General features: G+C 41.9%; 1 protein-coding gene across 13 annotated transcripts; it reads left to right on the top strand.

Moving 5' to 3' along the window:
• The first annotated feature begins 24,931 nt into the window (after positions 1–24,931).
• BTRC (beta-transducin repeat containing E3 ubiquitin protein ligase) lies at positions 24,932–140,087 on the top strand. Of its 13 annotated transcripts, none has more exons than XM_059851829.1 (17): positions 24,932–25,080; positions 41,505–41,573; positions 52,187–52,294; positions 73,485–73,562; positions 81,801–81,842; positions 86,039–86,128; positions 116,596–116,827; positions 121,381–121,567; positions 125,225–125,321; positions 126,205–126,342; positions 126,822–126,940; positions 129,261–129,510; positions 130,175–130,293; positions 134,454–134,564; positions 135,169–135,247; positions 138,553–138,746; positions 139,755–140,087. In XM_059851829.1, the coding sequence occupies exons 1-16, from the start codon at positions 25,033–25,035 to the stop codon at positions 138,712–138,714; spliced, it is 1,929 nt and encodes a 642-aa protein (XP_059707812.1). In that variant the 5' UTR covers positions 24,932–25,032; the 3' UTR covers positions 138,715–138,746; positions 139,755–140,087. The 13 variants fall into 13 exon arrangements, with proteins under 13 accessions (XP_059707812.1, XP_059707813.1, XP_059707815.1 ...); XM_059851830.1 differs by lacking the exon at positions 139,755–140,087 and adding an exon at positions 138,933–139,717; XM_059851832.1 differs by lacking the exon at positions 41,505–41,573.
• The last annotated feature ends 4,092 nt before the right edge of the window (positions 140,088–144,179 follow it).

Below are 144,179 nucleotides of genomic sequence, written 5' to 3'. Positions count from 1 at the left end.
CCAAGTAGAGTTCCAAGGGTCATTTCCAGGCCTATGACCAGAAAGCCATTGGCATGATTGGAAGACATTCAGAAAAAGCTATGAAAACAAGCAGAGGTGTAAAGGCAAAGATTTACAAGGAACTTTTGAAGGAGCTAACTGCAAGAGCTTAACCTAATGATGACACAGTGAGGACATGATGATAGCTTGCAAATATCTGAGGGGTATTAGCACTAGGAGCCAGTCATGGGGGACTGAAAGCATATAATTTAGAGGGACAGGCGTCAGGGAAAGAAGAAGGAGGCAAAGAAGGAGTTTCAAGACAGCTTCCAGAGAACCAGGAGCATTAAGAAATGGGATATGCCTTTCAGGCAATGGTTGAAAGCAACCTCGGACCTATGAACAGCCTGAACAAGGAGCTGAAATGTGTGCTGGGGAGCATACCTGGCATGATGGGCAAGCTCGTGGGCTTTTCACGTTGCTGGCTCATGTGATTATTGGTGTGACAGGTTGGTGCATTGCTGGGGAGTAACAAAGTACTGGGCACTAGAGGCAAGCATTTATGGAAGTTCGGGGGGCCAGTGCCAGCCGGCCATGGCTGGAAGCCAGCTGAATCCATGCCTTAGTCACACTCACACATCAGCTGGGGTACATAGACCAGGCCTTTGATGTCCAACCCTGTCCCCTTTGCTGGTGCCCCTGATGCCTTCTGCATCTCTCCCAAAGTTCCCCAGTGTCAGCTCTGCTGCTGCTCAGGCACCCTTTTCTCTCTCTGTATCCTTGGGCTCTCCCTGCACCCTTGGGCTTGGCCTGCATCCCTCCTTTCCTCCTTGCCCCTTTTCAGGGACCTTTGCACATCCTCCATGTTATGGCATGCCTGACCCTTCCCACCTCCGTTATTTCAGCCCTCTGTCTTTCCAAGGCAAGGATTCCCAACCATCCTAAGTAGCACATTGAGGGATTTTTTTTTTCTTTTTTTTTTTTTGATACCGAATATCCACTGGCAGCAGGCTCTGGAGAGCATAAGCACACTGAGCCACCTCCCTGCATGTCCCCATGTGTCCCAGCAGTGTCAGATACAAGGTCACCTCTGGAGATGGGGTGCCATGTGGCACAGAGATGTGCCAGCCCTGTCAGCTGATGCAAACACTGCTCCTGCTCCGAGGGAGCAGCGCCAGCCACAGAGAAGAGAGGGGATGGAGGAACAGGGGAAGACTGATTGCAGGGCCTGACCTTACATTTGGACCTCCCGGAAACTCTGCCAAGGCTGCCCCCATATGCTTTCCCAATGAGCCCTGTCTCTCCCCTCTGCATCCCTTCCAGGCAGGATGGGGCCTTGGAGACAGCAGCCCCTCAATCACACCCACATAAGGCTGGCCTGACAGGTCCTGCTTCTTGCAAAAACCCCTCAACATGTCTTTGAACAGAGAGACTCATCCTCTGGAGCAGGATCTTAGAGATGGTGATAGGGTGGGCCATCCCCAGGGGTGCAGTGCTGCAAACGGGTGTGTCACAGAGGTGGCACGGGGACCATGACGGATCACCCGGTGCCTCCGCTGCTGGACAATCAAAGAATTCCCCCAACTGGTTGGATTTATCCAAAAGTTACATGCATCTGGGCTGAGGGCTGGGAGAGGGGGCTGGTGAGGGACTCTCCTTATGGTAACAGCTGGGACCAGGCCTAAATATGATTAATTAACATCATAAAAAAAAAGAAAGATCAAGACTGAAAGAGAGCAAGAGAAAAGGAAAATGAAAACCCAAGTCACAGACACAATTAAGATTTATGGACCCAGAAGGATGAGGATACTGGGGATGGAGAAGAACACGGAAGGAAGGAGAAAGAGTGCCAAGAAGGTAGACTACAATTTAATGCTTCTTCATGCTCAAAAATTACAAGAAGGGGCTGAGTGTTGTTCCCTGGGATGGGGACTGTTGGAGCTTGGTTGGGCAGGAGTGGGGAGGTGGGGGGGGTGCAAGCTTGCTATACTTTTTGAGGGGGGAACGTGTCCTTAACAAAATGCCACTGAAGGAATGTGCAGGCATGATTTACAGCCTGCGGCACAGCCTGCCTGGCTGCATCGTGCCAGTGCTTTTGTGGCCCGCAGGGACTCAATGCCATGGGATCCTGAATGATGTGGGACAAGGGGGGTGGCTGACTCCAACCCCCCAGCTCTACCCACCCCACAAATGTCTCCTCAGAAGGAAGGGCTCAGAAAGGCAAGGGGGTGAGATCAAAGGGCCACAGCAAGGTGCCCACCACCACCCAAAGATTTTGCTAGACGATGCCAGGTCTGAAATCGAGAGGGAACAAGAGGAGGGGCAGGTGACCCACTTTGGATGAAATAGGACCCATCTGGGACCTCTTCCCAAAACCGCTGACCAGTCCAGCATTGCTCTACCCCCGTCAACTCAGCTGTAATTTATGGAATGGAGGGTACATGATCCCAAACAGCCCTTTCACATCTCTGTTTAAGAGCTGTCTTGTACCAGCTAGAGTTGTGACATAGCATTGACATTTTCCTTCTGCCTTTCCAAGTTTGTGTGCAACTGCCAATGACTTCACTTTTCCTCCTTTTTTTTTTTCCTATTGATGAGTAAATACTCCAGAGGAGTATTGGCTGGAAGCAACCTGTCCTCCCTCTCTTCCGAAATCAGCTTTCAAAGCCAGATTTTGTAAAATATGCTTGGCTTTCCAAAAATTAGAAGAAATCCCTGGTTGTCATTTTTTTATTTTGCCTTGCTAAGACCCCAATTGGACTCAAGAGCTTTGCAGAATTATAAACAAAACAATAACTAGGGGAGTTCTACTGAACTGAAAAGTTTCTGTGAAGGGTTTGGTGTGCTTTAAAAAACGTTTAGTCCAAAAATATTTTGTTTCCCAGCTCCATCAGCATTTCCTGCAGATGTGCACAGCTCATCAGCAGGGTTATCCTTTGCCCTTCCCTGCTAAGACATCAGCATCACCAGTTCTGTTGTCTCTCATCTCACAAGGAAAATAAGGCTATGACTCCACTGACTCCATCCAAGTAACACCTTGTTGCTTTTCCCAAAACTACTTGTAGATTGCAAAGCACCATCCTCCCAGGGTCTCTGCCCTCTGATCAGCTGGCTCCTGCAGCAGGCAGCAGATGTGAGGTTGGGCAAGCCAAGGGGTTAAATTAGTAAAGAGGGAGATTGCTGCTCTCTTGTGCCCATGTCCCTGGGTGACTCCAGCCATGCTGCTGACCAGTGAAGGAAAATTTCCTCCACAACACAGAGGTCTACAGACTTTTCTGATGCTGTGCAAAATCACATGGTGTTTAGGGAAGACAGGGACTAGCAACTTTCTTTGTTTCCCAAAGTTCTGCAATGTTCATACCTGTTTCATAGAGCCATGGATTTGTTTGGGTGGGAATGGACCCTAAACTTCAACCCAACCCCTGTGCCAAGGGCAGGGATGCCATCAACTAGACCAGGTTGCTCAAAGCCTCATCCAATCTGTCCTTGAACACTTCTAGGGTGCAGAAAATCAGTGCAGAGGTCTTGGTGGCTGATCAGACTACACAATGTCACAGGTAGGACTGGGGAAAATACAGGCTCAGGAGTATCCAGTATCTGGCCCTGAGGGAATGATGCTCTTGTGGGAAGGATGTTAATCCTGGCTGCTTCACTGCAGTGCTTCGTGCTGTGCAGAAGGGGACTGGCAAGCAAAGCACCAACAGAATGGCATCAAATTGATGTCAGAAAGTGGGAATAAGGAAAAGTTGGGGGTGTTTGGTTTCACTGCAGCAGATGGAGAAAGTAAATTAATATAAGGAATTTAAGAATTTAGACCGGAACCTTGACTGGACTTAGCACCCATCTGGGCTGTCCTTCATCCGTCCGTCCATCCAGGGATCTTCCATGAACCACCCATTCATCCGTTTATCTTCCTCTTCCTGCCTGCAGTAATTGTTGGCACAAGGCATTGCACAGAGGAAACCAGCTGCAGAGCACAATGTCAATTTTCACAGTACTAATTCCCCAGGAATGATGCTCCATGGTCCTACAGGCTTCTGAGCTGCTCTCTACACATTAACCCTTTGTGTGTAGCAGAACAGCCACCTCAGCATTTCCATGGTGCAGGGCCTGCTCAGAGAAGAGCATTGCACCCAATCTGCTCCCCATTGTATCAGGACACAGGGATGCAAGGAGGCTGGTGGTGAGGCCAGCAGGACCTGGAGCAAGCAGAGAAGGGATGAAAGCAGAGAAGGAGAGGCAGAGAGGGTTTGGATGCTGGCTTCAGGGAGAAGTGAGGACAGGAAAAATAAGGGCTATGTGCAGGAAAATAAGCAAGAGACGGAGGAGCAAAGAGTCAGCAGCTGCTGGGAGCACATGGAGTTGTGCTGTGCATGGGTGTCTTGAAGGGGTCCTCCAGGAAAGACAGAGCTGAGAGAGGTAATAAGAGAGGCAGCAAGACCTGGTGCCCATGTCCCTTGGCATGGGCAGTGCTAGCTCCCCAGCCTGGCAGGCTGCTTTGTCCCATGCTGCTCCTCAGCCCCACTAGCATTTTTCCAGCTGTGCCCCCTCTCCAAGAAAAGCTCTTATTCCAGCAGGAAAATGGCAAGAGAGCACACTCCAAAATGGGATGTTCACAGTAATTCACCCTTCACATCCCTGGAACTGCTGTGGGCAACAGTGGCTGGCATGGTGAATGTGAGCCACGTGTAACTCCCATCAGGAATGAGGCAGACAGCATCCTGTCCCAGGTGGTTATCCCACTCCTGTGGCACTGGGAGGCTGCCCTGATGCTGTGTCCAGTTAGGGAGGGAAGTAGAGGAGCTGGGTAGGGTCTGTTGGCCAGGACCATGGCAGGGAGCAGTGAGAACACGGTAGGTCAGTCCTGTGCTGCGAGAGATTTTTTACTGCATTATTCAAGTGTTTCTCTTCATTTCTGCAGGTCAAACTAGACTTGCAAGAAAGCTGTTTTGTTATTTATTTAAGGCAAATGTGAAATATCTCTGTCCCTTTTCTCTGGGATCTATCCTCAGATGGCTCTTGATGCATCTTAAATCTAACCCAAAATGCTTCCCACTGATGAGCTTGGAAAAGGGACCAGGTGCTCTGAGCTCATGATATGTTCTGTTTGGGCAAGTCACCAACAAAGGTTTTTCTAGTGTGTTGGATCAAGGCAGCTTTCTCTTCACTCCTCTCCCCTGCAGCACAGATCACCTTGGGGTCAGTCTCACTGCTTCTGGTTGACAGGCTACATAAGCCAGGGAGTTCCCTGGAAACCAAATCCCCCAGGATCCAGGGAACACATACTGAGCGAAGCTGGAGGGTGGTCTATGTGCTGGAGCCTGTGAAGCAAAGTTTCCCCTTTGGAAACATATATGGTGGTATATTCTTCTCTGGTCTCAGCATCAGCACGTGGCAATAAGGTACAAACTCCTTGTGTCACCCCCATGTTCTCTGCTGCTTGGTTCTCCTGGAAGCCCCTCAAATTTTGTGTGGCAAGACTGGGAGAAGACACAGCAGCTGCTTTTGCTATTCTGCACAGTTTTCTCCATACCCTTACATTCTTCTTCAGATTCACTACTTCCCTGTTATCTCCAGCTTCTCTACAAAGGAAAGTCTTTCCAGTCTCCCTGTCAGAGGTTCAGCCAGACATACCTAGGCAGGAAAAGCTGCAGTTTTCAGAATCCTTGTAGGGAAAAGAAATGGCTTAATGCTTAAATACCCTCCCTGCCATGTCAACACCTTCCTCCCCCCGACCTGGTGCATGTTGAGCGAGCAGCAGGGTACCCCAGGGAGCTCTGCTCCAGCTGTACGCTCATCAGCCAGACGGGGAGCGCGCAGCAGTGCTTCGCCACTAACGCTCGCCGTGTTTAATCACACATCTGTGGGTTCAAACAGACTTAGCCAGCATGGGAAGGGATGCACCAGGTAGCAGCAGGTGACAGAAGTTGCTGATTCTGGTTAAACTGTGAAAAACTGATAAGCTGGGGACAAGAAAGAGGCAGTGCCATGGGAAACAGGGAGCTAGGGGCATTTTGGCCTGGGCAGCTGGGGTAAAAAACCATCTGTGTGTGTGTGTGCGTGTGTGTGTGTGTGTGTGTGTGTGTGCGCACCCACGTTCATATGGGAATAGCCAAATGCTTGTACCACTTTGATTACTGTAGGGTGTGCAGCCTAGGTCTGCTGTGTTCCCACTACCTGGCTCACACATGGATTGGCAGTGCCTGAGCATGTGGGTGATGTCTCCATACACAAAACAAACCTCACCTAGGTTTGGGCTGAGAAGTTTTTGAAGCAGCCAGTGCTGGGTGCAATGATCCCACGTGGGTGTGTTGGGACAACAGTGTATTGCTGCGTGTGACAGAGCTCTGTGTGGGTGTTTGGCAGGAGGAGACCTTCAGTTTTCTGTAGGTGTTTGCTGAGGTCTGTGTCTGTAAGATGTCATTTTCTTTATTTGTTTGCATGCACCGGCAAAAAAAAAAAAAAAAAAAAAAAAAAAAAAAGAGCAGGGGTGCCATGTCTCAAGCAGTGGGAAATGATGAAATGAAGTTTTTGGAGCTTGGGCTCCTGCTTCTTGCATGCATGAGTATGTGCTTGTTCTCCCTAATGGCACGTGTGTGTATGTAGGGACTGTATGTGTGTTCCACACATGTTCAACCTAATGCCTGCATGCAGGCTCCTGAGGAAGGAGCTAAGTGGGTTGTGGTCTCGAGCTGTTGGCCGTGGTACAGCCTGCATGACACAAAGGCAGCCCAGAGCAGCCTCTCTCTCCTTGGGTCCCTGGCACAGCCTCTCCTGCAGCTGAGGAGAGAGGGAGATGTCAGCCTGGTGTCAGAGCCAGGCACAGCTGGTACTGCCATGCCCAGGGATGAGGAGCTGGGCATGGGGACCTGATCTGCTGCTCATGAGCAGCTATTTAGACGGTTCCCACTAGCCATCAGCACAGAGAGCCATGAGGTACCCCAGGCTGTATTTTACCCCAGTGATATTACCCAGCTGCCTGTATGCATGGCCTGACCTTCATTCTGCCTCTCCTGTCCCTGTCCCCAGTTCCATAGTGCCCTGCAGCCTCCTTTCCTCCTGCTTTCGAGCCCAGCTGGCAGCCTTCATGCTCTTCTGTTTCTCCAGCCAGCTCCTTGCTGCCATCCCAGCTCACTTTCCTTTGGTCCCAGCCTAGCCCGTGTCTGATGCACAGGGTGTCCTGGCTGGCAGCCACACTGTGACGGCTGGTGGAGGGGACAGGTGGGGTCACAGGCAGTCTCTGCTCTGCAGCATGGCACAGTTTGGAGCTGCATTTGACTCCCTCAGTGGGAGGGAGGCGGACGAGGTAATGGCTGCTCTTTCGGGAACATGAGCATCCATCTGGTGCGCTGAGGCCACAGGGGGTTTGGCACCCAGGAGCTGGCTCTGCCACCACGTGTCATGGAAGGGCCAGGTCTGAGCTCTGCCTGGAATGGAAAACTTGTCCTTCCCTCCGACCTTGGTGCTGAGCAGTCCCTGTGGAGCAAGTGCATCCCTCAGTCCCTCTGCTCAGCAGCAGCTCTCCTCATAGGCCAGGCACAGCCCAGACTTTTCCTGTCTCCTCCCAGGCTGTGCCTGAACTGTGAGAGAAAATCTGGGGGACACTCTGGGGGCTGCACCTTGTGCCATTTGCATCAGTGCAAAATGTGGGTGGAAGAGCATTTCATACACAAGGTGTGTTTGCAAATGACTGCATAGCAAACCAAAGGGTTAGGAGTCTGGAGAGGCACTGGAAATTCCCACCACAGTGCTGCAGGTCCTCATGGGGGGTTGAAAGGGAAAAGCAACAGCAAGATGGGAGGCACACAGATGAGCTAACTAGGAAGGTTCTCCAGTGGGAGTAGAGCACATTTAAGCTTGCTATAAACCCCATTGAAAGAAAGGATTGAGCATATTTCTCTGTTCTTCCCACGTCTCCAATATCTGCCTCACTTTACCTCTGCAACAGTAGTTACATTTATTTTCCTTTTTTGTTTTTTAATAATTTACCCTCTGTTTCCCTCAAACTTTGGTTTTTGTTATTCTCTCAAACTGTGCCCAGAAACACAAGGTAAATGCACCCCTTGGATGCCAACACATCTCTGCAGATGCAGGAGCCTGCTGGAAAGTGTGTCCTTGGGAGGAGAGCTCAGGGACACCAGGTGCCAGTACAACCTCAGCGTTACTGCTGACTGACAGATGCACAGTTCATAGCCTGTCTTTTTAATGTGTGTCCCTTTGGGATCTAAAAAACTGGTGAGTGGATGTTGCCTTGTGCTGCAGTATCAGGGCACTTGCTTGAGTTCCAGGCAGAGCAGTAACTTTCCACCCCTGAATCTCCTCTCTGTGACTGCCTAGGGGAAGCTGGTGATCACGACTTGTTCTCATCCCACAGGAGGTTTCCCAAGTACTACTGCATGATGGATAGCAGCTCCTGGTCTGGAACATGTTCTTGGACTTACAGGCTCTCCAGGATGCCAGGGGCAGGTTGGGACCAGGACCTTGGCATGAGTGACAGGGTTGGCAGAAAGGAGTGAGGTTGGAGGGTTTTGAGTGTCATCCTTTTCTTTGCATGGATTTTTTCCAAAAGTACTCATGTACATCCCCACTACCTGCTGCTGCTGCACGGAGATCCAGCACCGTCCCAGCTGCAAAGCTGAAGCTGGAGTATGAAGGAGCAAAGTCCAAGGTTGCTCCTTCACCCAAGAAGTTTTTGGGGGATGAGGGGGAAAGTTGGCTAATGGAAGGGACATGCAGAGTCCACAGGATGTCACGCTGACTCTCCATCGCACAGAAATACCAGAGGCATCAATAATTCACATCCCCGAAGCCCTTGCAGTCCTCTGCAGCCTGCAAACAGCACCGCCACATTTAGACTGATCCCCTCCTCTCGCTGCTCTGCACTCTCCATCACCCTGGATCCCCAAAACTGAAACCGCGGCTCAGTTTCCCTGGCATCACGAACAAACCGGGGCTGTGAGAATTACTCACAGGCAAACGCACCCCGGTGCTCACACCTACTGCCCCCATCCCTCACAGGCACTGCCCCCAGCCCGCCCCCGGCTCGGCAGCAGCCCGCACCGCCGGGAGCGGGCTGGGCAGCACAAACCCTCCCTGCCCGCGGCCCCGCACGGCGGGAGCCCCCACGCCTGCTCAGCAGTCCCGGCTGCTCTTAGTTTCTCCCTACTGAAGAATTATGTAGCATGAAGAAGCAGGATCCACCATCTTGAACTGGCAGTGAACTTTGCTTTCTACATATAAATACAGATAGCAATCACACCCCAATCAGCACACAAGCTTCAGGGCATCATCACGGCAACTCTAACTTTCCCATTACGATAATGTGATTTTCACTCAGTCTATAATATCACCAGCCATGAATAAAACAACTGGCTTTTTCTCTCTTTCTCTCTCCCTTCCCTCTCTCCCCCCACCCTCCCTCTCCCTTTCTCTCTCCCCCTCTCTCGGATCACAGTCTTTGCATGCTAATGATGGCTGAATAAGGCTTCCAGGGTGCGATTTCTGATGGATAGGGAGGTCAGGCTCTGTGTGGATCCTCGCTGCTCTCCAGTCCTCACACACGCGGCTTCATCTCTCTTTGACCTCCTGGGTATGTGGAACCAGACTGGACTGACAGACCTGGCTGGACGGACAGGCAGTCGCTGCCTTCTTGTCCCATCTGCATCATGCCCCTAGAGTGGGGCAGGGACATGCTGTATTTTGTGGGGCTGAGTAGAGGGAACGTCCTGGTCCCCGAAGCCTACCAGCCCCTGCCCGGCTCCCTGGAGCATCTCCATCTCAGCTCGAATGCTCTGGTGTGTGGGAAATGTGTCAAGCCGGGATTAATCCTGCCCCAGGGCACCCTCACCCCTGCTGCTCAGCCAAGCTGTTTGTCTAACCCCGTTCAGGTCTGCTGTCCCTGAGGATGTATGGAGGCTAGATCAGGGAAGCAATCCCACTGAAAACAACCCTACCACCAAAAAAAAAAACCCAAAAACAACCAAAAAAACCACCAAAAACAACCCATAGGGATCAGGTACCTGATCCAACCCACCACACAGAACAGAGCAGTTGCAGGGCATTAGGGCATTGACTGGATTTTCCCACAGAGAGGCAGCTTGCTGGATCAGACCCATCGTCTTCTGGCTCCCAACATGATTAACAGCTGCTGCAGAGGAGAAACCCCTTTTGCAGGCTTCTCAGCAATTACCCTGACAAGGAGTTCCTGCTCATTTCAGCAACTCCAAAAACTGCAGCCTGATGAGTTTAAACCAGCCAGAAAGGGTTCATGACTGATTTTGGTGGTTTCTGGCAGAGTGAGCATCACCATGCATGTTCTGGTGCAACTGGGGCACCGCTGTCCCTGCACCACATGCCCTGCTCTGCATTCAGCCCCAGCAAACATCCTGTGCCTGCTCTGCATGCCTCTAGCTGAAACTGGCACCCAGCTGTCACAGGAATGGCATGGTAGGGAGCACTCCCATATGGAAACACTCAAGATATGTCAGTTTGATTTTGTTTCCTATTCTCACTCCAGAAACTATCATGCCAAGGCACAGAAACCCAGGAACTTTCCAGACCATACTGATCCAACATGCAAAGCCAAAGTTTAATTCCCTTGCATCCTTCCCACACTTGTCTGCTTTCAAAGTTTTCAGAAGTCTCTTGTTTGGGAGCACTGGTGGAGCACTCAGGTTTTCTAACCCCAGAGTCTATCTCAGAGACAAAAGCACTGTTCCTTTAACTCCTCTCCACCCAGTGTTTTGCTTAGGATTATTATCTTGTGTGAATAATTAATTCTCTTGAACATCAGCATCTGGCCCTGGGTGGGAGCTGTGCTAGAGAGACCAGCAGAGCACAGGATTGTGTTATAAGGTGCTAGAACACCTGTTTGTAGCTTTTGTGATCTTCCTCAAATCTATAAAGCAGGAGAAGAAAGGAGATAAGGTCCCTACTCTGCCCCAGAAACATGCCTTTGGGCAAGCTGCACTGTGGAAAGGACTAGCTCTCCTTTTTGCAAGATAAAGGGATGTATTGAGTACTAATTGCTCAAGTGGCTGTTGAAATGTCAGTGTTCCTCACGAGCACTCCTTGCTGTGTCAGGAGAGTTGCAGGGTGAGTGCTGAGTTACTGGGGCCCTCCAAAGGCTGAAGCAGCAATAAAAGGCATTCAGAGCAGAAATGGGATAGGATAGTGCCTAGACTTTGCAGTGGCTGAAATTGTGGATGTTAAGTGTGTGCTTGCAAGTTTTGAGTGCTCAAAGGGGAAAAACAGGCAGGAAAACAGAAAGGAGCAGCAACAGCCTGCATGGGGCAAACTCTGATGCTCTTAACCTGCCAATTTCTTGGTGAGCTGTGGCTGACCTGGCAGGACAGTGCATGCAAAACCAGCCCTGATGCTCTGAGCCTGAAAGCACATGGCCAGGGGCTGCCATGTTCATGGCACTGCTGTGCAGCACTGCCACTGCTCCTGACTGCTTTGCTGGAGAGCTACACAGGGAGATGGAAGATTCAGTCCCTGCAGCTTGTCTCTGAGACAGGATAAGCAGGGAAGGTGCATATTACAGACACTTGAATCCTAGTTAATATGTGCCATGGGGTAGCAGACAGGGCATCTCTCAAAATAAAAGACTGAGACAGGCTACCTGTTCACTCCTGCCTGTGAGCACTCATGACTTGTAAGTGTCCTTATATAAATCATGCTTCTTTCCCAGCTGATGGCTGTCCTTGCAGTATAAGCGGCTTTGGGGATGGCTCTGTCTCTGCCATCTCTCACATGTGATATAGGCTGATTCAGAAACTGTAATGGGTCCTGCTGCAAGCAGCCTGGAAGGTGCCCTCTGCAGATGAGAAAAGTGTGCTGGAGCGGTGTAGAACAAAAACCTATGCTGGAATCTATTGCATGTCCTTTCCCCACCCCCAGCAGCAGTCTGGGGTATGGGTTGCTTTGGACTTACAGAGACAGGGAGGACAAGTCCTCACCTTTGCAGCTGCTTTTGCTTCTTCTCTAGCTGGAAAAGGCTTCCTTTCCTTCCCTGACATAAAGAGCAGAGGTGCTCCAAAAACTAGAAGGCACCTGTGTCAACTGATCCCGGCACAGGGCTCACCCCACAGCAGGCTATGAGTCGCCTGGTGGGTGACAGAGCTGGCTGAAATGGATGGGGCTGTAATGGAGGTACCTGCCGGCAGGGCTACCTGGGAGACGCTCTTATCTGTCATCTGATTTATCCAGGTTAAAAGGCTGCAATCAGTCACCAAGGTAGATTCATTCCCCAGTAAATAGTGCCCGAGGGCTTCCAGGACCTATTTTACTGCTAAGCACTCTCTTTCCAATGCTTGAATACCTTTGCTCCCGATGGAGCTGTTGCTGGCTGATATATATATGATATGGGGAGTCCCGGTGACTTTTTTATTTTTGCTCTGTACAGCTCCTGGCCTTGTCTCGGCTGCGTCGGGCTGCACGATGAATTATGTGTCCAAGGCTTCTCGCGTCTGGGGGCAAATCCAGCCGAGACTGCTCTCGGCTGCCGGGAGAGCTCTCTCTGTGAATCAGCTCTGCCTGAAGCCCGGACCATTGGCACAGCAAGAGGAGAGGCTTGGAGGGGAGGGAAGTGATGCTGGTGGGCTGGCCCAGATTTTGGGCTGGGGGCTGGGAGGGACCAGCCTCTCCTGCCTTGCCGCTGTCACTGGGGTGCTTTGTGACAGGGTGACAGAACTGGGCTGAAGGACAGTCATATGCTGGGGTGCCCAAACAGTTGCTTTCTCCAGTGACTTTTTCCTGCTGGATCTGCCTAGAGCCTGTCCCCTATCACAGGTGAGTCCTTTCCAGGTTTGTATACCTCCAGAGTCAGGGAGGCTTCTCGAGCTGTGGAGAGCAGTGACTGACATTACTTAGACAATGGTACCTGGACTCCAGTGATCCCCAGAAAAAAGACACTCTCTGCCCTCTGGGGTTCAACTGTCACCTCTCATGACATGTCACAAAGCCAACCTGATTTCTTCTGAGCACTGAGGTCCTCTACCCTGGCCCTGCTCTCTGGGGGCATATTTGCATTAAACTTGATGGTGGAGAAGAGGAAATCTCTATCAAGAAGGCTGTGGACACAATAGCAGATTATATCCTCATTTTAATTTTTTACTTCTTTTTTTCATCCTGGATGAACTCAACAACAGATTCACCAAACTGCTGTCAAGGGGCTGCCATCCCCATCAAGCTCCAGGTGCTACCTGCTCCCCCATCCCAAAGGACAGAGGAAAGGCTGCATCCTGCCCCCTCCTTTGGGGAGGGCTCAGGAGCCCTTGTCTACTACACCTTGTTCTTAAGTACCTTCAAGCATTTGTCCTGCAAACATTTGAGGTTTGACTGCTTTTATTCCTTTTCCTGTCTTTGACAAACCTCTTATGTAGTTTATCAACCCAAATCAGTTGTTAACTTCCTCCTGCTCTTCCCATCCCCTCCCACTCCTCCTCCCACTAATTGGAGTGAAGGACTAATGGAGTATTACTGTGAGGGACTAGGCAAGCTTCCCAAAGTGCTTACCTAAGAGGAGAGCACTTTGACTAATAGATGAGCATTAAGGCTGTGCATCCTCTTGTCCTGAGAGTGGGAGGAGGGGTCCAAGAGTACAGAGCAGAGCTCCAGACATCGGTATTACTAGTTCTCTCCAGATATTCAGATTGTACAGTCAGACCATCTCTGCTCTCAGATTCACCAGGTTTCAGATCTAACTTGCCCTTTGACAACAGCCAGCCACGTGGATTTGACTCCCAGTAGGTGCAACACAGCCCTTTGCCAGTTATGGATATCAGCTTTCCTGCTCGGGCAAAAGAGGACTTTCCCCCATGCAGTGTTTGTACAACATCCAGCACAGGAGGGCTCCTTCAGTCCCTCAGGGGATGTTCTGAAGTGTCTGCACCAGTACTTTGAGTATTGGATCACCCAAAGCTGCTGTGGGACAAGACACTGGGTCAGCCAGAAGGAGAGCAGGATGGGTCTGTCTGGAGGCACAGAACATTTCAGGAGCTGCTGTATACCTAGACCTTCCAGCCATGAATGTCAAAAGAGTTTTTTTCCCTGCTAGTCATCTAGCTTTGAAGCCTCCTATGCATTTTCCAGGGGCCATATCCAGCACTGGAGGAGGGTTTGAAGTTGTAACTATGCAAAACCACCAAACCTGAACTTTGGAGATGCCCTGGGATGATAGGCTGTGATGATCAATATGTGCCCCTATCCTTTCTCCTGCAATTTGGTTTCTGAACCTATGCTGGGGTGCAGTACCAATTAGATCAGCCTGATGACCATCACCAATGTCATCTACAACCTTCAAGTGTTTTGTCGCTCAATCCTCTGGACCCCTGGAGGGCATTGCACTGACATTTATACATAGTAAATGGCAGCAGAGCTCAAAAGCACCAGGAGAAAGGTCAAGTGCTTCAGTAAGAGGTGGGCAGGTGTGGGCTTGCCATGGGCCTTCAGGGAGTGAGAAAGTATTCCCAGAGGCTAGGTTTGGAGAACTAAAGCCATGATGTCTGTGAAATGTGGGTACTCAGGTTCAGCAGATTCCTGATGGCTGGGTCTGGAGACAGCATCAGAGGACAGCTTACAGTATGTTTCTGAGAACCCTTGTTTCACCTGGGAACCTGCAGCTTGCTAAGTGGATACAAGATGTGCATGTGGCCACCCCCGCCTTTGTTTCACTTGGGCTCTCCAGATGTCCCAGATTTGTCTCTGCCACTTCTTACTGGGAGCCACCCTTAGGGTGTGTGACCTCTCAGCAATCTCACCTAGGTAAGTGCTGACCCTTTGGAAAGCTCTTGTGTGTTCCTGGCTTTGCACCCTGATTAGCAGTAGCACTATAACAGGAGAGATGGAGTGATAAACAAGATGGAGTGATGAACACAGGACAGATTCAACTTGTCCAGCTTCACTCCCTATAGTCAGCACCTGCTGAGTCGCCCAGACTTATGATATTCTTCATCAGGATGCTTCAGGAGGAAACTGCCAGACTGAGCCCGAGTGATGGGAAATGGCTCTGTGCATCTCATTCATCTCCTCTTACGCTGGGCAAGGGCATGAAACTCACAAGTGCAGACACTGGTATGAGAACTGAGTTGGGCCCAACTGTAGCACAGATTGCAGTTTGTGTCCCTGTCTCTCAGGCTCTGGGCTTTCAAGCACTGGTAACTGACACGGTGTGCGCTGGGAGAATGAGGAATCCATCATAGCAAGAAGAGTGTTCTCAGGACAGCTGCCTATGTGAACATGAAGATGAGGGGGTGGGATAAAACACTCTCCTGATACAGGGAAGGGGGTTGTCATCATCATGGCCGCACCCATGCAAGGGGATCCTTCAATCTCTTTATGTGAGCATTGGGGAGGAGGAATATCAGAGCTCCCCATGAGCTGGACACCACTCCCTCCCTGCCCCAGGGAAGGCACAATGAGCGACCACAGAGCGGGGTCACTCGGCAGTGCTCCCATCAGGGAGGAAGCCTTCCTGTGCCCCGGCAAACCCCTAGTGAAAGACAATCAGGCTCGCTGTCACCGAGCTAATTCCGACGGCATAAAAGCAGTAATGAAATTCACGGCAGGATTAGCCTCTCCATCCAATGGGCCGGCGCCACAGTGACATATCGTGCTTCTTGCCCGAATGTAACACACCATCTAATTTACGTCGTGTAGCGAGCGGGAATGAAATGTTCATAAAGAATTGCTGAATCTTGTCACCTTAACTGCGGCCCCGGGCTCTGAGGCATCTGTCAGGGAGAGGAGAGAGGAGAAGGAGGCTCCTGCCTTGCAAAGCTGCGACCAGGGCTTTGGGAAAGGGGAGATGGCTGCATTAATCTTCTGGGTCTGTGCAATGGAGATGTAGCACGTGGGGATGAGGACTCCAGGCTGGAGGAGGGGGGCTGGAGAGCTTCCTTACGTGTGCATGCTGCAGAGTGGTGATAGCAACAAGAAAGGGGCTTTTAGAGCTTCCCCACCCGGAGAACTGCATGCCTGGGATGCATGAAAATGGACCTGGGGTGGCATGGAAATAAGGGGCCACCCTTGGAGATACACGTGCTCACAGCAGAACACAAGTTCCCAAATTCCATGTTGGGTCCCATGTGCAGGTACACACTATTTAGCAACTGCAGGTGTTCACCTGACTGGGGAAGCATGTGCACAACCTTTTTGCTGTGGCTTGGCAGCCCCATTCCCCCTCCCCTCCCCAGTGTTTATTTGCAGTTAATTTTCATGGATTCTAATGGCTCAGATCCTGCTAGGGGGGATTGTGCTTGTCTCTTCAGTCAGAAAGTTTGCAGAAAAAAATAGCCCTTTCCTGTTGTGTTTGGAGTAATAGTGTCTTGGTGTCCAGAGGGGAGTTGGCAAGGAAACAGGGAAGTTTATTAAGAGTAAGAGATTAAATTCCACTGGGTTTAATTGGAAGTGCTTGAGCAAACAGTGGAGGGAATTGTCCAGTCCAGCTCTCTGGAAACAGCAGTACTAGCCCCAGGCTCATGACCATGCAGCTGACTAGTCCCAGGGCCATCTTATCCTCTTGACTGTTGGGGAAGCTGCAGGGTCTGGCTTGTTTACTTCCTTGGGGTCATCTGTGCATCTCAGCCTTGGCTTTCTATTCCATCAATTGCTGGGTTCCTACATGGATCTGGAAATGCATAAGATGCATTATTTGGATCTGTATTTTACTTTGGAAGTTGGTTCAGGGTGCGAAGTGTGCAAGTGAGGCATAGGTCCTGTCCTTCCTGTCCTCTCCCAGTCCTCTCCCATGAAAATCTGGCTTTTCTCCCTTGATAGGGACAGTACAGCTCCAGGTCAGGGCTCAGCAGCAGCTGGCTGGGCTGCAGGTATTGGGTATGCAATTTGCAGCTGTGATATGTTTTGGAAGAGTAACCAAAACTTAAGATGCCTGCTCTGCTTCCCCATTTTAAAGCTGAAATGCAGAAAATCCACTTCTGGATCCTAATCCCCACACCATCCTTCAGGGCACAGAAGTCTCCAAGTCAGATTCCCATGGATGAAACCCTCTGCCTGCCTTGGGCTGGTCTGGATGCTGCCTGCAGAATGAGCTGCAGCACCACTGTGCCTCCCCTGCACCGACAATCACAGGTATGCAAATCAGTATGGAAATGTGCCTTTGTGGTAGCAAAAGGAGCTGAGTGCCAAAAGTCTGATTCCCTCCTAGAAAAGCCTCTCCTTCAAGACCTTCTCATGCACCACACTGAGTTGAAAGAGGCATCAAGTATTCTCCTTGCAGATGAAGGTAAATGGGGCTCAGACATTTGCTTTGCCTTGAATTCAGCTGATCGTTCTGCTGAAAAATTCAAAATTAAAGAACAATAAATAATTTATTACTTTATTTACTTTAATTCAATAAATTGCTTCCCTACAAATTAAGATCTATTGCTTCAAATTAAATGTTTCATTAAATCTGAGATTAAACTTTTGGGGGCTGGGGAAAGTAAGACTTTTTAATTTGGCTGGAAACATGAAAACTGCTGTTCCCAATTGCTTTAATTGCAAACTCTAGAAGCAAAGTGACACACATTTTACAAAGCAGGGTTGTGCTGGTTTGGTCTCTGCTCCCTCTTCTGTGGGAGATCAGTAGGTTTCTCCTCCTGACTCTCTCACACGGCTGCAGACTTTCAGCTGCAAATCCAAATGGAGCATGTCTCTAATCCCAACCAAACCTCACACAAATGTCCTCTAATTGAGAGACACTTTGTGTCTTCTAGACTTTGCAGGGCCTTGTTTCTGCATAATCTTGTTTTATGGGCGAAATTGCCATAGTGGCTGGCTGTGTTCCAGCCACACTCTATGCTCTTTGTTTCAAATATATATAAGTTAAATATATATTTATGAATTCAATATTATTATTATTATATAAATATATATAATTAATTTTCTTTTGGTTGATGTCCTGTGCTGGGGCACTTAAAAGATTTCAGCCATATGCTATTTCCCAGTCTCCAAAAAAGGTTCACCTCTAATGGACATGAGATAAAACCTCATGTCTCTAGTGGTTTTATTCATGCACAGCTCTTCTGCAGAATTTCACCAGTATGATGGCCTAGACAGAGAGATGAATGGGACAGGCAGACTTACAAATGTGGAAATCTACACAGACTGAAATGAAGGAGTTTGTTAGTTTCCTGGGCAGTGATCCTCTGGTAGTGCACCTAGAACGATTGAATATGCTGCAGAGTGGGATCTCTGGGGCCTGCCTGGCTACTGGATGTTAGTACCACCTTTTGTAACTTATTAGGGACTGCTGGAGGGACTTCCAGCCAGTTCAGCACATGCCTCCATAGGAACTCATGCACCTCTGCACCAATACAGCCACTGCAGAGCACCTCAGAGCTCTGTGACAAAGTCTGTGCTGTTTAGTATAGGAACAACTTGCACGAACACAGTTTCAGGAGCAAACAATTGCTAAAGGGCTTCAGTTTTTTTCCCCTCAAACTCTGCAAGTAGATGAACTGTAGGTGCTGTGAAACAGTGTCGGAGGAATTCTCCCTTGTTTGCATAACCCCTGGTTGGAAGGCTTCAAATAACAGAAGTGCTCAAAGTAGTTTCTTGTGACTCTTTAGTGCCCTCTTTGCCCATGGCTACAGGCTTGTACTCTGGCTTCTTCATTGTCTTGGTATCTGCTGCAGGTTTGCAAAACCGGTACCGTGGTTGTCTTTCACAGGAAGGTTAGAGCAGCAAAAGGAGTGTCTGAGATATTGGATGATGGAGAGAGAAGGTCTTGTGATGCCTACTCTGCTCTGAAGAGGATTGGTAGGAACCAGGGCAGAGAGAAGGCTGTGTGAGTCATTTCCTAAAGGGAAATCTTTCCTGTGAGGGCCTTTTTTCTTTCAAGAGATGTGTCCCTCTTGGGCGTATTTTCAAGGGCTGGGAAAATCTCCTTTTCTGAGCTCTCCTTCAGACACCAAATGACAAAGGAAAATGCCCCATGAGGAATGGGGTGCACATGAATGAGTGGGTTAACTCTGCAGACAGGATTCCAAACTCATCTTCTGAGCAGTGAATGATGCTGTTGAAGCAACCTCTAAGAACTGCTTGTCTGTCAGCTCCTGGAACCCAGGCCACCCTTGGACTCATTTGGTCCATGGCAGAGGGCAGTTGCTTTTGGATCTATGCATTGTAATGTGGCTCTGTGATATGGAGAAAGGCACAGTCACTGCAGCAAGTGGGCTTTTGCCAGGAAAACTCTCTTATGTACTTACTCTCTAAGTCAAAAGTATTTACAGGAGATCTTGCTGCCTGTAACTTAAAGCTTTAGCGAAACAAATTGGAATTGCCTTCTGGAGGCCATTGTTATAAATTACAGCCCCAACATCTGTCCACAACTGCAATGTCTAGACAACCCGTCTCGGCTAGAGGAGCGAGCGAGGGGGCGGCTGTGATCACAGTGGGGAGGGGAAGCAAAGGGTTTGTGCTGGGGCTTGTGCCAAGCACCCTGGATCATGCTGCCCCTCTGCTTTTGAGCATGATGCTTACAGCAGGGTCCATCCCAGCCTGGCCAGGAGGGACTTCAGGGGCATTCAAGGTAGGAGGAGAAATGTCTGCCTTCCTCCATTGCAGATTGATGCCGGCAACAAATTTGGCCCTTGGAAGTCTTGACTGCTGTTGCCTCATTTATTGCATGTTGAAGAATGTGAGAGAAGGCAGTGCCTTCAGCCAGGCTTGTTCCTTGTTTCCTTGGCCCCTGTGCAGCACTTTCGATAAAGAGGCCAGGCCCGTCAGCTGAACGATTGTATTTTTTTACAGTTCCTAGCGAAAACCTTCTCATTTATATGTAAAGTAGCCATTAGTCATAGCTCTGTTCCCTCACACTGCCTGATGTACAATCACATTTTGCAGTGGATGAATCTTTCCACACAGCTGCTCTGCTATGAATAATCCGTTGCTGGGCCCATAAATCAGAAAAAAATCATGCACCTCCTTTGCCTGATCCTTACACAAAGTCATATATTTTACATGAGGACAAACTAAATATTCATGAGGTTTTAAAAGGCTGTTCTGACTACAAGGTACTTGTTGGGGTTGTTTTTGTTCTGTCGGGTCAGGTTTGGTGGTTTGGGTTTGTTTTTTGTCCTTGTAAGAAGAAATCTTTCTTTCCCCTTTGCCACCCTTCAGGCAGCAGCACTGAGCTCCAAGCAACGCTCCTCTGGACTCGTGTTTCCAAAGGACTGATGAATTTGTCATTGCTGCAATGTCAAGGACAGGCTGATGGAAGGTGCTGCAAACACCAAAGAACACATCCCAGGGGAGGTAGCAAGGCCTCAGAGAGTGAAGGAGCTGCTTTAAGGGTAAAGAGGCACTTCCAGATCTGTGCTGGGGGCACTGGGCTGGCTGGGAGTTGGGGTGCATGTTTCTGTATGTGCCTCAGCCTGGTGTTCCTCACCGTGGCCTCTGGCAAGACCACAGAGACTGGGAACGCTGCTGAACAATTGGTCTAGACCCTGTGCAAGAATACTGTCACCCTGATTTGTTTTCATTCATATTTTAAACAAAGCATCTGCAGAGTCTATGTAAGGACTGGGACCAGGACTTCAGTATCTTCTGCTTCCCAGTGGCCATGTAAATCTGGTGGGGCAGCAGCACCATGCAGTCACCATGCTAGGATGGGAAACTGGGAAGTGAGCTCAGGTTTAATCTGCTCAGGATCCCTGTAAGGATTCCAAACTTTCAGGATCTGCCCTGTCCAAGACGCTCTGCCTTGGCCACCCAGAGCCAGTGAAGATGATATTAGTGCAGGGAGGGCTCTCAACCCCCAGGAGGGTCTGGAGAGCCTGACAAGTGGGAAGACAAGATATTTCTACTTGCTGAATTAGCAGCTCCCACTAACTGAGAGGGAGCAGTCTCATCCTTCTCTGCCCTGGTCCACTCGCCCTTACAGTAGATTTGCCATTTGTGTGGTCACAAAAAAAAAAGCAGGTTTGATTTGCCAGCAAAGTGTTTAGTTAATATTTCCTGAGTATAATTTTCCTGTCACTATGTCAACTAAACCAGCTCACTGTGCTAGCAAACAGGTTTTGGAGCCAGCAGAAGGTGAGAAGAAACACGTAGCTGTCAGAGACAGGAGAGAGGATGCAGCTCCCCTTTTCAGCAGCACAAGGGATACAATCAGCTCAACCTGTAAATGTTAATCTACAGCATACACTGCTGTGGTTTCTCTGCAGACAAGCCCTTCTGTCTGGTCATCCCCTCCATACGTGCAGCCTTGCATGTCTTCTTATCCCAGGTAATGAGTACTGTCCTGCTCAGTGAACATAATCCATACTGTGTCGTCTTGGACTCCCTCCCTTCACTCTTGCATGACTGAGTATCCCTTTGTCCTAAAAAAGACCCTTTGCCCACAGGTACAGGGAGCCATTCTGCCCTCAGTTTCCCCAGGCCACTGCACACCAAGTGCTTTTAGCTGAGATGCCAGAGCCCTGGGTGAGACATGCCATTGTCAGGGATCAGCTAGGCTGGAGAGGCTGAGCTGAACCACTGGGATGTTTCTGGTTGCAGGGGTCCCTGTCACCTTCTCACAAGCTCCTATGCTATCAGAGATTGCCTGTGTGTTCAGCACTGTGAAACGCAGCCCCAGTAGCAGCTGCTGCCACTGCTGCTGCCAAGTTCTTGCAGGACAAAGAGAATAACAAAAGATTCTTCCACCAGTGAACTCCCTTCTTTTCACTTCCCTTCCTTTTTGCTCCAACTTGGAAAGAATGAAGCTAAGGCACTGCCAAAGTAGAGGAAAACAAGGCCAAGCCCACACAGATGGCGACTCCACAAATTTAATTTAAAATCATCCTTTATTATTCAAAATTTAAAAATTCAGGCAATAATGCCCAAAGGAATTGCACTCATTAAAAAGTTCCCCAATGTTTCATGGCCAAATCTTACTGCTTCCACCACGGGTCACTGGGACAAGAAGGGAAACCCCTCTGGAGTGCAGAGAAAGGTAGGGCTGTACCTGCTGTAGATCTCTTAAACACTTACTTACTGACCCAATCAGCTTCACTTGAAGCAAAGCACCAGCTGTTCCTTACCCAATTAATGACTGCCACAGCAAATTAACATGGCGTTACACCAGGCGTGGATGTGGTCCGCAGAGTCCGGAATGCACAGAGCAATATGCTATTGCAAAAATAATCACAGTAATATCTTTACTGTTAGGTAGCATCCTTCATCTGGAAGGATGGTGAGGCCCCTGAGCACTATATGGGCTCGTTTCAGTGCTCTGCAGCGAGGGAGTGGAGGGCAGGGAGGGGGGGTATGGTTGCTGTTTCAAGGAAAAGTAAAGAGGAGCTGGTCAGGGCCACAGCTCTACTGTGGCAGAGACAGCACTGACTACACATGTCCAGGTCCTGCAATTCAAACAAATAGTTTGTTTGGTTGTAAATCTGCTGAAGTGTGCCTTCTCCCTGCCTTATGCACCACAGACCTCTCCAACTGGTCTCTTTGCCTGCTGTGTGATGTGACACCTTGATGTCACAGCTTGGTGTGCTGACCATTCTCTCCTCTGGCCACAGAGGACATAGCAAGCTGGTGGATGCAGAGCTGGCCATTCAGCTGCAGGGAGCCTCCCACAGTGGGAAGGGGCCACAAGATCAGGCTGCAGATGCAGAGAATACAGATGAGATTCCCACAACAAGGTGTTAGTCCATGCTCAGTGCTGCTGGGCCAAGTGCTGTTTCTCTGAGTCCTTCCTCAGTCACTCTGTGCTGTGGCTGAGGCTCCTGCCCTGACCCTCTGCAGTGGTTCTGCATTGTGGGGTCCTGATGGCAGTGTGGCAGAATAACCAAACCATGACCTTCTACCAACAAGTTTAGGTCCAGCACCTAAACACTCATTAGTTTTGGCTCCACAGAGTTCAGGGACATTAATCCCCTGTAAGTTATAGTCCAGACAGATCAATCAGCCTGGAGGGCTTTGGGACACTGGTGTCTAATGCTGAAGCATTACACTTTCCAGTTTTCCAACAATTAGGTCAGCATCAGATATTATTGACAAATAAACCATGCAATTAAAGCCCCGAGCCCGCCACACTGCTACCAGGAGGATCCATTTACAACCCAAGCCAGCTGCAGGGTGCCTGGAGAAAGGAGACATGGGAGAGCCCTCCCTCAAGCATTGGCAGGCCCTGCTTGCCTTCAGTGCTGTTACAGGAGCCTCCCTTTGTAATTACAGGATTCCCTCATTATAATTACTGTTATTTATATAATCATGGTGAGTGTTTTCAGTGCTGTCAGCAGTCTGGAAAGTGCCCAGCCCCACTAGAGCCAAGCATTTCAGGCATTTCACTGCTAAGAGTCTGGGCTTAAAGCATGACGGCCAGGAGCATGGCTGGGTCAGTCCAAGAATGGCAGCCTCTGGTCCTGGTGACATGGAAGCTCTGTTTGGGAGATTTCTGTGCCCTGGGATTGTAGAGGGAGAACATCAGGTTATCTCTTCCTCCTTCTCTTAGCCCACTGCTCTGGAAGTGTAGATCATGCCAGCATCACACCCGCAAAGGCTGACATTCCCTGTAACCTCAGCTGGGTCACTGGCTGCAGCAGACACTCCTGGCACTGGATCATGAGGCATCACCTAGTCACATGGCCCTGGGAGGAATCCAGTAATGGGCACATTCTCTGCATCCTCTGCTTTCTCTCTAATCATCCCACCTGAAAATCTGGAGGAGATGGAGTGTTTAGAGAAAATGAGGGAAGGCACTGGGACTCAGGAGATACAGGTTTTGTCCCTGCCTGAAGCTTCACTTTTGTTCCTGTGTCAAACACAGGAATGAAAACAATGGGTTTGAGCTGCATATGGACAAGCAAGTGCTGATGGTTGTGGCTGGCTTCTTTGCATTTAAGTAGGAAGAAATTCAGAGTATCTCACTTAGAATGCAGGGTCAAATATATAAATGCAGCAACGAAAAGAATCCAATTGTTTTACTAGATGACAAACTGGCTAGAAATCAGTGTTGTGTTTGCTATAGAGAAGTAAAAACTTATCAGGGTCTTATAGTTGGTATTAAAACTACAGGAAGCAATTCCTCTCTGCTGCTTTATACGAGGCAGCTTCAGTTTTTGGGCACTCTGAAAAATGTAGAAAAACTGGGAAGAGATGAGACAAATTTAATACAGAAGAGGATTAGAAACAATGGTTGCCACATGAGCTGGTCTTGTAGGGCATGCAACAGAGAAAAAGGAGAAATAGTAAATATTCTTCTGTCTATATGCAGCTGCTAGTCAAGGAATGCTGATCAATTCTTTCCTTCTCTTTGCTGCTTAGTACAGCAAAGAAAACTTGGTCCAATTTTCAGGGAAAATTGATCTAGAAACATTATTAGAAAAAGGGCACCAAAGCAGCACGGGAGGCTTTTTATGTAAAAAGAAGGATGGCTTCAAACAAACAACTCTCAAGAATGATGTCAGCCTACTTGATCCATTTCAGTGATGCAAACCGTCCTGTTTCACATCCCCTGCGGACCTTCGGTCTGGTAACTTTTCCCCAGATATTTCTAGCACCCAGAGCACGGGGCTCAGTTTATGCAGCAATCGACTTCAACACGCAGCGCAGCCGGAGCAAAGCGTGGGAGCAGCCGAGCCCTCCTGGGGGGCATTTGAGAGCACGGGGCAGTGATCCAGGAGCCAGCCGTACCTTCCACCCCGGGAAGGTCTGGAGCTGGAAACTGCCCACACGGAACCCGCGGGACGCGCCTCCTCACCGCCCTCCCTCGCCCACCCGGAGCGGCCGCGTCCATCCCACCACGGCCCGCACCTCGCACCCTTATATGTTACTACAGCCCCCGTCGGCCGCCTGCACTGACAAAACGCATGCGCCAGCCGGCTCCCAGCGTGCCCCTAGGTCCGGAATGTGCCGGGATTTGTAGTTTTATTCCGCAGGTCGAACCTTTGCCAGGAACGTGGCCGGGGACTCCATTTCCCGTGGGCCTGCGGAGCGGTGCATGCGCCGTGCCGGCAGCGGGGCGAGGTGGGGGGGGCGCGGGGCAGCGCAGATTCCCGTCTGCGCTGGCTGCGGCCTTCACTGAGCGGGGGGGCGGCCCCGGCCCGGCCCCGCGGGACGATGGATCCGGCCGAGGCCGTCCTGCAGGAAAAGGCGCTCAAGTTCATGGTGAGGGGCCGCGGGGTTGGCGAAGGCGGCGCGGGAGAGTGGGCACCTCTATCTATGGAGGGCTGCGGGGCGGGGGGGGGGATGAGATGGAGCGGGGGGCAGTGGGGAAGGGGATCCGGGCCTCGGGGCTGGGCTGGGCCGGGCCGGGCCGGAGGGCGCTGGGCTGGCGGGCGGGGGAAGGTGGTGAGCGGGGCCCGGGGAGGGGGCGTCCTGCCTGCGGGGCGGGCAGTAACCAGGGTTCCCAGATCCGGGCAAAGGGAGCTTTGGGAGGAGGGGGAGGCGGCTGCAGGTGCCACCTGGGAGCGGGAGAAGTTAAACTGGAGTGAGGCAGGACCTGGCGGAGGGGCCCACAGGCACCGGCAGGCTTTGCACATGTAATTCTTGGATTTTTTCTTTATTTGTGCACCTTAGACTATGGTGCTGTACTGCTCACCATCCCTCTGTAATTTTGTTTTTCCTCCCATTCTACTGCGAGATCTCTAAATACTGGCATTTGAATGTTTCACTTGATGCTGCAGCAGCATATCACTGATGGGGGGAGCATGTACATTGTTTAGGTTTTGAGTTGGCCTTTGGTATGGAAAACAGTACATGCATCAAGATGCTCTTCAGATATGGCTAATCTCCATAGATTTGAGGCATTGTGCACTTAAACTGTAGCTTCGTTCTTTTTTTCTTCATTTGTTGATATTTCTAAGCATTTTGGCCAGAAATGTAAAATTTAGAAATGAAAACAGTGTTGCTAACTAAATTGAATGTAAATTTCAGGTGCCCCAAACTGTTCATTCCCTAAGGATATAATTTAAATGACTGGCAACACTTGCTAAAAGTTTGTTTTGGATTAGTGCTTCCAGTGGCACCGAATTAAATTTGAGCTCATCAGGAGCAAGGAATTTCTATTAAATCTTCAGAACATATGCCCAAAATTAAATTGAGGAAACACTAGCTGCAAATTTTAATTTCTAATTGAGCTTTGAAACACTTGTTTGGCTTTTGTTTTTAATCTGGAAGAATGTGTTTCTCTCTTGAGACTTTTTGATCTGTTTGCTAGTAGTCTCCAAGTTTGCCAGATTTATAGAGTCTCAGCTAAGTGAAGTGGAAGAATGCTATGGACGCCTAAATCAGCAAGATAGCAATTAGTAATAATGAATGGCCATCTTTGGTGTGGGATTGGCCAAAGGAGTGTCCCAGATCCTGCTGCACTTGTGTTTGGCCAAGCTTGGTAATTACAACCTGCCTCTAGATAGTGAGTTTCACATCCCGTAAAGTTTCTGCCGAAACATTCTTGGCTGCTGCCAGACAGCATTGTGAACATGCTATGCTGACTTCTCATACATCACTTTTTTCACTCCCTGTGCTAAGATTCTCATTCAAGGGCTTAGTCCAGGTGGTTTGAGATTGTCTGTGAGATTGGGCCTGGAGGCTGAGGGAATCCCTGTCCATCCTGCAGCTGGCAGGATGATGATGGACTCCAACAATAGATGATATAGATGGACAACAATAGATATTGATGGACTCCAACAGTAGAGCTCCTTTACACTGGGGAGAGGCATGCCCATGAGAGGAAGCTGTTCTTCTGGGATATGCATCTGTTAAGAGCACCAGATAAAGGGAAGAATGATCAAGACCAGACTGCACTGAGAGCTAAAAGCTAACCCACGTTCTTTCATGTTTTATTAAAAAGTGCTTCTTGTATGCAAAATGCTTGTAAAATCTGCAGTGAAAGATGGGCCTTCCCTCTGTCCACTCTGAACTTTTTAGGGTTTTTTTGCTTACAGGTTGAAAGTAGAGTAAGCAAAGGTTTTGTTAAGCACATCCCAGGCTTTTGCTTTAGTGTGCATCAGTCCAGAACGTGGCTCTTCCTTTAATTCTGCTGATCAAGTGAAGCGTTTGTCAGACTTGGGGGGGTCTTCTGGTGTTCCTGGAAGGGTGGCACAGATAGATACATCAGGATACATTAGGAATCAGTTGCAAGTATCATCTTGGCCCTCCCTGGAAATGTCTTTTCTGGGCCTTGCAGCACTCAGGCAGTGCTCAGGCACTGCAGTAGTGGCACTGGTACAGTTATCCACACAGAGGTAGCAGATCAGCTAATGCTGAATCATTCACAGTGGGTTACCTTGTCCATCAGAGTGTGTGATATGCTTCATTTGCATCTTCTTATTAGGTGGCTCACAGTTTGACTTGAGGCGGGCTTTGCTATTAATTATTGATTTTCCTGAGAGCTTCCCAAGGAGCATTGTAGGTAAATATTCAAATACATTTTAGAGGTATGAGGCCTATTATCAAAGGCAGGAGAGACAGTTTTGGTTTTGATATATGTTTTGGGTAGGTTTCATTTCATATTGAAAAGCAACTCTCTAGGTGGTTGTTTGTTTATGCTCTTCCAGAAAATAATACCTTTTTTCCACTTAAAAATGTCAAGTCTTAAGTTTTGACATTGACTTTGAGCAGCCCTTTTGAATCACAAGGTACCAGGCAAGATGGACCTGGTGATCTGATTTTCATTTTAATGTCCAACTCTAACAGAAAAATGTCATGGGAAAGCTTCATCCAGTGCTAATATTATGAATGAAATTATTTTTCTTTAAAGCATGTATATTTGGTGCTTTGAAAGACAAACAGTACTCTGTTGTTTTTCTGTCTGCTCATGTCTGTGCAACTTTTTGATGGGAGTAGAGGGCAGCTGCCTTCTCACTGTCTGGTGTTGGCTGGGTTACTTGCCAGTGAAGCAGTATTGCATTTAACTGATATCTGCCACAGTTTCCTGGTTATCTGTGCTCAGGTACAATATGTATAATCTCATATTTTAAGTAATTCATTTAATTTCATTTGCTTACTCAGTTTATCTCTATGTCTTAATAAGACCTAATTTATTCCAGATATTAAATTGCTGTGTATTAACACTACACAATACTAAGCAACTGCTCACAAGGAAAGACTGTTTTTGCTGGTGAATGAGTGTCTTGTATCATGTGTTCTGCACATCATCTTTCAAAAGTTTTGTTGGTGGTTATTTTTTTTCTTTTTTGAATGAAAGATGGTTGATAGATTTAAAGTCAATCTTTAAAATCAAATAGTCCAGTGTTCTGCAGCTGTAGGAAGGATTTTACCAGAGTGGAACCTGTCTTAGTTCACTTCAGCCTCCTTTATTTTTTGTCCTGCTGATGAAAGTACACTCTTTATAAAGTACAGTGTTTAGGAAACTGATACACAAGCTAAAGAGAGAGGGGAACACGCCCGTTAACCTAAAAAAATGCAAACAAAAGTCCCACCCAAAACCCCAGCCATAGAGAGCTCTGCTTTTATGCATTCAGGAATATGGGATTTCCATAGTCAGTCATTTACAAAAGAACAAGAAATTGAGGTGCTCAGTAAGTAACTTTCAAGTTTGAATAAGTGTTTGAAACAGTAGATATTGAAAGTATGAGTGTGGTAGGCTCAACTGAGACTTTGATTAAATGTCATATATAGTAAACTACAAAAGCCTGCATAGAATAGTAGATATTTTTTCAAAGTAGCTTCAAATGGTTCTGTTAAGTATACGAATGTTCTGATGATTATCTTTTTAATTAAAATGAGAAATCTTTGTTTAAAGTGGCATTCTTTTTACGGCCTGTTACAGTCTCTGTAACAATCATTTCTTAAGTCTGAACGTTTTTAATTCCAGGAATCCATTTATATAAAACTATGTTTAGACTTAATTAAGGAATGATTCTTACAAAGCTTGTAAATAGCCAAGAAAAAAGGGACAGAAAATAAAACTGACATTCACACTTAACAGAATGATTGTTACAAGGTATGTAATATGCTATAAAAATACAATAAAGCCCTTTTTATAAGAGTTCATATTTTTTGTTCCTCATTTTGAAAGGTATTTAAGAAAAATATCAAAGCTCTATGAAGCGACATCTGTTTTCTTGAATGGACTAGTGACAACTTCAGTTGTGTTTAATTAGCAGTGCTTGGAACAGTACCTGACCAGTTTGGGGTCCCATGTAGGGCCATTTGAGAGGCAAAAGCTTGATACTTAAAAGAGTTCCACTTGCTCAGTTTTTATGAATTAATTAATTTGCAATAATTTACCTAATTTCCTGGCTCTTGAATAGGAAGAAGTCAGCCTGAGTGTTCTTTGTGGGTTTTTTCTGTTTCACCCCCAAAATACCATTTTCCTTTTGGTTTTGGATGGTCAGATTTTAGGAGCTGCTGATGGGCTTTCCAGTTTCACAGGAGAAATAGAGCGTTCTGGTTATGTTTTGAGATTCATCTGTGGGTTGCTTTTTGGTTGTGGTTTTTTTTGGGTGGGGTGTTTGGTGGTTGATTTTCTTTTGGTTGTGAGTTGTTTTAAATTTTAATGAAGAAAAACTCTGAAGTTTTTTAATTTTTATATTTGCATGTTTGTAGGACCTCCCACATATCTGGCAGGTAATATAGCAAAGAATAGTCAGTGTAATAGAAGGCTGAAAGGTAATAAAGTTGGAAATTTTTTTCCTGCTGTGTGCATGTATATGTATGGAACAGATGGACAAAGGCTTATACTTTAAAAGAGGCTCTTCTTGCACTGAACCTATGTCATTCATGGTGTCAATAGGACCAGAATTTGTAAGACCTGTTATTTGTTAGCTATTTTTAAAAAAAATCTTTTGAGAACTTCACAGTCTTCCCAGTGACATATCGGTGTCAGGGACATTGTGGCAGAGAACCCTGGGGATCCAAAGCAAGGAAGTCTTGAAAGCAGTGAGAATAATTTTGTAAGCTGGGATAGCAGAGCATTGCCTCTTAAATGTGGGGTTGCAAATCCTGCTTGAATATTACACATGCACTTAGCAGTTTTTCCAATGGTACTGAAATAGCATCCTGGTTTTTGGGTGTTTGTTGGCACTAGTATATTATATGGAAAACATTGATTAATTTTCTTCTACCCCAAACTTCATGCTGTAGATTTTTCTGCACTTGATGCAGGCCTTTGGTACTTCAGTAACTTCACCCTCACTTCTCTGGTAATGTTTCATTTCAGCCACTTTGCTCCATTAAATGTATGCAATTAGAAAAGCAAATGGCAAATTTGCTATCGCATCACTGAAGTATTTAGTTTCATAGACTTAAAAAGCCAAATTTGTTGCACCATGCTCTCTTCACTGTAATATGTACTATAAACATCAGAGAGAATAGGCTGACCTTAATATTTGCTTCTCAGACTAAATAGCCGCCTTGCAGCAGTTATTTCCCACTGAATAAAAAGTTTAATTTCACGCCCTGATTAGTGCTAGTATGTGCAGGTGGATATTTATTTTATGCAGCTAAACTAATCTGCCTTGGCAAATTATTTGCCAGTCAGCAGAGCTATAATTCCTCCTGAGTATTTGGTACTAAATTATCATTCTCATTAGTAAGATAAAGCAGACTGTTCTAACCACAAAGTTTGGTTAGGCGAAGGGCTTCCTAAATAGTCTTTGGAAGATGCAAGATGTGTGGTGGTCTCAACATTCTCAGTATCCTAAAATGGTTTGTGATATACAAAAAGGTGATGAGGATTTTAAAAGAAAAAAATAAAATTATTCCATAGTTGTGTATCATGTCTGGAGGTAAGGTAGGAATGTACAGTGTTCAGAGATCACCTCTTTAAGAGGTGCCTAATGAAGAAAAAAATCAAATGGTCATCTTTGGTTGGCCATGAAAATACTCCAAGCTGTAATGTCTGGGCCATAAATGAGATTAAATATAAAATTATGTTGTTTTCTTCTTTATTTTCAGTGCTAGCCGCTTCTGAGGTAGCAAAAATAATGACTTGAGGCAAAAAGTTAAATGGTTGAGGAAACTTCCTGGTCTGGTCTCATTTAACATTCACTTCACACTCCAAAAACATTTAAAGTGGGGATCAGAAAGTATTTCCTGACATACAAAAATGTTGAGTGGATATGTTTGTCAAGTGAATGTATTCATCCATTATTTTGTTTTCTATGGATTTTGCTGTGCTGGTAGTTTGTATTATAAAACATGTTAAAGAAAGATACTTATTTTCTGTTACAAGAAGAGTAATTTATACCAGAAATTAGGAATTCTCACTAAGTATTGTGTGAAGGGATCCACTAACTTTTTTTTTATCTGTATGGATTGTCATATATTGTTGTCATATTCATTTTCTCAATCATCAACAGTATTTATGGTCTCATTTAAGACCAGCAAGCTGAGCAACTTGATTTTTTGTATACAAATTTTCCTGCTAAATTCATCAATGCAGATGGAATAGGCTGTTTTCTCACTTCCTTGTCTGCTTGTATTGCATCATCTTAAACTCCATGCATTTGTGTAATATTTAACTGTCCTCAGTAGCAAGCTTAACTGGTATTTCCAGTACTGAGTGTTTTCTTCAGTCTTCCTCATTTCTTCCTTACAATTCAGGAGATGCTCAACAAGGTTTATTCTTTATACATTATAAGTGATAATTCAGCCCTTTGCACAGAAGGGCTGAATCCACTCTGTGTTCAGCTGTGGAAGCTGGAGTTAATTGTAGCATAACAGCGTCCAGTGGCTGCAGCTAAAGAGTAAGTGCTCAAAATACAATTAATAAGCAATCAAACATGAAGCTGTTTCCCTGACAGGATACTGATTAGTGCTGTGAAAAACTTCTTGATACCACAGAAATGGTTGAAAATAAACATCCTGGGAATTGCATTAAATATTTCCTGCTTATTAAACAACAGAGCTTTCTAATGCCAGTTTTTCTGAGGTGCTGAGGAACTCGGGTGTTGGACAAATGCTACCCCTGCTTGTAGAAAGAGAAAGCTGAAGCTCAGAAATTTGCCAGGGGTCATGGGCTGGAGGAATTTGTGTAGGGTAATATGGTACACTGATAATAGGAGGCAGAATACAAAGGAACCAGTTCTTCTAATAGCTACCCTTGTGCTTCTGACCATGTTTTGGTTAATTTTACAATTGGCTAGCCACCTGTTAAGATAACCCATTTTATCATTAAACAAAATTAATTTTAAAAATGGCTTGAAACTGTCTGATTTTAATGGGATCTGAATATTCTTAGTTTTAATCTGCCTCATGAGGCTTGTCTTTCTTCTGGGAAGTACATTGTTACATCATTAAAATATCATCCCCTACTGAGAGAGAAATCGGTCCCATTCACTAAATAGCAATGCTGAAACAATGACAAGTATTTCTAAAAACTGCATTAAAATTCATTTTTTTTCTCTTGATGTGCAAGTTCCATGGTCCCATTAACCAATGGGTGCTCAGCCTATTTGCCACTGTGCATGCACAGCCAGATTTGTTAGCTGGGGTGGCAGAAGGGTTCAGAGGCAGACATGATGACTATAGTTTTAAATTATTTCACTTTTCCACAATGATTTTGCTTGGAAACAAATGATTGATCATAATTTTGTTCTCTCTAGCTACTTCTAGTCTTCCTCTGTACTAAAAATTGAGAAACATCTGATTTAATTTTCCTTCCCCCACTGCTAAAACAGGGTCTTGTGCAGTCATTTTGATGAGAGCATCAGAAAGGAGAGGATGAGGAAGAATGGGAAAGCTCAGCAAGGGGCCTTTCTAGTCTTCTTGAGGGAAAGACAGAAGTGTTTCCAGTCTGTGGGCAGGAGACATGCAGCCTCTTGGCAGAATCCATTGGAGAAACCAGTTTGGACTAGAAGCAGCAAAAAGGCCTAATGCTGGTTTAATTTGCTTCATCCCATGGTGAGAAGAGAAAGGTTGCAGGGGCATACTACAAAGGAATGAAGAATCTCTTAAGTACAGTTTTATGTTAGCAGAGCAATAATAAGTGTGTTCTTCTAACAGTAGTCTAGAGGGACCTATCTTCTTCAGAAGCACCTGAAGAAGATGGTAGAGAGGGAATTTGGGTAACACCAGCCGATGCAGAGCTCTGGTGTGAATTTTGTCAGCTGGCTTTGTGCCCTGGATGGGATTTTTCTATTTGTAGGAATACTCACTCATGATATTTCCATCTTGGAACATAGTTATTCTTAGAGAATTGTAAGAATTTTTCCCAAATATATTGGAATGGATGACACTGTAGAGAAAGGTGTTGGTAGACTTTGCTTGGATACTAATCAGGGCTGGACTGTATGCTGACTAGAAAAGAGTCTGAATGTTTCCGTGCTTGCCCATAGAGGAACCAGAACAGTCTCTAGTTGTTTCAGAGAAAAATGGTCTATCATGAAAGTCATACAATGTAGTCAGTCTCCCTCTCTACACACATCATCTGTAATTTATTGTGAGAGCAATACAGAATGGAACAGTGTTTAGGTGGGAGTTGCTTTTAGTTTATGGATAGTTGGCCTTGAATTCTGTCTATTAGGAAGATGTTGGCGATTCTCCAGGGGGGTTCATTGGGACTGCTCAATGCCCTTAATTCTTTTTTGCCAAAACTGTCAGCGTGATTGAGAAATGCAGCCAGCTATCATTCATCTCCTGCAAATTAGAACAATGAGAAGGGGGTGTAGTCTCAAAAAATGATGGATTAATCTTGTTTTAGAAGATGAGTCTTAGAGGCATCTCAACAGAAAGAAATCCAAATAATGTTAACAGCCTCTTCAAGTGTGACAGAAGGTGTTTCCTGTTAATATATTCAAAAGGAGAAAAATCAGGTTCTCTATTCTTTTTGTAACTTTTTCCCTTTTATTTTTCCTTCTCTTGCCTATGATGATTCCAGTGAAGTATATTGCTCTTGTACTTTGTTACAGCTGTTGTTATAAGCAAGCATAAATACCCTGCAAGTTTTTTGCTGACAAGAAAATATTCCTGTAATGTCCTGACCTTAACATAAGAACTGAAGTGGGGACGATAAAAGGTCCATCACTGAGAAGACACATGTTGGTGTTGGACTGGAATAGGTCTTGTGGAGCATGGATTCAAGTCTGATATTGGCAACTAAACTAGTCTCTAAAGCTTTCACAAACTAGTGAAAGCAGTTGCTAAGTAGAATTCTCTTTGCTATGCCATTGCAAAGCTATTCCATATTTGACTACTTTGAAAGTCAGAATCTAGTTCTTATTTTTCTGCTTAATTCCATTCACGGCCTGTTCATTCTCATTAGTTCGTACGCCAGAGTCCTTGAGCTTAAACAGCTCTCCTTGTTCCCCTGTGTTCATCTGCAGATACTTGTGGAGAGCAATCATATTCTGCTCTGAGCTGGATCTGATCAGGCTAAACCAGCATTCTTTAATTGATTTTTCCTTCTGTTGTAAGACATTTCCTGGAACTTTTGATCATCTTAGTAGACCTTTTTAAACAGCTGCAAAATTGGTTAGTGTCCCTGAAACACAAATGATCAGAGCTATACAGAACATTCCAGGAAATATTTTGTGGATTCCTTGTGCTAAAGCAGTGATCCTAATTCCTCTCTTCTGGGAATTTTTTACTTTATACACTATCCTATAGTATTGTTTGCCATTTCCATGGCCACATCTTATGGGTGAACCATCATTATCTAATGAGTAAAGTATCCCAGGGCCTCTTTTCCTCTTCGTAGTTACTGAGTTCCTAATTTATAATGGAATAATGTAACTTTTTGATTTATATGCATAATGTGCCAGTTCTGTTGCCAAATCTTCAGGATGCTTTGTCCTATATATTTATGATGTCTCTTAAATTTCATTAGCACATTGGTAATTCTTGAGTATTTTAGCCATTTGTGAGAATATTTAGCATTAATTTCAAAAATAATAATAGATTTCAACAAGGGTCAATCTATGTACAGTTTAATGGTTCTCTTTTCAAAATTGCCTTTGATGCTCTGCAGATTTTAGTTTCTTAGCCTCCTTACAACTCTGGTATTAATCCTAATCCTCTTCATTTTAACTAGTAACTTCCTACATGTCATCTATCAAATGCTTAACTAATTCTAATTTGTCTGGACTTCAATGATCTTCTTAAAGAAGAAGATTGGGTTAGTCTAGCACTAATTCTCATTTGTTCTAAATTGGGAGTAGATTTGCTTAGCCTCCCATGGTGACTGTTTCATTTTGGCAATAGTTGTCAATACTCAGTCTCACTAGATGCCCCTTCTCGGGAGACATACTGTTTGTGTTTTGGCTTTGGCTTTTTCTTTTTTGGCCAGCCATTTCTGTGACTTTAGGTTCACTCTGGTTAGAATTACAGATGGTTGTTCTGCGTGAGGATGCTACCAGGGGCTGCTCATTAGGTGTCTTCAGCTGCTGCTGTTGCCCCTGGTTCATTCTGGCATTGTAGTCCTCCAAGACAGCAGGTGATGCTTTGGTGTTTTTTGGTTGAAGGAGGAGTTTGCTCTGGCTGAGCCAAGCAAAGGAACATTTGCATCCTATGCCAGGAGTTGAGAACTGTCGCGGAGCTGAACTTGGCACAGGGTATTTACAAAAGGAAAAGAAATTTAATATATTTTGGTAAGTTTTTGAGTCAATTAGTTACAGATTCCAAGTTACTTCTGATGGGTAAAAAGGTCCTGCATTGTAATTGTAGCAGAGTGCTTTGTAAGGGAAATGTATTTGGACAGAATGGCCATTCCTGCAAAGAGGAAGTGTTTTGGTTACTTTATTGAACAGGAAAATGTCTGGCTAGTGTTAGAGTCTGCTCAGAAAACAAGAGCTTGTAGCTAAGCAGAAAATGTCGTGGGGTGCTGAAGTGTGCTCTTCAAAGTGTCTCGTTCTCTTTAGAAAAAAAATGGTATTTCTTTTACAAATTCATCTGCTTAATGTGTGAAGTGTGGATTTCCTTCTAGAATAGTTGGTACAGACCTCTAACCCATCTCCCCTGCATGCTTTATTGTCTGTTACCTAGAATTCAGCAGGAGATTGGGAAGGTGAAAGTTAATACTGTAGGTTCTTAGGCTGGTTATGGAGATTGTCATTTTTCAAACTTAAATTGGTTTGCCTTGGCTCTATTTTTTTTTTTTTTTTAAGTACAGTATTTTCTATTCCTGATGCTTTGAATTTCAGTGAAAAATCAAAATACAGGTGAGCTCTCTGACTTTTCTAAGGACTTACAAAAAAGAGACACAATACTTGGAAGGCAGCAGCTTCATTTTGTTGATCTCTGGACTGGCTTCCAGCTGCTCTTTTATACATAAATGCTTGCACTGTGAATGTCACTGTTCCTGTTGGATACTTACCTGGCACAAAGTCAGGAAGTAGCATGAGAAATGGTCTTCACCACAGATCTTGCAGTCTTGAATGAGGCTGGTTATAGCACTTGAATTTCATACTTAAAGTGTCAAATGGTTGTGAAATCAAGCATGGGCACAAAGAGAATCTCCACACTGCTAGAATAAGCATGTTTGTGGATCTTGCTGTTACTTTGTTCAGAGATTAATGGAGTGCTGTCATGGGTCTCCGTTTGGTTTTCAATACCTTAGCTTAGTATTCTTGTGAGCCCTAAAGAAGGTATCCAGGTGTTTCATGTTACAGCAGTAGTTTACCTGGTTGCTGCTGCTCTTGAAGGATATAAAAAAAACCTTGCATCTATTTATCTGTCAAGTTATATAAATAGACACTCTCCAGTGGGAGTTGGTTTTGAGCAGATCTCAGCTGAGGAACTCAGGCAGATTCATTAAAGAGCTGGAGTAGCCATGTTCACCACGTGCAGTGAACTCATTAAGTTCACAGGCAGTCAGAACCTACTGTTCAAGAGTGCTGTGTCCTTCTGAAGGAGCTTGTATCAAACTGTGAGACCTGACAGTCAGCTGACTCAGTGTTTGTTCCTTCTTTCTACAAAATCTCACAAAGGACACACTTAAATATTGGCAGCTTAAGCTTTTAGGATCAGATAGCTCATGGGTTTTTCTCCTAATAACAATGAAAGATTTTGAAATTGTGTGTTTGGTTTTGTTGAATTGGAGTCCACAGATCTAACTCTGCCTTATTTTGAGTATTGCTTTGGGCAGTAGAGTCAGGGATCTGTCTGGGCCATGAAGTTGTATATTCTGTAATAGGAATTCAGTTTATTGCTGTAATGGATGCAAACTCATTACAAGTTCTAGGCCACAGGGGATACTTTTCTTTGCTGTGGAAGTCATCTCCACTGGACAATCTTCAGTGCAACTGGCCATGCCCTTCCATGTCAGTGACTGACAGATCTAATTCTGCTTTTGTAGCCAACAGCCTGTTAGTTAATGGAGTCCTGAATATTGTTACTCAGAGGCAACCTTCAGAGTCTTAAAATGTATTATTCCTGTTCCTCACTTGATATTTATCAAACAAGGTGTTATATCTAATGAATTCAATGCTATTGTCAAATAAATACTGTGTGTAGATCATGACTTAAAAGAAATGGTAATATAAGTAGCTTCATTATTGCTTTGCAGTGATGGAAAGAGATGGGTTTAGTTTGCTTGTTTAAATCCTATGTGATGGAAACCCAGAGTGAATGTCTTCTCTGAGGGAACAGCAAGCATTATGGGTGATATGATCAGATTAATAAGATCCTTAGTACATATATATTTCATATAGGTCTCAATTTTACCCCTCCCTTATTTCTTCTTACATGGAAGCAGATGAAATGGAGAAGCAGCAGTACTGCCTTGGAAGTACCATAGTAGGTTTCCTTTTATAATTATCATTCTTGACATATTTATCCTTTCTTATGGAAGTGAAGATGCAGATATTTAAGAACCCTTCTTGCACAAAAAAGCCCAATTTCCGCTCAGTACTTAATTAGCACTTGTTTATGACACAGCATCTGATTTGATTTTCGAAACAAATTGCACAGTAAAGAGGCTGATATTTAAACTGTATAGTAACCACAGCTCCAGCTGTGACTCAAATCTTGTAAGCCTTCAGGGGTTGTGTTTAGGCTTAGAAAATAGGAACTCAGGCCTGTAATTAAATGTCCTCTGAAAATCGGCCTTGGTAGAGAGTGGAGAGGGTACCACTGAATTTTAAATTACTGACTTGTTCTCAAGAATCATTCTCTTGTTCTGGACCTTGCTAGGGACTGCAGAAATCAAATGGATTAAAAATGGAAGAGTAGATCACTAAAGGAAAAAAAGTCAGGGATTGCAGACAAAGAGATGAGCAAAGTAAGCTATTTTGGCTCTCCAGTTTGTAGACAGATACAATATATATAATTTTAATATATGGCTAACGTATAGAAAACAAGTTCTGTGGACACCAGAAAGACTAGAGAGAGAGTTAAGATTTCATACACAATAAAATTGCATTTCAGAACTGTGAGTAAGGTGCTGATGGTTGTGGAATAAGCCATCTGGGATAATGGAAGGCTCATTTTTAAAGCAAGACCTCAATAATAAGCATGGATGTCTTGGAAAAGGAAGTAGACTAAGTTATATTGCAAATTAGTCACTGACCTAAATCAAAATGTGAAATATTCACAAAATAGCATGATATAAATTAGCAGTTAGAGTGCTTTCAGAGTTACTTTTTGAGGAAAGCAATCACTGTTGATGCTGTTGAAAAAGAGAGCAAAATTGCTCTAGCGGCCTGACTTCTAGTCAAGGAAAATGCTGGAGCAGATGCTAAGAGAAAATACTGTGCTTATGAATGGTATTGAACCATGAGCATAGATGATGTGTGCTCATGAAAATACAAAAATGAGTAGGTCTTGCTGGGCAATTAATTGTATTGCTGGTGGAATTGCTTTGAATGGATCATAATCATGGAAGATTTTAGTGTTGATTTATAAATTAATACAGCTTCCAAACAAGACCGTGTTCTGGATCCCACATATTTTTAAGGCTGGGGGAAAGATGGGCAATTTTATTTTATTTTTTAAAATTGACGGTCCTCTTACAGTCCTGTCTACTGTCATTGGGGTGCTGCAATTCAGAATATTTTAACCAAATGTATTACTTTAATTGCCTTTCTCTGCTGAAGAATGCATTCCTAGGGGTCATTTACAGTGTGCTTTGGAAAACCACAGAAATTCAGAATTTAGGAGATTGGCTAAACTTTTACAACCAGTCATCAATCTGAGAAATTTTAATTAAATGCCCTTTTCTTTTGTGCTTCTTTTGATGTTAATGGCATAAGCAGCAGTATGTGGGTGATGACACACGTACCTTGTAAATACTGGTAAAATTTGCTTCTCTTATGTGTAGTCCCTCATTTCTTCTTAAATGTGAGCAGATTTATCAAATGCAGAGGAGACATACCTCTGACAAATACAGTATTGAGGATGAGTGGTGGGTCTTAGTTTCTCCTATATTTATGTTTCACTTCTCAGCTTTGAAAAATAAATTGAGTTTACAGTTGCTGCTAATCTGCCGAAAATCCTGATTGCTTTTATTAAAATACTTGAGCAACTTTACTTTTGAGTCACAAAAAATTGTGTTGATAAGAGTCGTCTAAATAGAAATGCATTGTTATCTTTGCTACTGGAAACACTTCTGTTGAAGAGAAATCCTATTGCTGGCAACAGATCTGTTAATACACTTATATATTTGCAGGACCAGGGTCTTTAAATTAAATGGTTCAAGTCAATGTCTTTAAATCAATTATTCAGACTGCTCTGGCCTGATGGGCTAGCAAATGTTAAGCAGCCCGCTGGTCTGAAGAGCTTGACTGTTATCTTTTAATTTGTAGGTTAGGTGACAGAACCAGAAACAAATGAAGTAATTTTTCACAATTTATTGTGAATGCAATTTGATTCTAACATCACAACAATTTGTTGTTTGAGCTTGGGCACATCTGAGACTGGTATTCAGGTCTCTCTACTTGTGACACTGATATCAAATGATTGTTATTTCTGCTTATGAGGACTTTTTTTTTTTCCTTCTACTACTTTGAAAAAAGAAACTGAAGCCCTTGAGCCAGAAGTAAAATATGTATTTCTGTAGTGTTCTTGCTAGATATGCAGCACTTCATATAGTTCTTCCATTTCCAAAGCACATAGAAATGTCAAGAGCTCCTCTCAGCAAACCTGTGAGGTGGGTTAAATGAGTGTGGTCCCCATTTTACAGTCGTAGAGAGACTAACCACCCATGAAGTTAGTGCTGAAGGAAGGCTTAGGTCTTGGAGGATGATGCTCCTAGCTGTGTGAGAAGTCTCCTAAAACATAGTTTGTTAATGTGTTGAGCATTGCATGTGCAAACGCAGCAGGTGAATGCAGTAACCAGACATACTTGACTTTAATTTATCAGCACAATGGTGGTTATTAAAATTCATGTTCAACTGAGATCATTGGCTAGGACACCAGGGCATAATCTTACTACTACTTTGAAAGATTTAGGAGGATTTCAATTCAAACTGGAGAGAAGCAAAAATAAGAAGTGCTTAAAGTATACTGCAAAATCCTGAGTGTGTACTTCTCTTTAGAGGCAAGATTTTAGTCCGTTCTGGTTCTTATTTTATTTTAAAATTCCAAGCTTGCCCACCATAGGTGTGAAGGTTTGTCATTCAGCTGTAACACTTTATTTCTCTCCAACAAATTGTATTTTTTGGTGTCACAAGTACCAAAGTGGATGCAGTTTGTACAAACTAAATATTGTGTTGACTCAAGAACAAGTGAGAGTAAGCTTATCTTCAATAGAGCCATTCTGAAGATGAGTTTTCCAGCCTTCCAGGAGGAGTGAGTGTTAGGGGGGCACATCTGATTTGGAGGGGAAGTACTGTGAGTTAAGAAAGGGATTGTGAAGTAGTTTCATGGGGTAAGAAAAATCTTTGGTGTTTGTGGATGTTCTGTCTGGTCCTGTTGCTTAGATGTGATTTTAATTTCTAAGCATCTCCTGTTTTTGGAGGGAGGGGGATCACTTGAATCCATTTAAATGAGGGAATATCTTTGAACTACAAATAAATGTCATGTCAGACAGTGTTTTGGGGTTTGTTGCATACTTTTTCCTAGCTGTAAGTTATGCTATATATGCTTTGTGCTTCTAGAGCAATTGGGTGTCTTGCATTTCCTTCAATCCAAAAAAGCATGAAAACAGTAAATGGGGAGGAGATTATATTTGTCTGTCGATTTGAGGCATAATTTATTCCTGTGTGTAAGTATAATAACCTGTTACCCTGGTATTAAGGCGGTACTCTTCAGGAATTTTCTGTCATCTCTTCATGTTGTCCAGTGTCTGGTCTGACCATGTTGAGGATGGTAACTGTGAAAAGACTCATAGCTTGACTACTGCTGTTTTGACACCATTTGCTTTTTATGTAGTGTCAAAAGCATTAATGACCATTAGTCTTTGCTGTTGCACCCACCACAGACGCTGTGCTTAACCAAGTGCATTTTTGTGGAAATTTAAAAAAACAACCCTATATATACTGAACTGAAATGTAAAATGGTGGAAAACAAAAATGGTGGCTTTATTAAAAAAGTGTTCATGAAGCAGCTGTAAACAAGAACTAATCTGGGGACTAAACCTTCATATGGCGCTTAAAAAAATCTGCATTGTTTAAAGTGCTCCAGAAATTAGGCTTAGGTTAGCTAGGTCCCAGTGTAAAAGGAGGTCTCTCTTTATGTCTATTCTCTCCTAGCCCCGAATACACATGCCAAAAGATGGATTTCAGCTTTTATCTTCTGGATACCAAGCATGGCTAAAGCAGGTTGGACTGTATTATTGTTATTCATCTCATATGAGGGACCGTGTTAGACACCTGTGCTTGTCTCATTAGTGAAGTACATAAATGAGGGTGTAATGAAGTTACAGTGCCATGTTAGCTGATACCCCTCATAGCCATCACTGTTTTGTGTTTATGCATGCTGTGTTTGTATAACATTTTCTCACCAGTCTGATGAATGTGCACTTCCTGTAAATAAAAGTTCAAAATGCAGTCACCTGGAAGCGAGGAGGGTCAGAGTCTGGAAACAGATCTACAACAGCAGCTTGAATTACAGAATTAAAATGGGCCTTCAAACACAAAACTGCATGGTGGTGGTGCTGGTAATAATGGGGAGGCCACTGGGTTAAAACTCAAGAGAATTGCATCTAGCATCTAATTCAGATCTGCCTGGGTGAACCAAGTATGGACACTTACTCACATCACATAACAATTGTGCAGTTTGACACAGTCTGACACTGTGGGGAGTCCCCACTCGGAAGTGGCCTGGTGCTATATTACTCTGGCTATTATTAAAGGCCAGGCTTTAGATGTCTCAGCAGTCTGCCTCTAGCAATTGCTGTCAGCTTTTCACTTTTGTGAGTGAAAAATCCCCCTTCAGAAAAAATAGCTTAATTTACAAATGCCCTGTACAGATCTCTTCTCTGATGAACATTTATGATGAATCCTGTGTCCTTGAGAATACATGGCTTAAAGTTGCTGTTTCTGTAGAAAGCCAGAATGTGTTGTTATGGCAACAAAAACTGAAATATGAAAACAGCACAGATAAGCTGCATCCTGTTGTCATGGCAACTGCAGTTGTGAAATGACAAAACGTGGTGGTGAAGGGATCTTCAAGGTGGTACTGTGAACCCAACATAAACAAAGAGCCAAGTCACTTGAGCAGAGTGTGAGAATGAAAAGCTGCATCAGCAAATCCCCTTTCAAATATGAGAGTTTCCTTGAAGGTGCTAACAGGATGATTTTGATGGTCTCCAGTCTGGTGTCAGTATCTTAGAAGCAGTAGGTAGTAACGTGCTTGTGCAGGCTGCTTACTGCTGTCCACTTACTGACAGAGCTTGAACACCTATTAGAAGATGGGCACCAAATCTTATATTTGCAAGCCATTTCTTTGAATGAGTGATGTGCTGCAAGGGTGAAGTGTGCTTTGGAGCTTCTCTCCAAGAGATCATTTCTCTCTCTCTCTCTCCTCAAGTCCACTCCAGTGAAGGTCAGTTGGGACACTGAAGCTTCTGTTTTCTTGATTTAAACTTTGCTGAGCCAGAGGCAAGGTGTCTCAGAGGAATATCAACTCTGCAATTATTGTCTCACAGAGCTCAAGTTTGTTGACCTATGGGGCATGGCATCAATTTCTGTTTCCTATGTGGGTTGGGAGAATAATAGGAAGAGGATTGTGTGGCTGTTCTGTTTTCCTTTTACTTCTGAGGCCAACAGACCAGCCTTATATTACCAGTGCCATGATGCAGGTGGGATATATGCTTTTTGCCTCTGAAAAATACCAAGGGGGTAAAAAACCTAAAATGCACAGTAAAATTTCCAAGGAGGCTTTACACTAGGCAACCTCAAATAATAGAAGTACTTGCACCTTTTGGAAAAAGATAATTTTTGTAAGCATGCTTTCCCTTTGATTTTTACTTTATTGATATTAGTTCTAATGTCTATCTCAATCTTCTTACTCCTTGATCCAAGGAAAAGTTATAAACCTGTGCTTGTCATCAGCAGATACTGTCGTGGAAATAGCTTTGCTATTCCAATTTCGTGCTGTGATTTCACCACAGGAAGTGTAAGCGTAAGGCAGTTGATACAAAGGCTGGGAAGAGCTTTCGTGAGAAGCAGAGAGGTTAAATTTTTTTGAGGTGAGTTTGGTTTGGTATAGGATAGCTATTAAAGGTACTACCTGTAGGATTCCTTAAAACCATGTATTGAAAAGAAAGCCAGTTTTGATGTATGTAAAAGCATAATCTGCATTTGCATCTAGATGGAATGGAGGCTGTGCATCAGGTTTATTCTCCTGTTGTCTGTATTTTTAACCGGATCCTAACTTAATGATTTTTTTTTTCCGTCAGCATGGCTGAGTATTGATCTGGTACCTGACTTACACAGGATGTGAGAAGTATCCCAGTAACATATTGTATTAATGTGGACTAAAAGCAGTTTATATTACAGTTGATGTGGAGGAAGATGGAGTTCTGCAAGACTGGACACATACTATAAATATCCATAAAACTGACAATTTTATCTAAAACCAGTGCTGGCTGCATTTGCATATTTTCAGCCCTCTTAAACTGGAGATAATAGTTGAACACTACCTGAGCATGGGTTGCCCACACTGATGTCATTACCCTCTGCCCTTTAATGGCAGGTTTTATATTTAATGTTGCTTTGCCGTGCTCTAATGGAGAGTTGTATTGTGTTCTTATGTGGGCTAGAGGAAATACAGTACCAATGGCCAGAAATACATATTGCTTTTTAGACTGGCGTTTTAAGTAACCTGCATTGTTCTCTTTATTCTAGCTTTTTCCTGTTTAGTTGTTTGTCTTTTTGTAGAAAATATGGTTGTTTTATTCAGCTTTGATCTTTGTTTAAGCTTTTGACTTGCTAGCAGTCTGTAACATCCCATCACCTAGATGCTGCCCCTTTGGAGACAAGCCACAATTGATTTCTGAAGGGGGACAGGGAGGGAATGTTTGTGTATAAATACAATCAATAGACATGACATTTTAATTCCTATATTAGATGGACACTTTCTATAATTTAAGCCAAACTATGAAACTGGGCAAGTTAAGCTAATTGGGTAAAACACTTAAAAACCTTATTTTGATTACATAAGCAGGGAAGTAAAAGTATCATTTTTAGGTGGCTTCTGAGACATGGTAATTCAGAGTTAAAGCTAATGCCTCCCTTTTCCATAGCATTGTGAGCAAGTATGCATCACGTAGGATATGTAAGATAATGCACTCATCTGAGCCTTTCTGCCTCCCACTGTCATTTTGTAGTAGGATTTTTAAAGCCAAGTTATAAACCTGTAAATGTGTTTTGTGCTTGAAATTCTTGGTGATACCTTAACTAGATTGGTACCAGCAAAGGCCAGTATAATCAAAACAAGGCGCTTCAGATATTAATGGTCTGCATTTCAGTCAAGTCAGCTAGAAAAGAGCATGTAAAAACCAGGACTGTATTGAAACCAAGATTCTTCTGCTAGAATTGCACTTTGCTGAGAGAAAAATGAAATTATTCTAGATATATTTTGGGTTTGTAATTTTGTCATTTAGCATCCTTTTCTTAACTTCTAAAACATCTATTTTCAGTGGATCCATATGCTTTTTAAAATTCAGATACTAACTCCTTGGGTGGAAAGTTGAAATAAGATTTCTTTCTGCAGTTCACTTATTAATGCTTGGCACTCATATAGTACATTATGTCCTCAAAGTGCTATGCTGGCATATCACTTATCCTTGAAACACTTTTGTGTGGTAGGTGCATAACAATAACTCTGAGAGATTTTATGGAATTAAATAAAGCTAGAGATGAAGGAAAAATCTAATGAAACTTCCGTTTCATATCTCCACCAATGTGGGTGTTTTCTCTGCAGTTTGTGTCATGAAAATAGAGAGGAGTTCTAGAAATGTTCCAAGACGAAGAGGTTTCAACACAATACTTAGTATGCTGTGTTACTCTGCCCAAACTCATGAGGAATTGTTTGTTATTGATCAGGCTTTAGACACAGAATTAGAGAATCATTAAGTTTGGAAGATATTTTTAAGTTCATCAGACATAACGGAGTTTAGTAGCAACTGTTTCTTGCTTACCAAGAAGCCAAGTGCACTTGGTCTTGTAAAATCTCCATTTTAGGCCCTCACATAGTTTCATGCTTTAGACCTTGGTGAGATTGCTCTTAGTAAGTTTGGTGTTGCTTAAAGAAGCACACACAAGTCTCTGCAAGTTTTACTCCTTAAAGAAGGGTATGGCACCTAAATCTTAAAGCTCTGCAGCTGCACAGGTTTAGATTTATCAGCTTCATGCATTGAAGAGCTATAATTATGAAAACATTAGTATTGTTGAGTTCAGATGTGATCCATGCAAGTTTCCTCAAGCACTTGGCAAATGAGGATCTTGTACACCTTAAAAATGGAAGTTGGCCCCTTGCTGGGGCATGTCATTTCTGTTGACTTGAAATCACAGAGGTTGAACTCCAGTAACCACTCTTGGGGAAAACATTTCTTCACAAACATTTACCTACAAGCTGTGATTTGATCCTCCTAGATCCCACTCAGGTAAGTTATTATTTGGATAATCTAGATACGTAAATCCTTTTCCATGTGTTTATCTTTGATATTAAAAGTAGTTAGTGAACTGGAATGTCTTGTAAAAAGTTACTGTTAGCTAGGGAGTTACCAGAAGATTAGAGAAGAGTTTGCATAATACGTGTGTTAAGGAAAATTTACTGAGCAATTACACGCAAAGTGGGTGGCTGAAGGAAAAAGAACCCTTTACAGCAGTTGGAGTCCTGTGTGCACAGCAAAGCTGGCAGAATGTGGTAACACCCTGAGGGTGAAGGGGAAAACTGCTGCACTGAAGTCAGTGATCTGTACCAGGGTAAGAAGTCCAGTATTGCCTACGTTTGGAATCTAGGAAGAGTGTTATAATTGAATCTAGTAGCATGTTTCAGCCTCTGATTTGTGAGACCTAATTGTTTGGAAGTCAGACCCTGGTTGTGCCAGAAAAATATGCTCAGCTTTCCCAAAGTGAAATGCTGGTTTGCTTGATTTGCAGTTCGTGAAAAATGGTCCAAGGGTCTTGAATGAGATAGCTGAGCTTTGTTATGGCAAAGCTGGAGCACAAGCCACTTTGAATCATACCCATATATGCTTGTGGAACTTTGACCAAGGTGTCTGAACACAATAGAAGGTGAGGAATTGTGCAAAGCACTGATTGTGACAGCAACCGCATCTGGCCCTTCACCATTCTGGTGCAATGTGTGCAGTTAGAGCTGTTAGTGGGCTGGTTGAGCTCTGCAAGATCCTTCTCGTGGTCACACTCCAAGGATTACTACTGTTGCCTCTTTATTTTTATAAATTTTCTTACTGTGGAAAGACTTTCAAGAAAAACTGCCAGTGACAAAGTCAGAATTACCTAGTTATAAGTGTGGAAAACTGGTCTGGGATGCAGGAGGTGCACATTTTAACTGTATGGCTTTTGACTGATGTTTTTTTTGTCTTAATTAAGACTTACAGCTTTTAATGTTTTTCTTATTTTCAAGTGAAAACAGGCAAAAAACTTTCTCCAAAAGTTATGAAAGTATTAATTTGCTCTGAGACATGCTATTCTCTTTGGTAAGTTCATAATTGGGCAGAATTTTTTTTAAATGCATATTCTTGTCTCTCAGGTATATAACTACTTCATAACTGGTAAATCTGTATTCATATGTTAGGGTTTTTAAAGGCATATTATTTACACAATTCACTTGAATGGCTCCTCTGAAAGCTGTGTGGCTCTCTCATGTAATTATGTATTTAGTATGCCTTGCATCCATTGTTGGGATAGGGGAAAAGAAAAAAAACTAAGCCCCACAAAATCTACTAAAATAAATAATAAAAGAACATTCTCATTCTGTTTTGGCAGCTTTCTTAGAAGTTGTACCATATACTTTTTTTTTTTTCAGATAAGAGCTACCAAAGCTAAAAAATGAAATAAATATGGCAGGTTTTTTAATTGCAAAAGTATACAAGATGCACTGGGAGTATTTTTTTTAATACTTATATATATTTAATCTGAAAACACCTCTGAGAACAGAAAAGGGAAAAATAAGGGATACCTTTTCATTTTGATGTGTATGTGAGAGGTTAAAAGAATGAAAAGTGGGTCAGGGAAAGGGTCCAAAATAATTCTTTATCCAGAAGTAAATTTCTGGAATTGTTATTAAGTTTTATGAGACCAACATTTGTAATGTAAATAGCAGCTGCCTTATCTGATCTGTTTCATGCAATGTGTTGCATTCTGTGGTGACAGGAATAGTGCAGACTGAACACAATGTGAAAGTGATGTATGTTATATTTTTGGCATTGGCTTAGTTAAGTATGTGGCCAAAAAAAGTATAAGAGGAACTGAGTGAGATTGAAAGGTATTAAAGTTTGTTCTCCTATTTTTTTGTGGTGTACGATAAAAATGATTCTGAGTATTAGGAATCCCAGTAAGAGCGTGTGTTTGATAAAGGATTAAAATTCCTTAGGCACATTTCCTGAGAATTAGGTTTTATAGAGCATGCAGGAAACAGTAGTGTGAAAGAGACTTTCAGGGAGAATTGTTCTTGCCAGCCATCCCATATTTGCTTTCTGAAGTGGTGATCTGTCTCCTCATTTCAAGTTTACATATGGTTTATATATTTCTAATACCCTTCAGGGCATCCTATATGTTTTATCTGCTCCAGTTTGGCTGGTAGAATTTCTAGGGCCTCTTTTCCCCTCATGTCTTGGTTTTTGTAAGAGTTAGAAATTGTGGTTGGTTTATCTTTAGAGTTCACCTGCGTAAGGTGCTGAATTCTGTACTAGAAGGGAAACAGTTCTGAACTAGGGAAGACTGCAATAGATGTGGTTAGCATCTGAAATTAATCTTATGTACAATACACAAAACACCGGCCCTTGGGGAGAAAATTTGGTTTCCTCTTTGGCTTTGTCACTAACTTGTGAAGATGTACAAAAAGTTATTAGGCTGCCTGTAAATCAAAGGTGTTTTAAGTGCATAGGTTATCATAAAGTTCAGTACAGGGTTCTTACAGAGGAGTAGGTAATAACTCACTGTTTTAAATTGTGCCACAATTAGAGACAGTAATTCTGTACTACTGTCTAATTAATTTCTCTGAGTGACTATGAAGAAAATATCCTTCAACTATTGTTTGACTTTCTTTTGGTCATTCTTGTTCTACAGTGAGCTCACTATAGTCAGTTTATGCTTTCATACCTGTGCACTGTAGTAGTTCAAGAACTTTATTTTTCCCTCTGCAGAGCCACTTAGTTTTACAGGACAAGGTGATATATTTCTGACCTGTAACACAATTTACTAAAACTGTGTTAGTTACCCCTAGTATATTGTATTTGCTGAAGGACTAGAAGAGAACAAATTTGATAAGAAAAACCCAGTCTGAAATGGTAATGTATAATCTTGTAATGCAGTAGCAAATAAAGTAAATAACCAATTTTTAGCACTGGCAAAAATTTAGCCATTGAATGTGTATTGAAATTTGTCTTTAGGACATCAGATAATTGGAAGAGAGGGTAGACTATTAGAGGCAGAACATCTGATGTAGTAAAAAAATGTTCTTGCAATATAATTACAAGAATAATTGAATAGGTTAAAATACATCTTCCTTCCCTTCAGCTAATGATTACTGTCCACTCAGCTCAGGCAGAGGCTGTCAATGCTTCTAGCCTATTTTAATTCAAAGTAAGGCAAACCCGTTTTAATCACCAGTGGAGCAGCTGGAACCAGCCTCTGTCACAAGGAGGATGCTGGTCTTGTTTGAAACTGTACTCCCTGTGTTTATTTAGTGGGGAAATACATTTCAGAGTTCAGGGAGTGGGATTTTAAAATCAATCGGAAAAAGAAATTGGGTTTTTCATCAAATAATTCCCTATTTTATGCCACTCAATGTGTATTAAAGATGCTTAGCTTTTCTAAATAAAAAGCTTTGCATCTCTGGGTCTGAAAGTTGTGCAGACATCCGAAGTATTAATGCAGTTGGGAGTGAGGAAAGTTAAGAGATTGCTGCATCCTGGCCCAGTACTTAGCAAGCAATACCAGCATTCCCATTTGGCTCTAGTCCAAGCACTGTGCCTCTGTATCTTTGTTTTGATGAATCGATGTAGATTGACTTGAGCTCAGGAGAGGATTTTTTCAGTCAGCTTTCAAGTCATGAACATTGAGGCCAGTCCCTTGTTTGTGGAGCTGACAGTACAAAAGTGAGTGTTTGACACGTGGCTTGCTCAGTGCATGGGGATAGAGGCTGTTGAGATTTTTCAGAGATCAGGCTCTAAATGAAGTTGTTCTGGTGGGTCACTCATCTGATTTACACACAAGCTGTTTCTATTGAAGCACCTGGGGCCTTTTGTTCAGGCTTGTGAGTAAGCCTCTTTCAGTCACCAGCAGTAATTTAGCTTCTCTGCTTCCTTCAAATAGGTAAAAGGCGAGTACAGGAATGACATTTCCTTCCACACTGTGCAACTTCACGCTTATGTTTTTAAGATAGGTAACAGAACTGTGTCACTAATGTAGATTTTGTTATATACTGGAACAGATTCAGAAATCATCTAGGGTATTGGTAGGTTTTTACTTCGTACTTCCTAACTCTGGAACAATACTAAGTGGCAGGAGTGCACGGGTGAGGAATGATATCCTCTGTTGGACAGAGAGCTCTGCAGAATAGCCCTTCAGTGTTTTCCTTTGTTATTGTGGCAATTTTAGAGGAAGACATTTCATTGCCCTGTACAGTTCCCTGGCACAATAGAGTGCCCTGCCTGCAGATTGTAATGACTCTGACTTGAGCTGTAATCTCACGTAAACCTTGAGTCAACTTAAGCTTGCCTTTCCACTGACAGAGTACTCCTCATTTTTCCTGCCTCTGTACCTTTCCATGCTTCAGTCAGTACAAATATTTAAAGTAACTTATTTTTTTATATTGTCAGTCAGTTTTAATGAAAATTAATTCTTTGAGTTCATTATCACAGTACGAGAACTTGAGGCAGCCCAAGGGATGGGAGAGCTTGAGAATATGGAATAAATGATAGCCACAAGTCTTGGATAACTCTGTATGGAAAATAAAAATCATCCCATATTTATTTTGTTTTATGTTATGAATCTTATGATGGATAATGGTAAGCAGCTGATCCTCACCTAGTGAATTTGCTCTGCATCATCAGAGAAACCATGTAGTGAATCTCCTGTTACTGTGATGTTCTTGGAGACTAATAAGCAACTTTGATATAAATAAATAAAATTGGTGAAATGCTTACCATTTCATGTATTAATATTTTTTAAAAAAGGTATTGTCACAACAGTTTTCAATAGCTGTAGTGATACATATTACATGGCAAAGAAAAGACTGCTGGCATTTGGACGGTTTTTTATATGTGGAAGTGTTTGGGAGGTTAGAATGGTGGACAAGGAAGTATGGCTCACTTTTGTAGCTTGTTCAATACTATGGCTGTAAACTTTTTGGCTTCAGGAGGGGCAGTACATCCACGTAGCAAGTTCATGTGATATGTAGTGCTAGGATGTACTCAAATTCTCGAGTTTCACTATCTTTGAAAAGGGAAGAGTTGTTTGGTTGGGGTCTTTTTAATGAAAATGCAGTGAGGAATGTATTTTAAGGTATCACAATCTTCTATTGAGAATGTTTCTGTAGGTTATATTCCCCAGCAGTCTTTAAATACTGTTTCTGGAACAGCAGTGTAAATTGCAACAAAGTACAGCAAAGAATGTGGTGACAGACAAGGTTAATCTCTGTGTCTGTCTGCACAGGACCAGATTATGGATGTTGGTGATCACCTTTCTGCTCATTCAAAGATGGGTTATGTTGCTCTTACATACTCATTTAGTGCAAGATTGCGCAAGGTTTTCTAGCCCTCTCAAGAGCAGGAAGAAACGGAGGCTCAGAAGGCAGCTGTCATTTCATACCCATTCCAGCTGCCCTTTCCACTCAAATTTCCTCCCATCCCCTCCCCCTCTATTAAAAAAAAAAAAAAAAGTGGGGGCAGGATTGCAAAAAAAGAAGAGTATGAGGGTTTAAAATCTCCAGCAGCTAATCTATCACATCCTTCAGTTTTCATGGCTATCTGCCAATTTAAAGTACACTGGTTTTTTTCCTGTCTTGCCAGTAATTAGACAAATGCAGTACTGCTTATGGCATCAAAAACTCTGTGTCTGGTAAAAGCAATTGCTATCATAATGCATCCCTAAATTTAATAGTAGTGGTGTAAAATGAATAAGCAGCTCTCTATTTCAAGGGGTAATGGCTTTAACTATCAAAATGGCTAGTATTTTCCTTGATTGGCTGCTTTGGCTCCTTTTTTGTATTTCTCTTTGTAGGAACTGAATCAATTTATTATAAAAATTGTATTTTATTTAACAAAGAACAAGGCAAGCAGAAACATGAAACTCTTATGAAGTGTCACAAACTTCCTATTCACTTCGGATCATAGGTTTTTCCTTTTATCCCATTTACAGACAAAACACAAACCTTTTTTTCCCCTGCAAGTGTTAGACTGAAAGTTGTCATTTACTTTTCTGCTTTCCTTGTGTTCTGCCTGGAGCATTGCTGTGGATAGAGAAGAGGTCTGATTATTTGGAAAGAAACTTTTTATTACTGGGAAAACTCAACACATTGTTGTGGAATATTAATCAAAATTTACTTTCTTGATCCATAGTGCCTTTTTTTTGCTACTATGCCATCTGTAAGGCTTCTCTCAAGGAAAAAATGCTTCAGCAGTTAGTGCTCTCTTAAAGGGCAGTTGTGTTGATGCCATTTGGCTAAGCCTTAAAAGTTCCTGTAATCTGTGCCATCCTGTCTCATACAGTCCCATCTCATAGTTGTCCTTTCTCTGCAGTGCTCTATGCCCAGATCTCTGTGGCTGGGCTGCTCCAGCCTGGCGGACAGCATGCCCTCGCTGCGATGCCTGTATAACCCAGGGACTGGCGCACTCCCAGCTTTCCAGGTACTTTCTGTCTCTCCCCACTCCTTTTCTCTCCATCTGTGTGCGTGTGCATCTCCTTTACTTGCCTGCTTGACCTCTATTTATTCTGGTTCATACTCTATGCCTCTCCTCTGTCATTCTGATCTCTGGTATTTTAACCCATCTTGTGTAGATTCAGGGCAGCTGGGGCGTTTCCATTTACCTTGATATAATTATTTTATCTATGTTGGCTTGATACCATCATCTTTTTCATTGGTTTTAAATTGTGTCAAAAAGATACCACTTAATTATATCTGGCAAACAGCATCCATCACACAGTCTCCAGTCTAGCTATTCTGGCTATTTGCGATTCCCCTCCTATCTCAATTTTCTGTGTGCCACTTAAAGGACTGAGAGGGTGAGTTCATTGCCATGATGATTATTGATGCCAAAAATTCTTTACTTCAGCTTTGTTAGCAGGAGTCTGGACATTTTGACCACAGAAAATTATTATCCAAGTAAGCTGTCAGTCAAAAAGCAAATAAAGGAAATCTTTTTTTTCCTTTGATCTCTAAGTTTGTTAGATTCAGGCTTTTCTCTGTCATGAGTCAGAATTCTGCCAAACCAGTTTGTTCAGACCCTTTGGGTGACCAGTGAATCTTAAAAAATGCAGACATTCTCCCATGGGTGGAGAGTAAGACAGGTGCTGGGTAGGCATCAAGAAACCTAGACAAGTCTCTCATGATCATTGCAAGCATTTTTGATGGCATGTGGACATAACAGCAAAGACTGGGCTCCGGAGATGTTATATTCACATTGGAAAGTCTGAGGTATTTTATAAACTGCAGTGACTAAGGGACTTTAGGAGTATTTCTACAGAGAGCATGTTTATTTGAGCTTATTGTAGCATGAACATTTACTTCGAGGTTTATGCTGCTAGATTATGCTACTGCTGGCCTAACCTGTAGCAGCGAGTTTTATTTACCAGCATCTTTCAAAACCAGATAAAAAGAAAAGGCCGGAATGTTTCCGAAATTTTCACTTGTAAGGGTAAGTTCATTATGTGCCTCTAAAGGAAAGCATGCAAAGATTATTTTAAGTTTTACTTCTTGCTCTCAGAGTTAGGATAGTGCTGTGGAAATAATCCTCTTAGTCCCAGAGGAGGCTTAAGTGTCTTGCATCGTTTTGGTGCAACTCTTTTTGCTGACACAGCAGTAGCACTGATGGACTCTGGAAGGTGTCCTGCCAGGCCTCCTTTGCTGATCCAAGCTTTTAGTGGGGCTTTCTGTGGGGGAGGGGGAAACACGACTTTTCATTAGTCTAAGAGGACTCTAGAGACAACAGGCAGAGTTTAGACTCCTAATCCTGATTTGCATAATTTGACTAAATCATATGGGCCTAATTTTTGAGCTTTTGGCTATTGAAGGAATCTCAAATCTCTTTAAGCTTAGCAGTGTAGGAAAGTAATTTATAAACTCAAATTGAGACTTCTTCCTTTCTACTTGAATTATTTTTGATTGCTTAAAGTAGGCATATATTACAAAGGGAAAGATAAATTAATTTATTTAAGCTTAAGATGTCCTTACTAATGGCAGATATGAACAATAATTGTTCTGCTAATGCAGTGCATTGATATTTGGGGTCAAATGAGTCAGCTGCACAGTGATTCATTGTGCTGGTATACTGCTAGCACTGACATTTGCATTTCTGCAGATTTTGAGAGACATTTCCATGTGTATTTAGTGACTGTGGGAATTGGGGAAGTATATCCTACTTGCCATCTGAAATGGTAAACTGGTAGTCTTCAATGAACTCTGACTGTTGTCTTGAGGAGCACATTTACTGCCAGTTGAGAGAAAAACCACATTGCCAGCAACAGCTTCTGCAGCACTGAGTCATCCACATTTCAGTCCATTTTTTTTCAATGGGCTCTGATTGATCCTCATTAGCTTGCATGGTTTGAAGAAAACTCCCCTCTGAGGCATGGCTTCTGCATTTTCCAGTGCAGAATGGAGTGGTTTGGAGCCTGCTTGAAACAGTGATGTTGCAGTATTTCATCGTTCTTTAATGTTTTGGGGTTTTTTTGGTATCAAATCTTCAGGAAAGCATTAAAGACTTTCTTGCAGCCCAGTGAATTTTCTCATATTAAGTTACTTTCTTTATTCTGTAGCAAGCTTGAAGTAACTGGAGAAGCATATCAATGTTCTTTGCTTGTGGCAAAAGAGAAGATGCCATCTGGAAGGCTACTTAGTCACTGCTGAATTTGTCTAGTTATTTACATGCCTGCCTTCAGATGCTCAGGCAGAAATGTGGAAAGATGCTCTTTTTGAATAGCTCAGTTAAAGTCTTGCTGACTCCTCATGGGAAGCATTGGCAGGTAGTTGAGTTAAAGATGATTCTGTTAATATGTCAAGTAACTTCATTTTTCTTCTTTGTGTTTTTATTATTGGAGACAGGTGAAAACAGGATCTTCTGGTTCCTTAGCCCTGTTTTTAGGCAATCATCTTGCAGTGGGAAAGGCTTTAAGGCTAAACCCATGAATAAGGGAATAAGGAGCTAGAAAAGAAACAGTTCTTTTTTACATCTTTTATCTCAAAGGGCTTTGCATCTGATAGTCTACTGTGTAACTGAATTTCATAGCAATCATGGTGGAAGATGGCAGCAAATTGGAACATGAACTCCTATAAGGCACTGTGGAAAGTGGTCAAGTCAAAGAGGGTATTTTAACAAGAGAAAAAGGCCAGCTATTCCCTTTGCAGTGTCTTGGATGCCAGATTTTACAGTACTGTTAATCTGCAAAGCAACTGAAAACTAGGTTGCATGTAGATTATCCTAATAATAAAAAATAAATTATGAAGAATATATTCTTTTTTCTTAGAAATTTGTGCTTTGGAAGTTTCCAAATGTGCCAACAGGTGTCTGTTTTCATAACATTTTCATGTGAAGATAATTGCTTCACCTGTTAAAATATTTTTCCATGCATGCTCATAAGGCTCTATTTATTTGGCTTTTCATAGTTGAAGCTCTTTGAAAATTCAAATTTACAATTACACCCATCAAGTATGCTAAGGGAATAATTGTATTAATCCTTCCAGGTTTGCAGAAGACCAAAGTATTTTCTTGAATTAATTTCTGTAGGCTGTTGTATAAATGAGGAGGATTGAAGAGGAATTTGAAAGTCTTGCCAAAGATTTTATGTATCACCATAATAGCAGAGAGCAGTCCACATCTTCCTTTATACCTAATTCACAGCCAACACAAATACCAGCTCCTGTTTAGATTGTAAACTTCTTGGGACAAGAGTCATGCTTTTACTACCTTTGTCTGGAGCCCAGACACAGGTGGAAAAGAGAAGAGTTGTCTTGTCAGCTTTATTTTGCCAAATCTGAAACATTTTTTTCTGTAACAGGCTCTAGCAGTCAAAAGGGAGGATTAACTTTTGTGGTGCAAGTAGCAGCATCTTGTTGAATACAGAAGTGTCTCTATAGAATGTCACAAATTTGCCTTTTTTTTTTTTACTTGAAGATCTTGGCCATAAAGAGCTACACCTCGGGCTTGTCAGGCGAAGGGGATGAGCTTCTGCTTGGTTTTGCAGAAGTGAGCATGCATGCAAGACTTCCTCGGTCTGGGCTAAAAACTCTGTCCTGGGGAGGAGGGTATGGGTGTAATGTGCTAGGCAAATTGAAGCAAAAGGGAGTGCACTTGAGGCTGTGCAGTATGGATGTGACCTCTATGGACTGAGATTACTTTTGCAGAAAGGTGAACATGCAAAAGATGTTAAAGGTATGCAGTGATGGAAGTCTGTTGTCCCTGTGAGACAGGCATGAACTTATTCTTCAAATTACTTTTACATTATTTTTTCCTAATGTTTATATTTTTTGTGTTACAAAGCGGAATATTTGTCAAAGAAGCATTGTCAGTGTATTGGTAGAAACAGTTGTGTCTCTCAATTTCCTTCAGCCTGTTCATGCACTTCTGTGTTAGAAGTTGACGTTTTATTGCTGGAAATACAGTGTAAATGTGAGCAGTAGTACATCATTTCTGGTTATACAGAAGGTTAGAGCTAGAGTCTTGGCGTGGGCAAACTGCATGCTCAGAAATGTGTTTGTGAGAAAGACATTTGAAGGAAATTGTTTGGCTTTGGAGTCAGTGTTTGCTGATGTGCATAGTTCTGTCTCTAATTGGGAAAGATATGAGGTGTCCAGTCATAGACTCCATCAGCATGGAGACACTAAGCCTGCTTTGTATTCACCCCTCTCGCTATGCCAGTGGCTGTGTGAAGCCTGCCCGGGGGCTGTTTACAGTGCACCTCTAAAGCAGAATCCTAATTTTGGTGACTAATAGCCAGAGCCTGTGGCTCCAGCACCCCCCTGGCTGGCAGCAGGCTCTGCCCTGGTTGTGAATGTAGTTAGGTGGCCCCCAACTGTTTACAAGACAGCAGAGGTGAGATCTTTGATTGACAAGTCAGAAATGCATTAGATCATTCCTCTGCCAGTCTCTGGTTCATGCTGTTAAAAATGTCAGCCTCTCCAAGTTTGAATGGCAGCCCGAGGGCCTCAGAAGCTTTTTGTTTTCTGAGATGGAAACACAAATTGGATGTGTGCCTGAGCGCTTCATCCTGGGCTGTAATTTCATCTTTTAGCTAAGAACCACAAGGTACATGAGCAAAGCACCCTGTAAACAATAATACTGGGGAAAAAAATAAACAAGGTCGTGTTTCTGGTACGTTGATCCACTGGTGTCCTGACCTCTATCACGTTGAACATCTCCACTCTGATTGCTGTTCCCTTTGGCATTACAATGAGAGGAGATAGACTGACACGGGAGGCAGAGATTTAAAGTTGCAGTGCTGTTGCACATTCCTTGTATTGGCTATGAAATATTGAACTGCCACAATGTGACACCTGGTTTTTTCAGCAAAGTTTCTTGTTGGAGGTGTTCAGCAGCAGTCTTTTCTGTTTTTCCTCATTTTACCACCTGACAGGAGCAATTATAAAGGCATGAGATGATAAAAGAAGGAGCAGAAATGAAGCCAAATCATATTTTTGTGTTTGCCTCCAGCCCCATTTGTAGCTCAGACTCTTGGGGGCTTCACTGTAGGAAGACCACGGTGGTTAGCCTAGCTGGAGGTATCTTTATTTTAAATAAAGTGCCCAGTGACTACAGAAGAGCTTTCTTAAACATATTTAGGGTTTATCCCTCTTTAAATCTGGTGACGTTGTCTCACTGGTGGTGTCACCTGTGCAGAGGCTGGGTTATGCTGGGGAGCTCACCAAACTCAGGGAGTTGTCCAAGGTGTGCTGCAAGATCTTAGCTCACGGGTAGTAGCAACAGCAAGAGATACTTTCCTCCTTTCAGGTGGCAAAGAAATGAAGGGGACTAGAAAGAAATCTTTCTTTGTGGATCAGTGGGATGGGTTTGGTTGTTTTTGTTTTTTGTAGCACATCACTAATTTCTAATTACATTGAGTAATTACATTTAGTAACAGAAATCGGCATTTGTTCTGCGCCCATATTGATCCTCAGAAGTTCCATGTGCTTTTATTAGCTCTTTAATCTGGGTATCAAGAAGTGTGACAGTATCCCTCACTGAGAAATACCACCTCAGTGTTTCCAGCACAATGATTAATTTAAACTGCATCGTAGCTACAAGGCCTCCCCCTCCTTCAGCCTCGGTAGTGATGGTCCGGTTACTACTGATGTGCTTTTCCCGCTAAGGTGAGGACAAGGCTTCTAGCACACCAGCACCAGTTTGACTGTTGGCTTTAAAAAATGAAACAAAACTCATCCGAGTTTTCCTTCCTCCCTCGTTAGGAGTCAGGAAGGTGTGTAAAGCCGTAGTGACAAACGGCATATGCGGCGCCGCGTTGGAGGCATACAGGTATCTTTAAAGCTAGCTCCGGTTCCTCAGGATTGCGAACATCTGCTTGGAGGTATTGTGGAGCTCCACAATGCACTAATTGAATTACTCTTTTCTGGAGTTGCAGGCTGCGCTAATTGAATTAGAAGGCGGCTGTGCGTGTGCGCGCTGCCGCGCGGGCGCGGCGCGGGGCGGGGGCCGGCCCATGGCGCGGACTGTGCTGCGCTCCCCCGGCCGCGCCCGGAACTGCAGCCCCGGGGCTCACCGGCCGCCGCAGCCCTGGCGTTTGGTACTTAAATAACATTTCAGCGACTCTTCCGTGCTGCCCCAAAGCATACATCTTTGTCCCTTTCTGTGGAGAAAGGAGGCTCTGAGGGTACCCCACTCCAAGCCGCTCGCACCAGTCATAGGTGGTCCAGTGCGTTTAGATCCAGCCTAGTCCCTGTAAATCGTCCCATTATCACTTTGGATTTGCTGGCTCCATGGGCAGGGAGGACTTCGGAGGGAGTCGGTGGCACAAGATCAAGTTGTACCTATTTGTGCACAACTGGCAAAAAGATAACACCAATGATTTTCATTTAAAAATGCAAATACGGAATTTTATGACAAATTTGGAGAAGTCATTAAATACTTCCTTACCCACATCTAAATTTAAGCATTGTTAGAATTCAGTCACTCTTAGGAAATATGCAGAGATAGTTCTGAATAATTCTGTGTAAGGAGAAGAAAATGAAATATTTCTTCTCTGAAATAAGGTGAACACATGCAAAATTTCAGCGAATCAACCCAAACACTCTCAGAAGAAATGCACTTGCTAAGTCTTAAAATTCATAGCTTGAAGAAGTAGTTTGCTACACTGTGTCAGATAGATTTCATCTTATTTCCTCTGCTTTCTGTTGGCTTTTACTTACATAGCGTGTAAAAATACTCAGGTATTCTCTTTCCTGTATTCTTTCCTCTACAGATAACCAGATGACTCACTTTTCCATAAAATCTCAGCTATTTTCACTTAGTTTTATCTGTGTTTGGTAGGTCATTCTCATAAACATAAACCATATCAGAGACAAGATGGTATTTGTTTTGCTTTAATGGTTTCTTATGTTTTGTTAGATTTGAAATAAAAGTAATTTGCTAGAATGCTCTGCAAACTAAGTAAAATTAAACTCTCCTTGTGAAAATACATAACCAATACTCTCTGATATGCATGATTCTTTTTTATGATGTTCGTATACTTGCCCTGTGTCTGGTGATGTTAAGCAGGGCTTCTAATTACCAGTAAGAATAGGCAAAATTGCTACTAAAATTGTTTAACAACCAGCTGCCCCCCTAAATAAAAGGCGGTTTTTTTGTTAAATAGATGAAACAGGTTTTTGTTGCTTTTTGAGGAGAATTCCCAAAGAAGTTTATACTTTGCAAATTCTGTTTTTCAGATTTTATTTATGTTTATAGTTGTTTCTCTAGCATTTTTAAAATCTTTAATATATGTGTATGTGTGTGTATAAGTATAAAAAAAGATCAGGTTGTCAGTCTTCTTGGCTCCCTTTCTAAGTAGTCAGGTAGACTGCTTCTAGTAGCCATTGTGAATGAAATAGCCAAATAACTCATTGATTGTACCCAAATATTTATTTAGGGCTCATGTCTAGTTCTTAAATGATTACCAATATAATTTGGTACCATTGTGGAATTTTCTAAATTGTGTCTGTATATAGCAAGATCAACCATCACTTTTTGCCTACCTTCTGCAAAAAATCCCTGTGATTTATTCTTTCAAAATACAACCATAGATCCAGCGAACAAAGGATGCAGCTCTTCATTCAGCCAATAAAGCTGCATACACTTCTGCTCTTTCAGAAATATACCTTGCTCTTCTATCACATCTTCAGAGTAATAAACTGTGCAGCAGCCCTTTGATGTAGGTAATAACATTTGACCTTGTGACGCAGTACGTTCCCATGTGCAAATGAAGACAAACTTAACACGTTGGTGTTGTGGTGCTTGTTCATTAAAAAAACTCAAACACACACACACCAAATTGGTGTGTAGGATAACACACTTATAGCCAGTGCCTTCTTTTGGTAAAAGTCAGAACTGAAGATGGTCGTGCCTAGATTGTCACCTTTAAAATAATGTGAGAGTGAATTTGGTGCTGCCTTAAGAGGCTGTAAATGGGAAAGAATCTATTCCATCCAGTGTATAGAGTGTTTTTAAAATCAATCTATTTCTAGAAACTAAATTGTCCTGGGACCAGCTCTTGATATAAAAATTCATAGAAACCTGTTTTTCCAAGTGTGGTAACTTCTTGCCATAGTGCTGTAGTGTTAGAATTCACATTGGCCAGGTTGTTCTGTAAATTAAACAGTGACAGCTTCCCTCGGGGGAACAGCCAATGTATTTATGATGATGTGCTGATTACACAAAATACACTGCAAGCAGAAAACAGCTGCAGAGAACAAACCTCTTAAAAGAATACAATTACAAATAGCACCCTCAGTATTTCTAGTGGTGAGAGCAAAATACAGCATGCTAATGCAGGCTTCTAGTTTGCTTCCAAAGAAGAAATGCGATCTACAAAGAGGAGGCTGAAGTATGGTTGGATGCACACACAACGCCAATGTGGAGCGGCACATAATCCCCTCCTGAAGGTGAAGGGCAAGAACACACCTCAGGCCTGCTTTTTAGCTGTCCTTGTTGCTTAAAATTCCTTTGACTGCAACTCCAAAAACACTGTCTGGTGAGGTGTTGGGGCTCTCTGGCTTGTCAGTGTTTTGACTGCTGTGGTTCATACCCTGTGTCCTGGTTAAGAGCTGGGATGTGATTAGATGACTAATTTGTGCTACCAGTATGACCATTATGAAGCAGATCATGGGAGATACTGTAGGGGAAAAAAATGACCCTAGTTTAAAGCTGAGCTTTCTTTTGCTGCTAATTATTGCTTTGAGGGAACTTTTGGAAATAAATTCCAATTGTTGTTTGCAGTAGCCTGCAAGTGTTTGGTTTTTAAAAGGTTCCTATTTTGTGTATGTAGGGCAAGGTCTTGTACAGTCCAGTTAGGATAAGATGAAACTTGAAACATAATATTACTGGAAGATGGTGGAGGTGGGACTGTGATTATAAACTCAGGACACAGATACATGAAGAGAAAAAGGTCTTCAGCTGGAAACAAAAAATGAGAAGTAACTGGAATTGCTTTGTGTAGTGCAGCTGTATGCAAGAGAGTTGTGATAAGGACCATTGTGGTGGGATTTTCTGTGAGGGCTTGTTGAAAATGAGGAGTACGTGGCAGTAGCAGCTCCCACAACTGCTAATATCCCGCTTTGGAGGGTTGCAAAAGCAAAAAACCTCCACAACTCCACAGCACATTCTTTTACTGTCTGAGTTGATCTGTCGCACTTAAATTGTTAAAATATAACTTTCTACTTTTGGCTATGCCATGTATGTATGTGGGAGAGTGAAAATACAGAGAATGCCCTTTCCATCCACTTTTTCAGAGTCACTGATAGATAAGAATGATGCCTTTTAAAAGTCTGGAATTACTGGTGTTTGCTATCTTTATGTTCTGGGACTGTATCAATAAAACATATTTTAGACAAAAAATTTACCTTTTTAAAATGAAGAAATGTGGTCCTTTCAACATACAGATGTGATTTTAGAGCAGATGAGCTAAAAGCATTGGTACTCGTATTTGGAAGGACTTAATTCACTAGCTTTGAAGTATCAGGTTTTCCAGCTATGGATTGCTGGCTTGTACTAATAGACTGTTATTCATCTGTCTGTATTTTCTTTAAATCGTTTTTGAGCCTGTGTGTGTTGTCCTGCTCTGCTTACATGTATCCCATGTGGCAAGAGGGAGTTTTGTATAATCACCCTGCTTTAATCAATAGAATAATTGATAAACCAGATAAGATTTAAACTGATTACCTCCCCGAGTAGAACTCCCCGAGGGCCTTGGACTCTCTTAATTTTGACATGTATGTTGTGTACCCCGTGGATGAAGTGCAGTTTGAATTATCTGTTTTTATTTGCTTAATGATGGGGAGGGTGTTAAAGTCAAATGTTTAATTAACCCAGCAATGGGCTGCGCTGTCACTTACACACACATCCAGCTGATTGAGATATCTCACCGAGAATACTGAATAGGAATGATAATGTGGCACTGAGACGGAAGATTGCTTTTTCAATCCATTTGCTGGGTCACTGCTTTGAATGTCTTACTGGATGAAAGGCATTCAGCCTGGAAAAAAAAATTCAGCATTTAAGTACATTTTGTTTTCCTGGCCCCTTTCCACCAAGAAGTTAAATAAAACAGATATGCTGTAGGTTTAATAAGCCATTCATGTTGTAGCAAAAAAGCTGCAACTACTGGATCTCAAATAGGCAGTGGTCTAGAGCTGTATAATTTCCTATAGGAACAAAATGTTGCCCCAAGGTGTCGGAAGGTGAGAACCTATGTACATCTTTATCTTTCCTTCTTTGGTTGCTTGGCTACTCACCCTATTTGATGGTCTTCAAAGCATGTCCGACTCTTTTTTCTTGCCCAGTGCAATGAAATTTAAAATAATATTTTGTAACTCCTTGTTCTAGTTAAAGAAGATGGTGTTGTAGAGTTGGAATTATTTTACAGTGGTAGAACCTTAGTAGTGAGTTGTTAAATTTCAGTGTTACAGGAGGGCCTGTTGTGTTGCCACATTTAAATTTGCTCTAGCCAAGTCAGGAGAACCCAAGGGTTTGTTTCTTGGGTGGCAGCTGTTCCAAGGCTGCAGTGCTTGCTAGCCAAACATTATAATGTGCAGTGCTTAATCTGTAACTTTCAATTCTTTTATTAGAAGATTATAATTTTTTTTTTTTTGCTTAATGTGATTGAACAATCACACCTTTTTTTCATATCTGCAGTGAGGTTTTTCAGCTGCACTGTATGGAGGGAAACATACCCTGTATTGGAAGCCAACTAAATTTGCCTCATAGTCCAGTGGTGTGATTGATGCTTCTTGTAATAAATGTAGCTTTGGAAGCTGGAAAAAGCAGTGAAGCCTGACTGTATGGACTAATTACTACTGTGAGGCACATTGGGGAGGTGGAGCTGTGTCGTCCACACTGCTCCATGGTGACTTCATAGGTACTTTGAACCTATTCCAGATTGAGAACCAAGTAGCTTTGGCTGCAGGGGGTCACCTGGCTCATGGTGTCTAAGACAAAGATTTGGGTGCCTCCACATTCGTGGTGTAGACAGTGTGCTGTGAATTCCCATCAGTCTGACCCTGCAGTGAGATCACTGAATCCCCATTTTTTAACAAGTGAGCTGCTTTAGGGGAGAAATTGTGCCTAAAGTTAAAAAGTTTTGTTCCCCTGTGCTGTCATTTTTACTTTGGACAGTTTGTGCTTCATGCCTTTTTTTTTAATCTCATTTTCCCCTTTCCTGCGATAAAAATAAGGAAGGAAAAAACAAGAAGTAAAGTACAAAACAGTACAGTGAGATGAGGATGGTGTGGTTGATATAGGTATTTGAGAGTGAGAATGCCACAGGCTCTGAGGAAGGGATGTGGTGACAAGTGGAGGTATTTTCTCTGTTTGACAGGAAAGCTCAGAATAAGAGGTTTTAGAAAAAGATAATTATAATAATAAGTGTAGGTGATGACCAGGAATGAGAGGGGAAGGGTTTTGTAGTCAGTCCAGTGAGATGGCATTGCTTCTTTGAGAGAAATAGTTTTAAAAGTTAGAAAATAGTGCTTGAAGAAGGATGATGCCTATATAACTTAGATCAAAGTTACAAGGTGATTATATAGCTTGAGTTAGAAGATATCAATATAACTTGATATACCTATATAGCCTGATATCAATATAACCTAAATCATGACTGTTTATATATCTATATAACCTGATACCTATATAATCTGAATTGTAGCTTTTTATACCCATATAACCTGAATTATAACTTTTATTCCTTCATAACCTGATACAAATAACTTTTGATACAATGTAGTGGCTAGTATATGGTTAACTAGTTGCTTAATGCTGAATAGGCAAAAAAGAAGAAAAAAACTTGCCAGGTGGATAGCTTTAGAGATAGATAAGTGTACTTTTAATGAAAAATTGGCAAGTGCAAAGCCAGTTAGCCACAAAACAAAGGATTTAGGCCAGTTAAGGCCAGGAACACTGTAACTGCACTTGTTCCAAAGACAAAGTTGAAAAGTTCAGATGTGAAGAAGACCTTGTAAGCCTTCATCAAAGGCCCCCGACCTCCCCGAGTGGGGTGGCGCAAGCGCAGTGCAGCAGAACTGTCTGATAACCATGAGCTCGTACGATGTAAATCAGTTCTGGCACCTGTGTGATGATGTTGTGGTGACACGAAACAATACTCATGGTGTAAGTGTAGCACAGCACTGGACAGAGGTGGGTGAATTAGGTGGAGATATCCCCCTCACCATCAGTGCTGCAATTAACAAATACCTGCTCTATAGACATTGGTCTGTGGGGGTTTATTTCCAGCCTATCTTTCAGGCACCAAGGACATGAAATCTGCAGCAAAACTAGACACTTTTACAACTGGTTTCTAAGAGCACTTGCAGCTCCTATGCAGATGAAGTTGTAATAAATATTGTACAAAGAAAGTTAAGCTGTATCTAGAGAATTTTAATAAATAAAAAGTTTTTTAAAACTCCCCCTGGATCCGATGGCTCTTGCTAACTCTTGTTAGTACGAGAAATATGTTTTTGACATGTATTTTGAATGCTGGCTTATATTCCAAGCCTGTAGAAGCTGACTTTGTGCTGTCCCCCCACCCTACATGTAGGGGAAAGAAATCAAGAAAACATCTTATTCCAGCATACAAAATCACTGATAAAAGCCTACAATTCATGTGCATGGGAGGGAAGAACGCTGTGAACTGTGAATAAGTGTGTATAATTTCAAACTTTGGTACTTTTACACTCTGGGATGAGTGTTGAAAATGAATTTTTGTGGAAGGAATGTAGCAAAATGAAAGCAACAAAGAAGTGAGAGCCAAGCCTGGATTGATTCAGTTCTTTTCTAAAAGGCTTCTGTTGCATGCAAAATCCTTCTTCCTGAAGTATGTGTGGCACAATTCAGCAGTCTGTCAGAAAAATTTAACCCCAGCTGAAACTGTTATAAAGGAATTTTAACATGAATTTAAAAGATGAGAGAAATTACTAATGTTGCCCTGAAGAATAGAAAGGGAAGAATATTGTTTTGTTCAATGTGAGGAGCAGATGTACAAGGGTAAATCAGTAGGGAAAGGCAAACCAAAGCACAGCGATAATAAGATTCAGAACAAGTCCTGACACCAGTCTTACATAGGTGATCTGGTTGAATATTTGAAAGTATACCCATATTATGTGTGTTGCGAGGTTAATTGGATGTTTTCAGCCATGCTTTTTTGGGAACGTGTGCTTTCTGTTCCTTAAAAAGATGCAGATGGCTTTGAACTACGTAACATTTTGGAGTACAAGATGTACACTATAAAATCATGCATAGAAAGTGCTAGCTATAAAAACATGTGTATACCTGTGAAGGTGCTGATCAATTTGTGCTATTTAGGAAAGAAAATTCCAAAACAGACCTGGCTGTGAAGAAATGCAAATAATAAAATTCAACTGGAGGTCCTTGAGGCTTCTTAAGCTCTAACCTTGTTATGAGGAATGGGGAAGTCAAACTGCCTAATGCAGATGTCTGTGAGTTACAAAAATAACCAGATGTCCTGATTAGCAGAAGCAAATGTTCTTCCCTTAATCCACGTGAAATTATATTCAAAGGCTCTCCGGATGTAATGTGTGTGTAAATAAGAGGCCAACAAACATTGAAATAGGAAGAGCCGTTGGCCAACTAGCTTGCAAAGCTTGAAAGATTGAATATTAAAAACAAATTTGCCACTGCTGACTCTCTTAAATTCACAGAACAGAACTGTTAAGCAGGGCTGCTTCCTGGGAAACATGGAATGCCTGTTTTAGCTTTCCTCTCTCTCTCTCTCTCTCTCTCTCTCTCTCTCTCTCTCTCTCTCTCTCATTAGATATTCTCTCTCTCTCTCAAAATATGGATGAAATGAAACCAGGTTTTTAAAATTCCCCTAAATGACTTGTTCCTAGCATCTGTATTTTGGGGCGGGGGGGTGGTGGTGGTGTTGGTGGTTTTTTGGTTAGCTGCACTAGATTTTTGCTGTTCGAAATACATCTGTTCATCAGATCTTTGATATTTGTGCTGGGTTCTGGTATTTTAATGTTAAACTGAATTTGCTGTTCTAGTAATGAGGACTTCCCACACCATTAAATTGCCCTTTATAGCCAACAAGTAATTACTAAGTTAAAGAACGTCATAAGAAGCTTTTCTGTATGTTATGAAATTCTGTTATCAAGTCTCATTACTTTGAAAATTTATATTTTTCCAACTATTAATTTGAATGAAAAATTAAGAAGACCATGAAGGATCCATTCTACAGATGTGAAAAGTGGATTCTTGCCCTGGTTGTTGAAACTTTTGTTGTCATCATCAGTGTTAACATGGAGGCAGACCAAGTTAGGACTGGTGTGAATGAATGTATGTGTCTGGTCAGAGGTATAGTGTTGTACTTCCAATTTTCACTGCTGTCAGAGATTCAGTTTTAAGAATTTAAGTTTTAGAAGGTACCTGAACTGTTTGGGCATGAATTTCAACTTGTAAGCATTCCAGGTGGGGGGTGAAGTCTTTACCCCCATCACAGGGCATTTATAAATGTATTGGAGAAAAAAAGTGCCATGCTTCTGTGCAGATAACAAGATAATAGATATAATAAACCGAATAGACATATGCATGTCAGTCTGTAAAGCAGACACTGAACTGGAAGGCCTTTTTAGTTTATTCCCTTTCTTTTTCTGTTATCAGTCAGTGCAAGGCAGGCTGCAGATTCTCTGCCCTCCCGTCATTCTAATGCTCAGCCAAAACCCCTTGCAAAAGTACCATTTAACTTTAAAGTTATAAGAGCTGGGAAACTTGTCTGTGCCTTCATTCCAGGCTGAAGTCACCCCCTTGTGCCTACATGTTGCAATTTATGGTGTTCTCTAAAAGGATCTAATCTCAGTAAATGTTCAGAGCAGCAAATGCCGAGGAGGAATGGGGTCTGATACTTATCTCTGCATTTTCATTGCTGTGGATCTCCCTGTGTGTTATAGCTGTCATTTTTGTTTTATCTACTGAACAGCAGAGAATTGCCTTCAAACTTGCAGCTTTCATACTTGTTCTTCTCAAAGAGCATTACCAATCCTAAGGACTGGTTTTATATATTGTAGTGACTAGCCAAATAAGTGTGAATTTGAATGTTTTAGATGTCATAATAGGAGAAAAAGGAGAAGCTATCCATACATGTTTTTAGTGTATCTTAGACGCTTTGTTTTTTTTTAACAGTAATACTGCTTCAGGCTGACACTGGCTATGCCAGGATTCATCCTAGCACTGTTTGAAATGGCTGAGATATTTATAAACTGACAGACAGCATTTATAAAATGAGGATGCTGACAGTCCCTTAACGATAACAATGGGCTTGGACTCATCTATCACTTACAGAGGTTATTGGAAAGGGAGCATAAGGCTTCTATGTGCCTCTGGTCTTAGACTAGCACTTACATCCACACACAGCTCTCTCTTTTCAGTTCTCTCTGGCTGACATTGGCATTAGGCAATTACAGCTAATTTCTCCATACCTTTACCTGATGAGGCTTTGTCCTGTTTTCTGCAAGACAGCTAACTTTGCAGCATCTTGGAGCAACACCCTCATTCTCCCAAATTCCCTCCTCCTAAACAAGAGGAACATCCTGACTTCTGGCAGGCTGCTGGCTTGAATTAGGAGAGAAGAACAGTGTGCCCTGATTGACAGACTTAACCCGGGGCTGGGCAGGGGTTAAACAGGCCTTCTGCCTCCTTTTACTTTCATACAGCCCCAGTCTGCAGACAGAATGCTGATGTACCTCTTTATTCAGTGGCTCCCTCTTGACTGAGAGAGTACCCTTCTGTCCTTGGTGAGGAAGACCAAGTGCAGCGCAGGGACACTTCCAGGAACATGAAAAAGGATGTCAGTTATTTTCAATTTCTGATAAAATGCTGTGTTCATTCAATGCACTTAGGAGCTTGAGGGTCAGGTCATATCAACAGTTTGCACTGGAAAAGGAAAAATGCACTATTTCACTGGTGTGTGCTAAAACATCTATTTTAATGTGGCAGCAAAAATACTGAGACAGCTATGTCTGGCATCCGGTTTGCCCTTGGAACATTTACTCTACTCTAACTGTTTGCACACTGTGTTCCCACTGTATTATTTGCTTAGAGACCTAAAATACCCAAGTAGATTTCCTACATGCAGTTGGATCTGCTGATACCACTAAAAGCACACTCGGCACACCCAGGCTTCTGTTTGAACTGATGTATACGCACGCAATGGCTGGAGCGAGACTTGATTGGCTTGAGGGGGTCTATTTATCAGGGAACTCGATTAAAATACAGACTGCACATGACATCAAATTTGTAATCATTTTTCCACAGCAAGCAAGCAAGCATTTTCTGTATTGGATGCAGGTGTTTAAAGCAATAGTGTGTTTTAAGGGCCAGTGCAGCACAAATTCTGGCCTTTGGGATAAAGACAAGTGTTTTGCCTGCATAAACAATATATTATTTTTTTTCCCCTCCCCGAGGTCCACACACACCTAGTTTCCCTCAAGCTCATCATCTCTGTCAGGTTAATCAATAGGCACCGTATGGCAGAGGGTCAGTAATCAGTGTCATCGTGCCTTTAAATCGTGTTGAAAATTTGCTTAAAGCCTGGGCCAATTAACATCGAGATGATGAATGGATGGGTAGATGGGAAGAGCCTGGCGCTCAGGGGCTTTGTGAGAAGGAGATGCTCAGCTGTTGAGCAGCAGACACCAGCGAATAAAATCAGCCATTCATGTGAGCTCAGTCCACCCACTCTTAATGATAATGTCAATCTAGCAAAATATATACACATTGGAGTTGTCATGAGTTCATAAATCAAAGGAGTTTGTCAAAGGCATTCAGATTAACGAGGCAGCAGCAATAACAAGTCAAATTTGCATAGAGAATTGCCCGAATCTCAGTAAATTATGATCCTGTTTTTCATTTGATTATTTGCTAATGTCTCAAGAGGGAGAATGATTATATTAGCATGCAAAATCTACTCCAGAAGTAGAAATCCGAGGTATAGCAGACCAGCACACGATGACAATTAATCAGTTTCTGCATACTAGCATAAACACGCAAGGCCCAGAAATGAACTCCTTTTTTATTATTATTTCTCCTTGCTACTGATCCAAATGGTTCAGCTTGACAGAGACTTTATATTGCTTTAACAGTGTTCTGAATTGTGCCTGCAGGCAAGACATAGTTATGCAGCTATAACCAACCTATCCATCTGCCAACCAGATTGGAATTCTCCTATCCAAGGCTTCCATTAACCCCCACTGACAGCTCCAAACAGGATTAAGAATTTGAAAGCATAAAAAATAGTTCTGCTCTTCACATAGACACACGCTTCTCCCCCACCCCCACCTCCACACACTTGGAAAAAAGGCTGTGTCTGTACTCTTTTATAATTAGTGCAGGGCAGAACAGCATCAAAGAAAGCCTCCCCCAGTTGGCAAGGGTTTGATTTCCACCACGAGTGAGGCGGTACTAAAGGTAGCTCTGCCCAATTGGTAGTCCCTGGGAGTGCATTTCTCCATGTATTATATCTCATTCCCAGCAGTGTTTTGCTGGGCTGTGTACACAAAATACTGCATGTCATCTCCTGTCAAATGCTTCAGTCTGGGGATTTTGAATGCATTGTAGCATGTTGTGTTTAGTGGTGGAGGAGGCTTCATGGGGAGAGTTAAATAGTAATAATTTTGTAGTGGTCTTTAAGACAACCTGCCATGGAGTTATATTCTGTTAATTACAGGCTGAAGTTTTAAATGCAAATCAGATGTAAAAGGATCTCATTACAGGCAGTAGCCACTTTAGGAAAAATGAGCTATGGAAGGCAGAGCCCCTTTGCAGGAATCTTCTGTTAGAGACAAGTTTTCAAGGTTACAAGAACTATGAGCTTGGGTTTCCTGACTTCTCTTCTCACTACTTCCCCTGTCATTGTGTGACCTTGGGTAAAAAATAAAAAAAAATTTTAAAAATGTACCTGTCTGTGGAAGGAGAGTGTGCTTTGGAGACTTCAGCATCTAATCTTCCCTGTATTTGTTCAAAAGAAGAGACCCTTGCACGCAAGCACAAAGGCTTTTAACTAGTCTGGCTTTAGTCAAGAAGGCTTGCCTGTGGGAAGTAAAAATTTTCCGTGGTGGAAGGGAGTTTGTATGGCTTTTCAGCTTTCCATGTGCACTAGTTTTCTTTGCTTCTTTCTCCCTAGCAAATTCCATCGTTCCCCTACTATGTATGAAGTACAGTTGCTGCAGATCTTTAATATTCCCAGTGAGTACACCCAACTTACCGTCTGGATACCAAATGCTTCTTTCCAGGTCTGTGCCCGGGACATGCATTTCAGTAACCACGAGAGGGTGCTCAGAGCAGTTCCTCCCTTTGTCTGCCTCTCCTGTGGCCGAGAGCATCGCTGGAGTCCTGCTGAGACAAACCTTAATCTGACCTCGCACATGTTTATCCCTCCTCCCACCTTGTTCAGCAAGGAGAAATATATAGATGTACCGTTTCAGTCGATTACGTTATGCTCTTCCCTTGGCCATGGCTAAGTGTTGCCCTGTCAAGTGAAATTCACTTCCATGCAGCTACAGTTAGTCCTGAAATATGCAGGGTCCTGTAGCTGCACCTGGATTGATAGGTTTCCTTTTCCTGAGAAATGAGCGGGAGTTATAAACATCTGTGCTTTTTCTTAAGTGTAATGCTTTCCAGTCATTCTGTCTTCACCAAGCGTAACTTACTTGCCGACAAAAGTGCATGAGCAGCGCTCCTCTTTAATAGTCTGCTATCGGAGCTGCTGTGTTGGTGCTGTAGAATGGTGCGACGCCAAGCTGTGAACCACCATATGCACTTGGCAGTCTTTGTCTGGTCTTTGTTCAGCCAACCTCTTAGCCTTGCCACCTATAAAGATAATGAATGCAAAATGGTCCTCTGCTTGCTCTTAAAATTAGATGCTCAGCTTAAAGAAAAAGTAGATAACTTGATGCTTTGCAGTAACCAGAAATTTCAAAATAAGGGCTAACAGTTCACCAGCAGTTTCTGCTTTTTGATGTTTCTGTGAGGGAGGATCCTTAGTGGCTTTGAAAGGCGAGAAGAATGCAAGATTTCACTGTCAAAGAGAGATTATTTGGAAAGGGGAATCGTTCTGACACTTACTGTAGGGAAGGGGGGTGGATGTTGAAAATTAATCCAGAAGTACCAAACAACCCCTTTACCCTACAGCCACAACAAAATGCCTTTCCTTTAGTAACTCACCTCAGGTTCTTACAGGTTTCACTCTTGATTTTTTTTTTTTCCCCCAAAGCACAAAAATTAAAATCCTAACTTGAATGAACCACTTACTAAACTAAATTTCATGAGCAGAAAAGAGCAGCTTTAATGTCTGACCTTCCTTTTTGTATATATGTGATTCTAGCTTGTATGTTTTTATGATCACAGTTCTTTCAAAGCAGGATTTAATGTAATAACTTGGTCCTGACTGTGACCTCATACAAAAACTTTAAAAAGATGCCCTCTTACAGTGATTTATCAGGCCTGTTTAGGATTGATTTCCATTATAAAACCCTAGTTACAGCATTCCAAATGTCATGGTGCCTTATAGGTTCTATATCTTGTTAAAAAAAAAAATAATTCAAAATCACTAGTTGGTCTGCAAGCCTTGATTTACTCCTGACCAGTTTATGACATCCCAAGTGTGGTTTTACTGTTGTGTTCCTCTCCCTCCACCCGTTGTCTGCCATTTTTCAGCAGCTTCTGTCCCTGCCCTGTGTCCTGGCTGTCCCTTTGGTCCTGTTGCCCAGAGCAAGCCCTTGCTCACGCAGCGCTGCAGTGGGCACACACTCCGCTCTGCTCTCAGCTTCCTGCGGCTGCCGTGCTGCTGCTGGCCCTGCACTGCCCCTGCTTACCCGGCCTGCTCCTCCTCTGCCAACAGATGCCACTTGTGTTTCCTGACGTGTTGGGCTGGAAGCTGTCTCTGTGAGAAGCCAGGCAGAGCCATGCTCAGCAAAGGACAGGTTATTTGGGAGACAGATTCAGAATGCAAACTTCTTCTGTAATAGAGGCAGTCCTGAGCTTGTCTGCAAGTAACTGGAAAGCCACCCTTTTCCTGGCAGAGCTCTCCCTAGGCAGTTTTTCTGCATCTCTTTAAAACCTGTTTAGTTGCTCACTACTGAATGTGTGGGAATGTGGCCTAAGGCTATGAATACTGTGATGATCAAACTTATTTTAGATGTGTGTGTGGAATTCCCCCAAAGCTGGCTGTCATTTCTTCCCAGTGGAGTAGCTGAACCTGTGCAAAGGAACCCTGTCTTCCAGAGCAGCTGACTTTGGCTGTGAGGTCAGGATTCTCCCCACTGTATCCAGCAGATTTTAACCAAGTATTTGCAAGAGACTATTCATGTCCTGATACAACTATAGTTTGTATTTAAACCAAGCAATATTTGATTTTAATCATGACAGTAGCATGACAAAAGTTTCCTGGTTGTATTTTTAACTCATGCTGGAAAAGCCCTTGCATTTCTTGTCTACATCCTCATCTGACTGATCTTTTTTTTGGAGGTGGCAGCTTACATTTTGGAGAATCAGTCTTTCTAGAAAAGGTACATGTATGTGGAGTCAGGCAGCAGGAGAGAAAAACACAGCTGTATTATCATACACTACCTGCACAATATTTGGGGGTGTTTTTGGAAGGATTCCCTGACAACCTCTTTTACAAGAATTTAGCTCCACCAAAATTTCTCTATGATTTTAGGCAGCCAGGCAGACTCAGTGCAATTAGTAATTGTTAGGCTGATGAAAAACAGGGACACAGAGAACAACAATTGCACCCATTAACAACCTCTTGTTTTCAACAGGTTGCACTGTTTTAAATGGTTATTCTGGGGTGTTCAGGAGCACCAGTGTTGCCATGCTGATTCAACCACCATTTCAGCTTTTGAAAGTGGCTGTTCTCGGTAGTTTCAGAATAAATCCCTAAAGCATAGGCTTCTTCAATAGATACCTGCACAGTGTTGCATTGTTGTGTTGAGGAGGAGAAATTCTTTCTCTGCCATAACAAGCTGTTTGGCATAAAAGTACAAGTTAGCCTCCAGTATGTGTATATATAAAATGCTACAGTCTGTGTAGGAAAAATATTCTATTTCTTTTCTCCTCGCAGAGTAATATTAGGGATAAGAACTGAATTAAAGCTTACTTTCTTTCACAGAATTCCTCTGAGAGAGAAGACTGTAATAATGATGAGCCCCCTAGGAAGATCATTCCTGAGAAGAATTCACTTAGACAGGTATGTGATCAGTCTCTTTAAAAATGCAATAAAACTTTCTAGCTATTTGAATCCTTAAATGCTTCTGGAAGCTGAAGGCTGGCTTGTGCTCATGGAAATCTTTTATTTTCTTCTTTGAAGTCTGAGGAAGTCGCATTGTACCCAGGAAAATCAGACACAGAGATTTAGCTTTCAGGGGAGTTTGATTACTCTGAAGAAATGTATGCTTCAGTATAATTCAGTCAACTGTGACTTTAGTTTTACCTTTCTCCAGTTGGTGTTCATCAAGACCTCTTCAGCCTTTTCTTCTGTAATTGTTCCTGTCTTGTTTGTAGTGTATTTTGCCTTGCCTCAGATCAAGACTCTCAAAATGTTGTACAACAATTAAACTTTTTTATTGCCCTTGAAGGTAAATTTTCTTGGAGATGATATCCAGTTTAATAACCTGAAAAATGACCTGTTCTTGTTTCTTTTACATTCATATAAATTACTAATGGGTAAAAAGGAGAAAGGATGGTTTACTAAAACAATATTTCTTTGACCTTTATATATAGTAAAGAAATTCCTTACCAATTCAAAATAATTCCTTTTTTTAATCCCTGTGGCCAACAAAGGGAGGCTGACATGTTCTTTCTGGGAAATTTAGGTTGGGTTTAGTGATTTCTGATCCATTTTCACTTTGGTCTTTCTCCCCACTGCAACCTTCAGGCAGCAGAAGCAAAATTATGTCCATGCTTTAGCTGCCAGAGGTTGCTGCCTGGTGTATCAGAGTGAAACCATTGGTGAATGTGACTTAAGTGAATACCCCAGGCCATACATTGCAACAGCTGAGGAATTGTTGCTGCATTTCCTTCTGCATCTCAGCCACAGGAGCAGCAGCCTCAGGCAGAAAAATAAGATGGCACAATCCTGCCCCACATCAGCTATTTCCAGGAGAAGTTGTGGGTCATAGTAAAGAAAGACATATCTTTTTGATACAGTGCACTTGTGCTCAGTTATTTGGTTTGTGTCGTTGGTTTGAGGGTTTTTTGTGTTTCAATAGGAGCGTTTGATTTTGTGGGAGGAGGTGTTATGTGAAGGACTGCATACATGTGACTAAGGTCCATCTAACAGATGAAGTCCATATAAGTCTTTTAGACATGAGGCAATATGCTGGCATAATGGCTGAGGTCCCATTTATAGCTGAGAAGGATTACCTTGCAGAATTCATTAAATATGTTAGATGAAACTCAAAGTGTTTCTGGCATTCAACAACAAGCAAGAGCTGGAGGAAGAGGGCAAACCTACTAAGTCCCTACTGTGTATCTCCAGGAGAGGAAACAAGGTCCCCAGCATGCCAGAAAATCGGGGGGGGGGGGGACGGGGACGGGGACGGGACATTATCTTAGAGTAATATTATCCATGGCAAGCCATCAGGTTCAGAGAGAAGAGGTATATGACTCTTCTTCAAAAGAAGATTCATAGTAAGAGATGTTAATTAAAAAGCACCATGAGTTACTTATTTTGTGTGTCTTCTCATCACACTGAGTCCTTCCTTGTAATTATTGATTGAGGAAGCAGATATTTGCAAAGTGTATTGTACAGATGAGGAAGGTACAGTTTCTTGAATTAGGTTTCCATTTTGTTATATCTCAATCTGCAGAAGTATTCTTAGTGTCACGGGAAAGCTGCTTTTCCCTCAGGCCCACAATTCATCATAATCAAGTAGATACCAGGAATACAACTGAAAAACCACTTGTAGTATCTATCCCAAGATTTCATATTGGAAAGAATTCAGTGAACATTGTTTACATGAATTCAGTGGACATTGTTTACGTTGAAGATGGTTGGCTGTGTTGCACAGTATTGTTGAGACATTGTGTCGGTCTCCATCTTTGTGTCCAGTCCTTACAGTGAAAGATGCAGGACAAAATCCTTGGGTCTTCTATTGCTATCTGGGGCCTTTGTGTTGAGAACAGTCTTTGTAAATAAATTCAAGATGTAGTCTTAGTCTTAAAGCAAGTGCCCTCTTTTCTAGATCATAGGAGGTGGTTGTCCATGATTTTTTGCCTGTTATGGAGGGAATTCTGGTTCTTTGCATAGGCAGAAATAAAGCTGTCGGAGCATTTTGAAAGCTCAGATTGTTCCTCCTCTCCATTAGCAATGGACAGGAGCAGTGGGAGTTTTCTGGGGCTCTCATTCCAGAAGTCAGGCACATTTAGCCACATGCCTAAATACTCACAAAGAGTAATGCTTACTGGAAAGATCTGGATCTCCTATAGGAAGGTATGCAGAGTGACTGCTGTATTTTACATCTATCCATGCTTTGTAGAACCAAAAAAATATGACCTGCAAATGCTGTCAAAGCAATAATACACAAAAAATGCCTTCCATTTTCCTGAAAAGATGCTAACTTGGTAAATATTGTGTGAACAGTTTCGTATTTTTTGTTCCTCCCATGAGACTCCCTTAATATTTCATTACTGGGGAACATGGATCTACCTGCACAGAGAAATTGAGTGTATGGGGGTAGGAGTCTGTTTATTTAAATGGTCTTTCCAGTGGATGTATCCTCATATTTAGTATTTTTTGATTAGTCTTAGAAAACTAATGAGATGCATCAGACCACTTCAGGGTAAGTACTATGTCTTGACATGTTCAGCTGCTAACAAGTTTAAGTAAAGGTGCGTTTCCTTTTCTTGCCTTGTTTGCAGTGCTGTTATGCAGCCTTAGCCATTACATTTTCTCAGGTGGGTGTGTGGATCGGACATACCAGAAGGTGGAGGTGTTAAGGAGGTGCAGTGCTTACTTACACATCTGAAGTTGTGTGGAGGAGCTGAAGACACCCATTGCTCAGTGCTGTGGAACTCTTAGTAAGAGGAATATCATTTTGCTGTTGATTAAAATGGTTTATGGAGAAGGGTGTCTTCAGAAGTCTCAACAAGTGGGGCTGTGTCCTTGAATTGCTGGAAGTGGAAGGCATGGCCGCTGTTGGGTGCATGTGAGGGCAGCAAGGGAGGAAAGACATGGAGATTAGCACTGGGAAACAGAAGAAGGCAATGAATTTGACACTGTTTGCTTGGACAGTGAAAAGATCTAAGCTATGACAGACTTTGTAATATGGATGCAGACGTTCAGTTTTTGTTGAGTGCTTGATCTGACAAAATTAAATTTTGAAGGGATAAACTGAAAATCATAGTATGAAAACAGACCAGAAAAAAACAATGACAAGTGGCAAAAGTTTTTGGCAACTTTATTTAAGCTAACAAACGAATTTTCACACTGCAAAGTTATAAATTAATTTTAATAGGCTGATCCAGATGGTCCATTTGGAAAATGGATAGCTTGATCTGTTGAAAATTAAACTAAATTTATCTCTCTCATACTTCAAACTGAAGTAAGCGTGAGAAGAGTGCCCATTAAGTCCAGCTCATACAGATGGACCGGCAGGTCACACATGGGACTAATCTGATTCATTTTAAAAATAAATGCATGAGTTATTGAATCAGGTTCCTGTTTCAAGCCCTGCATGTGAGCGTGTGTGTGTGCTGCCCTTTCAAAGGGACTCACAAATGCTTCAGTGCATTTTTAACCTGTGTGTTTCCATTTTAATTCAACTTCCTTGCCAAAAAACATAATTAGTTTTCAGTGCCTATCATTTAGTGTTAGACCCAAACACTAGATTGATTAGGTCAGCCATTTGTTATTTTAAGGGCTATGTCTCCATCTTTCATTTATGAAGAACATGAGCTCAATAGTCTTGGGGAGAGAGCCGGCCTTTAGAAACTGGGAAGGGGAAACTCTCTGGGGGCCCCTCCAGCCTTTTAGCTTCTGGGTGTTTTTAACAGAGCCATGAATGCAGATTTGTAAATTTATTGCAGTGCCATCTGTTTTTTTTGCAGGAACCGTATTATTGTTGGCTCGTATCTGTCTATTGTGGTGGTCACTCCCCGGGAGCTTGCCCTCATAGTCCTGAGGAAAGTGATGAATAGTGGGGGTCAATATGAATAGGTCACAGGGCAGCTGTCCAGGGCTGCCCTGAACTTGATTACCCTACTGGTTTTTAAAGAAGACGGGCACAATTCTGGTTGTTTAAAACCCTCCCTCCCTTCTCTTCACTGCAGCAATAATGAAGTGCCTTTTGCTGCTGTGGTTCATCTGTGGGCGAAGGTGCCTTGTGGGGAAAAGCTGGCAGCAGCAAGGCTGCCACAGTGTACCTCCTGCAAACCTCACATTGGACTCTGCTGTCTTTCTGCAAGCTTCCAGATGGAAGTCCGGGGGAAAAAAAATCCCTGTCTGTTACCCCATTCAGACAAGCCCCTTAGCATTTTCAAGAATTCTCCCTCTTATGGTTTTGGCACAGAATATTACCTCAATTCACTCTTACAGACTTGAGATACTTTTCTAAAATTACATGTAGCACCTAAAACATGCTCTGGGCACTATTTCAAAGTTAAAATAGGCACAGTCTGATCTTAAGAGTTTAAAGCCAGTACTCAAGAAAACTGAGAAGCAGAAAGTGGCTGAAGAAGGTAGAGCAAAGGGAAAACAAGAAGTAGCAATTGTTAGTGGTTTACTTTCAGTTGGCAGCCTCATCCCACTGCTTAGGGCTCCTCTCCATGTGTATTTCTCTGCTGCAAAAGTGTTTCTGCCATGCAAGATCGAAGCCCTCTTCTTCAATGATGAGGAAAGTTGCATGGTGTGAGGAAGAGAGGGTCCTTCAGCTCCCTCCATCTCTCTGGGGAAGACGCTGCACTTCAGATTGACGTTGTGTTGGAGAGCTGTCTTGAGGCGGGGCAATCCTAGTCTATAAAGTTATCCCGGTTACCTCATCTTTTACACAACACTTGGTAATAAGGAGTTGCTGATTGAAAAGCCCCCTGAAATTGCTAGAGGTACACCCTTAGCCTTACTTGCAAGCTTATTCTTCCTTTTTAAGTTTTTTTTGCTCATTATTCTCAAACAACAACAACAAAATAATTTCCATTCCTTTGTAACACCTAGTGCGTGTTAAAAAGCCAGCCAAAGTGGGATGTGCTGGAGTCTAAGTTACAATGGGAATGCTGCCTTGTGGCGGAAAGGCCACTGGGCTCTTTCAGCATTAGTGCTAATAGGAATCTGTCACCCCGCCGCATTGCTGCATTCCTCTGTAATTGAGTAAATTGCAAGTGTTGTCTGCTCCCCCCTGCCCTTTGTGTCCATGTCCACTTACCATCCGAAGAACGTGGGCAGTGATAAATAAAGCGCTGAGCAGGGCTCCCAGCTCTTTGAAAGCAGCATGTTGCCAGCCCCCTAGTTATATTTCTTTAAGTGTTTATGTTTTTCTGTATTCTTTCTCTTGTGTGGCTGGAACCCTGGGGATCCGAAGCCATGAGAGAGGCCAAGAAGCTAACAAAAGTAGCTGTCCCCTTGTTAGCTTGTTCCTTTCTTCTTTAAAAAACAAGATGAAAACCATCTGGCTCAGGGCATTACATTTTCCTCCCCCATGCACCTCTATAGATTAAGAGTTTCACCTGCAGTGAGGGTTTACATTGATTAGGGAGGGAGCAGTAATTCAAGCCTCCATCCACTTCAGTGGTACTTTGCAGTCTTTAAAGGTGCTGACCCATTGAGTTAAACTGTCAAGGGAGGATAAAAAAGGATCTTCATCCCAGGAGGTAACAGCTGCCAGGTTTTCAACACCTTGCACGCTGCTGGAAAAGTGTCACAAATTGTCAATGGAAAGAAAAATCACTTGGCTGCCATCTTCCCTTAATGATACGCCTTATAAAATGAAAGATTTAAGGGTTTAAAAATCAGCAAGTAGTTGTTAGGAGAAAAAAAAAAAAATCCTGGGGGGTTTTGAACAATGGGCCCGACTAGATGTATCTTGAAAGACTGCGAATAATGCATCCGAGTTAGAACAGCCGGCTCTGATTGGGATGACCATGGTTATGTCTGCATAGTGGGACAAGAGGGAAGTGAAAGGAGCAGTGCAGAGGTCTAACATTACCATGCCTGTATTAAAGAAAAAAAGTAGGAAAAGTAGTCTGATTCATAAGCCAGTGAACTGCAAGAGGACATACTGTATTTCTGCTCTTCAGAGGACAATTTGTTTTCAAGCAGCTACCAGATGGCTAAATACCACATTTTCTTTTTCTTTTTTTTCCCCCTTCTTTTCTTTAACAAGAGATCTAGTTTGCCTTGCTCTTTGTTTTTGTTTGTTTTAATGCTTTTACGTAGCTGAACAACCCTGTGGTGTTGGGCATTGTAGCATATTCCTTTTTGTGTTTCTCCCCCTTGTTCACTGATGGATGAGTTAAAAAAAATCTTAAGCTTTAATGTAATTTCAGGTAACAAGCATATTGGACTAAAGCTTTTTGTTTGCATTGTCTTGAGGTTTTTTGTTTTAGGGGCCTTTTTTTCCCGTGTTTGTTTTAGGTAAGTCATTTTAATTGTACTGGGTAATTAGAAGGTACACACAGCCAAGGGACCTTTGTTATGGTAATTGCTCAAGAAAACCCACTCCCCAACTACCACTGCCGTGTGTTAAGACACGTCTTCCCTCTAGTGGCAATATTAAGGACTCTGGCTTTCACAGTCAGCAAGGTGTAATTGCAATATGACAAACTGTGCTTTAGGGAAAATCCTGTAAATGATCTAGTTTTTTGTTTGGCTAGTCTTTATTTTGTCTTATGACTTTCTGTGGAGACTATCCTTCCCAAGGCTGGACTAGGGGTAACAATAATTTTGTCTTAAGAAAATAGTCGAGGCGGATCCTGGGTAATGTCTTACAGCTTGACTTAATTCTAGTCTTCTTTTTAATTACCTCTTTATAAAAACGTTTTTAAATTTGTTAAGATTACTTAATTCTTTCAGAAGAAGCACCTCATTTGAAATAAATAAATAAATTGCATTTATTTTAAATAGTCCATGTGAAAGACCTTTAAAGGGTAATTAATACAAGTCTCCTAAGACTCTAAATAAGATGAAAGCGATCTTTCCAAATCTGCTGGAGTGATTTGTTTATATAACTTCCCACTTCTGCTGAATTCTTCGGAGTCTAATAACTTTTTTTCTAACCGTTTGGCAATTTGTGCTTAGCTACAAAAGCCCTTGTTCAAAAAGAACAGTTTAATAATCTTTTCCCTGAAAATGACTTGAAGGGAGGGTATGGGTTTTGTCTTTTTGCTGTGTTTTTATTAGTGTTATCTTTCTCTGATAAATCATGTAATTACTAACTATTGAGGGGGGGAAATCTTATTGAGCTCCTGGGTTGCAGCTTCTATTAAAAAGCGGAGCTTTGTTCAGGGACTGGGGATTCTTGGAATGAATGGCCAAAGAAATGGATTTCAGTTGGTAGAAAAGCTGCACATTCATGGAGTTCTGCCTGGGGTTCAAGGCTTCAGGCTGGTGCTCAGTGTTCATCCAGAGCTGCAAAGACAAGAGTAGAAATGTTAATGTGTTTGTGTCAAAGAGCGGGATCATACTTTCTTTAAAAAGAAAAATGTAACCAAAGACACTTACGGAATGAGATCAGATACTGCTCTATCTTTAGTGAACCATAGTCTAGTGCCTCTGTGGCATTTTAAGCCTTTGGCTGAGAGTGAATACAGCTTTGTGGTTCCCCTGCTTCTGACATGATTTGGTGCTCCCATATATTTGTAGGTTTCTTTTTTCTTTCATTAGAGCTTGTTTGGCTATAGGGCTGCTTAACGCTCTTCTCAAACGGCTTTTGCAAGGTTAAAGGAATGCAGCTTGGTAACAAGTTTGTGTCATTTTAAATATATACCTTCTAGTAAATAAGGAGGAGTCTTGCAATCAATCCCTTTTAGTGTGTTATATGTTTCACCTGACAACTAAACCCTCTATTGATTAACCATTACTTTGTTAGATAATCTTGTGTCATTGAAGCCACTGTAAAAATTAAACTCTTTAAAATGTTTTACCCTAGCAGCAGTGTGAAAATTGAAAACTCGTTCAGAATTACAGCCAGCTTCCACAAAGAGGGTAGTTTTCAACAAACTGGTTTATGTTTGCATGCTTTATATGCATTATAAAAACATATTAAAGCACTCCGACGCAAAGCTATCTGCCTGTAGCGTTGAACCAGGCTACCATTTCAGAATACTTTTCCTTGATGAAGGAACCTCTTATTTTGATGAAAGGTGAGGAGAAACTTGAACAGTTTTGGTGCAGATTAGATGAGATATGTAAAAGGGTCAAGCTTTAAAGGTGAACTTGAGAAATATCCTTCTCTAAGGCTTAGTTTTGGCTTTGATTTTCCTGCTTTTCTTCCAGGTGAGTCAGTGTTCCCATGGGCGTTGGAACAAATGGAAGGAGGTACTCTTATGTTGCTGTATAGCATTAGACACCATCAAATGTTTCACCTAACATGAAGGGCTTTGCATTATTACTTGATGATATGACATTAATTCTGCTTTCAGCATTCACTAGTCTATTCACTGGACCTACTCACAATAACTATTAGCATATGAGCAATATCAGATGAAGCCCGATCTCTGTGTCCAGCAGCCGTTTTGTGTCTCTCAGTAGTCAGTAACTGCTGCCTGCAGAAAGCATTTGGAGACTACCAAGAAGCATTTGAAGACTACCATGTAGTACTGCCTTGACAATGTATTCTCCAAGCTTCTTAGGACCTAGCCTCATGAGCAGATGCAGCTTCTTTGTAACATTGGCGGTACATTTCTGTTAAGACCTATCAAGTTGAGTGACATTACCACTTTTTCCTCAGGACTTTAAGGGAGAGCTAGGTTTTCTGTGTTTTGCTTTCAACCCTTGAAAACATACTGTAGAACATGTGTGTGAATCTTCTTTGTCCTCTTTATTCATCCCACAAGGCTAATAAGGCATTCTTCTGTGAGAATTTGAAAATAAGAACTTTGTGACTTTGAAAAGATAGTAATGTATGTCAAACTGAAGAGTACTTTATGTTTTATTCCCAAGTATGCATCCTGATGTGTTGAATCCACAATATATACTCTTCTTAATTGTCTCTTTTTCCCTTCTACTGAGAAACAAAGAACTGCTGAAGGACTAAATGGTCATCTGGTAATTTGGCACATACATAAATCCTTATGTAATAGAATTACTGTGTAAAAGTTGGCTCTTACTGTAAAAGCATGTTCTTCTCTCCTTCTGTGGTTGAAAAGGTTGGGAAGGAGGAGTTCCTTGGCATGTTTTCAAAGGGCAGAGTGGTGTATTGATAGCATGAGAATGCCCAGGTCAGTCAGACCCAGAGTCAGCTCATCCACTGCCGCCTCCAGCACTGTCAGTGGAAAGTGCTGTTGAATGGGAGCAAGGAAGTCTGGCCTCTTTTGGTGCTCCATTGCCCTCCTGTCCCTGCAGCATCTACTGCTGTTGCACTAGGGATGTCTGGAAGATATCTGCACTGAATATCTGTGGAGCTGCTGTCCATGAGTTTGTTTAGTCCCTTTTTCCACTTCTGGTGATGTTTCTCTGCACAATGTCCTGGGGCAGGAGGCACCAGAAGTTCACTGCCAACTGTGTGAAGAAGTGTTTCATTTTATCTTCTTTAAATTTATGCTATACTAGTTCTGCCAAATGTCAGTAGTCCTGGTACTGTGGGATTTGACAAACAAGTTATGCTGGATGTTCAGTTGGTGCTGTTCTCACTGAGATGTAATGTGTCGGTCAAAGTAATCAAAATTAAACAATTCACTAGAATAATTATTTGTATTTGCATTCTGACATGTATGTAACTTTTGAATAGTAAGCTTCTTTCGTTCTCAGAAAATGCTGATGTGTCTAGGTTTAGCATTTAGTATTTCACATTTTGTGTTTGGATTGACTGCTCTTTCGCATTTGTAAATGTGGAGAAAGCCTGTTGTAAGCCCAGCTTTTAAAAAGCTGGCATGCAACCAAGATTTGTGCATACCTGTCTTGGGAGGAAAAAGACTGACAAGATTTGAGTTCATGGTTCAGTTCACAGAGCCACAGACTTCCCTGTTTCTTTCAGTAAATGTTTATGTGGCTGAGCTTTTGATCTGCAAAGTGGAGTTAGTAGTAGCTTTCCTCAGTCAGGGCTCCTCATAAAACTTATAGTACGTAGCAGGTAAGTTGTGCAGAAATATTTCATATGGAATTCTAGGAGTTAAATTGCAAGTGAAAAAAAAAATCACAGATTTACAGTAAATGGGTTGGATTACACAAATGTGAAACCTGAACAAAGAATCTTACCAACTCTTCATGGTTTTGCGTCTTCACAATCTGGTTGAGTTTAACTAATACCATGCCTGTAAAATGAAGTTTACATGGTATTGTCTGAATGTCAGTGCAAAGCAGATGGTATCAACTTTTTGTCTATCAGTTGGGGTGCTATATCAAAGCCCCAGTATATAATAGTTTATACCATTCTGATCTTTCTTTTGAGGAGAAAGTTTTATGCATACCAGGGTGATGGTTTTATGATGTTGGCAAATATTTGCAAGAGGCAATCAGACTTCTGTTTGCTTGTGGCCTAATCCAGTTTGAATCTGAGCCTCTCCTGCTGAAAGATGCACTTTGTTCATCTGCACAGCACCTTGAAAGAATTCATGTGTTTGAATTTTTCAGTTTCTCCTTCTGGGTCTAGAGGCAGAAATTGCTTGCTGGCTGCTAGTCAAAACAGATATCAATGTTGTGACATGTAAGGAGAACTGCTGGAGCCAGAATATTCTGCATTCCTGCTGGAGCCAGAATATTCTGCATTCCTGTCTGTCACTGGTTGTCTTCTGGTTAGAGAGCTAGCTGAGAAATAAAACTTGAACACTAGAGCAATGGAGAAGATAGGGTTTCTTTGCTTTCTTTTGTTTCTGTTTTATGGTTAACTTTAAAGGGGCTCTGTAAATAGGTAAGGTGGAAAGGACTGTTATTTCCTTAATTTCTCCAAGAATGTTTGTACCGTGCTAGTCCAGTACAGATCCACCTAAGGCAGTATACTGATTTCCCATGGTGTGCAGTAAGGAATGTTTGATGAGGATCATAAGAACTTAGGTGAATGTTAAGCTCATTGCCCATCAGTTGGTGCTTACCTGAGCTGGCGGCTATTGGCAACACTGGCTTTGTGGACACATCTCCTATCACTCAACATAAACCCCTCTTAATCTCTTTGCATTCTTGCCTCTGACATCCTTTGCCATGTGCCCCTCTCCCAGTTTTTGTGTTGCTGCTGACAACATTTTGCACAGAGTCAGGCTTCTGGTAGAGGGCCAAGAGAGGGAGATTTTTTTTTTTTTGGTTCTTGGTACTGAGGGAATCTGGCTCTGGTGATGGAGCTTTAGGGCACAGGGAGAAGTTTAGGAGCCCTTATCATGCCAGTGTTGTCCACAGGTTTTGTAACCTGTAGCAGGTTTGGGGTTGAAGTCATTTCAAATCAAGCAAATGGAAATCGTAGCAAGCCCTAAATAAAAATCTCCAGAGGTTGCCAGTGAGTATTACAGGGAGATAACTGACAGGCAGCTCACTACAAGTCTTTGTGCATCCTCCCATTAAGGCAATCTTAAAATATAATGAATGTTAGTATGCTTTACTTAGTGCTTTTGAAAATGTCTTTGTAACAAGTTTAATTTCATTCTTTTTCAGCATCTTTCTTGGGGTTTCCCCACACAACTTTTTGAGGTGGAAACATCTTCTCTGTGGTCCGCTTTCTACTCTTGAAACAAATCAAGTTGGTGCTTGCTTTTGAGCTGCCATTTTTGCATGGGAGCATTTTTCTGTAAATGGTGGCTGGTGTATTAATCCCATACTGAAGCTCTTAGATGCAAAGGTGCTGGGGGTGAGGAGAAGAGCCTCAGTTAGAAGCTCCTGAGTTCTTCAGGCATACTAGTTTAAACAGCCAAGTCAACCAAATTATTTTAAGCCTACTTTGTAAGTATTGTTCATACACTTCCCTCAAAAGGAAGAGAGACTACAAGTGATGTGCTCTGCAAAGACTCTGAAGTCTGCAGCCCCAACTGGGGGTCACTTGGGCAGGACAGCATTAAAGAAAAAACACATTCTACTTTAAAAAAATTTAGAAAGCTTTACATAACTGAGAAGATTAAATACAGCAATGAAATGTGGCATTTGCTCCCTTCTGATTATAAGCTTTCTTGTGTCCCGTGTATTTTACATTTATATTCTGATAAAGTCAGATTCTGATGTTTATTCATATTTGACATACTCTCTGATAACTAGTGTGTAGAAATCACCTTGCTTTAATTGTTCCATCATGCAGCATTTTGTGAAAGAATGAAAACTAAGATGAGATTTTTTTTCCTTTTTCAAAGGAACAGAGAAGAAAAGTCTTTGTCTTTGTGTTTCCATACTGTAAAATTGTACATGGCTTCTCAGAGAGCATGCATGCCCTGAACATAGACTTTTGCTATAAACTAGTTTATTTTGATTTGAAACATTTACATCTTAGAAAAAGGAAATGTAGTAGAGTTGTAGAGTTAGTGTAGGTTCCTGTGCCAAAAATGTGGTGCCTGAAAGAAAATTGTGTTCTTCTATTCATAACCATTTTAATCTTTCTGCAGACCTACAACAGCTGTGCCAGACTGTGCTTAAACCAGGAAACAGTATGTCTAGGAAGCACTGCTATGAAGACTGAAAATTGTGTGGCCAAAGTAAGTAAGAGAACGGTTTTGATTTTGAGGGATTTTTAGCAAATTGTTCACTGTTAGTCAGCGGAAAGTTCTGGTTAAATATTACAGTTAAGAAAAAATATTTAAACAAAGAGGAGGTATTCTGGTAGGCTTTTGTGTCCTTCAGTAGGATCCTGTTTTGCTGAGTCCTGAGCTATGTGGGATTGAAGGGTTCGTTCTGCCCTACAAGTAATAGGCTTTTCCAGCGGGATGACCTATGCTGGCCACATAATTGGCTGTGGCAACTTCAAATGACAAATGTCCAGATATATATTAGAAATACTGCATGAGAGCTCTGTGTATCATGGTTCCCTTTCTCAGCTACCAGAAGGGAGGTGCAAAAAGACTTTGCAATTAAAATACAGTGAACACTGTACTTAAAGGAAAGGGACAAGGGAGATATTGCAGTCAGAATGGTAAGAAAATGAATTTATTAGCCTGTCACAGAAAAGTGATTTCATGACAATTAAGGTAGATGTGATTGGAAAAGATGAGGTGCCATTAGCCACACTCTTTTCTTAGAATTGGGCATAACTAGAGTAAAACAATGTACAGCTTGGTCTGTTTGTGAATGGAGGACATTTGAACCATGATGATGTGTGGAAAGGCTGCATGAAAGATGTGTTTAGTCTTGTGCAAGCTTTGTATTTCCACTGAAAGGAAGTTTAGAATGGGCATGCAGGACAGATCAGTGCATGCAGCCATCTGTTACTGAAACCAGCTGGCATTTTGTTGCTCCTCTGTCACCACAAACCTGACCACTCAAAAGCCTGTTTTCTCTTTCAATTATTATTCCTTGATCTTCTTGAAGTCCATTTCTTTCATACTTTGATTGGTTGTTAAAGGTGCCTTGTCCCTTCAGGGGCCACTTTTGTACTGACCTTTAAGATAATTTCCCAGCTAAATCTTTGCTGGGGTTTTGCTGGTGAAATTTGGATGTCCCATTACTTTTGACTCTTGTCAGGGAATTGGCTACTATAGAAGTTTGTAATGGTGCTTGCACGTGGCTTAGCACTCAAACTGTGCTTGACTTGCCAGTTACCTTCCACTGGAGAAGCACTTCTGAGAGAAGCTACCAGTTCTGCTACAAAGTCGTGGTACAAAGTTTGATACCAGCACTTCCATTCTTAACATGACTGGTCTTGCACACTGCTTCCTAAGGTGCTTTATGATACAGACTAGGTGAAGCTCTTTAAGCAGAGCAATTCTGGCTGAGTTGTCTCATCACAGAGCATTGTTCCAGTGCCATAAAGCAACTCACAGCAAGCTCAGGAAGTAAACCCATTCAACCCCATCTGCTCTACAGTGTCCTGTTTGGCCTGATTGCCTCACTAAGGAGCAAGGGTGTGCAAGAAGTACTGCTAATTTAGGTGGTGCCTCTTTTAAATAAAAGCACATACCTTAATAACTTCATGCCTTTACTAATAAGCTCTCCAAAAGTTATGTTTTCAGCAGGTTTGTGGTGAGAGGTGTGGGTAGGGCTCAAGGCAGGAGCATCATCCTGGAGATAAAAAAGTGTATGTTTTTGAAATATCGTATCTCTATATGCTGTAGAGCAATATATGTGTATATATACTCTTGGACAGTCTGCCATCATGTATGTATGGAAAACCACATATAAACATACAAATACATAGATGCATACATACATGCACATGCATGTGTATATACACATATATATATCTTTCTCTAAAAAACATAAGGACTTTTCTGGGGGTAGAATTCCTCTAGTACTGGCTTCCCTGGCTGTTGTATTCCTTTCCTTTGCCTTCCTATCTACAAACCAAATGAAGTCGGTTGTAAGAAAGCTTGTCTTTCAAATTCCAGAAGTTTCAAAGCATTTATAAATCCAGCTGTCTGAATGCAGATGGTTCAGTGATGGCATAGGCAAATGGCACAACTGTTAAATGTTCCCTAGGTGAAGGGCTTAAATGGGATTTAGGGAGTCCAGAGGCCTTCTCCCAATGCATGCACACAGCGAGTTTTATGCTCCATGATTGATGTATTTTCTAGCCTTGGACTTTAAAATGTTTTGTCAGGGAGGTGAATACTGGAAGGTGCTGCAGTTTTCATTATCTGCAGCACTTTTCCAAATGTAGGGGGTTCAATTTTTTTTAAACTTGCAGTGAAACAGAGAAAGGGTTACTTTGGAAATCATTATTTATTTTTTCTGATTCTGCAGTGCAGTATCAGCCCTGACTGGGATCCACTGTATGCATTATCAGCTGCTTGTCAGATGTGTCAGTCAGTCTGCAAGAGACTGTGTTTTTTCTGAAAATTAAATTTCTGATTCTGCACCTACTTGCAGAAAAGATAATTGTGCTCTCTTACGACTGTATTAATGGCATTTGCTGATTGTGTGCTTGACATTTCTAAAAGTTTGTTCAAAGAATGAAATGCAGTTCCCTTGAGGCCACATGTATCAATTTTGAGGTATCTTCTCTCAGACTGGAGCACTGCCCATTTGTTAAACTCTCATGTGAACAAATGCTTCTGTGCAGGACATCCAGTGTAAACTACCAACCTAACAACTGGTGTTCTTCCTAAAATAGAAGGGGGGAAAAAAACCTATTCAGGTGTGGAAAGCAGCATAGGGCCGCAGTATTTTGATCACTCAAGGAAGTTTGTGTTTGTTAGGAAACCTTGTCTGTCTGGTTTTGTGTACAGCGTCATGCTGACTCTGCAGCCAGGTGCTCAGTGCCTTTTGCAAACCTATGAATTAACTGGTTTTATTCAGACATTTTAAAATAAAGCTAGAATATAATATTCTGATGAATCTTTGTGTCTTGTTCTTAGCCCTTCTTTTCTGGTATTTGTCCTTTGAAACTCCATTGATAGGACTTGGACCTGTTTGGGTAAAAACAAACAAGGAGCATTAGACATTGTTTCAAGTGTGTGCATGTTTTGACTGAATAGCTGGGATCTTCAATTAAAAATTATACATTGTGATGCATAGATTTCACATGTGTGATCTGTGACATCATTTCTCTTGCATGTGCCAGAGTTTTTCTGTATTTTTTGGCATTTTTTTGCCCATTGCCTCTGAGTGGTCTTCAAATCTGATGGACATTCAAGCTAATGTCTTTTAAAAGGAAATGCAACCTCTAATTGTGTTTTTACATGTGTGTGGACACACACAGGCATATATATAAAAACTCCCTTTTGTTTTTTTAGATACCAAAAAATCTCTGTAAAGGGGTTTCTTTTAATGATACTAATGGTGTGCAACCACAAGTGGACAACTTCCTCAGGAATTGGTGCTAGGTGCTTAAATAAGGTAGAAATGTAGCATGAACCTGGGCTCCAAGAACAGGGTGTTTGGTTTTAATGAGGCTTATTGAAATCTGGCCAAATGAGCATCTGTTCCTATTGTTTGTTCCATATTTTGTAAGCCAGTATCTTCAGGCAGATAATGGTGTTTGTGTGTGCTTCATCCTCAATTAGAGAGGGACATAGTTAAAAGTCCCCTGGCATCTGGTATGTCACTAGGATTCTTTTGATGCTCCTGGGTGTGCAAACAAGTTTCTTTTCTGTTCTGTACCCAGGAAATCTTTCTGTGGTGACCTTCACACTTTCTGTTTGATGTGTGGTGAGGGATGCTCTAGTGTGTCTCCAGTCTCCTTGGCTGAGTATTTGCTTGGATGGATTGCATACAGTCCTGTTTTTAAACAGAGGCCTTGCCTTTTCATACTTTTATGTGGTGTGTTAGGTCTGAGTTTTGCTGTTTGCTTCAAGTTTGTGAAATTTTGCAGTACCTTGGATCCTAGAAATACCCTTTCGATTCCAAGTGCTCTTTCCTTTCCCAACAGGAGACTGGTGTATAGCTGATCTCAGAGTTCTGCAGTCAATACCCATGTTTTCATTCATTAGATTGGTCTTACTGTTTGTTAACTCCTGCAGTTAGTTCCAGTTCATCTGTATCTCCTGTACAAAGGAGCGTTCTCAGTTTCATTTTGCACTTTGAATTCTTTCCTGCTTGTGCCAGAGACAGGCACCCTATGGCATCCCTTCAAGAGACAGCACTCCTGAGACACCTTCAAAATGGCATGCAGCATCCCCAGGTTTCTACTTAGTTCTGGACTCAGCAGCAGCAGTTGGGAGAGGTTCTCTGCCTCGATCTAAGTAAAACTGGAAGAAGAAAAATATAGTCATGCACACCACCCTTGAAAAATCAGATTTTATTTCAGATCACTGCTTGCTACTCACATAACTGGTCCTACCAGTGATGACTGGTTTTGCTTTTTAAGGTCCTGGCAAACTAAGGGACTTCTCAGGGTCTTTCAGGGAATCTTTGCTGTTCATCATACTTCTAAAGGTGGGACAGAGCTCTGTGTGCTTAATTCTGGAAACATAGAACAGGCCTTGGCACTTCCTGCATGCTATGTGAAATTTCCTTTCAAAGATGCATCTTATTATTCAGCTATAGTTACACATTTACTCTCAAGGGTGATCCAGCTAGAGCAAGGAGTGGTGGAAGTAGCTGGTAATTGAAATCTTCTTTCCTTTGTCAGTTCTTTCTGCATCGCTACTTTTGAATTTTTAGAACAAACATTGTCTGCACAATAATAACATTAAGTCTGGAATTTTTATGTGAATTTAAAGGAGCAGCCACAAGCACTCTTTAATAAAGAAGCGTTTAGGGTTCCAGGCTGGATGTTCCAGTTGGCAGTAGGACAAATTGATCTGAAGATGTCCCTCTTGTACTCTCAAGTCCCTTTATGTCACAGATTGATGGCTCTTTTTTTCCAGAGTGTGTGACTGCATTTACTTTGCATGAATAGCACTACCAGCTTAGAGTTCTGCTGTGATATACTGAGTCAGTGCATCTTCAGATAATGCATAGTTTTCTGCTGCTTCTGAAGCCTTTCCAGTTCCTGAGATTGAAATTAGAGCAATTTAATAATGAACAAATATTATTTGACTAGCAACATTCAGTTTTGAGATATTTGTTCAGCTGTTTTAATATGAAAGTATGTTAGCTTCTGTTTAATGATGCAGAGGGACTGTCAGTGGAGACGCTTCCAGCCCCAAATCCCTCAATAAAGTATCCTCTACTGTGTCTTCGATATACCTTTCTCTGGGAGGGGCAGCAGTGTCTGAGGTTGTTGCAAACTGGATAAAACACCACCTCAGCCACTGGCTGATAGAGATGTAAGCATGTCATTTTACCCTTCTGTTGGAGGTGTTCTCTCTGTAATGAGAATTGTGTGAATGGCAGGCATTGCAGGAACATTGCTGGGAGTACTTAACATGCAAAAGGTGCTTTGAAAGGGAATTCTCAGACAGCAGAAGTAGAAAATGGCATCAGAGTTTTATCTAAAAGCTTTGCTCTAATGATGATTTTCCTGTCACAAATATGACTACTTTTATCTTCCTTGCTAGTTCATCTGTCTTTTTTTAGGTCAAGACAATCTTTATGCTTTAGCTTCATCTTGGTCCAATAACCTCTTTGCAAATGATGGAGAAAGAAATGTGGTATTCTTGTTCCCCCCACTCCACCCCACCATACACATTCTCCAGATTTTGATAGACTTGTTTTATTTATTTCCAAAATTATATCCGCAGGAAACAAGCTGTTTAAATTCAGATTATGCTGAAGCAAAATGGTCCTGGTATGAGAAGCAACGTGCTGTTTTATGAGCGCAGAGTCCCTTTTCTCATAACTGATTGATAGTAAATATTTTCCTGAAGAATTATTGCCAACCATGAACAGTGCAACTGTTTCACTTTTTTTTCTGTGCTACTTGCTGTACCAGCCATTGTCTGTAATTAAGATCTACAATTCACAATGCAGACGTTTGCACTTCCTCTGGGTCTGAGCTATTTATAAGGCATTTCAGCTGTTCAGAGTTTCTTTTGAGTGTTAAACTATGTGTAAACAGGCTTCTTTAGTCTTCGGGTTACGCAAACATTGTGGTGTGGTTGTCATTTCTGCTTCTCTTACCACCCAAAATGACTTTGCATGTCAATGAAACCACAAATTAAAAAAGAATTACACTTGGGGTTTTTTTAAATGCAACAGAGACTTTGGAGAAATAGCAATATAAAAGCTAACTCATACATTGCTTTGTAGCTGAGGGTCTCTTAAGCCTATTATGGAGATCAGTTCTCCAGGCTCTGCAGTAAGGATGGTCAGGCAGAGGATAGGCAAAATCTTGATATAAAGAATCATTTTCAAAGTTTGATCACCTCAATGGAGATGTTTCTACATTTTGGACCCCATGGTTTGGAATCTTGATAAAGCAAATTGCGTTACATTTCAGATTGAGTTCAGTAAATACTGGAAGGTCCCCTCACAGATGTTAGAAACCCCATCTCATGTTTGAGTGGTTTGAAGGAGGAGTTTTCCTGTGGTGATGACAGTCAAGCTGGAGCAGGTTACTTGTGGAGGCTCTGCAGCCTCCATCCTTGGAGGTTTACAAGACCAGGCTAAATGAAGCCATGAGCTACCTGATCTGACCTCATAAAGCACCCTGCTTTGAGCAGGAGGCTGAGCTGGAGAACTGCAGGGGTCTCTTCTAAGTGAAACCATCTTGGAATCCTCAGTGTACAGACAGTGAAGATGTAATAGAAGTCTTGTAAAATATAGAACTTGACCTGGCATCCTTAATCAAAATTCCTCTGCGACTACATTATGTGTAGTATCACATGCTGTTGTTCCTTGCTGTGTGTTTGCTGGTTCGGTGATGGGTACTCTGCATAAAGAATTATAGCCTTGAGGTCTTCATTCCAGATCCATCACATCTTGCAAGCTTGTAAGAAGTGTTTGCCAGGGTAAGTGTTACAACCAAACTGGACTTGCATTTGCAAAGTACTAAGGATCCTTCATGCTGGAAATGTAAAACAGTTTGGAATCCAAGTCTTCGGTGGCTTTGGTGATAAATGGTGGCAGACATGGGAAGCATTGCTTTTTAAGAGTGCTGCAGTGACAGCACCCTCAGATGGTACAGAATACATGACATTAGATGTATTTTTAGTATTTTTCAAATACAAGAATTAAAAAAGTTGTTTGAAAATATGTCCAGTTCTTGTGCTAAAGCTTGTGGTATGAAATGCTGTTGTAACAGTTTCCTAGTGCAGCCCACTGCAGGGAAGCCACTGATGTGGCCAAGTGTCACATTTCAGAATGCAGAGTGAGTTCTGGGTTCAGCCTAGCAAAAGAGCACCCAAAAATGAGGCTGCTTTTATAGCCTGAGGAGGATTAAGGTGGGGTGGGCTCCAACATCTTTGCTGTTGGGAGCGGGCAAGGGAGGGGAGATAGCGAGGAGCGGGTTCATGGTGAGGCGCGCACTGCAGCACTGCCCACTGGTGCATGCCGGATCACCCGCACGCAGAGATCACATGGCTCCTCCAAAAGTCAAACGATCAATTCGCCTCGTTTTGGCTCTGTACTTAATGCACAAACAGTGCGATCTGCAGGGCTGTAATTGCATTGTTAGGGCCAAGGAACAAGCCTGTGCCTTTTCAGCAGACAGCTGGCAGGGAAAGAGGCATGTTGTTAGGAAAGAGAGAGGCAAGGCAAATAAAATTACTGCTAACGCTCAGAGATCGGCAGGAGTCCTACTTGCCTAATCTTACCGGTGGGAGCAAGCGGCTGTTGTAATCCAATTATAGCAGCATAAGCAATTTGTTAGACACTCCGCATAATGTAACAATTTCCCAATAAACTCTGACTTGTAATAACGTCGGCAAGAGCCCACATAAATCTGCCCGAATGGTGGGGGCTGGAGTGTTCGGCTGGGGGCTTGTAATTTGTGCCATCAGCACGTTTTGTGGAGTGTGGTGTGGTGCAGTCTTTCAGTGCAGGAATTTTAAGAGGAAAAGCGTGGCACGCCCCTCCAAGAGAACACCATTAGCAAGGGTCAAAAGAGATGCCAAACAAAGCTAGGAGGTGGCTTTTCTGGGAGGGAGGAAAAATCAAACCCCAAACATGCGGCCCTAGCTGATGAGGTTTTAAAAATATTAAAAAGCAGTCATGAAAATTGTAGCATTTTAAATGACATCAGAGGGAGGAGGGGGAACTGGAATTACATCTGGTTTGGAGGGGGGCAGGAGAAGAATACCCTTCTTCATATTTAAGCCATTTAAATATTAAAAAAGAAGCTCAAATCTTGAAAGGGATATTCTGTGCTTACAAGACAGAGAAACCACAGATCCTGTCCCAAGCAATTCATAATCGACAAAGGAAAAAATTAAACCTTTTCTACTATACAGTCACTCTCTCCCGTTGTCTTTCTTGCAGCTCCTAGCTGGCTTCATGCATATTGGCACAGCATCTTGATGATGCATCTGAGAGATAAAACGTAGGTCTAGAACCATTCACTTTGAGCGTACCCCAGTGAATTTAACTTTTTTGGCACAATGATGAATGTCCTCTCTGGTTCATGCAGATCTACACAAAGAACTAATCTAATTTAGATATTATTTAAAAGTAAAATCAGTCTGCTGTGCTCTGCCTGTCACTCTTGGAGTACACTGCCAGTTAGAGCATCGTAGACACCAGTTAAGGGTTTATGTTTAGCAAGATTTAAGGTATCATATTTCTGTTAATCCCATTATTTAGCATTTCCCTTCACTAAGATGCAGATAGGCAGCAGGCAAAATAAAGTATGACCCTTTATATACAACATAGAGACAGTCAGAGGTCCAGAATTTTCAGCATTTTTTAAACAGTGCTGTGGTGTAAAAATTCTTGACTTCATACTGCTAACAATACTTTATTCATTTCTTCGCTCTGGGATCCTGTGAGGCTTTAGTGTGGAGTGACATTTCTGAACGTGTTCCCAAATTGTGGCAGCATAATGCCTTTGCGTAGGGTAAAAAGTAGCTCCCAGCCATACAAAAGAGTTTCTCGTATTTGGACCTTCTTCTCTCAGACCCTGTGTTTTGATGCTGGGCTATGCAGGTTCTTTTGCTTAGCCAAAAAAAAACCAACAGAAAACCAAGCCTAATACTAAATTACTGACCTTGTACATACAGCTCATACAATCATGCCTGTACCATGTCTGCCTCTATGGTAGTACTGTATTTTCTGTGAATATGGGGTGTAGTTACATATTCACCTGACATACTAGTCCTGAGATGATTTTTATTTAAACTGTAGAAGAGTCGCTGAGACGAGCATGCAGGCTGCCGTGCAGATAATGCTGCATATTTTGCCCTTCTTTATGTGGAAGTCAAGCTTCCATTGTTCTTAATCTTTGTTGTCTGCCAGCATATCAAAATAACAGGCTGAGACAGCAAGCATTTCCAAAAGTATCCTAATAAATATTTTCTTGCTACATAAGTGCACCTTAAAAAGCTTGTTTAAAGAGGACAGGTATTATCTTAGTTTACCGAAGCTGAATCAATATACTGCAGTGCTTCTAATAAAGCCACTCAGTGTCTGGGTTTAACTAATGGCTGATTTTCACGGCTTTGACAGTGAGCTGTGTGCGTTATTTTCTCCTGATATTGTAAAAATAATGAGAGCAAATTAGAACAATCAGTTTACCCCGATAGCTGCTGATTGGAGGTGATGGGCAATATGGCAGCGGGTAATCCATCTTCGGGCTCCTGTCACATTAACTTCAGCAGTGTGGAAAAGATCAGGCGGAGCGAGTGGGAATCCTGCCCAATCAGAAAGCTGAAATTAATGAGAAGAGCATTGTTCTGTGATCAACCTTTTAATTAGCAAGAGTGGAGATGGAGGGAGTGATGAAGCTGGCAGCACAGCTGCACAATGTTGGGCATGTTTTCGGCGAGGGGGAGGAAAAACATGGGTTTTAAATTACCCCTTCTGTGCTCCCTGTACACCAGCAGTGTGTCTTCATTCTAACCCCCTTAAAAGATCTTAATAAACAGCCACATCCAGGTTAATATTGCAAACGTGGCTGTTACTAATGAGTAGTTTCGAAGTAGGTCGTTTCAGGGGTCATTTAGGAAAATGTTGATCACTGTTTACAAAAGAGAGAGAGAGAGAGAGAGAGACAGGGTTTGGTGTTAAAGTTTCACTGCATCAAGGAAAGAAGAGGAGGTAGATGGATAAAATTAGAGTAAGGGACTGCCTGTTTTAATACTCCTCTCCTTATTTAGTATATGTTTGAAATAAGATTCCTCAGCATATATTTGAAACAAGACTCCTCAGTTAAAAATACTGTGTGCCATGTGGCTTTCAGCAGCAAAAAAAGAGGAGACATCAAATACTGGGTTGATTTCCTAATGCTCCTTTTTGTTGGTTTTTTTCCAGTGTGTTTTTTTGCCCCAGTATTTTTTGTTTATTCACTTAACAACAAGAAATTATAATTAAAAATATTTGACTGCTGTAATTGCTAAAATTGACTTGATTTTTTTTCCTGGTGGTTTAAGAAAATCACAGTTTTCTCAAGTGCATTCTAAAAACAGATACTGGAGTTAATGGCTGTCAGTTCTGAAAAGCAGTCTTAGGAAAATCTTTATTTTTGTAAAGGGAAAAAAATAATGTGGTGGGGCGGAAAGTGATATTACAGAGTAATTTCTAAAAAGGAAAATAAGAAATGTTAGAACATAATATTTGTGTTTTCAGTGGGAATGCAGCTCCTTCTGATTACCACAGTTCCTGTTTTTCCTTCCTTGCTCTCTGTATTGTTGTTTTCAGGCAATTCTTTTCTCCTTCCTCGTGATACCCAAAGAAGTTGTAGCGCATGAAGAGTGGGGCTCCATCACACTGTGCATAGCAGCTGTGCTGCTTTCCTTTCATTTTTCCAGTCAGAACACAGGCTCTCTTTACTTTGAGGTATTCCACTTTGTGATGCTGAAAAGCAAATAAACTCTTGTCAGTTTGCAAGAGAAGGCAAAAGCCAGCGCCTGCACCCAGCGAGCCGTACGGGCTGTTGGGTGAGCTGTGAGCTCACTCCCAGCTGCAGCTTCGTGCTGCCTGCTTCGGGTAGGCAGCAATGAGCTGAGGAGGAAAGCTGCTGGGGGTGAGCTTGGCTGCTTTGGGGTTCAGTTCCAGGCAGATCTCACCATCTTTGCTTACTGTAGTATTTGGAACCTTCCAAGTTTTGTAAGAGCTATGTAATTTTTTCTTCTCCCTCGCCCTCCTTTATAAAATGAGGTCTTTGTATGAGTTTGGTGGTGTCCACATAGCTTTTAAAAGCTGAAAGACACAGCATCTCCACTCAGAAGTTAACCTGGTAAAACAGGCATTTTTGTACTATCCAACCAGTTGTATTTCTAATATATTAATGAGTGGGGCTTGCAGTTCTGCTTGTAAAGGTTGTCTTAATATTTTTATTTGTACAATACAGTTCCAATTTTCTATAACTTTTTTACTATTTAACCCTTCAAAGTAACATTTTATTTCAGCCTCCCACTCCCTGCAGCCTAAGGCAGAAAAAAAAATTGGTGTTTGGGATGAACTGTATTCACTTAACAAACAGCTGTTCAATATTTTATTTTATTCGTATTGCTTGTTCTGTGCCTCAGGCTGTATTTATTGCATGCCTTTCAAGTCCTGGTCAGAATATGGAAATAGGGACTGCCTCCTGGGGGTTTGCCCTACACTTTCAGTGCTTCACAAACCTTAATTAATCCTTCCAGTGTTTCTTGGGCTGAGTGTTGGACTCACAGCATCCCTTTTTTGCAGAGAAGTTCAAAAGTTATTTTAACAACTGAAATTTAGGGAGGAAATAGTTTATTTGTAGTAAGCAATGAGGTCTCACAGGAGGAATATTTGATTAGGAATTATAACACCAGATTTTGAGATATCTTTTGTCTTTGCCATATTCTGCTTTTCTTTCTCAATTCTTTCATCTCTAGAAGGATAATGCTGCTTAACATTTCCTCATTAGATTTTTGGGGTTCTAGAAATGTGGTATCAGTTGAAGCATGTTTTGTATTTAAACACTATTTTTGTATATATACACCTCATGTTGATTTGGGCTCTGTTGTTGTGGCATCTTCTCTCTCCCCAAGACCGTGTACATTTTTTAAGGGCTGTGTTAGGCATACATCTTGGGAAAGATGCACTTACTGCAGTTGCATTCTAATGGCAGTCAATTATGATCCTTGTGGGAGGCAAGAGGAAAGTCAAAGAGAAAGTGGACAGTTACTAAGCCAAATATTCTTCTTCTTGTGGCATAAACCACCAAAAGCTCTCAGCGCCTTTTGTTCTCCTTTAATAAAACTCAAGACCCAGTAAATTATTCCACAGCTGCTTAAATCAGTTTGTCAGCTTCCAAAGAGATTCCCCTGTGGGCAGAAACCAAGTGGTAAATTCTTGCCCCAAAGTAATCATGCTGCAGGAAAATAACTGAAAAGATGCAGTGTGTTGCAGAATCCACCTTAAGTATGGAGCTTACCACCGTGACTCTGTAATGGGATGTCCCAACATGGGGCTTAATATCATAAATACTGTAAATATGCCATCTGTGAACTAATAGGCAGCCTTGGGATTGTTAATGTTTGTATATATGTTAAAATGAACGTAGAGCCAATATTAATTCTTTCTTAACCTAGTAAAATAATTCATTCTAGCTCTTGGCTGGGTTTTGCAAATGTATGTTTTTATCAGTGTTGAATTTCTTGGTTGGGTCTATATTTTACTTAATCCGATTATAATTTCTTTCTTTGCTCTCTGAGGGCTAGCAAACTGTCTACTAGCTGTTGAGAGAATATCAGCAACATTTTTTTAAATTCCTCTCTTTTTTAAATTTTCTATAAAAACTGTGTTAAACAGAGTTACAATTTTCAGACTCAATTTAGCCTGAATTTTGCATGTTGAAAAGTAACAGCAAATTTCATTTATCAAAAGGTTTTGTATGCTTTTTGTAGCTAATATTAGTAATACTCTTCTTTATACTCTTTTACATATAGTATATACATATACTCTTCCACAGAAACCCTTCTTTTCTTAATGCAGTAGTATTTATTATAGGTGAAACACTTTAACATTTGAGATTCATAATTTTCACTTGGTTTTAACAGTCCCTTCTCATATAAGCAGTATGAGTCGATGTGTGATACATAGTAATTTTATTTCTTGAGTAGTGAAACATAGTATCTGTTCTATAAAGTCTGAGTATGTTAAACTCATTTTATTAATAACTTTAAAACACAAGGATAACATTTATTTTAAAAGAAATAACTTTGTAAGTTTACTTATTAGGGTTTTTTGTTAGCTAAACTGTTTTTGTTAGCTAACCAGTTACTTATAAACTGTTCCAAAATGTAATTTGTCTTTAAAGAGATTATAAATCTTAGCTGTACTATGAAATTAGTGCATATTTTAAAGTACTAGTTCCTGAAATATGTGTTGTAGTTCCCATGAAGGTGGGTCAGAGGAATGTGAATTTATGGATTGCATAGATAAGTTATCAGTTGGGAAATGGAAGCAGCACTGTTCAGTCTGCAGTCTCGTATCCTACAGAATGCTTATGAGAGTAAAGCAGTTCTCATAGGACAACCTGATGTCTTGCCCTCAGTTTACTTCCAAATATGTAATTACCTTTATTTCTTGGCACTTATTACCATAGTAGCTTCTTTGGATCAAGTCCTGACAGGTGGAATCCCTTCTAGTATGAAAAATCAGATCAACATGCTTCAAATCCTGTCCTCTGGTGGAGACACATTTATTTTCAGAGTTTCCTGATACTGCACTAAAGAACTTTTCATCTCATGTGGGACCTCAAGTGACTCAACATAAATAGTTTGTGTGGAGGTCAGACACTTGCCTCCATCTCGATTCTCTCAAAGTAAATCACTATCAGCTGGCAGGACAGGTTTTGATGGTTGTAGGAGTTGATTTGGAGTCATACTGAGATCCAGCTGTCAACTGAGTCTGAGTTTTTGCTCTTTGCAATCTCAGGAGTTTTCAGATAGCCACTGCAGTCTATACCCACGTAACTGATCAGTTAAAGGCACAAGACAGCAACAATATTGAAATAAACCATGTAAATTTTCTTCTAATTGTTCAAACAATAGACAATTGGCCCTGGGGAAAATGGAGTTCATAGTTGCAGCATCTTGCTGCCCACCAGATCTTGGCCTGATCTTCCCAGTTAGTGACTTGAAGGCAACTCCTCCAGCAAAAGTGACTCCATATCAGGGACTCTAAGGTCACTTGCATTACTCACATCTGGATCTTCATCTGGCATCCAGACATCACATGAATGAAGAACTTAAAGGTTTGTCACAGATCCTGTGAGAGTTTACCTGGAGGCAGTGAAGGTATGAAAAGAGATATTCTCTGTTCCCATGTAATACATTTATTATAAGTGTATCAGACACCATGAGGGATATCCTGTGAAACCAGTGACGAGCACTGTGAATCTGACCTCAGTGCAATCTGAAGTTACCTGGGAGTTTCCTGGAGACAAGATCAATGGATAAAACATCACCAGAATAGGTACTGTTCCTGTGTGTCATGTGCAGCTCACCAGTTCAGCACATGGTGGAAAGGTGTAGGTTGTACATTTCATAAATCTCAGATAGGCTCAAGCTCACTGGGCCCTTGCCAGACTGAAAATTGACAGCTCTTCCAGTCATTCATGGGAGAGGAATAAAGCCCCATGTTTGTGTATTAGCAAAGTAGAGTGCACAGTCCCATCGATGTTCTCTACTCATTCAGTTTGCTCAGCTGACAATCAGCAAGTTTGCATCTGTGCCTTTTCAGGTTTGCTCTGAGCTGTGAAGTGATGAATGTCTCTTGCAGAGCAAGTCATTACCAGCCTTGTTACACCAGAAGGGCTAGAAGGAGGATCCAGGGAGCTACAGGCACATCAGTCTGACCTTGGTGCTGGGGAAGGTCATTGAACAGATCATCTTCAGTGCCATCATGGGGCACATATGGGACAAACAGGTGATCAGGCCCAGTCAGTGTGGGCTGTGAGAGGCAAGACCTGCTTGTCCAACCTGATCTGTGGTAAGGGAAAGGCTGTGAATGTGTCTGCCTAGACTTCAGTAAAACCTTTGATGTCATGTTCTGCAGCATCCTCCTGGGGAAACTGGCCAAGCCCAAAGAGTGGTGGTGAGTGGAGTCAAGTGCAGCTGATCACCAGTTACCGGTACTGCTCCCTAGGGCTCAGTATTGGGGCCAGTTCTGGTTAGTATCTTTATTAACAATATGGACAAGGGGATCAAGTCCCCCCTCAGTAAATTTACAGATGACACTTAATTGGGTGGAATGCTGGTCTTCTTGAAGGTAGGAAGGCTCTGCAGAGGGATCTCTGGATCTGTAACTGGCTGGGTCAATGTACCAAGGCCAGCTATGAGAATCAGGAAAGTGAAGTGCCAGGTCCTATACTTGGATCACAACAACCCTACACAGAGCTGCAGGCTGGGGCAGCATGGCTGAAAACTGCCCAGCAGAAAAGGACCTGTGGGTACTGGTCAACAGCAGCTGATCATGAGCCAGCAGTTGCCCAGGTGGCCAGAGAGGCCAATGGTATCCTGGCTTGTATCAGAAGTAGTGTGGCTGACAGGACCAGGACACTGATCATCCCCCTGTACTCAGAACTGGTGAGGCTGCACCTCAAATCCCTTGTTCAGTTTTGGACCCCTTTCTGCAAGAAAAATATTGAGGTGCTGGAGCGAGTCCAGAGAAGGGCAACAGAGTTGGTGAAGGGTGTGGAGCACAAATGCTGTGAGGAGTGGCTGAGGGAGCTGGGGGTGTTTAGCCTGGAGAAAAGGAGGCTCAGGGACACGTTACTGTTCTCTACAACTGCCTGAGAGGAGGGTGTAAAAAAGTGAGAGTGACCCTCTTCTCCCAAGTAACAAGCAACAGGACAAGAGGAAATGGCCTCAAGTTGTTCAGGGAAGGTTTATATTGGCTATTATAAAAACATTTTTCACTGAAAGTTTTATGGAGCATTGGAAGGTGCCCAGGGAAGCTGAGTAACAGACCTGGAGATATTCAAAAGGCTTGTATATGTGGCATTTAGTTTAGTAGTGGACTTGGCAATGTTAACAGATAGACTTGATCTTGGAGGTATTTTCCAACCTCCATGACTCTATGATTTCACCTTCTGGAACCTTGCAGGTCCCTGGTTCCAGCCTCTTGTAGATACTACTACTTTCCAGTGTCTGGTAGATACTACTTTGTCCCTTTAGTGAATTTACTGAGTTTCATCTTACAGTCAGTTAAGGTCTGGTCTGCAGTCTTTTTTTCCTCCTCTGTTTCCATCAGAAGATTTTTCCAGAACCCAGTTGTACCACTGATTCTTTGTTTCTTCCTTTTGTTTTAATAGTTCTTGTTCCATTTTTGATGTTTATCCACATAGAGTTTTAGAGAGCTCTCATACCCGCTTTGTTTTATTAGGACAAATTGAGTGGTCCTTAGGGAGTTGTATGATTTAAGAAATGGAAGAGAAAAGATGTTTGAGCATTTGTGGTTGAGGTCTTTGTTTTCTAGGAAGAATTTATTTATCTTTACTCTTATGATGGCTCTCTCTTAGGCAAAAGTTGTCAAATTATTGCCCTGAACTGTACTTCAGGTATTGACAGTCTTAAATACCTGTAAAGATTTAATTCTTCTGGCTGATGCAGTGACACAGCCGCCATCCTTCTAAACGAAAGAGAGGGCTTGGACTAATCACTGCATCCTTCAGCTTGTTATTGTCAGGTATCATGGTCCCTTGATTTTCCTGGAATAGTGTTCTGCCCTGTGCAGTACTCAGCGAATACTACTGCTTGACTGGAATACAGAATCATCGGTAGTCACTGCCACTAATTGGCAGATTTTAAAATTTATCGGTTTCTCGGAGGGAACTTGTAATGGGAAATAACTCATGTTGTGCAGTAAAAGCAACTGTTCCATATTTTCCTTCATGTATATTTAACACAATCTGTAATTTACAAAAATAGATTTGAATTAGTCTGCCTGTGGAAGCTCATACCTAAGATAACTTCAGCAAGGCAGGCAGTCCCTTGTTGCTTGTAACTGATGGCTTCGTTGAGGCTGCAGCTTGGAGGGAGACAGCAGTAGTCACTGTATGCATTGCTGAGCCTTACTGTTGAGGAAAACTAAAAATGAGCAGCAAAGCAGTTGTGCTCACAGTCCTGAAAATAGTATTCTAAATGGCTGCAAATTTTAAAATTTTACCATAATAATGAATCTTGACAGGCAAGTAGTCCTTACCTGCTCAGCTCATGTGACTAGGCTATTTGCCTGTGCCCAGCAGGCAAAGTTGCCTTCATGATGCCCTGAATTTTTGAAATACAACATGTCTATCCTAAATGTGTGTGCACAGGTTCAGATTCAACTGTCTTCTTATAACATTAAAGTCTGAAAAACTCCTGTTGCTTCTCAACACATAATGAAACCTTTGTAACAGTGACGACAAACTGAGAATTCAGTTAAAACAAGACTAAAATATTTCAGCATTGTTTTTTCTGACCTCGCTTCTCTCACTTTAAACAACTGCTTTTGTTGAGACTAACATTCATTTAGAAGAAAATAAAAGTGAAAACCACTTAAGAACTATACTACAAAAAATTAGATGGTTAATTAACTAAGACTTGTAATTTCTCAGCAAAGAAAGCTCCCTCTCTGACAAGTAAACCTTCCTTATAGGTCTTTGATTGTAGGTAATAAAAATGTTCTTAATTAATGCCAATTATGTGCATTTGTTGTTTTCTTTCAAGTCACTGTATTTTACAAAATTGTGTGAACTACAGAGCTGAATCAAGCTGTTCTCCTGCCATGTTGATTTAAATCTGTCAGCCCTATTCTGGATCATCATCTGTAATCCCAAATAGTTCTGAGGTGGGTTGTAATGGGAGTGTTTCAAAGTTCAGTTTAGAAGACTGCAGATGATTAGACTTCACAGGCAGTTAATAAATATTAAAATCTGAGTTTTGAAACTGGTTCAGGTCATAAATGAAGATCTGTTTGGAATTTAATAATTTGTGGAGAGTATCAGCTGTAGTTCCTAGAGAACACAAGCATCATTAAAAAATCAATAGTTTTTGAAATTTTTTTAATAGTTGGATGGATGTAATTGAAAGTCAGTATTGGATGTCTGAACAGATGAATACTGCTTGCTCTCAACTTGTAAAGCCAGAGGGCAGGTATATCTGCAGTACTCTTGAAGAACCTGGTCTTTAATGGCTGCAAAAAATGAACACCAAAGGCTTGTGAACCCTAGAGTTGGAAAGTCTTATTAAAAAAAATAATTCTCTATACAGCATCTTTTTAAAGGAGTCCCAGATTTTGCTTATGAGAAATTAAATACATCAACATCCAACAGTTGTAACTATCCAAAAGCCTGTTAAGTGTATATGAACTTTGACAGTGACGTTAGAAATACAGAGTCACTTAGGTTGGAAAAGACCTCAGGAGGTCCAATCTTCTGCCCACAGCAGCATAGTCAATATTGAATTCATTACTCCCAAGTAAGCTCCACTGCCAGGTACCTGCTTCTCCTGGGTTTTGCATCTACAGAACATCTACCTACCATCTGAGGTCTCAGACTGCACAGAGAAATGAAGCCAGCACGTACTTTGCATAAGAGGGACTTCTTTTTGCCCTAGCTATGCCTGCCTATATCTCCTAAGATAGCACCAAGGACCACCTCAAGTTATGTAGTCCTGAAGTAACAAAGACATAAAAACAGCTGTGAGCTGTTTTTGTAAAAGGAAGGGAAGTATATTGCTGCTAATACACAGAAGTGATCACAGACCTCAAAAGTTTCAGTACTTGGTCGTGTACGTGGGGGGAGTTGCTGCTGCTGCATTCCTGCTGGGTGGTCAGCACCACCTTTTTCCTGTCTCATTCAGACCTAAGCCACAGCTCTGTGGAGCTGGGGAGAGAACAGACGGATTGTGGTGTCAGCCCAAGAAACACCCAGCTGAAGGTCACCAACCCAACCAACAGATCTGCAACTGCAGAGATCTTGCTTTCACTTGAGATGTCCTTTCACTGCTGCTGGACAGGTCAGATGTCACACTATAATCCTTTCCTGCCATGTGCAAGAGGTGTGGGGAGAGAGAAGTTGTTGCCAATGCTTTTCTCCAAGTCCTCTTAAGGGGATAAAAGGAATGGCCTTGGATGCCATCTGTACTGCAGAAGGAAGGTCTGTGTGTCAGGATTTGGGTGCAGCAGCAGGACTGTGTACAGAGTTCGGGCCCAAAATGGCAAGGACAGCTGACAGATGGGACTGAGGGACATCGGCAGGCGATGTTGGGAAGTTTTGGTCAGGTGCTTCTGTCATCTACTCGGGTCTAGTTACTTCTAGTCTTTCTTATTGGACTTGTCAGAGACATAAAAACATAGCTGTGGATAGCGTAGCACATCCTACTGTATTTCCTCATCTCTGTCACATACAAATATTAAAATCACAAACTTCTAAACCCAGGCGATGTTCTGAAGTCCCCCGGTGGTTACACGTCAGAATTGCTGTGATGACTAAAGAAACTTACCTAAAGCATATCCTCCCTAGGGCACTTACCTTCAGGATGTGAGTTGTTGCCATGTATGTATCGATTTTGGAGTGGTAGCTGGGTGTTTCAGTTTGAGAAAACTCAACGTGAAGTTTTTTCATAACACTCGCCTTTTGGTTCTGCTTTGGAAGGCTGTGGAAACAATTAGTACTGCTGCATTTTTTCTAACTGGTGAAGTGAGACCATGCCTTTACTAACGAGTCTGTTTTGTTTAGCTTTCACCTGACAGATTTGTTTGCTGACACTTAAGAGGAAATTTACACTTGTATGATGCGGTTTGCCTTCAACCAGCACCTTTGGTGCTGGGGCTTCATTCCCAGCATTAAGCAGTGCTTTGTCTTTGTGTGAAGTGTGTTGGGACACATCTATTTAACTGATAGACTTGTGAAATGGAGTGGCTTGCCTATGGCAGCACAGGAAGGGAGTCGGAGAGTTAGGAATAAAACTCAAAAGACTTGGCTCCCATTTCCCTTTCTCATTTTTACATTTGTTCTGCCAGCTTTCAGTTTATCAAGAATTAATAAGTAATAACCTATGATTGAAAAGGCCTCACACTCTTTCTGTTGTGAGATGTTTCTCTGTCTTCAGCATCATGCAGAGCTCAGAATTGTTGCACCTTTTTAGCTTTACTTAAGTGGCATGATTCAATATTTAATGTGAAATAGAAACGTGTAATTCACAACTGCAGTCAGCTGCATTGGGAGGTTCGTCAGCCAAAAGGAGGTGAGGTAGCTGAACTTTTTTATGCCATGAAAATTGAAAATTTTCCAACAACTTTTTCATTTAGTTTCTTGCTGCATCTCACATTGTACACACAGCTGACATGATAATCCTTCAGCTTGTCCTAAATTACATTTTAAAATAGAAATCAGTTAATTACAGCAATCTGAATATTTTTAATCAGTTGTAGAGGGAATTTCTAATGACACTTGTTTCTCTTGAATTTCAGATAAGCTACTGGATGTGTTCTTAATTATGCATGTGACAAAAAAAGTAAATCAATTAAAAATTACAAACAACACTACCCAAGACTGCTTTGAGTGAGATCAGATAGTCACAGCTTAGCATCTATGGCTCTTCTGTGTGAAGAGTGCTAGAGGGAGCTCTAACCCCTCAATCGAGGAACAGGATGTCAATGGTGCATCTCCGAGTTTGGGCTGTGGCAGGAAACGTTGACTTTTTTTAACATTTCAAGTTTATTTTGTAGCAGGAAGTTGCATATGGTTTTTCCAGTCATGAGCCCAAATTGCTTTTCCTAGATGAGAAGATGCAAATAGTATATTTGTGAGTGTACTATTGTTAGATTTAATACAGCTGTTGTGAGCTACCTGAAAATACAGAAAACAAGTGAGAGGTATCACTGAGATGTTTAGCAAATAGAGAGTGCTAAAGTCTAATGGTCTTTTTCCTTTCACAAAGGAGAAAAAATTCTCACCATAGAAGACCTAATGGTATTTAAAAGAGAATACATTTCGAACTGTTGGAAGTAGAAGCTACTTTACTCAGCATATAATAGGTTCTTAGATGTTTAGCCAATTATTATAGTAGAAGTTATAGAAAATGGTGGTGGTTGTTAGATAAATTTAGAAATGGGATGCATCATTGCATGAGGATGGAAGAGATTTCTCACATCATATACTCCACACTGGTAACATTGTTATATGACAGGAAAGTAACTCTCAGAATGGGATGAAAAAAAAGAAAAGAAAACTTGTTTTTTATTTGTAGAAAGGGAAATATAGGTGAATTGATGATATTTTCATTGTTTATTAATAAACTCACTAAAAGGAATAGCAGAATCATTGCTTTGAGTGGAGGAACATTATGTGGAAAATACAATATGTTGAAGACCAAGTGAAGCTAGCAGATCTGTTTTGCCACAATTTACTGGGGCATTTATATTGTTTATATGCTACATTCAAACACATCCATTTTGATTGAGTCTACTATAGGGAGAAGAGTAATGGAAAGCTTCCTCCCTCCTTTAGTTTGAGGTGTTTTTTTGAAAGATTATTGGCAGCTAAACACTGAACCAAGGAGGGATCCCTAGTGGAACAGTCTGTGACTTGGGCTTCTGAGTTATGCAATTTGAGTGTCAGCTGATAGGGATAAAGTCTGCTCAGCTGTGGAGCTGCATATGCCTTTCTGAAGTGCTGTTATGGTTAGACCTGGTCACTTGCTGTAGCAGAGGCTGCTGGTTTCTGCCTTTCTTCTGTCATGTGCTTTCACATATCAGCAGCAATTGGCCTAACCCAACTTAATGCAATTTCTGAAGATACAGAATTCATTGTCCTCAGTATGGATTTTTGGAGTCTGTTCCTCAGGTCATTAATCTTTTGCCAGGTGCCAATGAAAGAATATACCAACACAATCTTAAGATATAAAGTCAAAGAAAACTTCAAGGTAGGATGGACCTCTGGAGGTCTGCAGTTCAGCTGTCTGTTCAGAGGAGGATTACTTCATAACCAGTCCTTTTTGCTTGGAACTTTGTCACTCATATTTTGAATATCTTCTTTTTAAAATCCAGAGCTTTGCTTGCCTGTTGCTGTTGTCCCTCTTCCTGTCATAACACACTTCTGGAAAGATTCTCTCTATTTCCTCTGAACCTCCCTTTAGGTAGTGGAAGGCTGGTGGATAACCCCCAGTCTTCTCTGGGTGAAACATATCCATCTTCCTTAGCAATCCTAGGGGTCCTCCATGGGAATCCTCCCAGTCTGCCAGGAAGGTAATGTTTGACTGAAAGTTTAGCAGAACAGCTCATCTCAAGACGACAATGCCCATTAGTGAGAGAGGGGTTATTGCATGACCTTGTAGAGGTTATAGGCAATATCTCAAGATTTTGGCTGCAGACCAGTGACCAACTTTAACATAGCGCTGTACAAGAATATTTAATGGATATTTGTCCTCTTACAGCTGCCTCTTTGGTAGCTGCTAGCAGCAGTAGTATTGGTATCAGCCAGTGTAAGTTGCTGAGATGTCCTCTTCTAGATCTGGCTGTACTGGTGGAAAAGAATACCATGCAGCCTTCACCTGGCTGTTGCAAGTTGCTGCCCTCCAGGACCTGTCAGCAAAACTGCAAGCCTGCTCTCAGTTAAGATGAGGTGTTTTAGCGTAGACAGTTTAAATAGCAGGTCTCTGCTAACAAGCTTATTTTGACTGAAATAGGTTAGGGAGTGCTCATGTAGCCAACTCCTCCAGCAGATCCAAGGAGTACATTTGCAATGGGATCAGAGCACATACATGAATCTTGTGCTTCTTCAGAATGCTGCTGGGTTTTTGTTTTTTACATCTCCCCAGTATGCCTGGAAATATGTATACTCCTGTAGCTGGGATATATTATATGATACCCGGTATGTATATTCCTGACTTCCAGTTCTGAATCTCTCACTTTGCCTTGGCCAAGTAGTTTGGTGTACGTATGCCCTCTTTGTTGTTGGTAACAAAATGCATCTCAAAGGAAAAACTCATGGAAAATACTACTGAGTAAGCCATCTTGGAGGGCTTGTGTTTCTTGGTGCTGAAAGTTTTACATAGGCAGAACCAAGTGGTTGGAAAATCTCAGTAGTGTTATTGAGAGCAGATAACAGGTTTTTATGATCATTCTCTCTCCCTTTGTGTTCTTCACAGTGGTATCAGTCTTCACTGCTGCTTCCATGTTTTGAATCATTTGAGTCCATCTACCTGTTCCTGATTGCCTTTCTCTCTGTTAAGGGAGCACATGAACTAAGAAGGAAATCAACAGTAACATCCATAAAGAGTGACTTCATTCAGGCAGTAGATCATGCTTGAGTGTTTTAAAAACAGAAGCTGTTCCAGAAAACTGTAAAACTGCTGCTTAGAGCATTGTTTACTTATGTCTCTCCCTGACATAAATGAGCACTTTGCTGCTGCTGGCCATTACCTGATGACTTCAGTAGACTGGTTTTCCAAGTCATAATGTGAATATTCCTTCCCTCCATTAAAAGTAATAACATGTAATGGTCCCAGCAATTCAACTGTGGTTCTGGTAGCCATGCCAAGGAAGAAAGCATTTCCTTTGGTGGTTTCCCCTGGAAGAGATTTGTTGTTGCTGGAGTGTCTGCTTTGAAATTAGTATATGATCACTTTACAGCTAGTAAAAGGTGTGCTCTGAAATCTATCCCTTTAAGAGTGATGGTGCCTGCCCTCCCCCCCCATATGACTAGGTAGGCATTTGGTCAGGGATCATAGTTTGGGAAAGTAACATATGCCAGTGCTGTGCTGATGCAAGCAGATTTCTCATCAGTGCTTGTTATTTGCAAAGACAACTTGGAGATGAGGAGGAGGAGAGGGACTCCCAATTCACATCCATTGCTGGCATCAGAGAAATTTTATTTTGAAGGTTTTTGTCAACACTTAAAATCTAGGTGGGAGACCTATATCGAAGGAAAGTTTACAGTAAGAGCTATGAGATTCCAGACAATTAAACTTTATTAGCCTGTCTGAAACATTAGGTATTAGCTTAAAATAATAGTTTTTTAATCTCCTCCCTGTTGCTGTTTACTGTGTAGCAGTGTGGGAGGGGAGCATCTTGTCCAGCAAGGTATTATTACTGCTCTTTGTATAGCCTATGTGAAAGTGCCCATGGCTCAGTTCTGTCTCCCCAGTCCCAAGAGAGTCTCCCCATGTTACTCCTCTGGTGCCTACAGCTTTTCCTGGCCTTGAACAAAATCAGCCTTTTCCCTGTCTTCGGTATCTGAGGTAATATCCTTAGCCAGGTGCCCTCCAGGCTGACACCATATCATAGGTACTTAGATGGTACCTCTGAAAACTATTGCCCTCCCAGGATTTCAGAAAGTGCAGCAGGTTGGGCAGCTGTGTCCAGCATAATTCCAGTGATCTTTCATCTAGATGTATCCTTTCTTACAAAGCTTTTCTGCAGTGTGATTAGAAACCAGATGTGGACAAGCAGCCTAAAGCTCCAGAGAAGCAAAATTGCTAGTTCCTAGGGTGCTGTTAATTTCAGTATGTGTGTTTTGAATTTTCTCTTGAAAATAAACAGTAGAGATGCTGTGGTTTCTTTCATGGTGCTTTCTTTTTGACTCTCAGATGTGATTGATGATCATCTACTTCTGGGTTATGTTCGTTTTTCAGAATGTTTCAGTGAGCTTTGCAGCGTGGAAAGTAATTCACTACTGAGCGAGTAAGTCCATATATGAGCTAAACCCATGGTTAACCTCACAGAGGCTGTTATGTGAGATGGAGGCAGGCAGAAATGGGTAGATTCTAAACTGAGCTTTTAAAATAAAAGTAAATGGAGTGAGTTGTTTAATGACCTAGCATTGTAGCCTTGCTGTCAACTCAAACACTGGAAAAGCAGGTTCATCCTGCAAAGGAGAAAAATGAGGAGCTGGCTGCCCTACTCATGTCTCTCAGGTGCTATGGCTCATGAGATCATGTTTTTTATGGTGAGACAACCCCCTCACCACCCCCCAATTCTCAAAGCAAAGGAGTTCTTTAGAGGGAGCTGCCAGTGAGGAGCTGGAAAGGAACTTCTTTCCTCTCTGCTTTGCCTTGGCAGTCTGGGAATCAGTTCTGCAGCATTTGGGAATTGTAAGCCTAAAAAAGAAGAAGCCAGCCATAGAAATTGAACCCCGTATCCTCTTCATTATGGTGTTACCGCCTTTAGGCATGCAAAAAGCACCCTTTGAACTGCATTCTCAAATAACTCTCTCTGCCTTTATCAGCCATGGAGGGCTGACATACCTCAGCTCCATTTCACCATTTTTGTTACATTGCTGTGGTTACATTGTTGTGGCATTGAGTGCTGCTTCATCAAGGGCAGTAGCAAGCAATTCCGTGGCCACACAAGTAACTTTGGGAAAGTCAGCTGGGCTGAGGTTCTTTGGCTAAGAGCACCTTTTCAGGCATCAAACCAAATCATCCCGTGGCCATGCTGGTACTTTTTAATCCCTCTGCTTTTCCCACATGCTTCTAACTTGATCCAGAATTCCTGAGCTTTTGCTGCTGGTGAAAATAGTTTTGTGTTTGGATTCAGAGTTGTGCACATTTTTAATGTGGTCAATCTTGAAGAATATTCAGGATATAGAGGCAAGCATGGCTTTGCTTCCACTCTGAAGTTCCTTTCTTCACATTCCTTGGCTTCTGGACATACACCTCCGTGGTTCCTTTCTTTGTCATTCCATTGCTTGGGTTTTTTTCCCCAGTGTCTTTTATCTTGTGAGTAAAGTTTGAACAGTACGCAGAAAGTTAACTGCCTGGAGTCTTTTAAATATAAGTAACACGCACCCAGTAATAAGCTGTCGGTTGTTTTTTTGCTGCCTGCAAAGAAACATAAACACAGCGCTCATTTCTGGCAGGTTTTTACTGTCAGAGTTTCTCCTATTATATTTATCTTACAATTTGCCAGGGGGTGAAGTTATTAAGTTTTAGCAGCAGCCATCGATCAAGTTCACAAGTTAACACGATAAAGGCTCTGTGCCGCTCCGATCCGGGAAAATGATGATCCTCACTCGGTAATTAACTAAATGAGAAAGTTAAATCTTACTTGAGAGCTGGGAGAGATGAAAGAGAGGTGTTTGTCAGTTTCTCAGTGGAAATTAGAAGCAGTTTTCTGCAATTCCCTAAGCTGCTGCTCTGTCATATTTTACATAAGCACTGGGAAAACGTCTTGTAATTAGTGCTGTCATGGAGGATTTTTTTTGCTGAAGGATGTTGGAATAATTCATTAGATTATCAAGAAAGGCTTGTGTCCTGAAATGATTAGCACAGTGAAATTTAAACCATTAACGATAACAAGTTTAGAGCTTGCTGCAGTGCAGAGGCACCCGGGGTATGTCTGTGCCTATTTCAATCATTTCTTATAATTAAACATTATGTCCTCTTTTTTCCTCCCCTTCACTAAGACCCATCCAAAATTCCTGTTAAGGTGGCTCTGTCTAGATCAGTGACTTAACCACAACAGGCAGTGCAAGCAGTTGGAGGTGAAATGCTGCAGTTGCAGAAAAGCAGTAAAGGACATTTGTCTGTGTCAGGGCCTGTAGTCCCAGTGAGTCCAGGAAGGAGGGAAGAAACCCAGTATGACCTGTTGGTACTGGACCATGGAAGAGAAGACCTCTCCTCTTATCTAGGGAGAAACTGAAATTTGCTCTGGTGGTCTAAGCTCTCAGTATTTTCAGCGTGAAGATGTCTTGAAGGTTCAGAAGGTCCCAAACCTTGCTGGGATCATTTAAGCCATTCGTAATATTCTAGGAGGCAGTTTCTCCTTGACTTGAGGACATGTCTTCTTGCATTGAGTAACACAAAACCTGAATTCATCTACCCAGTGAGAAGTGCCTGAACAAAGTCCTCCGCAATGACTAGAGGATGTAATTTTTTAAAAAACTGTATAGAAGTTGTGACCACTCATATTGGTGGGTAAACACTATTGCTGTTCTACAGTCGGGGAAGTTGCTTGGTTCTGGTTTTTTCTGTGCTTTAGGAGGCTCGTTGATCCTCTGTACAGGACAAAACCAAAAGAAACCTTAGTTGTCATATATGGGTTACAGCTGTGATTTACCATTGCTGGTTTGTTTCATATGCAAAGCAGTAGATTTATCCAGTCTTTTTTTTATCTGAGTTGAAATATTGCACCTTCCTACAGTTGCAAGCCATTATTTAGATTAAAGTCCTTTCATATATTAGTCTTCTTCTACTTCACTGGGCATACAAATGTGCTTTGTGTTAAATGTAGCCATTTGGAGAAATGGTCTTGTAATTACGGGCTGCACTGGAGCATAGTACGTGGATCCCTGAGCTAGTACCAACCTGAGGCACTCAGTCCCCTGGGTTTCCTGGCACAGCTTATGAGCTCAGCTCAGCACTGTCAGAGGACACCTCTGCCATTCCTGCAGATGAGTCGTGGTGCCCAGAGCCAGCTGGAGCACCTCTCAGCCCTCACACACAGGCCTTTGTGAAAAGGGAGTTGGTAAAGCTTCATCAGTTCCAACTTAGTAGTTTGCTCTATTATACCCAAATTTCTTCCCAGATGATGAACTACCAGTGCTTATTCTTCTTTGCCATTTTTGGAAGTGAAGTTTATAGAAAATGTGATTGTGAACAGTGCATTTGGATGGATATTTGCCCGAGCAGTGGGGATGGCAAGTAGAACAGGTTTTTCTTTTTCAGGTGAGGCCTGATTATTGTGTCAAGTGAGGGAAAAGGCTGTAGCTGATTCAATAGTGCAGATGCTTGATGATGTTGTTTTGTTGATGCTTTATTTTGTAATAGGCCTTTTTCACTGAACTGCCAGTGGATTTTCAGGAATCTTTAAATTAAAATTCTGGAACTTTTGTTCTAAACTGTAGTGTAAGTGATTTGAAACTGTCAGTTTATCTGTCTCTATTCTGCAAAGCTGGCGTGTTCATGGCATGTCCTGTCCTCTTGGTCCCCTGCTGGCACAAACCATATGCCATGCTGGGCACACCTCTGGACTTATGCTCACTCCTTTTGGTGTGAAACCAGAGCAGGCAAGGGTGCAGACCAGGTCTCAAGTGACATTATCAGAATGCAGCTGAAGTATGAACCTAAAAAATATGGTGTTCTCATGTCCACTAATTAGCACATAAACACTGTAACGTGCTTTTCTTTGCAGAACCGCTTTATAAATCTGGAGTTCCACTTCCGGAGCTGTTAAAAGTGCTGGTCAATGGATTCTTTAATTTACTCATTATTCCTATCCAAGAAGCTTGTGTTCAGGCAGAATGAATTGTTTTGTCCCATCTAAGCCATCTATTTGTACACACATAAGCCATGACTTGTATTTGCAGATGTTGCAGCTTCTGTTTGATACCACAAACAATGTTTTAGAAGTAGTTGGGGAGTTGAAGGTTGCTGGGAGAAGGGTGTTCAGAAGTCAAGGAAAGGCCAGAACATGGTGCCACCCTGTGAAAGGAGCTGTACTTTCATTAGCTTTGCACATCAGCTATATGTTCCACTCAGGCTCAGCATGTTAGTCAAACTTCAGAGTCCCTCAAATTAAAAGACACTTGCATAGGTTTTTAAAAATGCTTTGTAGAGACAATCTGTTTTTGTAAGATGCACAGCAAACAAAATGAAAAATTAAATGAGATCAAACTTGTAGGTTACATCTCCCTACTGTCTTGATCCAGCATTTTTACTAGGATGCCTGTATTGCAGGCAGTTTAACTGCAGCAAAAATTACCAGAATCCCTTAACACAGGTGTTCAGTCCACTGGTAATCATCTTTTGCCAGACCCTTAACTACTGTGGACTTTGCTAGAAAAAGTCCAGTCTTTCACATGCAGGACTTGATGCCCACAGTCTCTTTAGTGATTTCTCATGGCCCAAGAGAGAGTTTTTCTTTCCTGCTGCCCAGTACTGGCTCTGTGACTTGTTTGCAGTAGTGCTGTCCATGTGAGGATTGAATGAAATTGTACCTCACTGTCCTTGTCTTGCATGATCTTACTGGACACAGCCACACACAGCCACAGCCACACATTTGCAGGGAGGAGTGGGGGTAAACCTGAAAACATTGAGCTGCAGAATGGAGCACTGGTGGTGTGCTCACCATGTTCTGTGTTCTGAAAGAAGCTTAAGTCAAACTGTAATCCAGAAATAGAAAAAAGCTGCTTGTTAAAAATCACAGCTCTTTACTGTCTTTTTCTACCAAAGGAAGGTTCAGCTCTCTAGAAATGTTGAAAAGAGTATTTAGGTGCATTATCTCTAAGAAAATGAAATGTATATGGTGATCAGTTAAATAGATTTTCAAATTTTGGTGTTCCAAAGTCAGGATTCCTGTTGGGATTGGTGGTATTGAAGTTCAGGAGTTATTTATTCCCAATAAATGACAAATGTCTGCATTCCAAATCTACTACTGGTAACTAAATTTTGTGGTCTCTAAATTGCCTGCTGTTTTGGCACTTGCTGAAAAGAGGCTTTTTTGTTGTTTTTCCTTTTCCTGTAAAATTGATTAATTGTTACATTTCTTTTAGTTCATTAGATATCTTTGCAGAGAGATTTTAATCATTACATTTCTTTTAGTTCATTAGATATCTTTGCAGAGAGATTTAGGGATTCATTTTTTTCCCTTAAATTAAATAAGGGCCCCTGGCAAGGGCAATGCTTGGAATTGTCATAGAACAAAAATAAGGCATCTCTACCCCTCAGTATTTCACACGTTCTTATATCTGTAAGTTATTTTTAATTATTTGATAATTAATGAAGAACCTCTGTGTATTTTGACAATAAAAATGATGTAATAATATTGACTGTTGTTATAATGCTGTCTGGTGTTAAACTGTTGCAATGAAAGAGAGAAAATCACATGTTTTCAGCAGGAAATAGAAACTATTTGACCAGTATAAGAAAAAATAATTTCCCAGCAAATGGTTAATCTTACTTTGACAAAGGATACCCTTGCAATGCAAAATGCACACTTTTCTTCCAGTTAAATCATTTAGAAAGCAGAATTTATATCTTACTATCAAGTAGTAAATTGAAATGTCAGTGTTTTGTTTTGTCCCTGAAACTCTTCTTTGAGCTGACTCCTTCTGACAAGATATTAACAGTGCTCAGAAAGTTGAAAATATTTTATTCTGTGAAAGAAGTATTTACTAAATGTCAGAGTGTATTTTAGCTGGCTTTGCTCTCGAGGTGTAATTCAATTTTTTTTCATCCATTTCATGCATTCCCTATGAATTTTAGCAGCAATCCATTCTTCAGAATTAAAAAAAAAACAGAGTACAAATGCAATTTGCCGTAGGTGCATTGAAGTAACTGGTATATGTACATTAGAAATCCAAATGTATTTTACTGTCTACATGTTAAATAAAGTTGTGTTTATGTTAAACTGTTGCAGAAGGTTTCCCATGTGACCAGAGTCCTTTGTGTGCAGCTCTGGCACGAGGCAGTGCATTGTCCTGCAGGCTGCGCTCGGGCTGACGGCACCAGCCAGGATACGTGTCAGAGTGCTTTTTGCCTTCCATTGTCTGCCCCCTGAAAGAAATTGTACAACTGCTTGTGTTTCTCCTCATATGTGTTATTTGGGTTGTTCCTTTCCTTCCTGTTTACAGACGAAACTTGCCAATGGCACTTCCAGTATGATTGTGCCCAAGCAAAGAAAACTGTCTGCAAGCTATGAGAAGGAGAAGGAGCTCTGCGTCAAGTACTTTGAACAATGGTCCGAGTCTGACCAGGTGGAGTTTGTGGAGCACCTCATCTCCCAGATGTGTCACTACCAGCATGGACACATAAACTCATACCTCAAACCCATGTTACAGCGGGACTTCATCACTGCACTGCCAGGTACTTCTGCAGGCAGAGGGAGCTTGCTCCCTGTCTTTCAAAAAACTATTCTGTTCCGCCCTACCCTGCTAGAGAGGTCTCTTGTAGGGTCAGTTTGCAAAACAGATAATAGCTTTTGAATGAAAAGGTCTATACCAGTATGAATGTCATAGTATTTTAATTTGTGTTCCTACTGTATGTCAAGGCATGATCTAACACTGTCATGGTTTGTCTAGGAGTAGCTGATAGCTAATCTATGTATTGCATAGGTAGTTATCCCAAGCCACAGGGCAGGTAGTTGTGCTCTTAATGCCCACAACGAGTATGAATAACCAAATTTTTTTAAATTAAAACTACTACTCTTTCTGGTTGCTCACCTGAGGTTTTCCCTTTTCTTATTTAGATATTTGTCTCTCTTTACTGAAATAACTTTCCGAAGCCATTGCTTTGATTATGTGTTTATTGCTAATAGAAAATGGAGGGCATAAGAGCAAAACATGAAAGTGTTCTAGTTTTTACACCTTTGTAGTGCTTTCCACTGAAAATATTATCCCAGCTATTCTCAGATGTGGCATTGGGCAGGTCTCACAGAATGCACACATAAAGTAGTGTACATGCAGTTTTATATCCCCCCTGTCTTATAGATTGGAAAACTAAGGTGGTGAGAGATCAGCAATAGAGTTTCAGAACCAGACATAAATTCTTGGCTCTTTAGGTCGTATTTTTTCAGACCATTAGGTCATACCTCTGTAGATAGATAAATAGTTAGATACTTAATAGATTAGCATTCCCACGCCATGGGTCCTTAGTTTGAGAGGAACCTGAGCAGGTGGTACAGGTGTTGTCTCTAAACAGCCAGTTGAAAAGAGGTGTTTCTTGCCAAAAGCCTATTCTGTGAATACCTTTATAGAAGTGCTGAACTTTTGGCAATTTGATCAATCTAGTCACTTGATCATTCTTCAGAAGGGAGTTCTGAACATGAAATATAAATTCTAGCCTTAAAAGATGGAAAAAAGCATGCTTAACTGTGAATTGTATAAAGCATAAAGGCGCTGCAGGAGTTTTGCTAGGAAGTTAAATAGGTAGACTCATTGGATTTTAAGCTCATTGTGCCCAGTAATCAAATGGCTGCTGTAGCATTAAAAAAAAAATCTTAGTTATGCTAAGTACCTGCTTTATGTTAGTTTTTAGTAGTCCAATGGCAATAATCTTCTTGTACTTCGAGCAGCATTATAACTTGTGGAGCTGCTCTGTTTCAGAAAAATAGGAAATGTTTGGAAACTGCATTGGTTTCCCCACTATTAAAATGGAAGTATACATGTAGGTGCTTACACAATTTTCCCAGGTCTTTCTCCATGGAACCCATGAAAGCACCCCATGAAATCAACACATCTCACTGCTCTTGGTTAATTTCTTCCTACAGGGCTTTTTCTGAGAATTTTGGGCAGGTGCTATAAATACTTGTAGAGACATTCCAAATTTCCTAGCCATACCATATATGTTACTGGTCTATTCCCAGTTGCCCAAGAAGCAGCTGATTTTACTCTATCGGAATGCAGAATAAATAGGAATCAAGCAGTTAATATGTGAGTATTTTAGTAGTTGGGGGAAATGTGTGCATAAATAATGTATGTGCATCAATTTACATATTTACAAAGTGCAAATGTCCTGGTGAATATTACTCTGAGGGAGAAAAATAATGGCAAGGAATTGCATTGGTGCAGACTCTGCAGTCTGTGCAGGATGTCCTGAGTATAAGCAGGTTCTAGTGAAGTGAATGGGAGGGAGGAAGGTAAGAAACTGCCTAGGAAACAGTGATCAACACAAAATTCTAAATTAAGTCATATAATTAAAAAAAAAACCTAAAGTCCGAAAATATTTTTTAGCTTTCTGAAATTCTCAAGTGTTCAGTACTCTCGTTTCATTTTTACTACTTCATTCTCTCTCCTGCTCTCCCCCTTGAGTGAATAAAACAATAAAGCTACTTCAAAATCATGAGGCATCTTATCTCTGTCCTCCTAGCACAGTCCTAAGGAATGACCAGAATTAAAGGTAATTTCAGATCATGGGCATGTGTTACTAGTATAGAGTAAAATTGGCTCAGATTATTTTCCCAGTGCTTTGAACAGAATTAAGGTTGTTTGAAAAATACAGCTCAACTGTGTACTTAACAAAGTTTGTTCAGTTTCTGAAAAAATAAGGCTTCTGCTTAGCATTTTCAAGCTATTTAACATTTTTTATGAGGAAAGTAATTTTGATAAGGATTTCATGTGTGAAATAGCTGAAACATTCTTGTTGGTTCAGAGGGTTGAAGTGCTAATCGTGTTTCACATCCATTTAGCAAACTCTCCTGTGAGCAGAGTTTTCCCTTTTTAAGGAAGCAATGCTTTGTTAGATACATGCCTCAGTGAGTTGTGCTGTTCCTAAGAAACAAAATAATAAAATTGTGTTTGCAGCCAGGCCAGAATAGCTCTGCCCATCCACTTATCATAAATGTGAGGAGGGGAGGCCAAACCATTAATATTCTTTTGCTGCAAAGGGTCTAGTATCAATGGCAAAGGATGACTTAAGGACATGACAGTAGTTACAGCACCTTATTGCAGCCAAGATCTAAAGTGCAACTCCTAATGAAATAGAAAGGGCACATGGGTGAAGATTACTGTGCCCAGGTGTTGCAGTGTAGCCTGGCTTCCTAAAACCCCCAGTTGTTCCCCATATATAAAATTAATTCATCCAGTGACATTGCTGACTTAAGGCTACCTGTAAGGATTCTATGGAGGCAGGCATTTGTAAGGTTCCTGGTGGGTCTGTAAATGTCTGTGAGCCTGCTGGAAGCAGCACAGACTGGGAAATCTGCCATTTCCACACAAAGCTTCAGGAACAGGGCAACAGGATGTCCATGTCTACCCTGCCAGTTATGGAATTCCTGCAAATTTCTGTTCACATTCCCTAAACCATTGTCTTCCTCTTTCCACAATTTGATGTGGAGTCAATTTAAATTTACAAACTCTTTTTTTTTTTCAATAGTGGTTATACATGTCTCTTCAGATTAAATACATAATAAAGGCTGATGATGCTTTTATTTTGCAGGTTGACATCTAATTTTGCATCTCTAAAGATAAGAAATGTCAGACCTCTTTCTCCACTCTCTGGTTGTGCCTGGTATCATTCACATGCTTTTTCTACATAAAGATTGAAGCATAAAATGCTGAGCAGAATGTCTGACCCAACGTGTATTCTAAGTTTAGTATATTTGAAAGCAGCAGGAGGAGCATGCTGAATTGTCTAATTTTCATGCAGTGGGAGATACTTTTGAGATCTTTTTGTTGAGGAAAAAAAGGTTGGGTCATTTTTGTGTCATGAACTCTAATCAAAGTCAGCTGGTTGTACCCAGTTTGGGTTTGCAAAAGTCCAGACATGTGACTGTAAAAATATACTTACTACTTTTTCTTACCCTGTCACAAGCAGGGCCTGGTCTTTGAGGCTATTGTTTTAAAAGCAAGAAAACATGTATTTAACTTTGTCCCAAATGTGAACCAGAGGGGAGATGCATGTAATACCAATCTGCAATGCTTCATTTTTGCTTGGACTGAACATTATGCCTGAGGGCAATGTGGTCCAAACTTTCACAAAGCGTATGAAATTCAACCTGTGAAGTGAGATAATCTCTTGGTGGTGTGTCTCACTTGTGAACTAAACAGTCTTAAAGAGAAGCTGTATTTACACAACTTCTCATTTAAAAGGCATCTTATTTTTCTGAAGTCTTGATTGTGATTAAATTTGAGTTACTAAGGGCACATTTTTACTGACTACATCCATCCAGTTAAGAAATATAGCATAACCGTCTCTACGTAGACATTTCATTGAGCTGCTTGGTGCTAACCAGGCAATTGCTTTACATTTCATTCCAGTCATGCTGAAGTAAAGCCAGTCCTGGTATTCACACTGGAAAATATTTGCAAATGATATTATTTTGTTGCATATTTTTCCTTCACCCACTAAAATAAATGAAACTAGCAAACCTGCTTCACTTTCTCCTTATACAGCCTCTCCTTCCCTCTTGACGTCCCTGTGCATCTGCATATCCTTCCCTCCCCCCTATCTAAAGGTACCACTACCCTTCAGAGCACACATTGGGAATATATATTTTTTTCTTCATTACATTTAAAAGCTACTGCTTTAGCAAAAACAGCTTTTGAGCCATTGCAACATGAGAACAGCTGTAGCAGTGAGATGAGAAATGGTCCTAATATAGAGAGATTTTGGGGGCTGCGTTGCTGAGTTGGAAATGCCATCCTAGAATATCCCCCTAGTGCTAAAACCCATCGAAGTAGATTGGAATGACTTCTTGGATTCTTTATTATTTTTAATGACTTGTAGTGCTATATCCAAAGGAAGTTGGATAACACTGCTCACTCCTGAACTTAGCCTCAAATGCTCTTCTGTGCATTTTGTCCAGCTCCGCATGCAGAAGAGGAGATGGAAGGAGAATGTATCTTTGTACTAGCAGGGGGAATTGTCTGTCCAGCAAATAATGTTTTTCTGTTGTTGTTGTTGTTGTTGTTCTCCCCTAGCTCGGGGATTGGATCACATTGCTGAGAACATTCTGTCATACCTGGATGCCAAATCTTTGTGTGCTGCTGAGCTGGTGTGCAAGGAGTGGTACCGGGTGACGTCGGATGGGATGCTGTGGAAGAAGCTCATTGAGAGAATGGTCAGGACAGACTCCCTGTGGAGGGGTTTGTCAGAGAGGAGAGGATGGTAAGGAAACCGAATCTTCACCTCTTTTGCCCCCATTCAGGACAGGAGGGATTGTGTGTTTCAAACCATACTTGAAGAGGGTTATTCAGCACTGAAACATCCTGTTGGTTCCAGACCTGACAGTTGCTCGCACCAAAAGTCAGCCATTGGGGAGTTAGGTGCCACATTTGGCTATGTGGCAACGTGGGGGATTTCTTCTTCAACTTCCTCTTCTGATCATGCTCTTAGCCCACTGTGACAAGTGAGATATACAGATTGAGATTTCTACACCCAGCTGTCTTTCAGTTCAAATTAAGAAGCTGTGTGTGCCTCAGGGGACCCCTAAACCGGTCAGCAGTTCAGAGCAGAAGAGCTTTTTCAGGAGTGGCAGTGGGGGAGCATGTGCTATGAATTAGTTCTTTCCTGATAGGTCTGTTTGTTTTCCTCAGCAGATTTTCACTATTAGATATCTGTTTAATTTTCAAACTGGAAGCTGAGGGTAGGTACCATGGAGAATAGGGGACTTTAGAAATGCAGATAGATTAGTTAATAATCATCTGGAATAGCCTTACTACAATGTAGGTCTCACTCAAGTTTGAAGCTGCTCTGCTAACATTTCATTAGAACTTTCTCTCTCAGGGGTACACCCTTTAATACATAATTTTCTTTTCCAAGGGTGTCCCTAGGATGTTGGCAGAAGGGAAACTGGGTATGAATATTTCATAAACAAGATAAAAGTGACAGCTCAGGCATTTTGGTTACTATTAAAAAGAAAAAGATACAGAGTTGCAAACAAAGACTCCTGGTTTATGGTTAATTTTGTTATACTGTTTGTCTCAGGAAGTAAAGGCAAGTAAATCAGGATTATGAGACATTCTTAAAAAAATAAATACTACTTTGATCTGCTTCCAATAGTGCTTCTAAAGAGTATAAAATAAACACAAGCATGACAGTGGTAACTTTTGCATTTCTTTTAGTGCCTTATTCTCCTCAGGACTTCAATCTTTTCTCCCTACTGTTGAGGTCACAGTAGGTCCTAAGAGGAGCTTGAGAGGTCATTTAGGCCTTTTTGTTTCCCATAGAAAGAGACAGGTTTTTCTTAAGTCATCCCAAATCTTTGTCTTAACTTGTTCTTAAAATCCTCTACTGATGGAGATTCCCCAGGCAATGCCTGGGAAAAGAATTCAATGGTTTCACTTTTTTATTCTTTCTAACTTCAGTGTTTGAGAAATTTTCCTGCTATCTTGGTTGTCTTCCTAGCTACAGTTTGACTTGTTACATTTAACCTGCACAGATAAACAGGATAGTTTCTCATTCTCCTTTTTGCAATAATCTTTTGCATGTTGGAAGATGAGCATGTTTCCTATGTTTTGGCTGCACTAGCCAACCATAATGATGTGTTGTCTTGTCCTCTTACTATTTTTGGTTTTCTCTGTTTAGACCATTCCCAATTCCCATACTCCATTCTTGGAGTATGGTGTAATCAGCTGAGTGTCTTCTGCTGAGGCATCACTGGAGTTTGCTCTCTCCACACTTTAGAAATAACATTACCACCAAATACTGGTCATACAGACACATGACATTTCTAAAAGACAGGTGCAAAATTTTGCTTCTCATCTCAAGGACAGTCACCATGTTACTGCAGCTCTTCTTCAGGTTTTTGCTATGTGCTGGAGGTTACTTTGACACGAGAGCAAGTTGTGCCCAAGTCTTTCAGATTGCCCTCTGGTTATCTCTGTGATGAACAGATAGAGCTGTGTGGTTAGGAGTTGCAGACAGGAAATACCCAGGCAACTGCATCTCTGCCATATTGAACTTCATAGCTTGTAATCAGTGCTAGCTCTGTGCATAGCACAAGGAGATTACTAGCTAGACAGTTCAGAATGATGAACAACTGGTGTTATTTGATTACTGCTCCTCAATTTGCACATGAACTGCCTGATTTCAGCATTTGCAGTTCATGATTTACAACAGAAACTGCTCCTCCCCCCCCCCCCCCATTCTGCAGCATGGCAGCCTTCACTGGCAGATTGTCGGGGAGCAGTAAGGGTTACACAGATTTAGAGAAATATAAAACAGAAGCCCAAAATCTGGGCATGCTTGTGTCCATCTGATTGAATTGGCTGGTCATCAAAACCTGCAAACAATAGTTCCTTTTATCCCAGAGCTACAGCACAACAACTTCTGGGATGCCGTGGAAATTCCAAGCAATCCTTCAGCTGAACAGTAAACAACTGACTATGCATGCAGCAGGGCACCACTTACAGGTAGCAACCAGACTTTGTGTTACATTAGCTAGTAAAGTCAGAAAGAATAAAAAGGTTTTTAGGCACACAGGCTTCTACACAGGTTTTCTAGACCTGCCCCAAGTCTTCCAGGATGTCTCTGACGTATTCTGTGCATCACGAAAGAGGTTTTCATCTTCCTTGGCCAGTAATGCTGATTTTCATGAATGCACTTCCAGACATACAGGGATCACAGTAAATAGGCATCTGTCTAGTTAGTGGCTTGTCTGCATCCTTGTGTGCCATCTTCATGTGTTTGTTCCCATATGCATGTCTGCTGGTCATTCTATTTAAAGAAAGAGGTAATTCCTCTGTCCAAACATGAAAGCACCTTTCTCTTGAGTTGTACTTAGAATTCCTGATTTAAAGAAGTATCAAAAGTTCTTTTCCTGAGTATTTGTCATTTTGCTTATCCAGTCCTGTAGTTTGGTATTGCCTTACAACCCAAAGATTTTGGTGCATTGTTGTGATCTCTCTAGTTCAAGTAAATCAGGGCAGTTAATGTACAGTCTCTGAAATTAGTTTTGAGGTGTACTGTGTGGAAAGGACGGGAAGGAAATGCACAAGGAAGTATTGAACAATTAATTATGCTGTAATGGAGCAAGGGAGGGAGAAGTGGAGAGCTGGCCCAGTGTAAACTCTGTGCCTCTTATGCCAGGATTACACTCGGAGGCATTTGTGCCTCTCTCCATTTTGTGAGGCATGTTGCCAGGCAGAGCAGCAGTTAGTACGCCCATGGTGGGGTTTACTAGCTTCCACACCGTGTTTGGTGGCTTCTTAACTTCAGGATGAGGAATTAAAGTTTTTTACACAGCAGGCAGTGATTGCCGTTTACAGATTTTTTTGGTAACAAAACTCTAGCTTGGGATATGAGTATTCCAAATCAGTTTTGAGATGAGGGAGGCACCACAGATGAGGTGTTGCTTACCAGCACAGAGTAGTAGCAGTAAAATGTCCATGTACCCAAACTGATACTGTTCCTGCTAATGCAGATAAAAGCTAGCCTTGAATGTGTAGAGGATTTGAGGGTTCCTTGGCTACTTTCATTTGCTTTGCACGCTTTATTTTAAAGGTGACCTCTGATAACGTGTGAGTATTGCAAGCGTGAACCACTGTCAACCCTTACTGAGCTGAATGGGCCCATGTCCATAATAGAGAATTTATTTCCCTTCCCCAAGTTACTAGACACAGATTTTTCTTGGGTATTTCAGTATTAAAACGCAACACTGACATGTTGCAGGGCAAACAAACAAGGAACCATCCCATCTTAGTACATTCAGTTTGACTATGACTCTGTCAGCAGTGGTTATCCACTTGTAAAATGCCAGGAGGACCTTTCTCCAAGATGCTGAAAGATGATCTGTGTTCAATGGAAATGTTCTTTGTCTTCCAGGGGGCAATATCTATTTAAAAATAAACCTCCTGATGGAACTGTGCCACCCAACTCCTTCTACAGAGCACTTTACCCCAAAATTATACAGGACATAGAGGTAAGAAACAGCTGCTAGATATGGTGGTGTTTCACTGTTGGTTTTTTAGTTTTGTTTTTTTAAACATTCCTGATTTATTCATGATGCTGAAATTCTGGGGATATTCCATTGCAGTGTAATATTTCATTAAATCTGACATGTCTGTGTTTGTCTGGAGTTTGTAGATCTGGGATAGTTACAAAAGATCCTGCTGCTCCTTTAGACAGAGGATGAGTTGCATTGTTCAGTGAGCTATTTGCAGGTGGAGTCTCCACACTTTGCACATCAGCAAAGTGTGATATCACAGCAGCACTGTAACATCTTGGGTTTCTCTTTTCCATGGTATTTTGCCCCTCATGGTGCAATGAGACTTAATAGGCTGTTACAGGAAGATATCAAGAACTGAGGCAGGGAGAAAGTGCCTTTTTTAAGTCTGCAGTCCTAAGACTCAGGGAAACAGGAAGCAGCTGAGCATGTTTGCCTTGCATTTAGTGTGAGCAAAATGGCATGTTCTGCTTGTTTCCTAATGGCAGAAGCGGTGCTCGGGCTCTGTTGTGACAAGTTTGTAAATGCATTTAGAGCTCAACTGGGACTTTCTCTTCAGTTATGTAGCTGTTGAGTCACAAGGGGCTAAAGGTTGGAGATAGAAAAAGGCTTTTAGGTTACTTCTTCCTCACTGTTCCCAACAGCACAGACCAGTTTAGCCACGATATGTTTTCCAAGCATTTGTCTGTTTAATTGGTTTTATTACATGTATTCTAGAAAGCAGTTATGTCATTGTATGGGCCTGATTGTGGGAAAAAGCTTAAAGTGTCTGCTGCCTTCTTGACCAAACAAAAAAAGGGGAGATAGTTCTGTGCTTTTTTTTCCCCTACATCTCATTTGTCTCCTGTCTCTCCTCAAGACAATAGAGTCGAACTGGCGGTGTGGAAGGCACAGTTTACAGAGGATCCACTGCCGAAGTGAGACAAGCAAAGGGGTTTATTGTTTACAGTATGATGATCAGAAGATAGTAAGCGGCCTACGAGACAATACTATTAAGGTGAGAATGCTCCATCATGGCATACTAATGGCTTGGAGTGCCTATGCCATAAATAATAGTGTCCTAATTTCAGTGACACCTACCCAGTCTCTTGTTAGTAACCTAGCCTTATCCTTCCCCTTCCCCCATCTCCCACCTGCACAGCAGCTACTCTTTTATCTGGCTAGAGAGACTTTGTTTTCAGACAGACAGGCTTCGCCAGCAGAGTTTCTGTCCAGCAGTAATTACAGGCTATGTAATTACTGGGCCCTGTATGCTAGTGAGAAGGGTAAAACCAATATTCGTAGTAAAGCAGTAATATCAAAGGTGTCAATGTATTGCACCAAAGAGCCTGTAGAAGACTCTGCAGATGCCACTAAAGGTGTTCTAAGTGCACTATGGAAGATGTGCTGTAGTAAAAAACAGTTTAGTCAAACCAGTAAGTGCTGAAAGATGAAAACCTTACTGAACTGTCCAGTTTTGAATGTTTGCTGTCTTAGATCTGGGATAAGAATACATTGGAATGCAAGCGAATTCTCACCGGCCACACTGGTTCTGTCCTGTGCCTCCAGTATGATGAGCGGGTGATCATTACTGGATCTTCAGACTCAACAGTCAGGTGTGTGCCCGTGATTTGCACCTTTCTGTTTGCCTCTTAAGATTTCAGCTTTGCAAGCTGCTGAAATGATCTCTTCTTAAATGTGTGCTGTTCAAGCAGTTCCATGAAGTTGTTCAGCATTGTGCTGTCCTTATCAGATGTCCATGCAAATCGCTGTCAGGGAGAAATGAGAATCTAAGCCAAGGCCAGTCAAGGTCAAGATGACTTAGGAAGGCCATCTGGCATTTCATCAAGGTTTTGCATGTTTTGACACTCCCTGAGAATGTTATAAATTCTCTTTGAGAATAACTTTTTAAGAGTTGAGGTTTTCAAAGCAAGTTTGAGGATTTAGTTGTCCATTGTCATTTAATTTTAACAAAATATGTATGACTAGATATCCTATGACTTTAAATTAAATTTTAGCAGGATGTTTCTTTTCATTAAATCTTTCTAACCTTGCTTTCCTTCAAGTCTCCAGAAAAGGGCTGGACGCCTCAAAGTAGCACTTGTGCATGTGGTGCATTTGTGAAGTCCACTAGTCATATTGGAGGGTACCAAAGAGTGTAAGACCTGTAGTGTAAAAGAGGAACGATGAGATAATGAATTGCAATATGAACTTGGATGTGAAGGGGCAGGTCTGACTTCTCCATGTTGTTATATACTCCCTCCTTGTCAGAGTACAAGCACTGCTCATGTAGTGAAGTTAGACAGCAAAAAGCTGCATTGGTGGCCTTTTCTGGAGCTATTAGCATGCATTCAGATGGCTGCAAGCTCCTCTGCTTGTGTAAACTACTATTGTTAAGCTAATAGTAGTATTGTTGAGCTAATTAAATTGAATTCCTAACATGTGATACATGCAGTCTTGCAGTTCTCCTAGGTTTTGGGGTCCTGTCATTCACAGGAATCCAGAATTTCAGCAACACTGCCTGCCTGGAGGTGATGTGGGAACTGCCCTGGGCTAAACAGATCGCAGAAGAGAGGCCGATTTCTGTAACAAGCACTGTCATTTTCCATATCAGGCCAGGCAGGCCAAATTGCAGACTGGCTACTTGCCCAGGAATACTTTGTCTCCCACTGTATCTATAAATGTTTGTGCAGACCCCAGAGGCACATAGGATGCATCAGTTTTATCCTTGGGTCTCCTCAGGAAGAGAGACTTCATCCAATAGACAGTACAGATGGGCTCTTAATGCTTCTGAGATCTCAGGGATGCTCTTGTCCAAAGAAGTCAGTGGGTCTCCAGTTCCTGTTCAGTTTGGCAACCCTGTCTGCAAACTGTTCATATGTTAATGGCTCAGGTCTTTAGGTTTTTTTTCCTTTGCATTTTCTAATTGGAATGTGGTTTTCCTTCTAATTTAGAGTTTATAAGTTGATGCAATTTAGTTTCCATAAGTTAGAAAATAACACATTAGAAGTGTTTCTCACATCTTGCCTTTTCTTATTGCTTGCCTTATTGGCAGCAGGAAGTTTTAACTTCTGCAAGGTCTGATGTGCCTGATGATACAGGCATTTTCTGCTTTCATATAGTGTATCTGGGATACAGGTGTGATAGTGCCAAAATAAGTCTCTTTATGGAGGGCAAAAGAGGTTTGCCAACAGAATAGCCCAAAATAAATATTTTTAAGGCTTAAAATATTCATTTCAGGTACTAAAAGTTCTGTATGAAGCTTTTGTCTAACTTCCATCTTAAATTATCTTTCAGTTGAAACAGTTGGTTCCAATAACATTAAATTTACATAAATGCTACATCTTCATTTGAGTATTCAGTGCATTCCTGGAATGTAGCTGTGTACCAGATGCACTGCAGGGTAAATGCAAATCATGGTGCAACTTGTGACAATTACTTGTATTTGTTTGAAAAGAATTGTCTTGTCTTCTGCTTCTGTATAAATTACCACTTGAGCTGATAGTCCTGTGAGAGAGGTCAAAAATTAAGCCTGTCAGGGAATTTACTTCTCCACATTGGCTAGAAATGAAGTGTATAACAGGCTGGCACAACCAGGAAACACCAGTCTTTAAGGCCATCAGTCTTCTGCCTTTCCTCAGCATTAAATTCCCTTAATTAAAGAATGTTTTTTTCCTGTGTGCATTATTTTTATGGTGTTAACTGCATTGCAGGGTTTTTGGCTGCTGGACTGTCTCAATGTACACATAATCAACAGGTTTATCTAATACATTTTTTAATGAACTATTTAATAGATGTAGATATAACTTGTGGTGTTTGCTTCTCTAATATCACTAGAGAGTCAATTACCTCTTCCTGGCCCTCTCTGGCTCTGCAGAAAAGTCACAGTGCAGGTTGTTAACTCTCTTCTGTCTGGTTTGAAATGTGAACCTGCAGAGTGTGGGACGTGAACGCAGGCGAGATGCTGAATACGCTGATCCACCACTGCGAGGCCGTGCTGCACCTCCGCTTCAACAACGGCATGATGGTGACGTGTTCCAAGGACCGCTCCATCGCCGTGTGGGACATGGCCTCCCCAACAGACATCACCCTGAGGAGGGTGCTCGTAGGGCACCGAGCTGCCGTCAACGTGGTGGACTTTGATGACAAGTACATTGTATCGGCATCAGGTGACAGAACTATAAAGGTGAGGTGTTTCGGAGGCTTTTTATTTGCTGCTCTGGGGTATTTATTAACAAAGAACAGTGACCAGATGGGGAAGATGGCCCCTGGCAGGATCTTCCTTTAGAAGCAGTGTTCTTCCTCCTGCTCATTTGCACTTGTCCCTCTGCAGTTGAGCTGGCACAGCTCATTTACAGAACCTGTAGCAAATCAGTTCCAGGTACAGATGCAGTTAAAAAAGAACATTTTTTTTCTGTGTTCTTTTTCAACTTGACCACTTCCATAACCTGTTCAGTCATTTAAACAGTTGTTAGAGGGCAGCATGGGGACAAAAGTGAAGGTGACTGGATAGGAGACACTTAAGTGTTGCTGCTGTGATCCCAGCCTGCAGCATTAAACCTCAGGAGAATCTGTATCACGTGTAAACAAAATCATAGCCCAAGAATGCTAAACCTGGAAGCTAATTTGATACTGTGTGGCAAAACTCTTCTGTGTACAGTGACCCAACCTGCTATCAGTTGCAGACTATAATCACAGGTCATCAAAGGGGTGATTTTCCCAGTCTTAATGGTAGCATCTTCATTAAGAACATTCTGGATGCATCTATTTATCATACAGACACCATCTTTTGTTAGTCTCTTCGTAATAATTTTGTCTCTGTGTGGTTCCCTCCCCCCTTCCTGTCACAGGTATGGAACACTAGTACCTGCGAATTTGTGCGCACCTTAAATGGCCACAAACGAGGCATTGCATGTCTGCAGTACAGAGACAGGCTAGTAGTGAGCGGCTCTTCAGATAATACCATCAGGTGAGAGACACCCTCCCCATCACAGGGTTCTGTGCAAGCATGCTGTCTCTGGTGCCCTGGGACATGCTGAGGTTAGGCAGCTGAAGTGCTCTGTACCCTTGTCAACTTTGAAATATGCTTTCTTTAGTATAGAACATTGGGAACTACAGGAAAGAGATATTAGAAGCCTGTTTTACTGTGTTGTCTTTCACCTCTACATCTCAAGAGTCCCATACTAATCAACAAGTTGCATTTGCTCTGACAGTTCTGGTGTATGAAAGAGCTGGCAAGTACCACTTTCTACGATGTCCTCTTGTGATATTTTAATTGGACTATGTGTCTAGTTAAAGGGGTCAGATTTGCAGTAAGAGGCATTTAATCCTCTGCAGAAATCCTCCTGGGCTCTCGCCAAACTCTTCTTGTGGTACTTGGCACCTGGTTAAGTTTGGAACAGCTGGTTTAGAGCATGAAGTTCAGTTTGCTGCCTTTTGCACTTCTCCAGCTGCCCTGGTTGCAGTCTGAGATTTAACTCTTTCTGGTATCACAAACCAGAATTTCTCCCTACATCCTGCAGCTGCTGGCAGAGGGATGTCCCACTAATTTCAGGATGTATGGAACAAGCTTGAATACTAGTTATGTCATATAAAAAAATGGCTCTGTCGTGGAAATGGGAGTAACAGCAACCTCCCTTTCCCTTTGTCATTTTTTTAAGTAATTGTCTGCCTTTTGGTGAAAACTTGAAAGCTGGACAGTGTAAGCAGGAACCCTTCACTTCACTTCACATGTCAGTAATAACTTTTCCTCAGTGAGAATGACCCGTGCTGCTGTTTGCCCATGGACTTGGTTTGCAACATGCTGCCTCTTCCTGCTCTGCATTCTGTAGAAAAACAGTGGAGCTTTGGTTGACATCACCAAGTCACTGTTCCAAATTTTAGTACAGGGCTGGCTGAGAGCATGACCAGGAAAGCTAAAACTTCCATCTCTTAATCAAGGGAAGAGGTATTACAGGCATTGTTTAAGAACTGCACCACTGCTGAGAACTGCACTTCAAATAGAAAAAATAACCCTCTGCAGTTGTACCATGAAACTTGGCCACAGAAGCAGAGCAAGAAATAGTTAAATACTACAGCAGCTAGGGAAGGATCTAAAATATGCAGTGCTAATAAAAGTAAATGTGAAGATAGTGATAATGCTAAACAGGAATACAGTTACTTTTATGCTTGCATTGGACAAAATCCCTACTTAATAGATAAATTGTGCTAGAATTTCAGGAATGTTAACAGTGAATCTTAGTGGACGTCAAGTTTAGCAGCAGTGTGAGCAAGGCAAAAGACTTACCCAATGCTGAAAAACGGTTTTCTCCCAGCCATTAGCAGAGGGCACAAGTCAGTAGAAGGATGATTAAGAAAAAGGTTCCTAAGTCATCTTTGTGGATGGCTTCGTGCTTTGTAGGTTTGATTATAATCCGCTATCAGACATTGTATGCTGGATTTCAGTACAGACTGTTACAGAACTTAAAAGCCCATTATTCCTCAGTTGCAGAGAAAGTTTTTTCTAGAAGATAAATTTGTGATTTCTAGTTTTGCAACTGCAAACATTGAGGACATGTGAAGTAGCTGAGACATAGAAAAATTATTTAGGTTTTGATTTAGGCCAGAAATTTCACCTGCTACATAGACATCGCTATCATTGTGCTAATTTCCATCTAGCAGAAACTGGTCCATCAAGTTTAATCCAATCACTTCAGTATCTTAACTTCTAGGTCCAAAGTTCCTGATTGCTGCAGACAAAAAAAAAAAAAAGTATTAAAAAAAAAGGAACCAGAGAATTTAGGGCAAGAAAATAAAATTAGACAATATCATCTTGGGTTAAGTTTTTAATGAGTAGTTGGTCTTCATGTGTCTATTTATAGGGTGTGTGCACATAAGGATCTGATACCAATCTGTTTAGACAACAGCATTCTCTCTAAGAGGTGGGGATTCAGACTCACCTGCCTTCTTTACATCTCCCTGCTCTGCTTTCAAGTGAATTAAAGGTTGAGATAATTGCAGACCTCCCTCTATTTCCAGAAGTTCTCCCAAAGTTATAGGAAAAAGCAGTAGTAGTCTTTTTGACTGCGTACACAATTGTAGTGGGGGTTTTTTTGAGTTAGTTCTCAAGCCTTAAGTTTAGTTCTTTTACTCTTTGTTCCTTTGAATATTTAAAAAAGTAGAAGTTAGAGAAACTTATCAAAACTGAGAAGGACCCTTGGCACCAACTCTGCTAAGAGACCCTACTCTTAATAGCAGTTATCCCCTTTGTACATGAAAACCCATTTGCCATGTGACAAGGGACATGATCACCTCTTGTAATCCCATCCAGGTAAAACCTCAGACTGGGACCTGAAAATACAGGCCTGAGTTAGTGTGATGCAGCCTCCTAGAGCTGCTGGCAATTTCATGATCAGTGGCAAGGAATGGAAACACATGGCACAAAAGTTCCTGGCACAACATTGCTCTTCAGACCTTTCTGCACCAGTTAATGTCTGGCATTGTCCATCCTGTTTACAGTCCTTGAGAGATGTAATGCTCTTTAGCAGCAAGAGTGCCTTTGGCTGACCTTTGTCATGGAGTTGCTTGCTCTGACCTTGACTGGTGTGCTGTACTCAAGTGAAAACTGTTGGGCCCTTCACAGATTCCTGAAAGATCAACTTCACAGATTGAAGAATTACTTTGAGCTCCTTGTTGGCTTCAAACATGTGCATAGACCTATCCTTTCTCAGTTCTACAGTGACAAAAGCGTTCTGTTCATTCCTCTTTTGTCCAAAGTGAGAGCAGCTTGTTGTGGCAAGACAGCTGCAGTCATTATCCACCAGCCTTGGGCACACATCAACCAGATCTGGATTATTGCCTGGGGAACCTCAGGAATAAAATACATGGGGATGGTTTATCTCTTTCTTTGTCTCTCAAGAAAAAGTGCCCTGACCTCTCAGCAGCTGTACTCCTTCAAGATGTGTCACCCAGAGAAATTCCACAAACCCCCATATTTCTCACTGCAGTGAAGTTCATGCCAGTCAGAGCACTTACTGAATGAGCATTTGAGATCATTTGTGACTGCTTTCTTTCTGCTGTGTGTCAGGGAGTCAGAGCAAATATTGCTATTACAGGATTGCTGTGTGAGCAGAGCATGTCTCAGCCAGAGATGGAACACCTCTAGACAATACATGTCAACGAATTTCAGTTCTTGTAGCAAATAATCTTTTTTTATCCATGGTAATTGGGAGTCATGTCAAAGAGCTGGCAAAAGTATGGAAAACAAATAGACTTACCTCATAACTGTTTGAAGCCTTTAACTAGTTTTCAAGGTAGTGTGCAAGTGTATTTTAATTTATTCTCCATGCTGAAAATCTATCACAAGAGCTAAAACTCTGGGATGTTTACAGTTGAGAGAATAATGTATTGCTGGGCCTCTTACTGTATATTGGTTTGGGTGCCAGAACTTTTTAAAAATACTGTATTATTAGAAACAGTTCACATAGAGCCACAGGAATTATTTGAGAGCAAGAAAATAATGCATTTAAAATAATAAACACCGAGCATCCATTTTAGCTTATGCATAAGGTGCCTGGCTAACAGATTAAACATACCTTCAGGAGGAGAAATGACAAAGGAAAAGGTCTTGTTAATTCTTGTACCTCTCATCACTATATTGATAACTTAATTTGTCTCATGGAAGTCTCCAAATCAGAAATGGGCATGTAGGGGAACAGAAGGGGACACATCCCCCATGAAAGTAATCATATCAATTGAAACAAGCTGCCAAGGGGATTAGTAAATCTTCCTCTCTTAGTATCTTAAAACCAAGGCACAACACTTTTACAAACTATGAACCTCAGTAAAATAAAGTGAGGCTCGCTGTGAAGATAACTGGGAGATATCCTGTGACACTAGAGCTGTACATAGTCGACACAACTGGTTTGTGACTCATCTCCTGTGTGTTCCGGTAACATCCTAGGGTCATGTGGAAAATCATGTATCCATTTAACTGTGGGAAAAGGAGTGATGAGTGTGGTTTGTTTGTCTTTGTTGTTCCATCATAATCTTTATTTTCAAGTTTCCAATAACTACATGCAAAGACCAAATGTTTCACTGCAATGCTAAGGTATTAAAAAATTCTTAATGCTTCTTTGTACTCTCTTCCAGGCTGTGGGATATAGAGTGTGGGGCATGTTTACGAGTACTGGAAGGCCATGAAGAGTTGGTGAGATGCATACGCTTTGATAACAAGAGGATAGTCAGTGGGGCATATGATGGGTGAGGATATCAGTGCAGTCAATGCTTTGCATCTTCTGTATGTCTCAGTGTCTCCCATCTCACTTTGTGCATCTTCCATACAAATATCAGACTCTCTGTCTGTCATTCCAAGAGGACCTTTTCATGACCAGTAAATGAAAACCATGCTATAGAGCATAGCTTTCATTCCTCTTTTGAAATAAGTCCATGTGATTTGATGTGTGTGGTCCAGTTCTTGTGCTTGGTAAGAATATCTGACTGACTCAACCAGAAACTTCTTCCAGCTCAACCACTTTTAAGAACAATCTTTCCCATCTGTGGTTGTCTGCAGGACCATTTGCCATTACAGACAAGTTGTCTGCACTCCCATGTGTTTCTGTTAGTTATTACCACCTGCTTTTTATGTGTTTTACTTTATTGACAGCATATTTTTACCTCCCATCAAGTTCTATAAGCTTTACAAAGGGGAAATGCAGGAAGCAGGTCTCAAGAGCAGAAGGATTGCTGTAATTTTCCTTAAACTGGTGTATTAGCTAAGTTATACTAACAGTTATTTTTTTTTCTGTGAGTACTTGCTCTTTTCTCTTTAATACAGCCATGGTGTTTGTCTATTTTTCACCACTAGGAAGATTAAAGTATGGGATCTTGTGGCTGCTTTGGATCCCCGTGCTCCAGCAGGGACCCTCTGCTTGAGAACCCTTGTGGTAAGAGCTTTAGATAGAGGTGTTGAGGAAAGTGTGCTTGTTCAGAGCTATCTTGAGCTGTGAAAACTCAAGTCAGTTTAGCCCCAGTCTGCAGGATCTTGAAATAATTTCTAGGGGTCTGGCTTTTTTCGGTGTCCAACTTCTTCTAATTTTGCAAGTTATTAATTGCAAGCATTAAAAGTTAGAATCTCTGACCTTTTCACTCCACTCTGGACTTTTCAACAGTTTTATTCTGTGGTTTGAAGTTAATAACTGAATCAATTTTTTTACTCATACTTGGAATCCATATGCTAGTGGGTTTACATTAATCTGTAGGTACCTGATGGTGTAGTAGTAAGTTCTCTGAATTGTTGGCATGAAATTCCTTAAAAATAGTACATTCCAAATTTGAGGAACAGGAAAAAAAAACACACTTGGGATTGCTTTTAACTGCCTTTTGGGTGCTTAAAGAAAAAGCAGGACAGAAACAGACAGTGAAATCACCTTATGGTTAAACAGCAACTACTCTTTTCATGCTGTCCACTGGTTTCTAGTGCAGGTCAATGATGGGGTGGTTGAAATGTCATTATGTGAGTGTTAACAACATTCCCAGTCATGTTTAAAAATGGCTTTGCTTGGTCTTAGAATAATGTGGGAAAGTTGTGAGAAAAATGCCAGGACAGCCAAGGCCTTGGGGTGGTTCTAATAAGTGTTCCTTCACCACATTTGACCCAAAAAAAGGGCACTGTTGCTGGGGATAAAGCAAGATTTCAACCAGTACCAAAATCTCATTGAAAAATAAGTACTATATGTTTTTATTTCTTAGGTTGAAAGTGTTTGGGCAGTGTTTCAATAGGTATATGTTAGAACTTCTCCTGCTGTGGCTCATGACTGTAGCCTGTGCTCTAAAACAGGATCGTACCAAGGCTGTCTGATTTTCTAAAAGTGTGGTTACTTCTCACCAGCTGAGCTGTGCTGGCTGACCTTCTGCACACCCATCAACCACCTGAATTGCTCCTGTTGTAGATTTCACTGAAGTGCTTTACGTCACATTTGGTGCAGGCTGTGAGGTTACTGAGACTCAGTTGACAGGCAGTAAGATCATTAAGTCATGCTACCCTTTTCCAGTCATGTATTTGGACTATCAGCTACAGGATCAGAGTCAATGAGAGCTTTGGATGCCCGTAGGTGCTATGTTGCAAAACCTTCTTGTTAGCCAAATAGAAGTGCAAATAGTTTCATGGCTGAAATCCAGAAAAGCCCTTTGTCATTGGTCACCCAGTTCCAAGCTATGGAAAAACTCTGTGCCCATGAGCTCATATTCTGAGAGTCTAAGACTTAAGACTTGGTATTAGTAGTGTTCCTGCTCCAGCCTGAGACAAATGTGTGCCTAGTAACCTGTAGACTTAATTTAACTGGTGTGATTTCCTCTGCATTTTTCCAGCAGTGGACAGCCAAAGTGGCCCAGCTAATTATATTATAAATCAGAAGCGGTGGGATAGAAACACTGTAGGAATCTCAACACATGCATACTCATAAATCCCTGTTTGATAGCAATGGAGGGGGCCAAAAGCAGGGTGGGGAGCAGAGGAAGCTGCTGTGGTGCTTTTAGGACTTTAATGACAACAGGGTGTCCTTATACCCGCTTACCCATGCTTTGGTGTTTTTTCCTCTTCTCTCATCCTCCAAAATTAAACCTGGCTGCACAATGAACATCATGAGTCTCCTGCTGCTTATGTTCAATTTTCAAACAGTAGGAGGAAAGTGCACAGATAACAAATGTTCGCTGCATGCCAGGTCCCTTCCAGTTTTGTCTTCCGTTAGCTGGAACAGTGGCCACATGAATTTGACAGAAGCTTTCCATGAACAGAATAAGCTCACGGTTCAGCTTTGCTTATGACATGAACAGTCCAGGTAGGGCAGCCTTACTTAGACCACAGTGACTGGGATCAAAAAGAGAGTTTTGAAAAGAACTTTTGAAAGTACCTCTCCCTCTCTCTCTCTCTCGCTCTCTCCCCCCACCACCATCTCAGTGAATAATCCATTAGTGGATCTGACTGTTGTAATGATACTTTCTGGAAGAACTTCTTTACTGCTATGACACAAAATCTGGAAAAACACTTCCCTTAAAAATAAGTGGGAAGACAGAAACTCATAAGGTGTTTATAAAACAAACTCAAGTTAGAAGATTAAAAAGGTTCCATTGATTAGAAAGTCTAAAAAATTTATCTTAGAATCTGGCTTACATTTGCATTTATTCTTAGATAATTTTGATTTAAAGATTCAGAAATTCACTTTAAAGCATCTGTTGTTCTTTGTAAACTGAGCTGTATTTTTGTAGTCTTGTGCTATAAGACAAAGATTTCCCCTTTAGTAACTAGCAATTCTCTTTTGCCTAAATGTTCAGTATTAAAGTAGATTCAGTATTAAAGTATTTTAAGACATGTTTTTTCCCTGACCCTCAGAATCCCCTTACAATGTGTGAGCACTAAAGAGAAATGTGTGTTCATGGAAGAGACAGGGCTCACCGTCACTGCACAGTTTCTGTTCCCTGGTGACCAAGGAGGAAGCCACTGCTCTTGGAGTGTCGTGCGCACCAAGAGAAAATAGGCAACACACAAGTGAAAGCAGAGTGGATTTGCTCTGTGAAATCCAGGATCTTGCCATTGCCTCCTGTTAATTATGATCTGAACTCTTGCCAAATTGTCATGCCATTTCCACTCAGCCTCAGAGCAGAATGCAAACTGCCTATAAAGAATGCCCTTTCTAGATCATATTTTCAGAACTGCTTAGGAGGAATTACTGCTGTGTCACTGGACTTTACAACAAGCTCCTCAGTGTCCTCCAGTGTTAAGCTGTTCCCTCTTCAGCAGTGGTAATGATGCCAGATCTTGAATGCAAAGTTCTCATCTCTTACCCTGTAACCTACTGTACCTGGGAATGCTGTAATTTCAGGAGGGAGTTTTGCCATGGAATAAGGAAGACAGTGCACCTGTCAGACTCACCAGATGGAATTATGTGGGGAGGGAGTTCGGTTTGTTCTGCACGGTGGGTGTGTGTCTAATACTGGGATTTCAGGAGTAGTGAGACAACTGTATTGTAAGCTTCCTGCAAGTCAAGTACTCAGATGTTTTCCTTGTACTCAGACTTTTCCTTGAGGGAGCGTTTAATTTATGCTCTGGGATGGTGATGCACAGTGTGTCATCTGGGGTTTACTGACAAATTAATGTGACACCAAAATCAAGCCTAGGTTCATCTTCCCTACTCCATCCCAGGTATCAGCTAGTTTGCAAAGTAAAATGCTCTGTCTCCCACTGGCATTTCAGGAGCATTCTGGAAGAGTCTTTCGACTTCAGTTTGATGAGTTCCAGATTGTCAGCAGCTCACATGATGACACCATCCTCATCTGGGATTTTCTGAATGACCCAGCTGCCCAGGCAGAGTCCACTCGTTCCCCGTCCAGAACATACACCTACATCTCCAGATAAATAACACTACACTGTACCTCACACTCGCACAGGTAAATAAAAAAAAAAAAAACTTTAAAAATAAGGTGAGGCTCAAAGGTGACACTGTAGTGTGAGCCTGCTGTTTGAATAACTGGCTGGGTTTAGCAGTGTTTGTCATCTTGGTTATATGGTAATTACAGTGTCCTGTAAAAGGACAGGAATTGTTCTGGTACCTTAGAATAGGGACTTTATTTTAGGATTTGTGACATGTGGTGCCTGTGACTCCCCCTGAAGAACTCCTCCTCCTCTGTCCATCATCATCAATAATTAAATCAGTTATACTGCTGTCCAGAAGGAAGAAGGGTTTCTGCAGAGCGAGTAGAGCAGCTGCTGCCTAACAAGAGGATGCAGATGGCCTGACCCTGGGCAGTTGTCACCAGGCAGGAGGGTTTTGCCAAGAACCTCCCTCTGAAGTGATGACCATTCTCCTCACTCTGCAGCAAGCTGATTCAAGATTACAGTTTGGCTAGGGGAGGAGACACTGAAGCACAAGCCCAGGCAAATTAAATCGAGATGCAACAATGTGCAAAATAATTTATGGATGGGGCCTAGCCCTTGTTCTCTCTTGCATGGCATGGATGTTAAATTATTCATATCAGAGCCTGGTTGGTTTGCTCATCACCTTTTGTCATGGCCAGCACGGTTTGGGGAGTACAAAATATTTCATATGTTTGGGTCAGCTGTAGAGTGAATTTGATGCATATGAGTGAAGTGGCATAACATGATTGCCTGTGTGGGTGGGTACAAGCACAATTACTGTTAATAGCAGTAAACATAAGAGAGAAGAATGACAGAAGAGCTGACAGGCTTCTGCAAAGGGGTGTCCACAGTGACATTTTCCCACGAAAGTGCTCTGTCATGGGACACATCCCATATTCTGTTTGGTAACTGTACAGTGATGCTCTGGACCTGTCAGATCTTGATTTTCTCACACTCTGGTCAATCAGATGCTATTTTAAATCATTAAAAGGCTTAATATGAATGGGGTTTGTTTGGTTTGTTCTGTGTTTTGTTCCCAGGACTCATTTAAGCTGCAGTATTTAAATGCCAGGACAAAAGAACTATCCACGTAACCAATACTTGCTGAAGAGAGAGGCTCTCAGACTTGTTTCTGGAACAAAGTTGGCATGCGGTTGATCTCAGACAGGGTCTACTCAGCGCGGCTGACTGCTAAAGTGCTGCTATATCAGAAGATGACTTTTATCTTTCATGAACAGTTAACATTTTTAAACCTTCCCATCCCTTTCTTCCTTCATTCCCCTCTTCATGTTCACTCTTCCCTTTACCCCATTTGATTCCCCTCCAAGCCCAGTCACCAATGTCCTATGAATATATTTAAGATGTCGCCAGAATGTGTTGCTTTGCTGTTAAGCAGAAGACTTACAGCCACAGTGCATCCTGCTGAGAGTCACTTCAGGGTGGGTGGGTGGGTGGGGAGGCTGCTACTCTCAGGCTGAAATCAATATCCATTGCTAGGCCTTTGAAAAAGCATTCAGCTCTGAAGAGCAGCAGAAACACTTATAACAGCCAGACCATCATCCCCCCCAACCCCAGCTTCCCTGCGGCTTTTGGCTGTTCTAACTGCAGACTTATTTTTTGTGGAGAGAGGACCATTGAAATTTGACTATTATGAGCCAAATCCATCTCTTTCCTCTCCTGCCTGCTATGCTAACCCTTTGGAAGCTGGATGTGTATTGTAGTCTCCCCTTAACATCGGCTTTGCTGGGGAATGCTAGTCAATGAAAAGTTAAACTCTCTCCTGCCAAAGTCCCAAGCATGATGAACTGGGGCTGAGATCCTGTCCACCCCCACCCCAGGTGAACTGTTGGCCCAGGACAGTATTTCACTAGCAAAGGGATTGTCTGTACCATCTTCCTACTGCTGTTCTCCCTGAAGACAGTATGTTGCTGATGGCTTATGAATCATTCTGTAAACTGGAGAAAGTTTGAGGCTGGGCTAAGAAGGAAAGCTGGACATTGCTCCTATTTGTCCATTCCTTCTCCCTCAGAGAGGCTGTAGATGGGTACTGGAAGAGAGAGCTGTTAAAAATTTTCATGGAGCTCTCAAGTGCCCCCCTAGAGTGGACACACTACACAAACATTCTGGCCATGACTATAAGAGTTTGCCTCACTTCAAGGAGTAAATGCACACCCTGGAGATGGTGGTTGAGTAAAATGAGTTGGCCATGAGGACAATCATTGCATTTAGCAATGACTCCAGGCCAGTTCTGCAGCATTTTTGGGACTGGCTTTGCTAGAAGGGATTGAGGAGTTTTTGGTCTGCTTCTGTAATCTATGTACTGCCTTGCAGTTTAGGGACACAGGCTGATTAGTCCTTTTGCTGATAGCTGAGATGGGTCTTTGCTTTCTGGCTGAGACTTCTGCTAATTGTCATTGTTTAGAAGACAAAAATAGCCCTGAAGAGTAGGTACATGAGAAACAATTCTGCATGTCTGACCTAGACAGAGGTCTGGGGGTAAACAGCTCTCTTCACAGAGCTGGAACAAATTGCAGCTGGCCTGCATTTAGATTAGAAATTACTCTGTAAATCAGTCCCTGGCCATTCCAGGTTTAGGCCCAGATCTTCTGCTGTAGGTATGGAAAAATCTCCACTGCTTTAGTGGGGAGTTGCTCTAATCCCACAGTAGGAAATCAAGGTCCTTTGTCTATGGGCTGGAGGGCTGCCTGCTAACTGGCTTTAACACCCTCTGAACTTGGCAGATGGGATTTTTTTATAAGTATTTCTCATCAACTTCACTTTGCTGGGGAAGCTGTTGCATTGTTTCTAATTGCTTGGGATGCGCTTTTTCCACCAATGAAATCTAGCAAGGAGCTGGTCCAAGAGTCCCCAGAGAGCAGCCCAGAGGCTTGAATAATTTAGGTGATAGCTAGGACAGACAAGAAGGCAATGGAGTTAGGGAGGAGGGCAAAGCTAGTTCTTGGGTAGTACCTAGTGCATTTCCTGAAGCCTGTGGGCAGCAGTGTCAAGCATCTCAGAGCATGTGATGACACTCCTTTTTTCTGTTTGAACTATTACTGTAAAAGAGTCAAACAGGTTAACAACTCTGCTCAGGTAACAGTGACAGAGTGACTTACCTCTGCAGAGTCATAAATAAGTTCTAAGTCACAATGTTTATCCACAACTAATTTTAAGTCCAGGAAGGCTGTTTTGGCTTTCAGGCAGCTCTACATATCATGAATACTGCAGTCCCAAAGCCAAGGTGGCAAGGGAGCAGAGAGAATCAAAGTTCACATCCCAAACTTTGTTGAATTCAAGTTCTGAGTCTTAATACTATTTTAAGTGTCTCTCTAAGTTCGTGTACTACAAGGCCTGCAGCATGGCTGCATATCAGCAGGGGTTTATACAACCTTGGGTGAAGATTTAATAATTATTTTCCCTCAGTTTTGTCATCCTCTGTCTTTTCCATTTCTGTTACTGTAGAAAACAATGATCTGTTACTCCAGCTACTGAAGGCTGCAGAACTTCCTAATATTTTAATTACATCTTTGTGGCCAACACCTTCAAGAATCTGTTGTATTTTTGCTGGTTGAGAGAATTTGGGAGAACTGGCAGACTGGCTGGCCAAACACAAGAGATACCACTGCAAATTGTCCTTGGCTGTCATAGCCCTGCTGCTCTATGCTGCTATTCTGTCTTCAAGTGGTACCATACTTGATACTCTGCTGTATAGAGCTCGTTAAGGTACATTTAGCAAGCAACTGCTGGAATCCATTTTTGGCACGTGGTTAGAAAGGTGTGTCACCCTCAGGAAGGGACTGTGTGTAGGTACTTCAGACAGGACTGCAGAAGGGTGAGGATTCCTACCCCACTCCCCAAGTTGTACAAATTTTCTGATGGCTAAGAAGGAAACTGAAGTTAACTGATCTAACTTGAACTTGAAACTGCCACAGCCTGACATTTGGTGGTGTTTATTGTGCACCCAGGGAGGACCAATCTGGTAAGTAGATCTCCCAATGTCAGAAGAAAGTGGCTTTTTCAAACTCCCTTCCCTTAGGATATGTGTGCATGTGTGTGTGAGTGTTCAAGAGTGCATGTGAGAGAGAGGTTTCAGCATGAACAGGGTGGATAATCCCTCAACAAGATTGGAGTAATTGCAGAGTTTATAATGAAAAGAACTAGAACATGCCTATAGAAAGGAGGTAAAAAAGGGCTGGAAGTGTCTGTGGGCTTTAAGTGTTGCACATTGCTTTGAAATGAAATACCTCTGCTGCTTAGAGATCGTCACTTCTCCCACAAGTAGGAAGCTCATGCTAGCCTTCCACCTTGGATTATGGGATGGAAAGTACTGGACATATGGGACAATCTGTTGTGGCCACACCATCTCCTGCGTGTGACTCCTTTCCAATAGGGCACAGTTTTGCTGCAAATATTTCTCGTCCTTAGAGGAACACAGCTTGCTTTCAAATATGCAAATAGAAAATGGCATGAAGGAGATTGCAGTGAGATAACTTCTACAGATGTCTCCTCTGGAGCAGCTCCCTCTGCTCCCTGTTAACATTCAAGGACAGACACATCCACTGTTGGAATGGAAGGATTCAGGTGACAAGTTGAGAAGTCTGTGATCATCAGAAACATTGAAATGCTTTACACTTGTTTCTAAACTGGAAGCTGACTTGGACCACCATGCTCTACCTACCCGCCTCCTGCTCCAAAGGATCCTTTTTCTTGGGTTGGTTTTTTTTTTTTTTTTGAACACTGAAAAAGCTGGAGAGTATCATGCATATTTCTCCACTCCCAGGTATGTGTATCTGCCCCTTCCACATGTCCCTTCCTCAGTCTGAGCAGAGCTCCAGGCTTGGTTCTGAGATTTTTGGCATCCCACCTCCATTGGGAAGCACCTCTCTAGATTGGGCTCTTGCCTGACTTTGTTAGCTTTCTTTAACATGATTTTATATCTGCCTTTTGTGGCTTATTATTCCTTAATTCACTGGGAAAGGGCAATATTTGCATTTAATAAATCACAAATACTAGCAGCTCTCCTTTGCTAGAGAAGGGAACAAGAAGGAATGTCCAGCCTTCCTACTGCAGGCTTGCTCTTAACTGTGGGAGGAAAAGGAGGAGATGACCTAAGTGGTTGAAAAGTAGGCATATGTGGGGATGGTGCTGAAAACAGATCTTTTAGCTTGTGTAGTTGGCTGTGAAAAACTGAGGTTTTCCATGATCAGAAGTCATCAGGAGGTGATCAAGTAAGGCCTCCAACTGTTGAACTTGCCAGTTGATGCCCCTTTTAGGATGCAGTGGAGACAGAAGGAGAAAGGGATGATCTAAGCTATGCTTGCCAAGAGAAGAATGAGGTTTGCCAGGGTCTCCAAGTGGCATGCATGATGCATTTGACATGCTGAGCTTTGCCCTACTGTTCCCCCCAAAATGATAAGCATCAACTTCCCAGAAGGAGGGGGGAAACAGCAAGTGACCCAGCTGTC

Source organism: Haemorhous mexicanus, chromosome 7 (genome assembly GCF_027477595.1).
Source record: "Haemorhous mexicanus isolate bHaeMex1 chromosome 7, bHaeMex1.pri, whole genome shotgun sequence".
Classification (NCBI taxonomy): Eukaryota; Metazoa; Chordata; class Aves; order Passeriformes; family Fringillidae; genus Haemorhous; species Haemorhous mexicanus.
Note: the sequence above shows the minus strand (reverse complement) of the source record. Positions and strands in the feature narration are given on the sequence as shown.

Excerpts from the sequence above, each read along its gene's own strand:
- BTRC (XM_059851829.1), top strand. The coding sequence starts at position 25,033 with ATGGATCCGGCCGAGGCCGTCCTGCAGGAAAAGGCGCTCAAGTTCATG. Across the intron at positions 41,574-52,186 it reads ACCAAGCATGGCTAAAGCAG|TGCTCTATGCCCAGATCTCT; the intron begins GTTGGACTGTAT and ends CTTTCTCTGCAG. Across the intron at positions 126,343-126,821 it reads TACGAGACAATACTATTAAG|ATCTGGGATAAGAATACATT; the intron begins GTGAGAATGCTC and ends TTGCTGTCTTAG.